This window comes from Mytilus trossulus, chromosome 1 (assembly GCF_036588685.1).
Source record: "Mytilus trossulus isolate FHL-02 chromosome 1, PNRI_Mtr1.1.1.hap1, whole genome shotgun sequence".
Lineage (NCBI taxonomy): Eukaryota > Metazoa > Mollusca > Bivalvia > Mytilida > Mytilidae > Mytilus > Mytilus trossulus.
In genome coordinates this window covers 21,219,666-21,350,394 of record NC_086373.1, presented here as the reverse complement: position 1 = coordinate 21,350,394, position 130,729 = coordinate 21,219,666, and the positions used below count along the sequence as shown (strand labels likewise).

At 32.2% G+C, this 130,729-nt stretch overlaps 10 protein-coding genes across 19 annotated transcripts; 6 read left to right on the top strand and 4 right to left on the bottom strand.

Annotated features, from left to right (window-relative positions):
- Positions 1 to 9,903: 9,903 nt before the first annotated feature.
- Positions 9,904 to 13,404, top strand: LOC134707036 (uncharacterized). Its single transcript, XM_063566518.1, has 5 exons — positions 9,904 to 10,092; positions 11,366 to 11,395; positions 11,791 to 11,969; positions 12,440 to 12,689; positions 13,116 to 13,404. Exons 1-5 carry the CDS (start codon positions 10,026 to 10,028, stop codon positions 13,298 to 13,300), a joined length of 711 nt encoding a protein of 236 aa, XP_063422588.1. The 5' UTR covers positions 9,904 to 10,025; the 3' UTR covers positions 13,301 to 13,404.
- A 4,213-nt stretch (positions 13,405 to 17,617) lies between these two features.
- On the bottom strand, positions 17,618 to 43,063 carry LOC134718580 (nuclear protein MDM1-like). 4 transcript variants are annotated; one of them, XM_063581213.1, is made up of 16 exons: positions 42,943 to 43,063; positions 41,515 to 41,602; positions 39,094 to 39,308; positions 38,307 to 38,636; positions 37,820 to 37,948; positions 36,495 to 36,698; positions 34,983 to 35,010; positions 33,103 to 33,223; positions 32,621 to 32,723; positions 32,098 to 32,336; positions 22,568 to 22,822; positions 22,128 to 22,360; positions 21,625 to 21,710; positions 20,900 to 21,086; positions 19,454 to 19,579; positions 17,618 to 18,584 (listed from the first exon to the last, which is right to left on the bottom strand). In XM_063581213.1, exons 1-16 carry the CDS (start codon positions 42,958 to 42,960, stop codon positions 18,430 to 18,432), a joined length of 2,517 nt encoding a protein of 838 aa, XP_063437283.1. In that variant the 5' UTR covers positions 42,961 to 43,063; the 3' UTR covers positions 17,618 to 18,429. The 4 variants fall into 4 exon arrangements, with proteins under 4 accessions (XP_063437283.1, XP_063437267.1, XP_063437292.1 ...); XM_063581197.1 differs by lacking the exon at positions 41,515 to 41,602 and adding an exon at positions 42,118 to 42,241 and having other exon boundaries at positions 42,943 to 43,057; XM_063581222.1 differs by lacking the exon at positions 42,943 to 43,063 and adding an exon at positions 42,559 to 42,801.
- On the top strand, positions 23,671 to 27,459 carry LOC134718602 (uncharacterized). 4 transcript variants are annotated; one of them, XM_063581259.1, is made up of 2 exons: positions 23,671 to 23,771; positions 26,287 to 27,459. In XM_063581259.1, exon 2 carries the CDS (start codon positions 26,467 to 26,469, stop codon positions 27,328 to 27,330), a length of 864 nt encoding a protein of 287 aa, XP_063437329.1. In that variant the 5' UTR covers positions 23,671 to 23,771; positions 26,287 to 26,466; the 3' UTR covers positions 27,331 to 27,459. The 4 variants fall into 4 exon arrangements, with proteins under 4 accessions (XP_063437329.1, XP_063437321.1, XP_063437312.1 ...); XM_063581251.1 differs by having other exon boundaries at positions 23,760 to 23,854; XM_063581242.1 differs by having other exon boundaries at positions 23,761 to 23,861.
- Positions 43,064 to 46,579: 3,516 nt separating the features above from the next.
- LOC134718553 (phosducin-like protein) lies at positions 46,580 to 73,398 on the bottom strand. Of its 3 annotated transcripts, none has more exons than XM_063581166.1 (8): positions 73,320 to 73,398; positions 56,036 to 56,218; positions 54,647 to 54,772; positions 53,627 to 53,766; positions 52,871 to 52,973; positions 51,229 to 51,342; positions 50,013 to 50,137; positions 46,580 to 48,713 (listed from the first exon to the last, which is right to left on the bottom strand). In XM_063581166.1, the coding sequence occupies exons 2-8, from the start codon at positions 56,207 to 56,209 to the stop codon at positions 48,593 to 48,595; spliced, it is 903 nt and encodes a 300-aa protein (XP_063437236.1). In that variant the 5' UTR covers positions 56,210 to 56,218; positions 73,320 to 73,398; the 3' UTR covers positions 46,580 to 48,592. The 3 variants fall into 3 exon arrangements, with proteins under 3 accessions (XP_063437236.1, XP_063437229.1, XP_063437245.1); XM_063581159.1 differs by lacking the exon at positions 73,320 to 73,398 and adding an exon at positions 56,997 to 57,187; XM_063581175.1 differs by lacking the exon at positions 73,320 to 73,398 and adding an exon at positions 57,126 to 57,170.
- Positions 57,167 to 63,989, top strand: LOC134718571 (peptidyl-prolyl cis-trans isomerase-like 1). Its single transcript, XM_063581184.1, has 4 exons — positions 57,167 to 57,457; positions 62,319 to 62,473; positions 62,929 to 62,997; positions 63,747 to 63,989. The coding sequence occupies exons 1-4, from the start codon at positions 57,387 to 57,389 to the stop codon at positions 63,968 to 63,970; spliced, it is 519 nt and encodes a 172-aa protein (XP_063437254.1). The 5' UTR covers positions 57,167 to 57,386; the 3' UTR covers positions 63,971 to 63,989.
- A 26-nt stretch (positions 73,399 to 73,424) lies between the features above and the next one.
- On the top strand, positions 73,425 to 80,500 carry LOC134718543 (kelch-like protein 3). The gene is made up of 7 exons (XM_063581148.1): positions 73,425 to 74,488; positions 75,010 to 75,154; positions 75,485 to 75,965; positions 76,307 to 76,493; positions 76,706 to 76,900; positions 79,293 to 79,510; positions 80,013 to 80,500. Exons 1-7 carry the CDS (start codon positions 73,425 to 73,427, stop codon positions 80,177 to 80,179), a joined length of 2,457 nt encoding a protein of 818 aa, XP_063437218.1. The 3' UTR covers positions 80,180 to 80,500.
- A 2,148-nt stretch (positions 80,501 to 82,648) lies between these two features.
- LOC134707023 (protein rolling stone-like) lies at positions 82,649 to 88,919 on the bottom strand. Of its 2 annotated transcripts, XM_063566505.1 has the most exons (3): positions 88,771 to 88,919; positions 85,406 to 85,616; positions 82,649 to 82,794 (listed from the first exon to the last, which is right to left on the bottom strand). In XM_063566505.1, exons 1-3 carry the CDS (start codon positions 88,852 to 88,854, stop codon positions 82,790 to 82,792), a joined length of 300 nt encoding a protein of 99 aa, XP_063422575.1. In that variant the 5' UTR covers positions 88,855 to 88,919; the 3' UTR covers positions 82,649 to 82,789. The 2 variants fall into 2 exon arrangements, with proteins under 2 accessions (XP_063422575.1, XP_063422567.1); XM_063566497.1 differs by lacking the exon at positions 82,649 to 82,794 and having other exon boundaries at positions 82,895 to 85,616.
- Positions 88,920 to 89,618: 699 nt separating this feature from the next.
- Positions 89,619 to 96,812, top strand: LOC134707016 (uncharacterized). The gene is made up of 3 exons (XM_063566484.1): positions 89,619 to 89,858; positions 95,018 to 95,216; positions 96,261 to 96,812. Exons 1-3 carry the CDS (start codon positions 89,722 to 89,724, stop codon positions 96,708 to 96,710), a joined length of 786 nt encoding a protein of 261 aa, XP_063422554.1. The 5' UTR covers positions 89,619 to 89,721; the 3' UTR covers positions 96,711 to 96,812.
- Positions 96,813 to 98,018: 1,206 nt separating this feature from the next.
- On the bottom strand, positions 98,019 to 126,100 carry LOC134704816 (coadhesin-like). Its single transcript, XM_063563631.1, has 15 exons — positions 126,081 to 126,100; positions 123,696 to 123,753; positions 110,161 to 110,253; positions 109,464 to 109,504; positions 103,978 to 104,172; positions 103,279 to 103,470; positions 102,684 to 102,875; positions 101,983 to 102,174; positions 101,043 to 101,234; positions 100,741 to 100,932; positions 100,366 to 100,557; positions 99,978 to 100,169; positions 99,235 to 99,468; positions 98,489 to 98,618; positions 98,019 to 98,085 (listed from the first exon to the last, which is right to left on the bottom strand). The coding sequence occupies exons 3-15, from the start codon at positions 110,190 to 110,192 to the stop codon at positions 98,019 to 98,021; spliced, it is 2,043 nt and encodes a 680-aa protein (XP_063419701.1). The 5' UTR covers positions 110,193 to 110,253; positions 123,696 to 123,753; positions 126,081 to 126,100.
- LOC134718534 (E3 ubiquitin-protein ligase RNF135-like) lies at positions 117,876 to 120,237 on the top strand. Its single transcript, XM_063581137.1, has 3 exons — positions 117,876 to 118,096; positions 118,314 to 118,497; positions 119,600 to 120,237. The coding sequence occupies exons 1-3, from the start codon at positions 117,975 to 117,977 to the stop codon at positions 120,149 to 120,151; spliced, it is 858 nt and encodes a 285-aa protein (XP_063437207.1). The 5' UTR covers positions 117,876 to 117,974; the 3' UTR covers positions 120,152 to 120,237.
- Positions 126,101 to 130,729: the final 4,629 nt, after the last annotated feature.

Sequence of the window (130,729 nt, the reverse complement as noted above, 5' to 3'; positions counted from 1 at the left end):
CTATATCAAATCATTCTTAATAACAAAATAAATAATGAAAAGAAGAAGTCGGTTTTTTTTTTATGAAACATATTAGACATCACATGGGATAACAGTATCCTGAAATTTTAAGGTTGTGCATCTATCAAAAAAAAATATAATTAAACCTATTTAAACCGGAATCAACTACGTTGATTTAAATCTCTTATATAAGGTTAGCGTTTGAGATAAATAATTCAAAGCGATTTTGTGTTCCCAGTGCCAAACATTTAGAAGTATCAGTGAAAAATGACCAACTCGCAGTAAACCATATAGTATTATTCGCCGTTTTGACGTTCCTGATGAAGGTAGATCCAGAAGAAGCGCCTAGGTGGGCTGGCATACAACTTAAAATGTTTTCCTTTCTTGTTTATCGATTGCATGATGATAATATATTGCCTTTTATGATGTATTTCAGTTCAAAGAAATGATACGGAAGGAATACTTAAATATAGCGTCGCAATAAAAGTTGTGTTAGGCGTATTTCAGCTGGCACCTAGACAAAAAAGTGTACTGGTTCAGCGATTATAGACGTAATACTAAACTCCGAAACATAACAATGAACTAAAATCAAAATCATACAAGACTTAGAAGGACAGAGGCTCCTGGATTGGGACAGGCGCACAAATGAGGCGGGGTTTAACATGTTTCGTGAGATCACAACCCTCCCCTATACCTCTAGCCAATAAAGAATGAAAAACACACAGTAATACGAACAGTAAAACGCACTTCAATAGGAAATCCAAGTCCTATGTCAGAATAGGAAACAAACTAAGAAACTAATTAACATGCATGACAATGATAATAAAATAACAAAGGAGTACTATACATAAGGCTAGCAGTTACTGTCATACGCCAGCTCCTGCGAGACCTCAATTAAACTTATTGAAAGGTTTTATATGTCCTCATTATGCACACTCTCTCCCTGTTGCATTTATTGCTAATTTGTTCCAGAAAATTCATGAAATATTTGTCACTGGCAACAACAAAAAATCGATAATTTAAAATAGGTTGTTTACACACAAATTACGAAGAAACGTAAGATTCAACTTCCGAGGACAAAGTTGCCCTTATAGATGGATTTAAATATGTTTTAACTTCACTTTGGTCAAACACCTCTTTAATTGTTTCGCTCTTATTTTGCTTGAATTTCAAATTTCAGTTTCAGCGTTCCGTATGCGAATTCTTTACTTCAAATTCTGCGTTTAACATTGTACTGGTTTTTCGAGAGTGACATTGGTGTACGGCCAAAAATGGAAAAAATCCATCATGCAGCTGGCAGTGTGGCTTCTCTTTGCACGCCCCATTCTGACTGGGTGTACATGTGAACTTTTAGTTTGCTAAAAGTCGATTGTCGTACGATAACCTCAAATATAAATACCCAAATAACAAAATGTAAATACGGGACATTAATATCCTTTAATACAAAAAAATCTATTCCTTTTGTTTACTATAATAAAACAGTGGTTGATTTAGAACCTATAATGGAGCTACGTGTATGATAACCAGTCCAAACGTTGTCTTTAAGGTAGTAACCATGTAACTTTAAAAGTGGGGTGAGGTTTTTTTGTCGAAGCGCGAACAATTTTATTAAGTTTTTCATCGCCATTAATCAACTTGTCTGGTTCAAAATTTAACACTGAAAGGCATGGATAATTTTTCTTTTGTCCTCTTCTGGCACAGAATATTATATCATCAAATTAGGGATCAGAATATTTTAATGTACCATTATCGAAGCCCCTAGTGGTAGTATCAAGTAAAAAACAGGGACTTTCTAAATATTGGTTCCCCAGACGATTACCATTTATCGCTGATAAAAACGTTTGAAAACAATTTTCAACTTTCAAAATGCCGACACCTACAACTGGATAGATGGGTGCTTAATTTAGTACAGCGGCACTATTACATAAAACATGAATGCAAGTTGGGTGCTTAATGTAGTACAGCGGTAATTATTACATAAATATGAATGCTCGTGAAAATAATGTTTAGTAGAAAATGTATATACATGCTCAACATAGCAATACTTTTTGACCTACTGCGAGTTGTTCAGTTTTTACTGTTACTCCTGTTTCTCCTAAAATATGGGTGCTAGAAAAACCAGCAGGCAAAATGGTCAATATCAGAGCCGTACGTCTGGTTTTTATATGAATTATCTTCTTTTAAGAAATATTAATTTTGTCATCCAATTTTTCACCGATTTCAACTGTCCGTTTTATTTCATACATAAACTTTTAATTATCAGTTTGTTTTTAATTCATATTGTTTCGTTTCGTTCCGCTTTTATTTCGTTTCGCTTTTTCAGGTATCCCTCTTATTGCCCCTTTTCTATTTTGATATTTTAAGCAAACATTTAAAAAATCAAACTTTCAAAAAGTGAAATAATCAAAATTGCGCGTTAGGTTTAGTATTTTAAAAGTTTGGTCAAATTTCTAAACTAACAAATTTAGAAACGATATTTAGAATTTTGATATTTTAATAATTTGGTTAAAATTTCAAAATTTCAAAACTTAAACACATTTTAATATTTTGATATTTTAAAACTTTGATCAAAATTCCAAAAATCTAAAATTTTAAAACTTTTTAAAACTTTGAATTGATAAGTGTTACACGGACCCTAAATCGCCAACAGTCAGAACAAACTCAATAAGTCCAAAACATCGCCATGACAAAAAACGAAAAGAACCAAAACAAACAATACTTTAAAAGACACAATATAGAAACCCAAAGACTGAGCAACACGAACCCAAACAAAAACAGGGAGTGTTCTCATGTGCTCCGGAAGGAAAAGCAGATACTGGTTAGCGTGTAGCATGTCGTTTTGACCATGTTAGTACAATCACGGTGAGACGTCTCATTCGTTAGGTAGCAATACACAGTTAGGAAAAAACTTAAAATTGACACTCATAATTTTTAAACACCCTCTTTCCCCTCCTGTCTAACAAAGAAGGCTTTATGTGTGTGTTATGCATGTATATACTTGTAGAAAGAAAATCTTCCATAGATTCGATTTCTAATGGTCATAAGGGTGAAATATAATCCCTTTTGGGTGTAACCATGGCAACAATCTGCATTTCTTATATACAAAATATAGCAAAAAAAGGGGGGGGGGGGGTAAACATGTCACAAAAGTCTCCAAAATTTGGTATAAAGGAAAATTTCAATGAATAACAGTGATACCTTTCCTGAATCCATAGGTTTATATCTATCAAGTGGTCCAAAAAAAAATCATATGCCTTCCTGCTCGTTTTTCCATAAAATTGAATTGAAAAGATCGAGCGCAAAATCTTTGTTGATAAACACTACAATAATTTATGGACCTATGAACGGTACGGATAGGAAAATACGGACTGTCAATCATAGAAATGGCCTATAAAACATGTTAAAATCAATCTAAATGTTCACGTAAACCCACTAAGAAGGCTATATTATTCTTCAATTATATAAAAATCAATTTTATTGTACAAAAACTTTCATATTTAAAAAATTCCATAATGCGAAACTAAACTTCTAACTGTGTATTTCTACCTTAGGTCAGATTCGAGGGAAAAAGAAACGAAATTTCGGTTATTACAATTGAAACAGATATTCCATACAAACAACTTATGATAATGCCATTAAAATTTGCGAAGTAATACTTTCAACTTTATACTTGAAACTATTGGTTTCAACGCTTCCTGGTTATAGCAGCAAACATCTGTCACATCTGTCAAGCTTAAGGAAATCATGATAAAAAAGGCAAGCTCCAACCGGGAGATGTATACTTCATATGCAGGTGCTGCTGAAATGTGGCTATATTAAATAGAAAGTTCACAGTTGGAAAGCTGAAATCATTTCTTTTTGTCGTAAAGTTTTGTTTTCAGTCGATCCTGATTTTAACTATCGTTATCAAGTAGTCCGTTTCTTTGTATTTTGTCGTTTGTTTGTGTTGTACTTTGGTGTCCCTGCTTTCCTCTGATAGTTGATGTGTTTCCCTCAGTTTTGGTTTGTAACCCGGATTTGCTTCTCTCAATTGACTTATGACTTTTAAACAGCGGTATATTACTGTTGCCTTTCATTATCTAGATGTTAGTCAAGATATGAGGCAGACTTAAGTGTATATGGTGTATCCTCTATCCGAAGTTCGATGTGATAGATGCGTTCAACATAGTCACCAAACTTTAGATTGTTTAGTTAAAGACATCATCTGCTTATCGGAAAGTGAAGTTGAAGGCTATCTTCTATACATTCTCATTAAGCAGCTGCTATATGAAGCCTCGTATCAATAAAGTTAAAGGTCGGCATGAAGAGCATAACAATTGGTTCCCATTGGAATGCCGATTGCAAATGAATAACACGTCATCCCAACGTAATAAATATGTTGTCAATCAAGAATTCAATCATCTTCATAATCTCAGTTTCATAGAATCTTTAGTAACCAGTCAAATTATTATTACGACTATATCAATGATAATTTATCTCTACACAGAAGTGCTAGTTCACTAATTACAATCGAATGAAAGGTGAGAATCATATTACTATGTTATTAACATTTCATATTAAATTTCACCAAGTCCTGCATGCGGGTAAATGAGAGAAAAGAGAAAACAACACAAAAACCAAAACTAGTAGTAATATAACACAGTGACACCTTATATCAGATTAAAACAGGTAATGTAATATTCAGTTAATTATTAATGATTAGAAAAAGAGCCAACAGCTGTAATTTGTTCACGCCATACTAACACTTCAGTATGTCATTAGCAGTTCCAGATTAAGGGGGCAGGGGCGCTCCCTGATAGAGCTACATCTATGGTTAATGCATAGACTTTTAACACATAAAAATCCTTATGTTGCATAGTCGTCCATATTTTGGAAATCCATGATGCGCATCGGATTTGGGTTATTTATTTATACCTATTGCCTAATCAGTTTCGTTATATGCTAAATAAGGAAATATAGTGAAATGATTTCTCTATGATAAAAAGAAACAAAACTGCAAGATTTACCATCAAGTCACAGAGAGAAAAGAAAAAAGAAAAAGAAAAAAAGAAAAAAAAACAGTTAGAGAAGAAATATGACTTTTAAATGACAGACAGGCTTAATCCCTCATTTTCTAGATAAGAAAATGTCTGTACCAAGTCGGGAATATGACAGTTGTTATCCATTCGTTTGATGTGTTTGAGCTTTTGGTTTTGCCAATTGCTTATGAACGTTCTGTTAAGAATTTTCCCCCGGAGTTCGATATTATTGTTTGTTTACTTTTTAAGATACATTAGAATATAACTGCAAACTTTAACTGTTGTGTCATGTGTACTATTGTGTATCTGCTTGTCTTTTTCATTTTTAGCCATGGCGTTGTCAGTTTATTTTCGATTTATGAGTTTGACTGTCCCTTTGGCATCTTTCATCCCTCTTTGTATGCCCCACCTACGTTTTTAGTGGGGCATTATGTTTTCTGGTCTGTGCGTCCGTTCGTTCGTTCATGTGTCCGTCTGTCAGTCTGTCCTTCCGTCCGTCCGTTCGTTCCGCTTCAGGTTAAAGTTTTTGGTTAAGGTAGTTTTTGATTAAGTTGAAGTCCAATCAAATTGAAACTCAGTACACATGTGTCCTATGATATGATCTTTCTAATTTTAATGCCAAATTTTGTGTTTTGACCCCAATGTCACGGTTTAATGAACATAGAAAATGATAGTTTTTGATGAAGTAGTAGCCTTATCAACTTGCAACTTTGTATACATGTTCCCTGTGATATGATCTTTCTAATTTAAATGCAAGATTAGAGTTTTTACACCAATTTCAAGGTCCACTAAACACAGAAAATGATAGTGCGTGTTGGGGTATCCTTGTACTATGGACACAAATTGAAACTCAGTACACATGTGTCCTATGACATGATCTTTCTAATTTTAATGCCAAATTTTGTGTTTTGACCCCAATGTCACGGTTTAATGAACATAGAAAATGATAGTTTTTGATGAAGTTGAAGCCTAATCAACTTGCAACTTTGTATACATGTTCCCTGTGATATGATCTTTCTAATTTAAATGCAAGATTATAGTTTTTACACCAATTTCACGGTCCACTAAACACAGAAAATGATAGTGCGTGTTGGGGCATCCTTGTACTATGGACACAAATTGAAACTCAGTACACATGTGTCCTATGATATGATCTTTCTAATTTTAATGCCAAATTTTGTGTTTTGACCCCAATGTCACGGTTTAATGAACATAGAAAATGATAGTTTTTGATGAAGTTGAAGCCTAATCAACTTGCAACTTTGTATACATGTTCCCTGTGATATGATCTTTCTAATTTAAATGCAAGATTAGAGTTTTTACACCAATTTCACGGTCCACTAAACACAGAAAATGATAGTGCGTGTTGGTGCATCCTTGTACTATGGACACATTCTTGTTTAAACTATCAAATGCGTGTATGCAGAATATTGTACGCCCCTTGATATTGAACCTGGTTAACAAATGATTTTTTTTTTAACTTTTTACTCTGAAAACAATGATATCTAATTCAATAAAATAGATAAACGTTAACATTCAGAATTTGAAAATAACACTAAAATAATTTCTTGCATACTAATGATGGAAGTTTTAACGCCCTTGCCTGGCTATGTAACAGCCCTCACATGGTCGGTAATTTTCCTTCATACGGAACCCTCAAACACAAGCATTTGAAACAATGTAGTGTATTCAAATATATAGAATCATAGGGAGCTATATGACAAAAAAACTGAGAAACATTAGCCAATTTCAGCAATGAAAGTGTGTTTTAAAGTTCGGACATCTAAGTTTTCGTATGTCATTTCTCCTGCTAATTTGCTTTGAAACTAATGCAAGCTGTGTATTAATCGTTGAAGATAATGTAATGACTTCTGGAACATTCAATATACCAGAAAACTAAATAACCAAGTATAACTCAATTTTATATCAAAATAAGAACCCCAAAAAAATGAGGAATAAACGTTTTTGTGAAAAAGAAATTTCAGTTTGAACTTTTTGAATTTTTAAAATTTGAAGATCGAAAAAGGAAAAAGGAAACAAATTGTGACTGATAAAATAAGACGATGTGGCATGATGAGCAATGAAACTATATACCAAAGACTGAAGACGAATTAGTACGTGTGGACTGTGAAGTTCATTGTACGGTCGATGATACATCTACACAACCACGCACCAAAGATCGTAGGTTATGTTGTGAACAAGTACTGGTCATCGTACGGCCATACATGTGATCGTGATGGTTATTGTTGTTTATCCATCGACCACGTGTATGTATTTGTTCAATTTGTGAACCACTTGTTTGCAAACATGTGAATTCGGTTAATGAAATTAGGCATAATGACGTAAAACATGAAATCGTGATTACTGCAAATTAATGCTTTTTTTTAAAAAGCTTGTACTACATGTTGTTTTATTTTATTGATTTTAATTAGTCTATGGGTACGTTGACCGATATAAATTATTTTGTGTTTTCGTTGTCAGATATTTGATTAATTTTGGTAAACTAATTCTCAAATTTTATGGAAATAGCATTTTTTAGATAAAGGCAACAATATTAAATCGATTGAGAGAAAACAAATCCTGGTTACAAATAAAAACCAATGGAAACACATCAACTATATGAGAATAACATCGGAACAACAAAAACACTTATGTGCAACAAATAAAGCCCCGCCAACATGCATAGAAACAGACAACTGCAATATATGGTGAGTTGAGCCTGAATTAATGCTGGACAAACCTTCCGCTCATATGACAATGCTAAAATATATCGTTAAATGACAACACTACGTGACAGGAATGCAGGACAAACAAACGCAAGAACACTCTGCAAAGAGAAATGCATACATTAATAATATGATATATAATAGTATATTTCAACATGTAAACCGCAGAATAACAACGGACATCTTCCTTTAATAGTACAGCACACCAAGAACAGTGACGTATATAAACTCTTGAAACTCAAACAATTTATTATGAGAAATTATTAGAGCTTGACATACAGTGTATACGCCTATCTAACACATTATGTAACTAATAATCTATTGTTGAAGACTGTTTGTTGCTCTCTATATGTCTTTTGAAAATGTTTGTATTTGGCTTACTGTCTCATTCAGTACGAATATCCAAAATTTACTTTCATACAAATTACGTAGAACTTAATGAGGGATGATTTTTGCATCAACCTGTTGTTCAGCCTTATTTTGACTGTATTTTAATACCATTTTTAGAACGACGAATGTGTGTATGGATTGGTTTTCGGATAAAAATGAGGGTATATAATTGTTCTCGTGACTTGAAGGTCCATTTTCAAGAAAACACCAGTTGAAATTAACATTTCAGATCAAATGAATAGTATACAGAAATAAGAAGATGTGCCGGGTATAAGTGCCAATAAGACAACTCCCCATCCAAGTCACAATTTGTACAAGTATATAACTTTATTTTTTTTTATTACTGATATGTGAAGCCCAAAAAGATGTGAATTAAGTTATATTATTTTAGCAAAACGGAAACGAGATATAAGTTAGTTTTTGGTGGGGTTCGTGTTGTTTGTTCTTTAGTTTTCTATGTTGTGTCATGTGTAATATTGTTTTTTCTGTTTGTCTTTTTAGTTTTTAGCCATGGCGTTGTCAGTTTGTTTTAGATTTATGAGTTTGACTGTCCCTTTGGTATCTTTCGTCCCTCTTGTAAAACAAACGCAGTATAAATGATCCAAGACAAATCAAATTCAATAGCATGTTTATTGCTAGCGTCTCGGAAGTTTTTCCCATGTCCTACCCCTTTTTCTTTTTTATGAAACGAATGTTACCTTTTGTAATTTGATTAGGTTTTCAATGACAGACGCACGTGCAATTATAGAAATCTTTTTTTGTTGTTGGAAATAAAACAGAATTAATGAAAGTCTTTGGATTTGTGTCCGTCAATGAAAATAACGAAATCTTGCGATACAACTATGTACTAATGTAATTATTGTCGAATGCACTAGAACAGCATAATTAAAAGAAACTTTGATAATTGACGCACCAAAAAGATCGGAAGTTGTACCTAGGAAGCTATTCATATGTTCAGCTTGTAGGCCTGTCAGCAGCTACTGTCCTTAACGTACCTGCCAACTGTCACTATTTGCGGGGGATTTCCCCTATGCAGGCTTTTAAATTGAAATTTTGAAAGAGCAATTTTGTCCACAATTGAAACAAAATAATTAATTGTATAATGACTTCGGGCTTATAAAATAAATGAAGAAGTAAAAAAAAAAAGGCATGAAAATGCATTTGCCCCCTTGAAGTTTTTTTAGGACTATGACAGCCATCTTGCACGCAAAACCCCCATGGGCATTTTGAAAAGTCTAGCTATATCTCTCACACATGGGGTATCCTTTTTCGTTAATGCATCCTAAACGGATTCTTATCACACAATAAAGATGTACTTAAAGTTTAAGATCTATGACCTAACTGAATGCCAGGGTAGGTTGTTATATCGCCCTACACTAACAAAGCTGTCCTTAGAGGTCAAACTCTCGTCCTACATTAGTCTGTTGCTATAAAAATATACTTTTCGTGATACAACGTAAAATTTTAATACTAAAACAAAAAACTTGGTGCGTCTCTTTAAGGCCAAATAGTATCATGCAAGCGAATCCGCTATATTCATGTTAGTATGTGCATTTAGTCTTTTGATGAAACTCTTTACGTGATGCTTGATCATGTTGTTGTTAGAAGGTTATAAGCCGACAGATCTTAAATAAACCCAAACAAATGGGATTTAGTCTTTCAAAATCGATGTTTATGATTTAAGGTAAATAGAAATGGGCAAACTGTCCTCTGAAGATACAGGGAAACGCTGATATGTACCTTAATGCGTTTGACAACAAACCGGGATAAACCTTGTGACGCAATATTGACTGATGTACACTATGTCTGTACACCCTGCTATGTATGTACTATATAAGTAAGGAATAGATCTACAATCAGCACATCTTGTAGGACTAATACAGGCATAAACATGAAGTACTTGGTTATAGTTCTCTTTGTCGGAGTAGCTCTTGCAGCACCATCTGAAAATAAAAGGGGTAAGTCTTTAACCTATTGTTTTGTGATCTTTTTCTGATGAATTTTAATTTCAGAGCAAATCACTTTATATGATATAAATCTTTCATTTTTGTGCAGACACAACTATTAAATACTTTTATGTTTAAAAGGCGAATTTTGGTTGATTTAACATGCTGTGACTTGCATCTGATGATCTCTGCTGATCGCTCATACGTTAGCTTAGCTAATCAAATCATTGAATTGATAACTTCATCTTAAAAACTATGCATGTGAATAAAAAGGGGGAGGTGTACGGCATTGATACAACAACCCAGGTAAAACATAAAAAGCAAATAACATCTATAGGTCAACATAGGGTTTTAAATAGACGATTTTAATCATGCTCTTTAACATGATTCCTTTATTCTACACAGCCATTTTATTGTAACAAGATACGGCAGTCATTTCATTTTGAGAATTGAAATTTTCTTTATAGTCATCTGAACTTTTTTATTTTTTTTGTCATACGACCTAATTGTATTCTTTTTTTTTTTTTTTTATCTATTGTGTGTTTCAAACGCAGTACCCTTGTAGATTTCGAAAAAGAGCAGGCTAATGCCGCTCACTACAAGGCAGAAATCGCATAGTGGAAAGGGATTGCTATAAGTTGTAATAATTTGTTTCCTAAATTACTATAAATAGATATGTTTAAACTAATCGCAGTGAATGGTTTTTCGTTAAAGGTTTTACCGTTATATAATTATGCGTCATTTCAAATCTCTATTATAAAAGGTGTCTGACTGATGCTTTTGAACAGCGTTCTTCCATTGACCAAATTCCTGTTATTTGGCTTGATTACTAGCAAGGCTTAATTAACAATTTACGGTACAAATTAAAGATTCCCAACTTACTTGTTTCAAAAGATGGAAAAAAAGAATAGTATGCTGTTCAATAACAAAAATGCGTAAATTTACATTACAAAAAATGCTAACATACGTTTTAACTTCTTCCTTTTCGAAGATCAAATATCATGAAAGAAATCACTCTTTATTTTTCGTTTCAATCTTTTATTAGATAAATAGATAATTTAACAAGAAAGATGACATTTTTTGCCAAAAACATAGGTTAAAACCAAAAAGTTCATACCAAACACAGGCAATTTTTCTTTGGATTGCCGAATTTTTTTTTTTTTACTAAGTTTGAATAAAGGTTAAGTTGTTATAACGCATATGACAAGTTATGAATAAAAAAAAATGTAACAGACTAACATAATATCTAAGCACTCCTGAAAAATGGTTTTCTTTTTCACTTTAGAAAAAAGACAAGTGCTACCAAACTGTGTCGGTGAGTAAATACAATATTTTATGATTCCTGTTTGTCCATGTTAAACGAACATACAGCACATTCCTCCAGTTAATCAAACGATGGATACGTTTGGTCATATTTTTATGACGGGTTGCATTCAATGTTACTTTTATAACCCAATAAGTAAACAGTTATTGTATGTTGCAACCTGCATGGAAAAATAAGTTTACACTTTGATATCTAAAACACACTTGTGAAGCTAGCAATTTTGAAATAATATCTTACCGTGAAGAAACAATGTCTATAAATGTCAATAAAATATACAATGTGCCATCAAGGTAGATAAATATCTACTATAGATCGTACGTTTTCAATATGACTTGCTTAAATGCTGCTTTTAAAAAAAAGTTCTGACCATTCATGTACTATTTCAGATTCATACCAGAATGTGGTCAACCCTTGCAGGAGTAATGCTAACAATAGAGTATACTATCCTCATCCACGTGACCAAACAAAATTCCTCCAATGTGATGTTTTCGGACGAATGTTTGTTATTCAGTGCCCAGCTGGTGAGATCTATAACCAAGCTACTACTACATGTATCAAACTACAGGTAATATATGATGAGAACCTCTCTAAAAACTTAAGACAATGAGTCATAGGACATTTAGAAAAACACTTTCGCAACTTACTTTACCATTCAATTTTAGACATCTCAATGTTTAACTGTAGTGTAACTTTGAACGATAGTTTCATATATGTTTTTTTGTTATAAATTTAAGTAAATTATTACATTTACTTAATTACGTACAAATTTTATTTCATGTAAAGTATATCTTGCTTCTAGTATACAAAGTAGACCAAGTATATGACTGACATGCCTGATTGGTTAAAATAGAGTACTTAAAACATTTTATTTTAGTACATGCATCCTTTATCTCAGAAACAGATTTTGACTAAATCGAAATTAATTGTTAAAAACTCTTCGTCAGTAACATATTAGTGGGTTTTCTGAGTACAAATAAAAAATGGGTATAAATAATAATAGTTTCGCATGAGCAAATACTTTTTTTTCTATTACAGACCACAACATCACAGACAACAAACACCGGAGTACAAAATCCTTGTACGACTGCTAACGTCAACAGCGGCAAAATTTACTTCTCTGTAGCTACAGATAGTCATCAATTTATTGAATGTGATCTCAATGGAAACGCAAACGTCCTAACATGTCCATCACAGTTACTCTGGGACGAAAACCGTCTGTCATGTGTTTATCAATTCCAGACTGGGGTTATGGTTACAACACCCAATCCAAATGGTGGCTTAGGAGGTAAATTTAATTATAAAATTATAAAATGGCAAAATGGCCTGCTTTTCTAAAGAGAGTGTCAACCCATCTTGTTACATTCCATAATCATGTAACCATTTGAAAATAAACAATTTCATATTTTATTGAAAAATGCTCTAAAATTACCTTTTGAAGTTGAATTATTTCTGTTCTAACATCTTCTCTTCAGTATTGGTTATTACGACCTACCTAAAAATCTTCAGAACGCTGGCACTTTGAACCATTATATTCTGCTCTACTTCAGATTATTGCTTGATGTTATGTCAACTGAGTTCAGACCTAAAGAAAAATCTCAAATCGTATATGAAAAAATCATGAAAAAGCTATCTCCTGTAAGGAAGAAAACCGTGCCAACTCCGTATGCAGTAAATATTCTGTCAATATATACAATTCAATCTTCTGTTTTAGGTATAGCCAATCCTTGTAGAGGATCTGCAACAAGCCATCAGTTTTTCTCCCATCCAGACGCTACCAAATTCATCCAATGTGACATTGCTGGTGATGCCTTTGTTTTATCCTGCCCTTCAGGATTAGTCTGGAACCAGTTCGCCACCACATGTGTCTCACCCTACAATATGGTCGCCGGTAGATAGACTTTTTGATGCAAATTACACAATGAGGATTAACTGAAAGTGAAGAGATCGCAACTTGTCATAATATATTTGATTCAATAAAAAAAACTCTGGTTCTTGTTAAACTTTGTTGAGATTAGTTTCTATTTCTATATATACTTTACTGACAGTGTTAGATAAGAAACAGTTCTTACCCATCCCATAATGCATCTACTAACTCTTTCAGTGAAGATGTCTTTGTGATGTTGTAAATGGAAATGTGTGCAAGGCTATCAGCCTAAATGCATTGATATTGTATACCAAGTGAATTGTTCATTGTTGAAGTCCGTACGGTGACCTATAGTTAATACCTTCTATGTCATATTATTCTTGTCAAGAGTTGTCCAAGAGCAATCATACCACATTATTTTATTTTTATATTGCATATCAGGTGTGCAAGCACTAAATACTCATTTGTTTATCGACGTGATCAGTTAGTCCTTATCTTACATTTTTTGGCAGAAAAAAAAATGTATTGCTTAATTTCTGTTAAACTCAAATTCTGCTCATAGTAAAATGTTTAAAATGAAGTTTTTTTATGCGTTCGTTTTAAGCACACAGTATGTTACTGACAGATACTCTTTGTATTCCTAACATAGCATAATCATTAAACAGCTACACCAAGAACATACGATACGTTAACCCACAAATCAGTGAGAACAAGAAAATAGAACATTGATTCCGTTCGTCCGAAGCCATTTTTTTTTTTTCAAGATTTACCTTCATCAGAAACGCTTAAACCAAACATTAAGTGTTGAGACGTGAAGAGCGATATGACAAAGGATACTAGAATAGGTCGATTAATTCACGATTTTTGGTGAGGGGTTGGAACTTTAGTTGTTTTCCAATTTAACAATAGGAACAGGATTTTGTCCAGAAAACAAATGTTGCCAGTTTTTTTGTTATCTGTACCAATAAGAAAAACTACAACTGTCAATTCAAGAAAGCATTTGTATCCGAGTTTACTCATCTGAAAAACATCAACAGATGTAAATGTCATGTTCTATTCAGCATTTCAGAGAGCATGCTCATCTGGGAATCACTGACATATGTTCATCGCATGTCCTGTTACGAAAGCATGCTCATCTGAGGAACTCCAACATATCAATATCATGTCCTATTATATATGAATGCATGCGCATCTACAAACTGACCGATGTACATGTCATGTACTATTTACAGAGCATGGTCATCTGAGAAACTCTGACATATGGTCATCTCATGTTCTATAAAGGAAGCATGCTCATCTGAAGAACTCCGACAAATGTTCATCTCATGTCCTACTAACTACGAAAGCATGCTCATCTGATGAAGTCCCACATATCAATCTCATGTCCTACTACGAAAAAATGCACATATAAGAAATTCTGACAGATGTACATGTCATGTCCTATTCAGAGAGCATGGTCATCTGAGAATCTGACACATGTTCATCTCATGTCCTATTAAGAAAGAATACTCATCAGAGGAACTCCGACATATCAATCGCATGTCCTATTATGAAAGCATGCTCATCTGAGAAACTCCGACATATCAATCTCATGTCCTATTATGAAAGCATGCTCATCTGAGGAACTCCGACATATCAATCTCATGTCATATTATGAAAGAATGCTCATCAGAGGAACTCCGACATATCAATATCATGTCCTATTATGAAAGCATGCTCATCTGAGGAGCTTCGTCATGTCAATCTCATGTCCTATTATGAAAGCATGCTCATCTGAGGAACTCCGACATATCAATTGCATGTCCTATTATGAAAGAATACTCATCAGAGGAACTCCGACATATCAATCTCATGTCCTATTATGAAAGCATGCTCATCTGAGAAACTCCGACATATCAATCGCATGTCCTATTATGAAAGCATGCTCATCTGAGAAACTCCGACATGTCAATCTCATGTCCTATTACGAAAGCATGCGTATCTATTAAATTCTGAGCGATCATTAATCTTTAAAAGTGCAATGAAATAATAATTAATTAGAATAAAATGACTTAACCAAGTGAACATGCATTGATGTTTTGGTATTTTCCATATACATAATAAGAAAATGTACCATTAATACTGAAATTCAGCTCGAAAAAGTTCGTACGCGTTATGACCTGAGATTTGATTCTTCAATGCAGGTCATGACCTGCATTTTCATCGTCACAGGTTGACAGGTATGCCGATGTACATGTCATGTACTATTAACAAAACATACTCGTCTAATGAACTCTGACAGATGATCATTTAAAGTCTTCTTATTGAAGCATTCTAAAAATTGTTCATCTAATGTCCTATTATGGAAGCATGCTCACTTGTCTTAAGTCAGGAATCTGATGTACAGTAGTTGTCGTTTGATTATGTAATATATACGTGTTTCTCGTTTTTTTATATAGATTGGACCGTTGGTTTTCCCATTTGAATGGTTTACACTAGTAATTTTGGGGCCCTTTATATAGCTTGTTGCTCGGTGTGAGCCAAGGCTCAGTGTTGAAGGCCGTACACTGACCTATAATGGTTTACTTTTTTTTGAATTGTTATTTGAATGGCGAGTTGTCTCATTGGCACTCACACCACATCTTCCTATATCTATCAACAGAAGAACCCTGAAAAATGTCTATCTCATGTCCTTTTATGGAAGCATGCTCGTCTGTGGAAATGTTGACAGATGTTCTTCTCCGGTCCTATTACTGAAGTATGCTTATCTTAGAAACTCTGAAAGATGTTAATCTCAGGTCCTATTATGCAAGCATGCTCATAAGAGGGACACTGGTAGTTGTTCATCTAGGGTCTTTTCTTTGGAAATATGCTCATCATAGAAGTACAAATCTAATGCTAATTCTAGCAGAGTGATGTAAATATTAGGTAAACGAGAATGGGATTGTGCTTACGAAAATTGGAACATATTTGTAATGAATTTGATAGATATTCTATATAAACAGTCAACCAACTTTTAATGGTTTTCTTTAAACTTTCGAATGAATTACTTCAACTTTATCACTTTGAACCCTTGGTTTAATAGCTTCCTTGTAAGCAGCAACCCTCTATCAAGGAAATCATAATAGGAAAAGCAAGCTCTGTATTATGGTATCAACTGGTACATGTACACTTCATTTGTGTGTTGCTACATGGAAATGGAAAGTTTACAACAAGGAAGCTGAAATCATCCCTGTATAGTCAAGTTTTGTTTTAATCCGACCCTCATTGTTAATTTGTAGATGTATTTCAAGATGCAAACCATGCACTTAACATAACTTAGGATTATTAACTATGGAGTAATGGGACTTTGATTGCTGACCAAATTAATGCTACTAGCATTAAATTGTTTATTACAGGTCACTTTGGATTCTCATAAAATATTAAGTGGCAGTTTTATTGATGTAAAACCATTGCAAACTGAAATTAGTAAAAATAGCTACTAAAATCAGTGGACAGAATTTACTTCTTATATGCTTTATCTCATTGTTTTTTTTTCCTGAAACAAATCCCAAACACTATTGCAGTCTTTCTGATTTCAGAATTGGTAATGTTTGACAGTTATGACTGTTTCTGGACCACTGATCTGTTGTATACTATACTGTTGTATAATGCAAGACCCATTGGTGGCTTCAGCTGTTGTCTGCTCTTTGGTCAAGTTGTTGTCTCTTTGATACATTCCCCATTTCCATTCTCAATTTTATAGTTCATAAAAAGTTTAGGCTTTTAACTCAACAGTACAGATTATCCCCAGACATGATTCACATGCAACAAGAAATTTACAAAGTCATAAATTTTGAAATTCAACAACAAAAATATATAAGAAATCTTTATTGTATCTAATATATAATACAGCCATTTTACTTAATTGTTTTGTGTAATTAGATTACAGTAAAAAAAAATCATGCAAGGCATAGACATTTTGATATTTCTTACCTTTAGAAACCAAAAAAGTATATTCAACAGTGTGAATTCAACTCAAAAGTTAAAACTTAATATACAATATATAATAAAAGAAACTAACCAAAAATTATAAATTGGAGATAAATTATTTGAAGATATATAAAGACTGCAATATCAATGTTACAGATAACTAAAAGGGCTATACCTTGTTATAAGTAATAAAAAGTATTCTGTAAAAGATAAATCAATAGCATAAAACAAGGTAAAAATGAAAATTATCACAGAAATGCTTCTTTGAATAACTTTATTAAGTGCATTAAATATGTTTGTAGTTTTATTGAAAGTAATATTCTCATGAATTTTAAAATCTGTTACCTTTTTTGTTCTTATTTGTAATCATTTTTTGTTCTTTTCCTTTATAGATAAAGTTTATATTTAAATAACTTTAACTCCATAAAACAAGAAAAACACATTTGATTAATTCTTAATATTTAAACCCTGACAGTAAAATGGAACTGATACTTCATTACTGGCAAAAACAGCCTATGTAGTCCAAAGCTCTTCCAAAATGTTTTTTACACATGATATGAATGTTAATTCTGAAATCATTTTGCTTAGTTGTAATAAATTTACTCAATAACATGCTGCCTTTGTTTTCACTAAATAATCATGCACAGCACACAATTAATCATCTGAATGACAACTCGCTTAAACTCATGAAAACACATAATTATAAAATTACAAAATTGTTGAGCAAACAAAAACTGCCAGAGTTCAGATGGGCATTTTCTTTACAATAATCATGAATCAATTCAACGAATAATTTGACATTGTACAATTCTAGTCATAGCAACTCAGTTGCGGAAAAAACTTGAATATTTAAAATAAATGAATCAACACAAGATCTTTAATTCTTAAATTAATGGAATTGTTTCAGGGCAAATTAAACCCTTTGTCAATGATTCAAAAAGATTCTACCAATGAAAATTGCCCATGATCCAAAAGTCCTTAAAATGTCATGATCAATCTTGGCCTAATACACATTTCATTGTTCACATATCTGACATTCTTTGTTCTCAGTATTTCAACACCCATCTAAACTCTGCACAAAATATTTCTATGTCATTGTAACGTTTACATACAACATTCTAAAATTCTCTAGAAACAGACTCTACATAACAGATCTATAATATCTTTAACCAATAAATACACAGTTATACTTTTAATCTTTCCATAATGTTCAACGCGAGGCTACACCAGTTTTCCCCCAGAATTCCTCTGTCCTTTTCTTTGCTCGTTCGTATGTTTCGGATGCTAGAGAACAACTAGAAGCCACTGATCTAGTTGAGAATGATAAAACATCATCATCTGGGTCTCTCCTGGGAATTGGCATACCTGCAAATAAGTAAAATACAAAATAATAAAATAGCTATAACTTTGCAGAAATGTGATAATGTCTTATTTGTCATACAAAGAATTTTAATTACTTCAATGTTGATTTTTTTTTTGCATTTCTATATTATTTTTGATTTGTTCAGGTTTTTTTTTCTTTCTCTCATTTTTGTAATACTAATACAATATGTTTTGATATCTTGGATGATTTACTTCCTTTGATAATACATGGCTATGTATCAAGGAGAAGATTTTCACAGATGCCATCACAACTGTGCATGTATTTTAATGCCTGTTGACTGAGATACTGCTGTGCTATAAGAGTTTATTAAGTGATGTTTAGTAATATAACAAATATCTCTAATTAAAAACGGATTGAGGGGAAGGAATTTTGACATTTTCACAACTACCAGTTAAAATTATAATAGGAAGAGCATGCTTCTGTCATAGGTCCTGTGATGTAGACTTGGCAGATTATGATAAAATCTTAATATTTGGAATCTATATGGATACAGAATCTAGCCAGGAGATCATAAATATACTGTGACTACCTTCTAAGAGGAAATCTATGTATCTATATACAGTAAAAATGTCTTGTTTTAGGTTGGAAGTGTCATTAATACTGCTAGGGAACCATTGATTTTTTTAAGTGTGGAATGTTCAACTAAATTGTTCATCAACTGTTAAATGGATTGATAATTTATTGATATTGTTGCTTAATTATCAATCAGAGAAAACTGTTTCACGCATACTCATGACAGTACTGAATAAATGTTATTATCTCAAAGTACACTGGTGCTTAATAATAAAACATTATTCATATCAAAATATAATGTTATGATAGGTTTGATTGAAATATTTATAAAACTTGCCCCCATCAATGGTCCACATCAGTTTACTTTGTCCTTGATCACCTTTACCATATGTGTAACCAAACCCTTCTTTAATGGTAGGGGGAATACCTTCTTGTTTTGGTTTTCTTGGTCTTTTTACTTGAACTGAAAGCATACCAATACATTTATATTCATACTATTTCCTTAATAATTGTTCCTGTAGTATTTTATTAGAAATCAATTAGGTACAAGTGTAAATGGAGTTATCTCCCCTTGAATATGTACAAACTTGTATTTTTATTACAGCAATCAACATGTAGCAAACTCAACAAAGATAATATATGTAATATAGTCTGAGAGTACCTACTTTTCCCCTAACAAATGAGTAATTGTACTGGTATGTTTTTCTAATTACGAAATAAAATACTAACAGAAACGCTTTAACATGTATTATAACATTTTCCCTTGGGTTACACTATATATTTAACATTTTACAGACTTTACAGAAAACAGTTTGGCCTTTTTTTCTTCTTCTTAAAATGTAAATAGAATTTTTAAACCAATAAAATGGCAGGTATTTTTTAAGAAATGTAACTAGAGGCTCTAAAGAGCCTGTGTCGCTCACCTTGGTCTATGTGAATATTAAACAAAGGAAGCAGATAGATTCATGACAAAATTGTGTTTTGGTGATGGTGATATGTTTATTCATCTTACTTGACTGAACATTCTTGCTGCTTACAATTATCACTATCAAAAATGAACTTGGCCTAGTTGTTTCTGTGGAAAATGTTAACGGTAGTAAAAATCTACAAATTTTATGAAAATTGTTTAAAATTGACTATAAAGGACAAAAACTCCTTAGGGGGTCAATTGACCATTTTGGTCATGTTGACTTATTTGTAAATCTTAGTTTTCTTAACATTATTGCTGTTTACAGTTTATCTCTATCTATAATAATATTCAAGATAATAACCAAAAACAACAAAATTTCCTTAAAATTACCAATTCAGGGACAGCAACCCAACAAAGGGTTCTCTGATTCATCTGAAAATTTCAGGGTAGATAGATCTTAACCTGATTAACAATTTTACACATGTCAGATTTGCTCTAAATGCTTTGGTTTTTGAGTTATAAGCCAAAAACTGCATTTAACCCCTATGTTCTATTTTTAGCCATTGCAGCCATCTTGGTTGGTTTGGCGGGTCACGCCACACATTTTTAAAACTTGATACCCCAAAGATGATTGTGGCCAAGTTTGGTTTAATTTGGCCCCCTAGTTTCAGAGGAGAAGATTTTTGTAAAAGTTAACAACAACGACGACGACGGAGGCCGGACGCCAAGTGATGAGAAAAGCTCACTTGGCCCTTCGGGCCAGGTGAGCTAAAAACTAAATTTTGTCTTTCCTGTTCTTGGACATGAAGAGAACCTCATGACAATTAGTAATACTAAACAAATACATCCGACTTATATTCCAGACTAACTCACCTTCCCCTGTCTTTTGAGCCTTGACCTCACCATTTTCTACTGGTAAATGTTTGGCCGGAGTATCAACAAATGTTGTCAACATAGGTCTATCTGTAGAGGCTTCATCATCTCTCAGTGGATGTGTGTCCGGGGAGGGTTTACCAAAGGTGGGATCACATACATATTTGGTTTTATTGACATCGTAGGTCTGAAACAAACAAAAAACACTTATATGGTATCTACGTATATCAAGAGTTTGTTTAATAATTGTTTTAGGAACGAAATGAATCCAGACTTCACATTGAACAATTTCTAAGATTATACAAGATTTCTTTAGTCAATAGTCTAAAATAAAGGAATGTAGTCTTTATAATTCATTTTATGTAAATTTACATTACAAAAGTAATGAAAAATAGAGATAAAACCTAAAAAAAGGAACTACCTTGCACAAATTTACTGCATAAAAAAATGCAACACTTAAATTATTTATTTTCACATATAATAATGCTACTTCTATGGAAGGTTAGCATTGTCTGTATTTTCAAGACATGAGAAACCAGACTGAATGATTGAAGAAAGAACCGCAAATGTGTAAAGAATGAAAGAACTGCCATGTGTATCACTATATACACCCTCTTTGTGGCAGGGATGTAATAAAGTTATAATTTTTATTGCATGTGAACATCTAAATTAAAATTGAAAGGACTTTTTCTACATATTTGAACAAAGCAATTATTATAAAGTACCTTAAATAATTTCTGTTTTGCTGTAGATTTTGTATAAACAGGTTCTTCTGTCAAAGTATCATCACTTTCATAATCTTCATCCACACCTAGAAGTTAAGGCACATTAATATGTTAAGGCAAACATTGAAATACTGAAAATAGTCTTCATTCTACATCATGGTCATGAAATCTGTTTAAATCACTCATTATAATTATAGCATTTCTAGGAAGATACTTTGGAAAAAATTCTGATTTTCAAGTCTTAACAGTTTGATTACCATAAACACTGTTCTGAATACTGATTATCTCCCTATATAAGTTTTTGAATTCAACAAATATTCTGAAAACTGTTCTTTAAAGAAAGGCATCTATTTCAACAAGCCTAAATTTTAAAAGTTCAATAAATCTGATGTTATCCATGTTTATAACAAACAAATATCCTTTAAATACAAGTAGCTAGAAAATAAACCATATGCTATTAAATGAAGTCATTGATTCAATCAGAAAATACTAAATATGTTTACCTCTTAAAGGCTGAGCCCATGACTTGCTGACTGGTGCTGTTTGTGGACGGGGCTTTCTCATTGGTCGTCTTACTTGAGGAGGTGATGTCAACAAAGCTCCCCCTACTGCAGGAGTTGTAAGGTCAAAATGATGTCGTTGAGGTTTAGAAGTTCTGGATGCTAAGACAGGAGTAGGGATTCTTCCATCATCATCATCAAAAGTTTCTGTACTTCTTGATGATCTACTACCTTCACTGTAAATGAAAGAAGAAATTTTAAAATCATCTTATTTAATTATTAACTTTTATTAAAAAATTTCTTCCAATATAGGTAGTACAAAAATGTATCAACAACTTATATATTTCAAAAATAGCTTATGTTAAATTAATAAAAATTTAATCAGTTGCAAGAAAAATTGGTTATACATATAGAATTTGTTCACACTTTTGCAAACACCATACCTCATTCTCTCTTGACCTCTCTGTTCTGTCCAGGCAGATTTCTTTGTTCGTCGACTCGGCTTCCTAACATATTCATCTGAAAATCTTCTATTCCTGGCCTCTCGTTGTTCTTGGAATCTTCCTCTAATCTGTTCTTGTTCCCTGTCCTCCTCTTCTACATCCTCCATGTGTTTGTAATCCTCATCTTCAGAGGCAATAGTTGCTGCTGCTGAATTATTAGTATCTGGCAATACTCTTGATTGTAATGCTTTCTTTCTGAAATATCAAAAAAACAAGATAAATTATCACCCAGGTCTATAGCACTTTCAAGCATTCAGTCAAAAAAGTCAAAGTGGCAAACTTAATTGAGGGGATTGTTTCAAAAGGAGTCATTATAATGGTGTGATTATTGGGTTTACATATATAGTGATTGTTTGCACATTATTTGCACATCAAGTGTTCATTATGGCTGGAAATTATCTTTTACTGACTTCAAATGGTGGTATAGAGCTTGGGGCGAGATGATTTTTTTTCCTGCCAAACTTTTGTCTCCAATTTTTTCAAATTGGTCCTTTTATTAAATCTATTTGTTCTATACTTTTCTTGCTGCAATATGTCCCTTTTGTGCAAATGAGGTTTAAGGCAAACAACAATCAATCAATCTACACTTTTTGTTAAAGTGCATTGGACAAAAATGCATTTGAGAAAAGCTCTAGCTAAATTGAAGATCTTGATAATTAATTTAACAAATATCTTTTGGCCCTTTTCTTTGTATCAATTATACAAAACTTATAAAATAAAATTATAAAAAGCTAGATGAAGCAATAAATTTTGCACCCAAAATATTTTTTGTATTAAAAAGAATAGATAATAATAAAAAATAAAATTGAGAAAGGAAATCGGGACTGTGTCAAAGCGACAAGTATCTTCTAATTTTCTTAAACTTTATTCATATCCACAAATTCGATGGGACATTCATATATTAAATGGAATTATAACTATATTTATTCAGATCTAATGACTCAAAATATTGACCAATAAATTATGATTAGATAAATATTAAATCTAAATAACAACATGATCTTTTCCCTATAAAACTGATTAAAGACTGAACACAGGTATACAACAGGTAAAACTTTGATCAATATGTCGTCTTACCATGGTAACTGACAGCATCAACCATTGATTTCTGTTAGCAATTAAACAGATAGTAACTGGAATGTAGGTAATGTATATTTCATTGTAAGTGTCAGCAGGTGAGAATGACATCCATTGAGAAAAGACTACTAGAAGCCATTCTTTTATCAGGTAGACAGTAAGTTCATTTTGGAATGCATGCATCAGTTATATTTACTTTAAATGTGCATTTTATTCTTTGTGCATAGAGATGATTAACTTTTATAATCAGCAACACCTGAGTCAATATAAATATTTTTCATTGTTGCTGACAAAATATATCAATATTATTAAACACTTTTTATTCAATCATTGTGAAAAACATAAAATATAACAAGCTTCCTCAGTCACATGTTCATGTTAAAACAGGTATGGATCCGTCTTTTTGCACTATCTTAACATTAATTGTTTACCTTTTTTACAGATCAAAGCATCATTTGTATGGTTGCACAATATGGTTAGAAAATTGAAGATAAATTATGAATTTATCCAATGTATACTTTGGTGAAGCAATGCAAAATAATTTCTAGCATATACCATTATCTTTTTTGAATAAAATTTAATTTCCCCTCTCTTTTACTCCCTCATTTTTGGGGCTATTCCTACTACCTACAAAAAAATAAGTCCTTCCCTGAAAAAATATAAATTTTGCAAAATAGCCCAGTGATATATACTTTAAATTATGGTTTTTTAAATAGAATGATATAAACTACAATTTTGCATTTTTTTTTATAAATTTCTTTCAATTTAAAATTACCTCCCCCCCCCTTCTTCTCTTATTTTCCCATGTACCTTAAAATATAACTATATCTACATCAGTACAAGGTCAATGTATTAAGCATAAAGCTTAAAGTTTAAAGTATGTTGAATGAATGGTTGAGCAAATAATAAACACACAAATGATGATGCATATGCATTTATAATTTATAACAAAAATTGATGACTTGTGTATCCATCTAAAATTAGGAGCAATTTCTATGTGGCCTGTCAAGTAATTCACAATCCACAACCCTTTCAACATGAATCACTAACAAGGAAAACAGTTTGTAAAAATAAATCTTTGTGAGTTCAAAAGATCATTGTTCTTTAGACACAGAAACTGTCTTAGTAATTAGCCAAAATGATTTTCTTATCTAACCCTGATCTGCTCTGATTAGCTTTATCTCATACAACATAACCAGTCCAATACAAAACTTGTCATCCAGAAAAAACAGTAAAAATATCAGCTGTTTTTTTTAAATGATATCATATCATGAAAATACATCTTGATTTGATTATGATATTAAGGATATAGGTGATATAATGTCTGGAGTAACGATTACATCAGATGTATACTACCGTCATGTTAACTGGTTAATTATTAATATGTCAGTTATTTAGTGCAGTCTAAAAACAATATTTCTGGTAAGATTATTTGTTTTCTTTCTAAATATAATATTTAAATCAAACTACAGTCAAAAGATTGCAGTATCTACTATTAGAATGAATTTTAACTTGTGTTCTATATTTATCCTGTAAGGATCTTCTGAAATGCATACAGAACAGAATCTTTTTAATATGAAATGTCATCACATTCATTTAGATCTTAATGCATATTTTTTTTACAAGAAATCTAAGTTAAATGTTTAGGATGAATTGTGTCATATATACATTCCAAATACTATATTCAAGAGGTAATGTTTTTCCTCCTTTATGTTTATGATCGGGGTTCTTTCAGATATTTTTTTTCATCTAAAACGCAAGCGACTTTCAACCACAAACCAAACTTGTTACAAGTATCAAGTAATTGATCAGTTAGTTAATATATTGTTATTTAAAATGTCAATGAAACCACAATTACTTTTAATAATTTAACTGTCAAAATGTCATATCTAAAACAACTGAAATGATGCATAACCATACAAAACGTGTATTATATACCAATAACAAAATTGAATTAAAATTATTCTCCACCAAGAAATATAAGTTATATGATGGATAATCTGAGAGGGTCAGGTGGTCGATGTGTTGTGATTCATATAGGTAAGTCTTCAGAGGATTTCACCCCAAACTTGTTGTGAGAAACACAAAATCCATTTTTCTCCATGTAAATAAAAATGTTACGACATATTGTGATACTTAAATGGCTTGTATTGTGATGGTAATATGATAAATCAAACATATAACTTGTATGCCCAAATATTTTTTTTCTTTATCATGTTTATATATGTATATATACAATATCAATATAATCGTTTGATCTACCAATAAACTTACTAATCAGGAATAAATTTTATTACAAATAAATTTTTATATTTGAAAATTTATGTCATATAAAAACATGATGCAAATACATTTATGAGGATTTTAATTGTTTATTTATAAGCTGAAGTTAAGTTTAAATTAAAGATGTTTGAGAAGCCTCAGGTGTACGGTATTGCTAACACCTTTTATTATATAATTGGCAATACAGTCTTTCCGTTTACATTTGATAGTTATGTAACATAACGTGCACTAAAACATGCATTTTACAGGTACTTCAAATAAGATTTTAATGTAAAGTGCAAATATTTTATGTTTTACAGTGGTAAAGAAAAGCTGTACCTGCGTCAAGTCTAGTGGTTAACCTTCATCAGGAAATCATCATATACAGGAAATGTGTCAATAACTACTATTAAATTGATCGTTTTCAACATTGAAAAAGCCAAAGGGGACAGGCTACTCATTTTCTAGAACGAACTAGAGTGATCTGCTGCACATATTGTATGATGATGGCCAACAGTACTTCACGAATTGATGAAGATGCTTTTCTATCAAGTTTTGAACTTTTGGGACCCGTTGGAGAGAAACTGTTTGCCCCTACTTGTGTATCTGTGTCATCAACAGGAGAATATGTGGTATCTGATAGTGAAAGTTGTTTTATAGTCATTTACAGTAGTTTTGGAGAATACCTATGTCATTTTAGCACTATACCAAAATCTATCTTTTATCTTCTATTGAACCTGGAAAAACACAGACCCCATGATGTAGCATGGCTGTCATCTAAAAGAGTTGTCTATACACAGCCCTGGGGTTCTAAAGTAACAATTTCTAATTGGAATGGAAGTAAGACTATTTGTTTGGAAGGGAAGCCACTGTATCAACCATTTGGTGTTTGTGTTGATAACTTGGACCAAATTTATGTAACTGATAAAGACAAAGGGAGGATACTCTGTTATAGCAGTGAAGGAAAATTAATTAAAACTTTTGGTGGATTGGCATCGAATGGATTTAGTTTACACAATCCACATTACATTGTACTCAATAAGACAGGAGACATTGTGTTAAATGATATTATCAAAGATTATGTATGCATAAAAATGTACGACAGATTAAGTGGGAATTTTAAAACTATTACTACAGACATTATCAGTGAATTTGGAGTTGGAAGTTTAGCAATGGATTCTGAAAACAATATATTCATGACTGATTATCATAAAAATAGGGTGAAAGTTTTCAGAAATGATTTAAATGAAAACCTTGAAATTAATAATGTTAAAGATCTATGTGGGATAGCTTTAAACCATGATGGAAATCTGGTGTGTATAGACAATCATGACAAAACGATCAAAATAATTTCCCTGGGGTAAAGATCATCTCCATTGTAATGGGCACATAAAATCATCATTAGATATTACAGAAGATAGCAATTAAATATATCTTTAATACATCAAGCATAGTTTATTTTCCTCATTAAAATGAACCCTTCTTTCACAGATGAATGAGTTTTCGACATGGCTTTTCACTATCTCAGTATGGTGTTGTGAAAACACATTTTATATTTGTTTCAAAAGGAAATCTTGCAAACCTACCTTAAAAAAGGTCAATAATGTCTTTACCATGTTAAAGTGTTTTAAAGGTAGATTAATATAAATAATACAAACTTGCAAAATACAACTTTGATTAGATATATCGGAATCACTAAAAATATGACAGTTATTGTTATCTATTTACACAATAATCTAAAAATCTTGTCCTCTTTCAAAAAAAAACTATAAAAATGCAGAATTATAAGAATTTTGCAACATTCAGTTAAAATGTGTCACCATTGTTCCACTTTATAAAGTAATTTATTCTTACCTAAAATAATTATTTAATTTGTTTGACTGCTTTTTTTGTAATTGTAAAATTAGTATTATATATTTAGCAAAAAAAAGGTAGATACTATTGCTATCATTTACCACTTCAAATTTCACTCCTACACAAACAACTCAGCATAGAGACTACTGTGTCATAGAAGCATTCAACACAAACACTTTAATTGGTATCATGTAGAACTGTTAAGGGAAAACAGTACTTTTTATTCTGCCATAGGCGACAATATAAACATTTTCTGAACTTACAACTTTTTACAAGAAAAACCTGGATAAAACAGTTATATGTGGTGTTGGTACATTATTATTCTGTTTTAAAAATTAAAGCCAAATAGTATCATGACCAACTTCCAACGGAGCTTGCTTATGTTATTCATGCCAATCATCATTTTGCACCAAAGTTATCAAATTTTGGAAGTCTTTTCAAATAATTCTCTAGAAAATATTTCAACAGGTTTCAAAATTTATATTGTAAATAAACACACTGCAGTTATACATAGATAAATGAAAAATATATTGTACACTTACATCCAATCATAGTTCCTTCACCAGCCTTGGGTACACAAAATGCCAACTAATGCTGGGCAGTGTAATAGTACTGTTTTCCCTTAAATGTTTACTTTGACATTAAGATAAATATGTCAAGATAAATCCTGAGTTGTAAAATGTTTAAATTTATAGTTAGCCAATTCACACAAGATTATTGCATGCCAAGAGTTGTAAGCAAATGAAAAGTGAAAGGATTTTCAAACATCATTTTATATCTGTTCTGTTTACATGGTACAATTGAACCTGTATATAAAGGCCACCCTTGACAGCAGAGAAAGCTGATCATACAAGAGAGGTGAACCTTGATTTAGGGTTCAAAATGCATAAGTATTACCAGTACTACAGTGGGAAAAGCATAAGTCGACCTGCCAAGACAGGTTTTACCTTAATACATTTGTTTGAGTGCCTAAGTGGAATAAACCCTCATTGTAGAAATACCACTATCCAAGTTATGAAATTACATGTTAACAAACTATGAATGAATTAACACAAAATACAAAGTGAACTACTTTTCACAGGGGTCTGTGATACTATATGATTGTAGGTTACTTTGTTAATTTGATTTGAATCTGATCTAAAATACAGATATGTTTACCTTCCTGTATGTTGTGGGTTGATATTATCCTTAAAAATGCACACTTTTGAAGTTGCATCAAGTTATGTGATTGCTTGTCAATTAGTATTTCACATCTGAGCTCAGGATGGAGAACTTTAAATGAGTCAGTGAGGTTTAAATTGAGGTCACTGTGTCCTCCTTTTAATGGGAGTGTTTTATATCTTATCAAGTGTCTGTGATCTGGGCTCTAGGTCAATAAACAAGAATGTGTCCTCAGTACACGAATGCCCCACTCGCACTGTCATTTTCTATGTTCAGTGGACCATGACATAGGTCTAATTTGGCATTAAAATTAGAAAGATCATATCATAGGAAACATGTGTACTAAGTTTGAAGTTGATTGGACTTCAACTTCATCAAAAACTACCTTGACCAAAAACTTTAACCTGAAGCAGGACAGACGGACGGACGGATGGATGAACGGACGCACAGACCAGAAAACATAATGCCCCTCTACTTTCGTAGGTGGGGCATAAAAGTAAATCCTAGTACTAGGGAGCTCCTGATTTGCTGGAAACATTGACTCCAGTATAATGTATTGTGACCAGTTGATTAACAAGTTTTATGATATAAGTCCTGAGGTGGAACACAAAACTCAATTCAGATCAATAGTTTTAAAGTTTATCAAAGCTTCTAAACTGAGAAATGTGTATTAAGTGTGACCATGATCTTGCAGTACAGATTTGTTTTTAAAAATGATGCATCTGCACACTCAAGCATGGTATACTTTTTTAAAATTAAGTCTCTTAAAACTACAATGTAGCTATGAACCATGAAGAAGAAGATATATTGCAAAAGTACCCAAATCAATTATTCAGAAGCACAATGGACTGTTTGACACCAGCATAAACATACTTGTTTTTGTCAATTATTTCTACCAAGGACTTCACTGATGTCCTTTACTTGTCTGATTTTTTGTAGTTATAAGTTGAAACTCATTTCCAGATTTCTGTATTTTTATACATTCTTGTACATGTTTTCACTTTATTGATAACTGTTTTCAGTCTCAACATAGTTAGTGCAACAATTAAGAGCATGATAATGATTGGACAAGTTAACCCTAAAGTTTTGTTTTTAGATAAGCATCTTAAGCTGCTTCAAATGATAATTATGCAATTAACAAAAATAAAAACGTTATAACAAGAACCTAATTCTAAAACATCATACGGCAAATCACACACACAGGCTTTGAAGAATTGAATACTGTAAAGTCAGAAATTATTGCGTGCATTTATTATTGCGATTTTGTCATTTTAGACTTGAATGCGATTTTAATTTTTACGATTTTGAGAAAAATCCTGTTAAAATCATATCAAATATTTCAAAATGCGAGTTTGAATTATTGCGTTTACAACTCAGTCGCATTTTTCGCAATAATAAAAACCTCGCATTAATTTCTGAATTTACAGTATACAAATGTATAAACAAAAATGTATTCAAAACAATTTAGATTAGAAATGGTAGGTAAAACACATGCAAACTTAAGGTAAGTAGTTCTGGCAACACCCAGGAACCATAACTCAATTCAGATTGAAGATGTCAATACTTACGATGATCTAGATGAAGCTATACTTCCACTAGTACAGAACAAAACGTTTTTATTTTACTGTTAATGACATTTATTAACATTAACCTTTAAAAATTTGTATGGGTTCCTACTAAATGAATCTAATAAATGTTTTAAAAGCTTTAACTGCAGAATGTAAATTATGTTAACTGGAAGAAAAACTAAGTCCATTTACAAGTAATATACAGAAAAACAGAAAATAAAACTTTACTTCTGGATTATAAACAAGCTTCTGTCCAAGTTTGGTAGAAGGCCAGAACAGTTTAAGAAAATTATTAAATTTTTTTCTATTAAAAACACAGAGTGAATATTTGTGGATGACGCCACAATGCTGAAGCTGCAATAGAATGAAGGATCGCTCTGTCTCACCTTTGCAAAAAAAATCGCAAGCTCACCAAAAAAGAGGACTTTATATTATTTCTTGCTGCTGGCAGTCATCAATTTGGTAACAGTTTTGAAAACCATTTACTAAGATCTTTGGTCTTACTAGAATATGGCAAAGGATTCGACTGACAAAAATACACAATGTATACTTTGAGCTCTTTTTTGTGTGGACAGTTAGCCTTGTACTCTAGCATGTTATAAAATCAGATTCAACATGTCAGTTTACTTCATTGCAAAATATGTTATTGAACCTTACACACCCATCAATCAATCAATCTTTCCCCAGTCATTTTAGTTTAAAAGGCTATTTGAAAATTAAACAGCACAGACATTTGATGACCACGACATAACACATTGACAATAGATATAAGATGTTGTATGAGACAACTCTAAATCCTAATTCAAAGTGAATTTACCTGCCGCACTGTTATTCAGACATTTGTGTGCATGCATTGATTATTGAAAATTTTGATTAACTGACAAAATGTGATACCGTATAGCGGGTTATTTTCGCGGGGTGTAAATTTTCGCTTATTTTCGCGGATAGAACAAAATCGCCAAAATAAATTCCGCCAATTTAAAAGTATACAAGCAAAGGTAATGTTAAAAATGTTGAAACCGCCAAAATAATAACCGCCAACATTTTTCGTATACCTTATTCAATGAAAATCGCGAAATTTTACACCCGCGAAATTAACCCGCTATACGGTATTACCTTTTTCAATTAACTATTATGCACTCAAAATTTAGATTTTTGTGAAACCTTCCCCTATTAATTTTCACAATAATAAAAGCATTGAAAAATTTAGAATTTTCATTATATATTCAACATTGGCATGATCTTGAATTACTAATGATCCTAACTCATTAAAGATACACAGATGAGCACAGTTATTTTAATGTGCACAACTATGCATAACTGCAAATTGGACATTGAAACAAGTTAATATCTGAATGAGAGTTTCATATCTGTATTTCATTTATGATAAAACACAGACCCTCCACTTCTCTTTAAACAGTGAATATCAACCATGGACTTCTTAGGGAAAAGATGTGTGATTGTCTTTGGATCACATATAGTACCATTTAATTTTTCTAACCCAGTGCAAAAAATATCAAATTCACTAAATCCTTTAGTTAAACTTACTTGTTGATCCTCCTCTGTTCTCTAGCACTACCAAGTTCTAATGACAAGGCTGACAATGTACTAGACCTCTCAGTTTCTATGTCCCACATATCAGCTTGTTTGGCCATCAGTTGTACCAGATGTTCTCGGGAGAAATGTGTACCCTGAGCCCGTTTCTTGTACTCTTGAGCCTTCTTCCTAAGCTCTACAACCTCAGCAAACCAGCTGGAAACTACAGGGGTCTTTTCTTCGTCTATATTCTAAAATACAATATAACATTTAATATCATCTGATGCAATATTTTGACTTTTAATGCAATATTTTATTCATTATATGATCGAACTTTTTGAAATCCTGATCAAACATAAAGGTTATCTATAATTAGTTAGAAAGTCTGCCTCCTTCCCTAATTGGTTAGGTAAAATCCATAAAACATTTAAATCAGTTATGGAAGTGAGATTAAACATCGATGTGAAAAAGACTAAATGCAGATCACATAGTAAGAGAGAAATGGTTTTGGATGTTAAACTTATCTATAACTTGCCTGAGGCTGGAGATGAGGAGGATCAGCTCCTTTCCATGCACCATGAACAACTTTAAATTTCTTGGGAGATCGGTAGTTTGTTGCATATTCACTTCTCACTTGTCTGAAAATATATTAAAAGCATAAACTTTTGTTAATCAATTCACACAAGACCTATATTTGAATTGATGTATCTGGTGTCTGTATATATTAAAATATTTTTTTTTTATGCATTTGCATTGGTTTCATATTTTTGTTTGAGCTACTTTGACCCTCTAACTATGGAAGACAAATTTCCGTTGACCAGCCAATATTATAATAAAATAGTATTGTCTTCTACATTCATAAGACAACAATCCACTTCCAAAAGAGTCTCCACTGCTTCAAAATTATAAACTTAACATTATAAATAATTTATTATCTTAGTTTTAAATAAAATAGTAAATAACAAGTTTTAAATAGCTAGATTTTGATGATAATACCTTAAAACTATTGTTGTTTACCTTACTGGTCCTTTAGGAACCTTTGGCACCTCTTTCTTTATTTCTCCAGATCCTCGTAACATTCTCTTATCATCACTAGTTACCAGTTTCTCAGTACCAGCTGGTGGTAGTCTATCGGGAGCTACAAAAATAAAAAAGTCATACTTAAAAAAAAGGTGAATGCGTTATAATCATTATTTTAAGCTCACCTGGCCCAAAGGGCCAAGTGAGCTTTTCTCATCACTTTGCGTCCGTCGTCCGTCGTCGTCCGTCGTTGTCGTCCTGCGTTAACTTTTACAAAAATCTTCTCCTCTGAAACTACTGGGCCAAATTAAACCAAACTTGGCCACAATCATCATTAATGTATCTAGTTTAAAATTTGTGTTTTTTTACCCGGCCAACCAACCAAGATGGCCGCCATGGCTATAAATAGAACATAGGGGTAAAATGCAGATTTTGGCTTATAACTCAAAAACCAAAGCATTTAGAGCAAATCTGACATGGGGTAAAATTGGTTATCAGGTGAAGATCTATCTGCCATGAAATTTTCAGATGAATCAGACAACCCGTTGTTGGGTTGCTGCCCCTGAATTGGTAATTTTAAGGAAATTTTACTGTTTTTGGTCATTATCTTGAATATTATTATAGATGGAAATAAACTGTAAACAGCAATAATGTTCAGCAAAGTAAGATTTACAAATATGTCAACATGACCAAATTGGTCAGTTGACCCCTTTAGGAGTTATTGCCCTTTTTAGTCAATTTTTAACCTTTTTTCGTAAATTTCCATATCTTTTACAAAAATCTTCTCCTCTGAAACTACTGGGCCAAATTAAACCAAAATTAGCAACAATCAACATTGATGTATCTAGTTTAAAATTTGTGTTTTTTTACCCGGCCAACCAACCAAGATGGCCGCCATGGCTAAAAATAGAACATAGGGGTAAAATGCAGTTTTTGGCTTATATCTCAAAAACCAAAGCATTTAGAGCAAATCTGACAAGGGGCAAAATTGTTTATCTGGTCAAAATCTATCTGCCCTGAATCTTTAAGATGAATGGGTCAACTGGTTGTAAGGTTGCTGCCCCTAAATTGGCAATTTTAAGGAAATTTTGCTGTTTTGGGTTATTATCTTGAATATTATTATAGATAGAGATAAACTGTAAACAGCAATAATATACAGCAATTTAAGACTAAAAAATAGGTCAAAATGACCAAAATGGTCAATTGACCCCCTATGAAGTTATCGTTTTTATAATCAATTTTTAACAATTTTCATAAAATTTGTGAATTTTTACTAACATTTTCCACTGAAACTACACGGACAAGTTCATTATAGATAGAGATGATTGTAAGCAGCAAGAATGTTTAGTAAAGTAAGATGTACAAACACATCAAAATCACCTAAACACAATTTTGTCATGAACTGTCTGCTTCCTTTGTTTAATTCACATATACCAAGGTGAGCGACACAGGCTCTTTAGAGCCTCTAGTTATTAACTTTCCTGAGTTATTCATTTGAATATATTTAGTTCTGTAACAGAGTTTTAATTAAATTTTATGAACTGTTCTTTTACAGTGATTATATTTTTAAAACAATATATTGATCATTTTTTACAAAAATATGATTAACAAGAAAAGTGTTGTCTCCCCTGATTTGAAACACTTATTCTAATAATTGGTAAATTCATAAATATACATTCAAACTGAAAATATGAAAAGGTGATGTGTAGTATACAACACTACAAAACAACTTAATAATACAAAAAAAAAGTGGTCAATATTAGGGATTTAATAATAGACAACTGTATATACAATGTGTCAATCAAATATCCCTCGAGTTCAGAAAAATGTATTTGCTAAAAATTTACAAAAGTACAATTATAAAATTGTGTACTTACAAGCACTTTTACTTCTTGGTACTAGTATCTGAAAATAAAAACATATAGTTATAAAGTTTGTTAAAATAGCTAAATACCTTTTTAAAAAAAAAATTGTAAGGGTTCCACGGAACCCAGTGTCTCGCCTACTTTTGCTGTAAATCGCAGGCTCAACAACAATGAGGAAAAAAATCAATCAAAATATTCCTCTTGATACTATCTTATGATTGTAAGAACCTTCTGTCCAAGTTTGGTAAATATCTAGGATAGTTAATGAATCTAATAAATGTTCTGAAAACTTTAACTGCAGACTGTATGTAATGTTAACTGGAAGAAAATATAAGTCCATTTAAAAGTAAAATACAGAAAAAATGGAGTTATCATTTTACAAAATTTACTTCTGGATACTATCTAATGAACATAAATAAGCTTCTGTCCAAGTTTGGTACAAACCCAGGATAGTTAAAGAAAGTTATTAAAATTTTAAAAACTTTAACCACAGAGTGACTGTCATGTTTTCCCGCAGAAAAACTAAGTCCATTTAAAAGTAAAATACGGAAAAAATGAATTTATTTTTTTACAAAATTTACTTCTGGATACTATCTTATGATCATAAACAAGCTTTTGCCTAAGTTTGGTACAAACCCAGGATAGTTTAAGAAAGTTATTGAAATTCTAAAAACTTTAACCACAGAGTGAATGTTATGTTTCCCCGCAGAAAAAACTAAGTCCATTTATAAGTAAAATACGGAAAAAATGGAATTTTATTTTTACAAATTTACTTCTGGATACTATCTTGTGATCATAAACAAGCTTCTGTCCAAGTTTGGTTGAAATCCAGTATAGGTTAAGAAAGTTATTAAAATTTCAAAAACTTTAACCACAGAGTGAATATTTGTTGACGCCGCCGACAACGACGGAATGTAGGATCGCTTAGTATCACTTTTTCGACTAAAGTAGAAGGCTCAACAAAAATGTTATTTGTATCAGGGCCAACAATCAATTCATATGACTTGCACCCTTTTTTGAATTTCCATTTTCTATGTTCAGTGGATCAACAAAATGGGGTAAAATCTCTAATTTGGCATTAAAATTAGAAAGATGATGTCATAAGGAACATTGGTAGTAAGTTTTCATGATTACTGGATTTCAACTTCATCAAAAACTACCTCAACCAAAAACTTTAACCTGAAGCGGGACAGACTAATGGACGAAATTGATGCACGGAGCCGAAAACATTGTGCCCATAAATGGGACATAAAAATCTGTAATTAAAAGACTAAATAATCAAGTTATTAGGAGCTTTCCAACAATAGTTTCAAAACATTATATAACAGAATGAAGTCTCATACATTACAGTAGTAATGTAAAATCAAATTTCAAGTTAATTTCAAAGATTAGATGAAGCCGATGCTAAACAATTAGTTGACGAAGGCTGTTTATGTGACAAAAAAATATTTCAAAATTAAAATTGTACACAAAAATGCAAAAAGCCAGACAAAACATATTTTTACTGTATAAAAAAGTATCAACCTTTTTCTTTGGTCTCCTTTTACTCCTACTCTGTCTCTGATTCTGATTGGTGTCAGCTTCCTTAAGCTCCTCCTCCCTTTTCAGTTCATTAAATGAAAATGATGGCACTGTTTTCCATCCTTTATATTGTGCATTATACTCAGATGACTTGGCGACCACATCTCTCTTAGAAGGTGACATAGCTGGGTTATTATTGTAAACCACCTGAAATGTAAAGTTTTACAATAGCCTGTCTTTTGAGAAACTGTATCAAACAAGTGAAACTGCAAGCTACTGCTCAATGATGATACCCCCGCCGCAAGTGGATAATATTAATAGTGTAACAAGAATGTGTCCATAGTACACGGATGCCCCACTCGCACTATCAATTTTTATGTTCAGTGGACCGTGAAATTGGGTCAAAATTACAATTTGGAATTAGAATTAGAAAGATCATATCATAAGGAACAGGTGTACTAAGTTTCAAGTTGATGTAACTTTAACTTCATCAAAAACTACCTTGACCAAAAACTTTAACCTGAAGCGAACGGACCCACAGACAGATGGACGGACGGACGAACGGAGGCACAGACCAGAAAACATAATGCCCTTCTCTATTGTAGGTGGGGCATAAAAATATGCAAGTGTTCGGTAAATAGGAAGTTGTCGAGTGATGAATCTGAAAACGCATCACACGGTATAGCTGACTTATATAAATCCTGAAACCAAATTTCAGAAATCCTTGTATTGTCGGTAAAGCTGACTTAGATAAACCCTGAAACCAAATTTCAGAAATCCTTGTATTGTAGTTCCTGAGAAAAATGCGACGAAAAATATTTATGGGACGGACAAACTGACTGACGGAAGGACAGAGGTATAATAATCATTTGGTTTAAACACTCAGCAATACATTCTTAGCTCATAACAAAGTTAAATGTTAACATTATGAAATTGTAATACATAATGACACTACATAAATGAACCCACAAAAAAAGCTTGAAACAATCTTAAGCAGTGGAAATTTAAAATTGTTTCATGTAAAATTTAATGAGTGGAATATTAACGAAACATAAACTCAATCTGTAACTCATCATAGTAGACTCTCATCCTAAAAATTGGCCCTATATGTAAAGGTGTTTAGAACTTAAGTTTGTATAACTGCCATTTTCACGAAATTTTCAAAGTTAATAACTCAATCTGTAACTTATTATAGTAGACTCATATAGTTTAGGAAAAAAATCTGTATAATTGTTTTTTGCAGAATGATGGAAGACACAGTAGAAACTCTATCGCCCCAACCACCAAGTATCAGAGCCATTAAAATGATGACAATATTTGACATGTACCTGTTCAGCAGCTAACATTGGTGATGAAGGTACTCTCTCTTTCCAGTCAAAAGCTTTTGCATATTCAGAAGTCTTTTTCCTTGGTCTGTATGGTGCAATACCAGCTTTATACTTCAATGCATACTCAGCCTACAATGTAATCATATTCTACACATATGTTTATCAGAACCAATATTTAAATATCAACATTTGTGTAAGGCTGTTGTTAATATTTAATTCCACAATAAAAAAAAACTATAAATTAATTGACTAATTTTGGTCCACCATTTCTTTTCTGATGAGGTGATTACAGCAAAATCTCAAATGACATAACTTAATTAAAGTAATCTGACTTTATCATGTATATAATCATATTTAAACAACTTTCTACTAGTATGAAAAAACTGAAAAATATTCCTAACTATTTTTCTAATTATTTTTGTCAGTATTAGAGCCAAATAAAGGCTCTGATCAACCATGCTGTTTTGAACTTATGTCTCAAACTCACTGGAGCCTCTGGTGCTGAGTCCATAATTCCTCTCTGTAAATCTGTTTGAGCAAACTCATTCATATTGTTTACATTTTTGTCTTTCAACTGTTTAGAGAATGCCACTTCTCTGTTGACATCAACAGTTTTAGATTTAAAATCTTCTTTCCTAATCCCATGATAATCTTTTGGCTTTCTTGGTGTTAGTGGTTCATCATACTCTCTCTCCTGTCTTTTCACAGGTTCTGTATATTTTTCTCGTCGAGGAGCATTTGGAGGTTCTCTAAATCTGTCTATATTCACATAAGGAGCTGGTGCTGTCTTTCTTAAATTTTCTTTGTTTTCTTCCTTCTATATGAAAATTTGGAATTAAGACATGTTTAAAAACCAAATATATGACTACTTTAAACTTTGTTAGTTAAATACAGTGAAACAGTTATCTGCATATAAAAGGTTTATATACCATTAATTAGCTAATGTTAATGTTCATTCAAATGGTTTGATAAAATGTGCTTTGCAATTTTTAGAGAATATATCAGCTATATTGGTTAAATGTGTCAATCGAATAGAGGAACATTATACTGGCAGCTAAAAAATCTAATTTTAGGAACAAAGTTTATTTTGAATTAACTCAAATGTGCAAGAAAATAGCAGGACAATTGGCAAATGTTTGTGATTTCAATAAAAATCTATGTGGTTGGTTTTTTTTCAAACTGTAGCTTAAGTTTCTGTTAACACATAGTAATTATACATCAATTCTGTAAAAAAAATATTCATACAAAATCATGAAGATATGACTACGGCCTACCGTTTTCTTGCTAAGTTTTTGTTGTTTGGGTGGTGACGGTTCTCTACCATGGCTTTTACTTCTATACTTCACATTAGTAACAAATTTATCATTAGCTCCTAGCAGCTGATAGTCATCACTAAATCTACCAGGACTCTCATAAAAGTTGTTACTCAGTGATGTACTTGGTCCAGTTGTCCTTTTCTTCCTTTGTATTGGTGGTTCAAATGGTACACCTACAAAAGTACATAAAAATATAATATAAATAAGCTTACAACGAATGTATGTTGTTAATATATGTTCCAATGCATGGTTTTGTTTATGCACATGTTTATACCTCAACAATTTTATATATCAATAAATAAATATTATTTTAAAATGGTATACTCACTTAAGAAGTTAAGTGTATATTGTCATTTATAAACAGGTGTTTGTTGTATTAGCCTATATATGTGTGTGTGGTGAGATTCAACACATAAATTACATGTCAATTAATGTAAAATAGTCAAAAGGTCACATTATATATATTTGCATAGTATCAACCATTTTTCTACTATATCTTAAATGTCTGTGTTGCAGATGTAAAAATTAGCATTTTAAGGTTGATGTTTTGTGTCATTTTGGCACCCTTTATTCCACTTTGAATAATGAAAACACAAAAAAAACCAAAGTAAATGGATGTCCCATTTATAATTTAAAGTAATCAAAACAGAAGTCCATCTCAGATTCTTTCAGCAACATATATCAATCTTGAAAGGAAAATTTATGGACTAGTTAAGGATTCAAGATTAAAAAGATATTTTTAAACATTTTCACAGATTTGTCATGCATGCTATAAAAATGTGCAAATAAATGTATTTAGAAAATCAGTTATAAATATTTATGCAGTTAAAATAGGTGATTCAATTATTATGATTCATAGTTAAAATTCAAAAATGTTTAGTTGTTCTTACAATCCAACAAGAACAGAATATTCTGTCAATGCACATTTACTCATCCTTGTCAACCATAACCATATTCTTTTTTTATTTTTCCTTAAATTATCTTTGAGTCATGTTCATTATTCCCTTCAGATCTCAAATGTAAATGCAATTATACAGTATGAACCATTCTAATTTCTCATCAACATTTATAATAATTTCTATAGTAAACATTCACAAAAGATCATGCCATGCACTAGCTTGTAATCAAACATAGGATATACATATGTACTATCAAACTGGTGAATTCTTAGAAATATATAGGACACCCAAACATATTTTTGGTTATACAGAATTCACACTCTTAATATCTTAGCATCATTTCAGAGTCCAGTCCTTCACCTTTAATTTTTCATTATGAAAATGATAAACAATGATTTCCCTAGTTCAATGTAGTTGGATCATGCCCAGTTTAAAAGTGTTAAGATAAAAAAAGATGTGGTATGATTGCAAATTGGACAAGTCTTCACATTGAAGAGATCAAAAGACACAGAGATTAACAGCTATGGCATAATGGGTCCTGGTATGGCCTTTAACAATGAGCAAAGACCATACCACATGGTCAGCTATAAAACGCCGCAAAATCACAAATGTAAAACAATCTAAATAAGAAATCTATTGGCCTAATTAATGTACAAAAATAAAGGAAAATAAATATGTATCACAGCAACAAAAGACAATTACTGAATTACAGGCTCCTAACTTGGGACAGGCACATACATACAGAATGTGGTGGGGTTAAACATGTTAGCTGGATCTCTACCATTAACAATGCTAAGATATTAACGTTTTATAATGCATGTTTACTCTTAACTTTATCTAGCCATGCTAGCTGTGAATACACTTGGTTTTTCACATGCCATATTATTATCATTTTATAGAGGACTCCTTCAAAAGTGTTTAAAAACACTGAGTTGTAATTATTAAAGTTAGACAATTGTAGCTGTCTCAGTGGTAGATAACAATTTATTAAAAGATAAATTGTCAAATTTTAGTAATTTTTTGTTTCCATAAAAACAAGCCAATATTATTATCCTTATAACTTAAAGGATTTTAAAAACACCAGTTATTTTCCCTCTTTTGGTCTGTTAAATTGGAACTTTAAAAAAAAATGTGCTGAATTTATCTTTGTTTCAAATAAAGAAATTCCTGGTATTAGTAAAGTTATATCCTGTCTAGTACTGCAGTAAAAGTTTCATATAACATTTCATTGCATATAAGATAGTAACCCTCACTAGAAGTTAACCATACAATATTACAAATTTAATGAATGTTTATCCTTTTCGTCCGTGTTTAACAGCTTTAGTAACAATGTCACCTTAAGTTTCCAAAATATCTAATAGAAACACCAATCAAAAAAAGAATAATGATTTGAGACAATTTGTTAAATTTGACATATATTACCAGTCATGTAAAAATCAAAATAAACAATAAATACAAACTCTTTTCTTAAACAAAATACCTAAGTTTGTAGATTTCTGGCCAGCAGGAAAATTATCTTGCTCTGGAGGTGATAATTCTTTAAATGAAGAAAGATACTCGCTCTCTTTCTGTAAATGAATTTATATAATGAAGCATGCTTAAAATATATACAAACGTATATGTCTAGCTGTAACAAACAACCACTTGCAATTCACAAACAAACAATGCATCAATAGATTAAACAATTCTATAGATATAAATAAAATATGCACAAGGATATTCAGGAATATATTTTTTAATTTCAAAATATAACGAGTTCAATATACAGATGCATTATAGTGACAAAAAAACACACCAAAAAATCCATGACCCATGTACATGTATATAAGCATTCGTTTTGTTAAACTAGTGTTCTCTGTGTCATGACAATATGATGCTATAACTTGAATGTGATGTAAAAGTTCTAGTAACAAGATGTTTTTCTTCTAAGTAACTTTTCTTACAGGTGGTGATATGAAATTTGTGGAGAGAACACTTGTTCAACTGTTGTACGTGTACACATACACATCTGCAAAATAGCATGCTGAGTACATTTGTACATATTGAAATGACATGCTTTCAAATGATTTATGATTTTACACACTTTCAAAACCTAGCTCTGCTGATGATAGACCAGCCACTGGAGCATCCTGTTCTGGTGTTGGTACAAATCTATTACTTTTGAAAGAGTCAAGCCACTTATACTCCTTAACATATTCTGATGTTCCCTGGAAAAAGATCTAGATCATTTTGCATTTTTAATCAAATTCCCATTTTATAACTTTCATGTTGAGTGTTGTGCATGTTTTGTTTTTTTTGTATACCAACAATAAAATGTACATTAACAGCTTTAATGTTAATGACATGTCATTTCTCGTTCTGTGTATTCTGGATATTAATATTTTGTGAATGTTTATTTCACATCATTTATCATTAAAAATGCCATGGGGAAGCTGGAGTAATCTTTAATATATCATCACACAAAAGTTGCATAAAGAAAAACAATGTTTGATAATTTAGAAATTGTTTTAAAAAAAATACTCACAAACTTTTTCATCCGCATCCTTGAAATTTAATCTTATTACTGAACTAAAAATCAAGTCATGTTACCGCTAGAAATGGATTTGTCTGGACATGTTTTTTATTTATTTTTCATACTTTTCAGATTTAACCGGTAACCTATGAGCTTTGTAGAGGCATTTATAAATTGAGAAACTGTGATATCTTAAGATTTATCGATAAAACTTATGTTCATTTACTTAGTTTACGTTTAAATAGTTTCCAAACAGTGATTGTTATTGTTTTTCTTAATTTTCAACTACCGTGACATTTCAGCATATTCGAGGGAAAATCTTTCAATTTCAGCTTAATTATTGTAAAATACAAGTTGCATCCATTTCAAAATAGTGTAAACAATTCTTCCTTGTACCTTAAATTGCACTGGCATTTTGCATATGCTAATTTCAGGCTCGTTTTAACTCAAACAATAAGCGATTCAAAACTTATTCGCCATGATAGCATCGTCTGCCAACGCGCATGCGCAATGAAATATTTTTTTTTAAAGAAAAAAAACCTTGTCGGAATGAATACGATTAAAATCCGGAAATAACACCTTTCTTTTTTTCCTCATTTGTTTCATTATTGTCAGAGACCTTGTGACATAATACATTATCCTATTAATATTACAGTCCCAGTAGAGATAAATATGTAAATCATTCTAATAGTGTTTACTTATGCATCTAGTATTTATTCACCTCCAAATAGTGACTGTTCTGAGCTTGAAATGATTATCTTTGATATTGTATAGACAATTCTCTATTATTGATATCTGTCTGTACCTTAACCCAAATTATTCAGTGGTTATATTCTATTTATCTACAATTACTACATTAAGTTGCAAGTATGGGAGATTGATTACTGGGATGGACTGAATTATTTGGGTTATCTGTACCTATGGTCATATAAGTGAAGGTTTTTACTTTTTCTTTTAAATATCCAATTTGATAGATGACAGATTTTTTGTTTTTAACCACTTTTTGATAAAGTGTCAAAATAATCATCATGTTGAATGTGGGCAGAATTTGGAAGAAAATTTATTAGAAAAAAGAAAAGTAATATTTAAGAAATAAGTTATTATTTCAAGGGAGATAAATAAGCACAAAATAAAACTAACAACTCAAGGAAATCTGTTTTTCTATGATATATCAGCCTTAATGAGGTTGATACATTTTTTTAATGGGAGCAAGCAACTTTGGATGTGTCTATATTTTTGGAAATTTGATCAGATCTATACATAACCAGTGGTTAACAAGCACATCTAAAGGTTAAGCAGTTACCATATGTTGTCATGACAAGGATACACTTGTTGTCATCCTAATTTAACATAAAGGAAAACAGAAAGTAGGTGTCTACCTAATCCAAAAACTCTCAAAGTGTACAACTCGTCATGGCCATGCTCATGACCAATTATGAAGTCATTCTTTTTCTTACATATAGTACATGGTGTGTACTGAAGGAATGTAAAAGGAAGTCCATTCAACATACTATAATATTCAAATAGGATGTAGGAGTTATACATATCCCAAAAAGTGCTTACACATTGCAGCTCTTCACTATCATCTACTGACACAATATATGATCATAATTAAATGAAGTTGTTCTTTTCAGCAGTTCCTGAAAAAAGTGTGAAAAGAGTATATGTCAGACAAATGGATGGACAGATGAACTGACAAATGGATAAACTAAAATGAATCGACGAACAAACTGATTGCAATTTATCACCTCTTTAGGAGTTGGATTGTAATTTCAATTTTTACCAACTCTATGGAAACATAAGTAGTCAAAGCATCTGTCCTCTCTCTTTATGTATCTTGGTTTCTGATTGGTCTGAATGACATTGAAGGAATGGGAAAGTTTTAATCTTTTAAATCGTATACCTCAAATAACACTTGTTTTTTTGGAAATACTTTTTATTAAATATAATTTATTGTGAGTCTTATATTTATTTCCAATTGGGTGTTTGTAGACGAAATAATTTGTTATACCTCGAGAGGCCTGCTATGAATGATTCAGACAATAAAGGTAGGCGTGTTGTACACAATTGTGTAGATAAATCTAAATAGATTTACCGAAAAAGTTTTAGAGGGTCTGATAACAGAGAAATGGAAATATAACAGAATAACCCGACCTTGTGACATTTTTCAAAAATTTGAGGTAAGTCCTGTGTTTCATATTAAAAGGAATTATTTTTCATAGATAAGTGTTTGTGTGCTGAAATATCAAAACCAGATTTGTCATCAGTATGAACTGTGTGGGTAAATTATGTCCTTTATTAGTGATGATCTAGTGAGAGCATGTTAAAACTCAAGGTGTTGGATCAACATGAATGGCCATGCTTGCAAAAAAAGAAGCTTGAAAAGTCATTTGAAGTACTGGAAATTTGAGAATGAAAGTCAGTACAACTATTATTTTCTTGAATTTTTAAAGTTCAAAGCCCATAATTTCAGAGTACCAGAACCAAACATAAACTCAATCTTTAACTCATCATACTGTGGATTCATTTATTTTTGTGGGTACCAGATTTCATTGATTAAGGAAAACCTACATGTTCGTGGGTATTTAATTTCATGGTTTTGCAGACGTCTGCATACAAGTCTATAGAAAAATTGTTATTCTTTGAAAATTTCATTTCGTTGTTCACCCGTTCCCACGAAATCCACAAAAATTGGTATCCAATGAATAATAATGAATCCACAGTAGTAGACTTGTATACTTAATTTTGGATCATTATGTGAAGGCTTTTAAACAAAAGGAATGTATTAAGTTATAATGTACAAAGGCTGTAATTTCTGCAAGAATCAGAAGTAAACTACATCTGTGTCAGAGGTTTAATAATAAAGTATTATCTATTTTAACTCATCATTGAAGACTCACATACTAAAAAATAGCTCAATATGTAAAGTGTTTGAACTGTTCAATTCAGAATTACAGAATGACAAAATGACCCATAAGGGTAAAACTAAATTGCACCAACCACTTTGAGACAGAGCCATAATCATATTACCAGTAGTTTTTTTTATGTGAAATGAATATATCTCTTACCATATGTCAAAATATGTGTGTCAGATCATTTACATGTTTAATATTTGAAAGATATTTAAATATATGCAGATTTGTTTCTTCATCTAGTAAAATGATATTTAACATGACTTATGTAAAAGATATAGTGGATTATGTCCATATTGTGAAGCAAACAACAATCAATAAGATGTCATCAAAGAGGTCAAGACTGAAAAATGTGTAAGGGTTCCGCAGAACCCAGTGTCTCGTCTACTTTTGCTGTAAATCGCAGGCTAAACAAAAATGAGGAAAAAAATCAATAAAAATATTCTTATTGATACTATCTTATGATTGTAAGAAGCTTCTGTCCAAGTTGTTTAAAATCTAGGATATTTAATGAATCTAATAAAAGTTTTGAAAATTTAAACTGCAGACTGTATGTAATGTTAACTGGAAGAAAATCTAAGTCCATTTAAAAGTAAAATACAGAAAAAATGGAGTTATCTTTTTACAAAATTTACTTCTGGATACTATCTTATGATCATAAATGAGCTTATGTCCAAGTTTGGTACAAACCAAGGGTAGTTTAAGAAAGTTATTAAAATTTAAAAAACCTTAACCACAGAGTGAATGTTATGTTTCCCCCCAGAAAAACTAAGTCCATTTAAAAGTAAAATACGGAAAAAATGGAATTTTATTTTTACAAAATATACTTCTTGATACTATCTTATGATCATAAACAAGCTTCTGTCCAAGTTTGGTAGAAATCCAGTATAGTTTAAGAAAGTTATTAAAATTTCAAAAACTTTAACCACAGGGTGAATATTTGTGGCCGCCGCCGCTGCCGACGACGGAATGTAGGATCGCTTAGTCTCGCTTTTTCAACTAAAGTCGAAGGCTGGACAAAAATGGAAAGTTAATGGCAATTATACTTTTGATTAAATTTGATGTAAGTTGTTTAAAAAGGATGTTGAATTGTTGTATAAACATTTATGACATGAATCAAATAACATTTGTTTTTACATGTTTATTTAAAAAATTGTTCACTAACAACATGAGTTTGATTTCATACATTATCACATAATATATTTACCTCAGTTTTACAGATTTAGCCTTTAAAAAAACATATATACTACAAAAACCAGTGTCAGTGAAAATTTCCCTTCTGCTCTGACCTGTTTAATAATTCAAAGCCTAGATGTATATAAAAGTCTGATATTCATAAGAACTCTTTGAAAAAAATAGTCAATCTCCAAATAAATCTAGGAAAAGTAAAAAGACGACATTGATAATATATGTTAATTCTAAATATAAATTTTCATAAATAATTTTAGTTCTGTCACATAAACTGTTTTCCTTTAATGATTTTGAAATAAATATGAAAATATGAAACATGAATGTTGAGGATGACTCCTTTTTGTAAATAATCTCCCATTCAAATTTTGTAAATTAACTGCCTTTTTCATGTTTTTGTAAATCATCTCCCTTTTAAATTTAGTAAATTGTCTCCCTTAATGGGTTCTCTTACATACCAATTTGGATAATTCTTGCACTAATAAAAGCATATAAACATTGACTTTAAATACTTAACCAGCTGTTCTATATGGATAAATCTGTAAACAGCATAGGTACAAGCAATACATGTAATTTTGAGGTAAAAAATCATATCAATTAGCAAAACATCAATATTTATACTGGTTTCATTTTTGAATAATTTTAATTATAACAAGGTATCCCTGGTTACTCTTTTCCCTAAATATGTCATCTAAAACCATTATACAATAGATATAAAGATAATACATGAAAAAAGCTAAAAATATTAAATAATTTTACAAAATATTGCACATTATGTGTATAAATACCTATAGAGAAATAACTTGGAAACCTTATTATTCTGTAAACTAATTTAAAAACCTATGTGAAGGTTCTATTCTTATAAGTATTCTCTATAAATATTTATACATCCCAAATTAAATAGTTTCACTTGTGAAATGAAAACAATGACTAAAGCTCGTACAATGAACATCTATAACAGTTAATTTTATCTACAATTACAGAAAGATACTAAGTTCATTCACACTTTAATAAGACAAATTTCTTTTAGTTTTATAGTTTAAACAGTATTTTATTCAATCAAAATGATTTATTTGAAACTTAATAAATTTGGAAAATGTGTGTATTTCAAACAGCCCACAAAATTAAAGGGATGGACCTAACATTGTTTATATATATTGACTATATATTGATACATTTTTCATTGCAAATAATTGAAAACTGGCCGTGTTGTTGATAGATGCAGTTCTTTTATTTATACTTTGCAATAGAATTTAACTAGCCAAATGTGATACAAATCTTAATAATCCATCAATAATGAAAATTGATAAAAAATATTCCATTATTCTCTTAATTTGTAGCATTTCATAAAGAAGACTAAATTAGAACCTAGTTCACATAATAAAAGGAGCGACTTCAAAGTGACTCAAATTAATTGCACATAAATAATTTGGAACAGACCTGTTTTTCCTTTAACAGATTGTATTTTGCCTTACTGAATTCATTATTCTACTGTGCATATCAATGTAACTGAAAGTAAACATAACACTATAACATGTTATATAATTAACTAATAAAATCATACATCAAATTCAATCTTTAACTGTCTAGCAGTATACAAAATTTTAACAATGGGTTTTTTTGTAAGAGGATCAACACATAATTATTGTAAACCAACTTATTTTCGTAGGTGACTTATTTTCGTGAGCGATTTATTTTTGCGACTTTCGTGAATATAAATTGCCGCAAATATTTTAAACTAGAATCATTCCTTATTAAACTACAAGTAAATTTGAAAATCCCAAAACTTAATAGCAGCTAAGTGGACTTAAAATGGTAAAATGTGAAATGAAATATTCATGAAAATAAGTTGGTTTATAGAATGCTGCAGACACTGATATTTCAATCTGAGACATCCTATCCTCAGAGTTGTTAGCTTCACGTCTTGAGTTATCTTTCCTTTGATATCAATCGATATCAAAATCACTATCAGTATCATCATCTTCAGCTAGTACAGATCTTTTCTCTCCTGTTGTTTTGTCTTTAATACATTTATTTATAACATCGTTATTTGGTAGGAAACTGTGTCTGAAATGATAAAATATCAAATAAAGAAATGTGAGAGAATATTTTTTTGAAATATGATATTACCACAAAGAAGTCTATTAAATTTTGTAAGTCAAACTTTTGCACTTTGTGTCCAAATTATACATGTTATATGTATAAGATACCTAATAGGGATTATTAAATGTATATATCATTGAAAATGTTCCAAATTATCTCCCTTTGGTGGAAAAATGCTATTAGGTCCCAGTACATAGTTATTTCGTAGTGCATTTCTTTTAGACAATAAATGAAAATTTAAAAAATCACACATGCGCTTTCTCAATAATATTTTTACAGTGTGTTGAACTACTTTTGGGACAAATTATGTCAAAATTATAGAAAACTTCACCAGCTCTAACTCAAAATATGAACAATTTTATGTTAAGGGGGTCTTGAAATCTTTTGAAAGCTTCTGAATTGCTAATTTTTTACCTTTTTTAGCTGGACCTAATCAATACTTTACATTTATATTTATGACCCGAGTATTTTTACTGTGTCATTTCATCCCCCTACTTGCTGGAATAAAATATATGAAATTAAAACATGGAGAAATAAATTTGGAAGGGGTATAACAAAAATTGGCAAGTAACACACTGTCCACACTAAGGACTTTATTCGTGGACTACGAAAAATCAAAGGACGATAACTGTGTACTAGGACCATTATTTGGCATTATAATTGAAATATCTTTTTTAACTCATCAGTGACCTGTATGTTTTATTATAATTTCCAAATAAGCTTTTCTAAAACTAAATTATTATAAACTTTGAGCGATTTCTGTAATAAACTTCTTTTTTTTATTTCGATATTACCTTTTTTTCATTATTAGTTCAACAGAAAAAAGCATCTTTATAAAAATGTATGCTTCTTATAAAGACAGCAAATGAACGGTTACCCCATTTTCTTATTTTATTTTTCTATTTATTATAAGACAATGTCCATTTATAGAAAAATATAGAGAAATCTTATATTAAATAAAAATATGGATTTAGACCCGCAAGCCCCCTTTACTTTGGTTTTTGTTTGTGCTTAGTTCTACTCAGTCTGTTTTCTATGTTGTGTTTTGCAGACTGTTGTTGGTCTTTCAGTAGTTTTTTATAGTTTGTCTTGGCATTGTCAGTTGCTTCAACATTTTGAGTTTGAGTAATGTAACACCTCTTTTTTAAATGATTTTACTAGTTTTTTTAGTCAACATTTCTATTTTCCTTAACATGCTTGTGATTGGAGCTTATAAATATTTTTTTCCTACCAATAGTCCTTATTATATACATGTATACTTACTCTTCTAATATACTCTCAACGTCAGAGGAAAAGAAATCGTCACCTAATTCATCAGAGATTCTTATAAAGTTTCCTATCATATCACCTCCCTTATATATCAACAATGCTGGAACACCATCCTTGGCCTTAAAAATAGTATAAAATAATGTAACCAAACACAAACTGTTGACACAATGTCTTGCTTGTATGTAATTTTGATAGTAAAATACAAATATTGAAATTAAAATAACAATACTTGAACATGTAACTTATGCAAAATATATTAAGGTTGATTCATGGTATCCCTGACTATACCGCCATCTTGGATTGTACAATCACAGTACAAAATCGGTCTAGTTATTTGCCCAAATTAGACTGTTAATTTATATAATGAAACTTGTTGATTTGTTGTATTATTCAAATTTTTGAAATAATTTTTTTTTAAATGAGACATTTAAGGGGAAACAACTCTTTTAGTACAAATTTTATACTGGGCTAATAGGGAAATTTTTTATTTTTACTTCTGGCAAGAAAACAAGTTTGGTGACACCATATTTTCTTTTTATTTTCTTAAAACATAATATGAAACCTATCTTGTCACAATTTATTTCAAAATTCTATCTCATAGAATTTTTTTTATGCACTTTTTATGTGGTTTTCATGAACAAACTAACCAAATTTAGTCAACTTTCTTTGACTCATAGCTTGAAAAATAGCACAGTGACCCATTCTTTTTATCATATTTTTGAAAGAAGCATAGTAAAATCTTCATTTTGACAAATTATAAGAAAATTCTGTCTCAAAAAACATTTACTTATGATCTACCTTAAGTCAATGAACCATGATTGAAGGAACGAGGCCAAACAATCTCCATGGAAATGAGAAGTGCCAATGCTAATACAACTGCATACCAAATATCATTTTTCTGACACTAGTAGTTACTAACAAACTGACCTAATCGCAAACAAATAAATGAAACTGAGCAAAAGTTTAAAAGTATATAGACCATGAAGGAGGGGGCCTGTTCAAATAGTAACAAACTAATATATTGTTGATGCTACCCATACCCACCTGAAAAAAAACACCCCTGTGTCTCACTTTTAGTCAAGGAGAGACAAAAACTGAATATGTATTGAATAATAGTTGAGTTATGAGGAAACAGTCTTAAGTATGGTTGAAGACAACGATATATTATACAAAAGAAACCAGTATTTACTGATCATAATTTTATACTTACAAATTTCATACTCAGTTTAGTTTCTGTGGCTCTAATTTTACAAAATTTCACAGTTGGATATTCCTGGGCTAAACTTTCTAAACATCCATTCATGGTTTTGCATGCTTTGCTTCTCTGTAATAAAGTGTTACATTTCAGTGTTTAGTATAACATAACTTCTTGAACATACTACAATAGGAAACCACCATAAGACAATTAGTAGATGACCTTGATGGGTTAATTATATTAACAAAAGAACATACTACAATAGGAAACCACCATGAGACAATTAGTAGATGACCTTGATGGGGTAATTATATTAACAAAAGAACATACTACAATAGGAAACCACCATGAGACAATTAGTAGATGACCTTGATGGGTTAATTATATTCACAAAAGACCAGTATTTCTAATATGTCTTTTACATCAAAAGCAACCATGCCTGAATGAAGACTGGAAGGTTGTAGATAATGGACAAAGAAAAGGCTGTCAAAAAATAATACATCCTGTAAGTGGGTGTATAAACAAGAGGCTCTAAAGAGCCTGAATCGTTCACCTTGATTTTTTGGAATTTATTTTTCATTTAAGAGTTTAAGTGTCCAATTTCATCGTAGTTTGTCATTTTGGTTAGATTCAGCATATCAAAGAACCTTACGAATTAAATTTTTGATGAAATCAAACAAAGTTTAATTTAAATTTTTTAGATCTTACTTTGCTGAAAACTTTTGTTGTTAACAGTTTATCTTTATCATTAATAATATTCAAGATGATAACCAAAAACTGCAAAGTTTCCTTAAAATAACCAATTTAGTGGCAGCAACTCAACAATGGGTTGTTAGATTCATTTGAAAATTTCAGGGCTGATAGAACTTGACCCAATGAACACTTTTATCCCATGTCAGATTTGCTCTAAATGCTTTGGTTTTTGAGATATAGAGATTTTACCCCTATGTTATATTTTTTAGCCATGGTGGCCATGATTTTTAAAGAAGCAGAAAATAAAACACAATCTTTATTCTAGATACCCTAAAGATCATTCAGCTTAAGTTTGGTTGGAATTGGTTCATTAGTTTCAGAGAAGGATGGCTTATAACTATATATAAATATTATATAAATTGTTTTCATTGCAATATGTCTCTCTTGCTGTGTATAGTTAGCTATTACATATGTACTTTTAATGGGTTTTTTTAACCATGTAGAATTTAAAAACATAATTATTATTGAATCAATTATCCCATTGACTTAAATCATTTATGACAACAAAACAGATGGAACTGAAAACAAATTAAAGCAAGCCATTATCTTTTGCAGAGAAAATTAATTCAATGGTTGTTGTTTGTTTATGTGTTACATATTTGTTTTTCGTTCATTTTTTTACATAAATAAGGCAGTTAGTTTTCTCGTTTGAATTGTCTTATCGGGGCCTTTTATAGCTGACTATGCGGTATGGGCTTTGCTCATTGTTGAAGGCCGTACGGTAACCTATAGTTGTTAATGTTTGTGTCATTTTGGTCTTTTGTGGATAGTTGTCTCATTGGCAATCATACCACATCTTCTTTTTTATATAATCGCATGTATTCTGGAGTTACTACCAATTTACATTACTGCAAATAAATAATAACCTTGTCAGCTAGGTATCACAATGACATTCAGTACTTACATCTTCATATACATGAACAATAATATAAACTTGTGGGTTTTCTTTGTCTATTTGATCAACAAAATCATTGGAACTTAATGGCACAACTCCACCAAACTTTGGTCTAAAAGAAAAACAATACAACCTCATAGTCAGGAACAAACAAAAGAAGTAACTTAAAATGACACATAAATTTTTTAAATCTCTATGTAACTTCAACAAAAAACATATTTGTGATTTCCCAGTAAGGGTACTAATGAGATTTAACAATTCCTAGAAGTTAGCATATGTTATGTGTAGGACACAGTATTGTGTATTAAATATATAGCTGTCCATTCCCTAAATGTCCTGAAAAACATGCAATGGGTAGTACAACATCAATATGTTTACAGGAAAAAATAAAGTTTAAAATAATTCATAAATTCTGAAAAAATATTAATTGGTAAAATATTGAAAATCACTAAAATAGATATTGGAAAATACTTTGTGTAGGGTAAGACTTCGCTTAGAATTAAAACATTTTTTTATGAACAATTTGTGCATTAGACTAAGGTCCCTTCATATTTAACATGTTTAAGAGCCATCCTGAACCTTATAATAAAGAGAGAGTTAAAAATCATATAATACATTCAATATATCTTAGTTGATTTCCTTTGCATGTCTGTTTCAACATTTACTGTATGGGTTTTCATTCATAAGAAAAAGATGATTATTATAAAATAAAATAGATCTCTTAGGATTTAGATAGAGTTTAACACATTTTTGCATTAAACTTACACGTTTTGCAACGCTTTTCTCATTTCTTCTATTCTTTTTTCTCTATACTGTTTCATGAATTCTTCTTCAATCTCATCCATTTCTCTTTCCATTTGTTCCATAAATTGTTCATCCTTCTGTTTTTCTCTCTCATCATCAAGCTAATTTGAAACGAAATCAGTTTATCAGTGATCTAGTTCACATCATTTCACAAATAATGTTAAAATATATAAAGTGAAATAATAATTCGTTTTTAGTAGCCAATATGGTTAAATTTTGTCAAAATAAGCTAAAAAAAACATTGATTATGAATTATTCACTTGCAAGTGAATAATTCGACCTCATTAAATCCAAATTCATGTGAACTTCAATTTAACCCCTTAGCTTGAGATGGATAACACGTGAGTTGTATGTGTAAAGTTATTTAAAGGAAAAGAATGTCAATATTAAAAGTGAAACAAAGATAAATTATTTGATTGACTGATTCAATCCACAAAAAATCTTTTTTATAAGGAAAAAAATGATGAAAAACATTTCTTTTTCATTTATAATATAAAATTAAATAGACCTTGAAAAAATAAATCACAAGTTTGTTTAGCCTATTTATATCTATATCTATGTTTACATTGCTTATATGGTCACCGGATGACTTTAGTGGTCAACTCAATGGTTAATTAAATGGCTTATAGACTTAAATACACTGTTTATTGTTTATTTTATACTTTTAATAGTTTGGATAAATTTTTTACATTGTAATAAATAAAATTAGAGATTTTTTTATTAAAACTGGTGAACATGATGTTGACAGCTAGTGCCCCTTTAAATATGTAAAATGTTATCTGTACCAGAAATGAAAGTAAAAGAGCTCCTCAAAAAAAATCCCTAGATTACTACAAGATTAAGATTCAAGATTTTATTTTTTATTTTTAAAGAGAGAAAGGTTCTTCAATAAGATCTAACAAGCTATTTACTAAGCTGTGTCCTTCTCTTTCTTCCTTAGTTTCAAATTATTTAACTGTTTAAAAAGAGAAATGTTATTACATGTGATCTACAAGACATAGAGAGTTTCTTCAATAATGCTTGTCTTTCTCTTTCTTGTTCCCCCTTCTTCTCTGTTTCCAACCTTTTGAATTCCCTCCAGTCATTGATTACTCCTTTAGGACCAGTCTGAATAAAAACCAAAACAAATAATGTGTTTAACATATATATACATATCAGGATCAATAAAATAGAGAATGGACATGGGGAATGTGTCATAGAGACAACAACCTAACCAAAGAGCTGAAGACCACCAATGAGTCAACACAGAGAGAAAATCCATAACACTGAGGCAGGCTTCAGCTGACCAATAAACAAAGTTTGTTTGAAAAGATAAAATACTTTATAGCAAAGCATTATAAACTGTGTTTATTGTGTTGAAGTAATATAGTTTAGAGGATTTAAATAGATTGGATAAACACTACATCTTAAGAAAATATCAAATTCACTTATAGATTCAAATAAACTTGTTTGCCTTTCAAAATATATACATATATGAAACAAGAAAATATGTCCATAAAACATCATTCCCTGCTCCATTTCAGTAAACCACAAAATATATGTTAAATCACTCTCATTGACAATCAAACTACATCTTCTTATTTTTGTATGAAAAGCATCATATTTTTCTAAATGGAATAAGCTACATACCCTCACGGGAAGGATTGTGCCTGATATTCATATGATGAAGACATAATTTTTCAATCAGTTTAATTGAAGTCTGGAGCTGGCATGTCAGTTAACTGCTAGTAGTCTGATGTTATTAATGTATTATTGTCATTTTGTTTATTTTCTTTGGTTACATCTTCGACACCAGACTCAGACTTCTCTTGAACTGAATTTTAATGTGCACATTGTTATGCGTTTACTTTTCTGCATTGACTAGAGGTATAGGAGGAGGGTTGAGATCTCACAAACATGTTTAACCCCGCCGCATTTTAGCGCCTGTCCCAAGTCAGGAGCCTCTGGCCTTTGTTAGTCTTGTATTATTTTAACTTTAAGTTTCTTGTGTACAATTTGGGGTTTAGTATGGTGTTCATCATGTTCATTGTCACTGAACTAGTATTTGTTTAGGGTAGATGCTGAAGGACGCCTCCAGGTGCAAGAATTTCTCGTTGCATTGAAGACCTGTTGGTGGCCTTCTGCTGTTGTCTGCTCTATGGTTGGGTTGTTGTCTCTTTAGCACATTTCCCATTTCCATTCTCAATTTTATGTATATTTTCAAAAACTTTACAAATTTGTTATTGTCCCCATTAATAAACTTGGCTGCATTAGAATTCAAAATCAAATGTCAGCGGTTGAAAGTTTGATGTATGCATGAGAATAATTGAATTTATGAATCGCTTATAAATTTCAACATTAATGGTGTTTTTTAAATTATTCATAATTTACATTTGTAGAGTATCCATTGTATTCTTTGATCTCTGGTTCTGGTACAAAAGTTGGTTGTACTGCTTCTGTTGATCTTGGTTCATCATCACTGTCGTCATCTCTCTCCCCTTCATCACTACTGCAGTAGTTGTCTACCTTTTCACCAAGTAACTTATCGTCTAAGCCTAAGGACATTTTTATAATCTGTATAAAATACAATTGAATAAAAAACTAACATTTACCGAAATTTCACAAAACTTATCAGTAACTTGACAGTGTTCTCCAAGGATTTTTTAATAGCACCAGGGTAATGCATGTATGCAGTCTGGAGAAATCAGTTATGTAGTGTCGCGTTGCGTTGGTAAAAATGAAGTAAATCAATAAACAGTTTGTATACATGTACTTTAATAATTTAATTTTAGATGTAAAGCGTCTTCTGATTGGCTGACGTCGTTATGTTTATCAGCTTATAGACATAGTTTTGTCATCTGACCGTGACGTCATCAACGTTTTTAAGTGATTTTCTCCGGTTTAAAATGGAATTAAGAATTGAATTATAAGAAATGACTCGTGGTTTATTCAGTGTGCACCACATTTTTCATGTTAATTCTTCAGTAGTTCCGGTAAGTAGGCTGGGCTAATAGGTTAGTTGAGGTCATTGACGTATAAAGCCAACATTTATACGTATAGCTTTATCTGTATAGCAAAATAGCTGATTGCAGTATAAAACTATAAATATCAGGAAGTACAGGAGGGAGCGCATATTATTCTTCTTCTTCTTCTTCTTCTTATTCTGGTTTTATTGTATAGAGTGGAGCAATAGTTCAGTGATTCATTGGTAGTAATCATGTATATGTACAGACAAAATATGGTAAATTGCAATTGGAATACATTTGGTACAAATAAATCATATAAATTAGAAATTGAGTATGTTGTGGAAAAAAAAGCCTTTAAAAAAGGCCTTTATGTCTCTGAAAATTACCTATAAATTTGTACTGCTACAATTCTCTATTGACACAAATATGGTCATAAATCTGTTGAAATTAAGATTTGTTAACTGAATGGATTAGAAAATTCAGAGTTAAAGTTAAATAAACGATTAATAGTCTACATAGGGGAAATCTGCATCAGAAGCCTGTCATCTTTGTTTTGAAATTTCTGACAGTTTCGGAGAATTTAAATGAGAACAAATTGTATCAAAATGTTTCTTAATATTAATTTTATATGATTATATTTAGTATTTAAATATCCAAGATACCAATTATTTACAAAACAATAAAAATCGCGGTCAACTTTTTACGAAAATAATTGCGCCGGTAAAGGGAAGTTACTCATATCCAAAACGAGCCAAACAAAAACGAAAATTTAAAATATGACGCTTTCATCAAGTTCTGGAATTCCACCAAAAACTTGGCAACCCCCAAACGTAACATTCGACACAACGTATGCAATCAATGTTTTTACAACAAACTTAACAGATCATAAATACTTTTGAATAGTGTAAATGACCAACAAAACAAATTAAAAAAATCTGAAGAATGAAGTAGCTTCCAATAAAGGCTAAAGAGAAACCTCTCTAAAAGTAAAAGTATCCACACACCAATATCAAATCTCATGCATACTAATCGATACTGAGACCAAAACTTGAATACACCTGTAGTTTATGGGATCTAAACAAACAAAAATAAACTATAAATGGTACCGAGGCAAGCAGCTTAATTGTTAAGAGGGTGGTAAAGGGTTGCTTTCGTGCAACATTTGACAGTCTTTATTTCACTTGTTCTCATGTTTCAATGTTTTACTTCTTGATGTGCGTGCTTTGTCTTCCCCTTATTTATTTTCCATGTCGGTACTTTTAATTGCTTGTGCTTGTCCTGAATTAGATTAATAATTATTAAACCTGTGACTAACTCAACCCGTGACTTATTCGAGTCAGCCTAGATATTAATAGCTCTCTTCATTAATAGCCTATTCCTCATGAATAATGTTTTTTTTCAAATCGGATGCACTGAAAAGCTAAAAGGTGACCACAGGGTCTCCGTGAAAATGACTGCATGATCTCCTTGAACAACTGTGTAATAACTTATGTTACTTTTTTTCTTAGTATTTACGATTTTATTTCTCGTGCTTCGTTTTTCACAATTTTTATTTTCGTGCTAAGTTTTTGCAATTTTATTTCACGTGTTTCCATGATCTTTACCACCCTCTGTTAATATTGTTAGATATAAGAAGATGTGGTATGAGCACCAATGAGACAACTCTCCTCAAAAGACCAAAATAACAAAAACATTAACAACTATAGGTCACTGTGCGGTCTTCAACAATGAGCAAAGCCCATACTGCATAGTCAGCTATAAAAGGCCCAGATAAGACGATGTAAAACAATTTAAACTAGAAAACTAACGGCCTTATTTATATAAAAAAAAACATTCAGACGGGAATGTAACATGTATTTACAATTACCACTACACCAGTAGTGTTACATCCATATTTATAATTTCTTCACTGGCCCTCTCTTGCTGAGTGGTGCCTCAAAGCCAGACTGATAATTATGTTCTACAAAGTCTATAGACTCATTGCAATTCCATCACTAGCTAGTCCTACATTTATACCTACAGTCACTAGAACAAGAAACTCATTTTGTGTATATCCACCTCAAAAGACAGTTCAAAATTGTATTTTTTTTTACAAAAACAATAATCCAATAGAACATGTTTCCACAAGCATGATAACTTGTGGTAGCATTTCCAAAAATTAAAACCTTTAGAGAACAGTTGACACCAACGTTTTCAAAACATAAATTAACTCTTATAGATATCAATATGCATATTTTTAAACACTTGTTCTCTTTGTTTCTTTCATATAAATATCACCATTCAAGTAATCTACAAATTCTAAAAAAATAGATTGTTTTACTATATTTTAATATTTTTAATCACATAATCCTCTCATGCGACAGTTGGTAATCTTTAATATCGAATAAAACTATAAACTGTAAAATGAAAAGAAGAAAAAGACTCAGCTTGTTTCAATTCCAAACAACCTTACATAAAAAACCTGATATATTTTTAATATATTGTTTCCAAAAATTGATATACCTGTGAAACTGGTTGAAGTTCTTATAAATAGCCCATTGGCAGATTTTGGGGAGGAGTATATATGGTCATGGAGCTACAAACAAAGGTTTAATTTATAGTTCATATACCAATAAGTTTTTTCTCCACTAAACACCACAAACACCATGGATCACATTAAAATACTATTTTTTGTTGTTTTTTACCTTGATTTATATATATTCCAATTGTGTCTCAAATCTTCATATTATTAAAGGCAAGTCAAATATCTAAATAAATTATTCATTCTCATATATTAAAGGGAAACTTCGCAAAAAAATCAAAAATTCATATTATGTCCATTCTGTATAAAAATGCTCAAATTTATAAATATTAAAGTTTTATTCCGCTAGATAAGAGATCACCATCGATTTTAAATTTTGAGTATCAGTTCTTTGCGTTCCGCCATTTTGTTATCGTGTCCAAATAAAAATCACGATATGTCTATAAACCATAAAGAAACAAAACTACAGTAACCGATGTTGTCGTAATTACGTGTCGATATCTTGTCAATCGTACGGTTGTTTTATCTGACTAACTAACTTGAATTCGGAAAATGTTCTTATATTTTTAATAACCATAAAGTCTGTTATTTTTAAACTGTTAATATTGGAATTAGTTAAAAAGTCAAAGTTCAAATCATAAATAAGAGTTCCGTGAAAATTGTTTTCGAAAGTCTAATTCGTTCATAATTTTTTAAAGTAATATACTTTATTCAAATAAATTAGGATCTTCGCTCCACTGATCACCCGCATGGCTTAAGGTAATACTCCCAAAGGTATTGTGAGGGGTGTAAGGTGACACGACCAGGTATTCAAGCGATTTCCTGTCGGGCCTGCAAGTTCATGCATCATTTCACTTCTGCAGGTATTGATCAGTGTACACGGCCGATAACTTATAACTTTCCATTTTGAACTATCAGGTGCATGTATAATATACATCTCTGTCTTGCGTGTCCGAAAGTGATATAATATACTAGTCATTACTTAACTCATACGCTTGTTTATAAATAAAATTTCTGGTGTAAAGAATATTATTTATAAAAAAAAAAAAAAATGATACCAAAAAAAAAAATAAAAAAATTGAAGATATACAAATATACGTATTTTTTCCAAGGGTTAATTTGGGGAAAATCAGAGACATATAATTGTATTATATGTCTCTGGGACAATGTAATATTTACTCGTTGTCAATAGTAAAGGACATAGTTGGATCATTCCAGAAATGTTGATTAAAAAAATGTGCGCACTTGTCGACGATTCGTTTATACGCCCGGATAGAAAGTTACGGAACTACAGCGCAATTTAAAATATATACATGTATACATTGAACATAAGAAAGAAACATACATTTTGTGCAAATTGGGGTAAAAGTTTTGTAAATAGACTAGTCCACGTATACCAACAGTATGTAATCATCCAATTCGATAGACTATTGTATGTATACCAAAAGAAGAAGAAGAAGAAGAGGACCAATTTGATTTAAATACAGGTCGATCTATAACTTGCTTTGGTTCATCGAAGTTATGAACATAGTAAAATCACAGATTTATATATCAATTAGATTGTTCCCGAATAAAAAGAAATTCGTCATCACCACAACTGTTCCGACATATGCAACTGGACGTACACTAATAATCCCCGAGGGATGTGAATATTTTCTAGGAAAGCTATTGAGTATTAAAGTTTCAAATCATTTTCGGGATTTATTTTCTTTCTTGATATTCAATGACAGCAAATTTAAAGAATAAACTGCTTGTCAGATATTTGTCCGCTTTAGGGGTATTCTTGCCAGTTGAACAGTCTTATAATTACATTCAAAAATAGGGAAAGATGACATTAAATTCGTTGTCTTTTGTTTTTAAACATCTTTGGTCAAATAGTTATTAAGTATTATACGTTGTGAGACGAAGACTACTTTAATAAGGACGTCCCCGATTATGATTAAATTTGGTTGACGTTTTTCACACTTGATAAAGAATATCTATTCGTAATTTTTCGATTCCATTCCAAGAAGACCTTAAATTTGCTGTCAATGTTTTAAGACTTCTCAAGTACAAAAGTATTTTTTCTTTATTCGTTCATATTATATTCCTCTTCGGTAGAGTTATCTTCAGTGAATTCCAGTTATTAATTTGTACGTGGCTTTTAAAAAGTCTAAATCTAAGTCATTCATTTATTTGCCTAATAAAGACAAATAAAAATACTTTGGTAAAGCTATTTATAATATCTAAGTTCTCCTTTTTATTAGACATCAATCAAGGACAAAAGGTGTAAATCATTTCAATCGGACATATGAATTAAGTTTCCCGTCTTTAACCAAAAATTGTGTATTTCTTTGTAAATTAACTTATTTGAATTCAAATAAATAATAGCACCAAACAGAATTAAATAATTCCACGGCGATCAATTTTTATTTGTCACCAACTTGAATATATAGTTTAAATATGTGTATTGGATGCTCCCCTTGTCTTATAATTCACTGATCCGAATAGACAGTCACACCTGGCAAGGTGTGCCCGAGAGGCGTGGTTAAATACCGAAGTGCAAATAACAATTTACCGTTCAACAAGCCATCTACGAGTATTGCTACAGAACCGTGAATACACACATCATATCAACCAAGTCATAGCAGAGATAGTAAAAGGTCAATAAGAGTACACCAACATATTGTCTTTACAGATTATTGTACTTTACTTTGTTCACCTTATCAGTCCGAAAATACATTAATTAAAAATCAATTTATAACTTTTTGTGTTGTCTACAAAAATAATTCGAATATATACGTTTAACATAGAAAATTTATCTCATGAATATGAACAATTGAACGTATGTGCGTTTTATCTTCTTATTATCGGATGGTTATTAGATAAAGCATAAGTCATCGGCGCGCTTACGATTACGTTAAAATATGATTAAAAAACAAAACTTTTAATGATTGTTTTTTAAATCCCGGCATGCAAAAACCAGGAGAAAACGTCACGACCTACAGGAAGTAGTTAATATTTTTTCATTAAATATTGAATTTCTCCTTTATTACTGCACATATAGCGATAAAACTTTGTGAATATATATCTTATATCATAATGAACATATTTAAACCATAAGTAAAAAATCGTGAATTTTCCCTTTAATTATGCACATAGAAACATACATTTAAAATTATAGAATTTTTTTTGATTTTTTTTTCAGTGCAGGGTCAGTTACATTTGAACTTTATTGGAAACATGCACCAAACACATGTAGAAACTTCGCAGAGTTAGCCAGAAGAGGATATTACAATGGTGTAAAGTTTCATCGAATCATCAGAGATTTTATGATTCAAGGAGGAGATCCTACAGGAACAGGTTTGTTTTATAATCTGGAATATGTTTCACACTTATTTTTTATGAGTAGAAAATAAAAAGTGATGTTGAGATATGAGAATATGAAATATTAGATAACCAGAATTTCAAATCAACTGATTTAAACTCATGTTAGAAATGCATTGAATAAACAGGAATTTTATCAGTTCTGAATAATTCTTCATAGTTTTCGTCACAACCAGGACCTACTGTATGTTGCAAAAAAAAATGTTTAGCTTTAGGAAGAGTTAACAATGTCTCATCCTATTAATTACACTAGTCTATGTAAGACTATTTAAATTAATTGTCAGGCATAATTGAACCCAGCTTCATCCCAAATATAAAGGGAAATGAGAGCAGGGAACTAACTATGTTTTTTCATGTTAAAGCCAGCAAAATAATGAAAATATTTTTCTCTATTTCTTTGAACACAGAATTTAATATTATTTTACTTACAGGTAGAGGAGGAGCTTCTATTTATGGAAAGGAATTTGGTGATGAAATCACAAATGAGTTAAAACATACAGGTAATACGCTGAAACAAATGTATTATACATGTATTTAGATCAAACTTTCAGAGACTCAGGTAAAAATGGAAAGATGGATAAATGTTGCTGTTCCGTTTAAAAAATTAAAAAAATAAAAATTTATAACTCCTCTGGATTTTAACATATATGTGCAAATTATCTTTCCTAGTAGACCGGTTCTTTGATTCAGGAATAAGTCTATTATTCCAATATCTATCTTAAAAGATTAAATTTGGTTTTTTTCCAAATTACTTAGTAATGTTTTGTCTTTTGTTTTGTTTAAGGAGGTAGACCTAGGTTAAGGGAAATAACTCTTTAAATCATCTGTACGTTTATGTCAACCATTTTCATCAAATTTTTCTAAGCTTCTAGGTTACATAGATTTTTTCAAATCTGTTTCAGATAAATGCTTAAAATACATTGATAATGAAACTTGACTTTTACTAACAAATGACTGAATTAAAGATTTATCTCCCTGAACCAAGGTCTACCCCCTTAAATAGCAATATTTCCACAAATGAATTGAAGTCTGAATGTGAATATAAAATTCTAGAAGATGATTTTGTCTTTCTGGTAAAAAAAATCAGAAGTTCTATATAAGAATACTAATGGGTTTTGCAAGATAATATAAAGGTTAATCAACGTTATTGTGTCAAGAATATTAAGATTGTAATACATGTATATGTAAAATAATATTTTAATGTCTTCGAAATGCTACTTTGAATTATTTCATCTACTGTATGTTTTAGGTGCAGGAATTTTATCAATGGCAAACAGTGGACCAAACACAAATGGTAGTCAGTTTTTCATTACAATAGCTCCGACTCAGTGGTTAGATGGTAAACATACAATATTTGGACGTGTTTCTAGTGGTATGCAGGTTGTACAGAGAATAGGACTTGTAGAAACAAGAGAAAATGATATGCCTGCAGAAGATATAAAAATAGTGAAAGCAAGCGTTATACCAACGTGAATAAAATTTTCCAGTAAAATTGTTGATTTGATTTACTAGCATTATGTTTAAAATATCAAGACTTCAACTAACCTTCAAATTGAAGAAAACAGATAACACCATTGTCAGAGGGGGGAATGAAAAGAAGTCCACAAAACTCTACACTGAAAACTTAGAATAGAGCAACACAAACCTCCAAAAAATTCAAAAAGGATATTCAGCTGATCTGGCCTTGTGGGCATAAAAATTTCAAGCATATTTATTGTGCTCATACTCAGAAATCAACCAATCAAAATACTGGATTTGGTGTTTGAAGCACATATTTTGTAACTTTGACTAATGAGTCAAGTTTTATGACAAAGAACCCTAAAAGGTAAGGAGTTTGTCATCTGTGTAGTTGCTTATATAGCAACTTAACTCTGGTGATATTTTTTTTATGTCATAAACAAGGAAGGGGGACAGGATTTATGAAACATGTCTGTGGTCATACGGAACACAGATCTTTTATAACTCAACCAAAGTAAGATTGAGTCTTTTCAACTTCTTTAAAAAAAAAAATACTCAGCTTTGCCATTAAGAACTCTTAGTTCAATTTCTTGCAAGCAGCAACCTCTTAAAAAAGAGCCTTAAGATACATATCAAATGGATGTAAGATTCTTTTTATACAAATGTAATTAGACTTGAAGATTAGATAGAATCTTTTTTTAATGGTAAGTCTTATTTGGCATACTGTCTATATACTTTATATATATATGAAAATGATTAAGAGACATTTTACTCAAGAATTGACCCTATAGTTGAACTCAGATAAATAGATTATAATTACAAGTTTTACTCTAATAAGCCACCTACTATAGTAATAATTTGGTCCCACACATGCATGAAATATTAGCCACTGGACATTAAACAACCAACAATCAATCATACAGTAGTAGCTTAGTCTGAATGTTAGTTCTTCCATCAACATGTCTATGTCATATGGGACAACATCCCTAATGCGCCTTGAAATGAGGAACTCAAAAGTCACGTGTAAAGAAAAAATCTCTGTGTAGTGATATTGGACATGTTTCTATTTTTAACAAATGACTGAACTTAATTATTTGTGGTGATTAAGAAAGTAGAGGAACATAGAATAAATGTGTAAAAACTATGGAGCTATTGAATGTGTTCAAAGTATTAAATTTTCAAAGAACTTATTGTGTTAAAAAGGGGATATTTTACCACAAGGAGCCGCATCACAAAAGGATGTTCGGGGTTTGCTAATTTACGGAAAAAGTAATCTCACTTCGTACCCCGAAAATTTAACCACATATGTGAAAATGTCACAGCTTCGAAACGAGCTATCATACATATCCAAGTTTACGATATGGACTGAGCTACAGGAAAAAACGTTACCATTATCGCCTATGGAAAAACAATTAAAGATATTGAGCCATATGAAGTTAAGATTGCCTTGCCTGATTTCTTTTTTCTATATGCAACTTTTTCATATCTACAAAAAGGACGGTCTCTTTCATTTTATATGCAAATTGGAAAAAGTCACATTTTTAAAAAATCTGCTGTTTACGCTTGAATTTCAATGAAAATTAATGAACAGGGAATCTGTATACTTCCTATTCCAAATAAATTCCAGATGCCAAGACGTGTCCTTTTACAACAGGAAAAGGGTTTATCTGTTTCTTGTTATTTGTTTTAAATCTACCAGTAAGAAAATCACAAATTTCTTTATACTATACTTTACTACACCCCCACCCCACACACACACACCTAAAAAATACTTGGAACAGAAATTTTACTGTTTTAAAACATGGTCTTTTTATACTTTTTTTTTGGTACAAACATTAGGCTGTTAGTTTTCTTGTTAAAATTGTCATAGCTGACTATTCTCATTGTTGAAGGCTGTACATTGTCCTAAAGTTGTTAACTTCTGTGTCATGGTCTAATGTGGAGAGTTGTCTCATTGGCAATCATACAATATATAGGGATTGACGAAGGTTAACTGTTTTGTTTGTTTGACAAACTGATTTTACCCCTCCACTTGTTTTCCTTAATGACTGCTGTATCAGAAATATATTGTTCCTTCTTGCTTATCTCTGTATGTAAATCTTCGTTCAAGGTTGAGTTGGCTATTGGTCGTTTGTGATGCATGTATGCTAGGCTCAGAAAATAAAGCAGCAGACCTACTTGAATTTAAACACAAGAACAACTTGGGCTAACCGGCTGTAGGAAGCTTATAATAACTTTTTTCAGACAATTGACATTAACCATTGATGTAATGAATGTTTCAAAAATGTATCAACACATCCAGTTACTGGTTGTCATTCATCAGATCATATATACAGTAAGATACGTGTTTCCGATTGCTTTTCAAAACAATTAGTTTTTTTTTAACATATACAGTCGTGGGACAAAAGTGAGTTCTCACTCAAAAAATGTCCTATCATTTCAACTAAAGTTGATATTTTTCAAAAAAATATTACCAAGTAAATGTGAGCGATTTTTATAAAATAGATACCAAAAGATGTAAAAATGTCTGAAGTTTTATTGTTTATTTAGTCTTAATTTTCTGGAGTTTTGTTTTCATCATCTGATGAGTTAAACACAATTGAAAATATTTACGATTTTAATTTGGTAAAAAAAAAAAAGGTAATTCATAATGACAAGGATTTGTATAGACTGAAGTTAATTTGTAAAGTTGCACAAAGGCACAAACATGGCGTTTCGTTTGTCAGAAGCAAGTCCGAAGTACTAAAAACCATCATTTCATGCTCACTACAATGAGTAATCTTAAAAAAATCGACTTGAAAAATCAATGAGAACTTAAACTATTTAGACTTGCTATGTTTTATATTTGTATCTATGTACTAGTATATTTCCAGAACTTTTAAATGCCTGAGCCTAATAAAACGGACTAATCCTGCTCGAAAATAATAGTTAAAAATAAATAGAATCCAAAACCACCAAAAAACTAACTAAACAAGGGACTTTCTATATTAAGTTAATATAGACTAGAAAGTGACTTTCTATATTAAGTTAATATGGAAAGTCCCTGACTAAACTGAAGTTTAACGTACAATTAAGAGGAAACAAAAAAACATACTGAACTTTAATTAAAACAGTCGGAAACCCGGTTGAAATAGAACAAAAGAATCGAAGCTCTTTGTTAGAGAATGCGATAAATGTGTACTGTAATGTTTACTAAAATGACAAAAAATTTAAAAGTTAATAGAAACAAACATAGTTACAATTTTCTTCTCAATAACGAAGTGTTTTATTTCAAAAACACCATTTGCATAAGTTTTCAATTTATCTAATGCATAGTTAAGCAGAACAATTAGATATCAAGTCGACGACATGGGTATCTTTCAAGTTGGATATAGAAAATGCATATCCTCCGATTTCTTTTAAAAAATTACCACGGACGGAAAACATATCAATCTATTAGTTCAGTAATTTTCGTGTCTGCCCTTCTATTATGTGACTCAAGAAAAAATTACAAATAATGGGTAACAATAGTATCGAAAAGAGAAAATCGAGTGCACCTTTTTGTCGAGCCTACAACTTTTGTTGCAGAAAGCTCGACATAGGGATAGTGATCCGGCGGCGGCGGCGTTAGCTAACTTCTTAAAAGCTTTATATTTTAGAAGCTGGAAGACCTGTATGCTTCATACTTTGTATATAGATGCCTCATGTTACGAAGTTTCCGTCCTTGACCTCATTTTCATGGTTCAGTGACCACTTGAAAAAAAAGTTCAGATTTTTTGTAATGTTGGATTCTCTCTTATAAGTAATAGGATTACTATATTTGGTATGTGGGTACCTTGCAAGGTCCTCATGCCCGTCAGACAGTTTTCACTTGAACTCGATCTCATTTCATGGATCAGTAAACAAGGTTAAGTTTTGGTGGTCAAGTCCATATCTCAAATACTATAAGCAATAGGACTAGTATATTCGGTGTATGGAAGGACTGTAAGGTGTACATGTCCAACTGGCAGGTGTCATCTGACCTTGACCTCATTGTCATGGTTCAGTGGTTATAGTTAAGTTTTTGTGTTTTGGTCTGTTTTTCCTACACTTTATGCAATAGGTCTACAATAATTGTTGTATGGAATGATTGTAAGGTGTACATGTCTAGCGTGCAGATGTCATTTGACCTTGACCTCATTTTCATGGTTCAGTGGTTATAGTTAAGTTTTGTGTTTTGGTCTGTTTTTCTTATACTTTATGCAATAGGTCTACTATATTTGTTGTATGGAATGAATGTAAGGTGTATATGTCTATCGGGCAGATGTCATTTGACCTTGACCTCATTTTCATGGTGTGTGGTTATAGTTAAGTTTTTGAGTTTTTGTCTTTTTATCTAATATTATATGCCAAAGGTCAACTATATTTGGTGTATGGAAATCTTTAATGATCTATATGTCAGTTTGCGCGTTTTATTTGACCATGACCTTAATTTTACGGTTCATTGCACAGTGTTAAGTTTTTGTGTTTTGGTCTATTTTTTTAAAACTATAAGTAATAGGTCAACTACATTTAATGTATGGAAGCATTGTTTGCTGTACATGTCTGCCTGGCATGGTTCATCTGACCTTGACCTCATTTTCATGGTTCATTAGTCTTTGTTAAGCTGACTTGGTTAATGTTAAGTTGACGTGACAGTTGTAATAAAGCTTTATACTTAGGACTATCAACATAATATCAATGATTATAAGAAGGCGAATCATTTCAGTGTGTGCACTCTTGTTATGTTGGGGCATGTTTTAGTTGAATATTTTGTCTTGATATCGCACAAAACAAGAATATTTTGTACATAGTCTCGCTTCAGATTCTATCAATTTTATATATCAAAGCTTCAGGTTGACTTTATAACTTAAAAAAATCACAGTACGAAAAGATGAAATATATGGGTCAAGTGAATTACCTTACCTATCTTATGAATCACAAAATCAGAGTAGGTGTGTTCGAATAGCTATTTTTTTTTTATTAAAAGTACTTGACGACAGTCTTTCAAGTTGGATGATGAAAATGCATATCTTCGAAAAATTATAAAATGTTGTGTGTGATAACTAGGGTTTATAGTCTTCAACCACTAAAAAAATCTAGTCTGCCCTTCCACGAAATATTTAATTAGATTTTTTTTAAATGTATGAATTTTCGAAAATTTCACCTGACAACCGATCAGACAATAGTTTTAAGTTGAATCAATGCAGACAAGATCATTAACTGATGCTCATTAGCGAGTTGATACAATTGTCTTTTAAAATGCAACTGATATATAAGGATCGTACTGGTGCAATGTGGATAAATTTATCGGTTTCCAAGAAAAAAAATTGGTAGCGCGACATCCCTACAATCTATTTCTACGATTGTGAAAATGAACTGGCGTAATGGGGAGATACTTTTGACGAAGTAGGATCCTGACTGAAAAATACTACAAGGTATAGACATAAATTAAAGTTGACGTACAGATGACATTTACTATTAGTATTTAAAAATAAAAGCATCAAAATAAATGATTAAAAACTGCCTACACACAGAACGGCTACATGCCAAACCATTCATGGTCTGTATAATGCAGATGGAACACTTCAAATTTGAAAGTTTTAAAACCTTATTTGCACTCCTAAATTGATTCGGAAACGGTCCAACATTGAACCGACGCATGCGACGGTAAATTTAACAGATTACTTACTGCAACTAGTGGCACATCGGGCGCAGGACATTTGAGCGAAAAAATAAAACTACTAGTGGACATTTGAGCGCCAACATGAGAGCCCATTTAAGCGCCGGATTAATCCGATCACCTGTATTTTCGATAGCCCCTAACAAACAACAACATATATAAAGATACGAAGTATAGAGGAATGTGCACCACGATCTAGAAAAGATATAGAGAAAGAGCAGTTTCTAATGCATATTGTACAGGGGGTATATCTAGACTCATTACGTACGTTCTCTAGGTTACAATTCCAGGCTACAACAGACTTTTAACATTAGTGCTAAATTTTAATGGACATGTTTTATATGGTGCTGTCTTGAGTCTATAAAAAAAAATTTACTAAAAAGGGCTAAAATTATTTCGGTAAAATGGGCTTTGACAATTTTAATTTTCGCTAATATGGGTTAAAATTCTGGCGCTCATATGGGTTTTACTTTGGCGCTCAAACGTCCTAATTTTTTCGCTCAAATGTCCTCCGCCGAGCACATCAATCTAGTCAAATTAGTTTGTTCTGAACACCCAAATTAAAATCGACCAATGTAACCGGTGTTACAGTTATATACTCTATTGGTTTTTATGGGTTGCTAAATGTATCGCTTTAACAGAAATTATTCTATCATGTTTGTCTTTTTCATTATACGGACACTATTATTTCGTCTTGATCAAATTTATTTGAGTTGAATCTGTCTCAAACTACAGTTTTTGGATAAGCATCGATTTAACTTGATTAAAATAGATTTTTAAGTAGTCCCAATATTGGTTATTGGGTATATTTTGGAAATTTGTACTAAATATGCTTTTAACAAAATTATATGAACGGATTTTGAGTCATGAATCACAATCGAAGTCAGGGGCGGATCCAGCTATTTTGAAAAGGGGAGCTAAGTTTCTAAAGATCGCCGAACGGAGCGAGAAGAAACAAATTTGGGACTTTTTTGGGGCTAAAAGACATAGAATAAGTGTAAAATGCACTTTGTAAACGGTTCCTGGCGTGGGGCATGTAACTTCTATAGTGGCTGTAAAGTGTAAGGGTGGGACATTTTTTATGCTGTATTCTTCCTATTTATTGTATATCATTAAATTATAGTATGGATCCAAAGCTATGTACTGATATATTTGATGTGGGACTTGTCAGTAAAAAATAGACATGGACTATTCTCGTTTGTTGTATGTGGTAAGTTAGCATAACCTCACAGATTTCTTGTTGTAAACAAGAAATACGCTGAGCTATTCGATGAAATTTACAATACGACCGACACGAGTTGAAAAAGTCAAACCAGAAATTTTCATCCAAAGGTTTACATGTAGTTGATATGTTTCACCCAACCAAATTAAGGGAGGTGAGGGGTTCCAAATCAGCCAAAGGCTACGAATGAGTCTGAAATGACAACGAATTTATGAATGACGGTCGACAAATGGAGACATAAAGGCTATACACTCAGCAGTCAGGTTGCAGTCTGGACTTGAAAAAAAGTATTCAATATATCAGTTCGGTGAAACAGACATTCCTGTCAGGCATGCAAACCCCGGCCTAAAAAAAAATACGTTTTTTTATTCACCATGTTCATTTAATGCTAAATAATTCTGTTGGAAATTTTCGTTTCTAATAGCAAAAAGTGTCAAGATTATTGTTTTCAATCCAGATAAACATCAGAGTCAGATTTTTTTCTCTCTCAAATACCTTAGACTGCCTCCTCAAATCAAATGGTTCATACTTTAGACTTTAAATATATCTAGATCTCTTACTGACTATAAAGTCCACAACACCAATAAAGTGCACAACAAATTGCCACTAAAGTCCACAACGCCGCTAAAGTCCACAAAAGGCACCGTTTAAGTCCAAACAATTTTTTTTATAAATAAAAAATCAATTCGCTTCTTTCTTTTTTTTTACTCCCGATAGTAAAGATCTTATAAAAAGCATGGACTTTTGTTCCTGAAAAGCATTCTTATCAGCTTGAATTATATTTTTGTTAAATGAAAAGATTGCAGTTTCTGATTTAGATCCCCTCAAATCTGATCTTTGTATTGCGATTTCCTATCAATCGAACTGACAACATTTCGTAAAAGTTATCTTCATGTAACTATGGTGCGTTTTTTCGTATTCTTTAGAACATTTGTACATTCACAAGAAACTCCAATATATCGTTCTTTTTATTTATATGCTGGAGACTCTGACATATCTTGGAGCCTATATTTGGGATCCTACTAAAAAGCGCCCCTGAGCGCCCTGGGGAAGAAAAAGCTCCCGGGGAAGTAGAAAAAACGCCCGGGGAAAATATATAGATGTTCCAGACCATATGAGTATTTGGACCGTACGAGTATACGCGTACGGTCCAGTACTAGCTGACCATACATGTTATTTGATCATATGGGTTAAATTGAAACAATCTTTATTTATTAGTTTTAAAAATTGTTATTGATAATTTATTACAATAAGATAGATAAAAAGTTTAATTGTATATCTGAACCCTATTTCGCCCAAGGTGACACAATTCAATCACGCAATATTTTCAGCATTTTCATGTATGCAGTTCATGCATGTTCTTTCGCATTTTCATTTTTTGGTAAAGTTGCTAAATGTTCTAAAACAATTGAACTCCCACATTATATTTACCTCCGATATCTTAAATTTCGGTGTTCATAATACAATTAATGTAGTACTGACCGACATGCTTATTACAAGAGATTAACATATTTAATTTGCGTAAATTAAAAAAAGTTAAAATATAAAGTTTTTGTTTCAATTACAATTGAACTTTTTTATATCAATTTGATAGTTAAGTAATGTTAATCTGCTATATGCATTTGTATCTAATAAACTTGACCAACATTTTAATATTAGTCAGACCGTACGCGTACGGTCCGACCGTATGAGTATTTGAAAAAGTACGGTCCAAATACTCATACGGTCTTGAACATAGATATTATATTGGCATGATACAACTTTGTGTCTTTCGAAATAGTATTCATATATTGTTGTTAAAATTGAACCATTCACACTTGTTTTTGAGCTTTACTACAAACAAATGTCTATTATCTGAATTAGTAAAATACTTTTCTAAAATAAAAATAAAATAAATGTACATAACTTATTTCATCGACACAAAGTTTTCTCATGCCAATATAATACATTGTATCTATATATTTTCCCCTGGCACCTTGTCTTTTCCCCTGGCGTTTTTTTCTTCTTCCCCGGGCGCTTTTTCTTCCCCAGGGCGCTCAATACAAAGATATCAGATTTGTGGGGATCAAAATCAGAAACTGTAATCTTTTCATTTATCAAAAATATAATTTAAGCTGATAAGAAATACTTTATAAGAACAAAAGTCCATGATTTTTATTAGATCTATACTATCGGGAGTAAAAAAAAATGTCCAGGCAAAAAAAGGGGGGGGGGGCATACGCCCTCTACGCCCCCTCTGGATCCGCCACTGAAAGTGAACAAAGGCATTTTCCCGCCGCTTTTTACACGTACATTCTATAAATGTGTTTATATATTTCACCACTTCGTATACTGACTGTATCTTTGGAAGTATAAAAGCTAATTCTATATTTTTTTTTATAGTCTGATAAAATTCAACGATTGGCAATTCCATGCAAAACTTTATATGATTCCTTAATATCGCCCAATTACGTATACATTACCTAAATTCGAATACAATTCCACTTGTTTGGTGTGCATTGATTTCGTAACGTCTATAGGTATTATGACGTCAAGAACTGAACCATGGAAATGGAGAAGCATACAAAATGATGGACGGTGGCGGAGAAGCCAACTCCAGTAAAGTAATGCGCCGAACCCCAAATAAAGCAAGGGTGAAACGAGAAAGACAGAGTTTAGGAGACTTTTTGACTCCCAAAGAAGATGAACCAACCAAAGATCGTAATGTCTTGGATTTTTCTATTGGAAGTTTGAAAACAAAGGAACAAACGGGCAAGAATGCAGCCGAAATGGAAAACTTGAAATCAATTTACAAGGAATATGAAACAAGGGCAAAAAGTTTGAGTAGATTCGAAAACATATCTGGAAACGCTATTGAGCGAGGCAAAAATACCTGCAATTCTGCAAACGGCAATGAAGGTGGAAAAGAACTTTCCGAATTTTTGTATGATCTGTGGACACAACAACAACTATGTGATATCGTAATTCGTGTAAACGGGAAGGAATTTCTAGCTCATAAGCTGGCATTAGCTGCCCATAGTGAAAAGTTCACATCTAGATATTGTGAAAGACAAAGACTACCTTCAACTTTGTCAGAAGTCAACCTCTTGAACGCTTCAATTGAAGCTACTGAAGACATACTTAATTATATTTACACAAATCAATTAAAAATTACAGATGCAAATGTAGAAACACTTCTAAGTTGTGCCAAGCAACTTGGAGTGTCAGCAGCAATATTCCTTTGTAGGCAACATTTATTGAACTTCGATTCCACAAATGTATTGTTTTTGATGCAGATTGCAGAAAAACATGGCTTTAGTGATATTTTGGAGAAAATGGAAGCTTCGGTGTACGATAACTTTTCTGACATTAGCAGAAAAGAGAGTTTTTTGCACAGCCGATACGATATGGTTATCAAAATATTACAAAGAGACGCTTTAAGGGTTAAGGTTGGAAACGAGCTCGAAATATTCTTCGCCATTGTTTCTTGGATTGATTTCAATAGACAAGAGCGTCTTAGTTACGCTCCTCAACTTCTTCAATGTGTTCGTTTTTCTATCATTTCTGCTGAGGACCTTGTTAAACACGTCGAACCACAGACAGAAATATTCAAATTACCACAGTGCAAAGAAATGTTATACATTGCATTCAAGTAAGTATATGTATTGCAATGTTTTGTTGTTTCCTTTGTTCTATGTTTCTAGCGTAAATGCTTTGTAATAAAATTGCATCAATAAAATTGTTTTATGCAATAGTTTAATCAGCATAACAGAAATACCGAATCAATGGACCATGTATTTCATACGATAATTACTAACAGTAAATTTTATTACATCATGTTTTTTTCTAGGGACTAATATTATGGATGAAGTTATGTGTCGGTCAATTATCAAAATTATCGAAACGCATTGTCAATCATTGTTTATGTCTTGGAATAGAAATTCATTTATAAGATAAGTCACAAAAGTAAGAAATATAAAGGAATAAGTATGACAGTATTTATTCCTGGCGGAATGAGTGGTATAACATGTATGTTCCAACAAGAACAGATATAACTGTTATCAACCGTTATAATGTGTTTATAAACAAATTTTGAATTTAAAAAAAAATCATTTTGCGCATCTACTTTGTATACAATTCAAGTGGTCACTTAGCATTTTATTTTCATTTCAGGACACAGGCACTCGAGAAAAGGTCACCAATGCACTCAAACCAAGAGAGCAAAAGACAAGCTCATCAAGTTCCATTCAGCATAACTGGTTACAGTAACGCAGAACAAAACCAGAGTTACTCTTGTAGATCCGTTCCAGCACCTCGTGTAAGTAAATGAACTATCCCTGACCATCTTTTATGCCAGTCCTACACTCGTTTACGTATATCAGAAATTACCCCATAAATGTATCCTTAACAAAACAAAACCATAAAGTACAGTGAACCTAAAGTAAAAGAGGGTCGGAACTTTTATGTCGAGACCAATACTAATATTACCAGGTAACTGAAAGGAAGTACTGCACCAATACAAAAAAACCACGCGATTCAAAGTGGAAAAGTTTGGTAATTTCGATAATATATTTTGACAAATTTAATATTCTCAAAGACATTTTTGTATTGTGACTGTAATGATATATTTTTTGCACATTTTGCACAGAGACATTCAACTGGTAGCGGCCCAGGGTTTTCCCAACCAGGTAGAGAATCTGCACAGAACGGAACTAGAGTGACACCATCAAAGGACAAAGTAACTTCTCCATATGTGTCTCGTCGAGGTTCGATAACGGACAACAGAGATCCAATGAATAAGATACCACAGATGCCAATGCACATGAACCAAGCGCCAATGCATGTGAACCAAACCCAGCAGACTAAGCACAAGATGTATCTTGGAGGATCTCTGCACCAACAGCCTGTACATGCAACGGCGTTCTATGGCCCAAACCCTGCTCCTATAAAACCTCCAACCATTTTGGTAGTAGGCGGTATCAATCCTTACAGTCCAGAGAGCACCTATTCCAGTAAGCTAGTTGAGCAGTACAATCCCCAAACCAATACTTGGAAAGTAGTATCTACACTCCCTGAACCAAGGCACCATCTAGGCACTGCTATTCTAGATGGCTACATCTATGTTGTTGGTAAGAAATATTTATACAGCAAATTCAATGTATTTTGCAATTAAGATCTTTTAGATGGAAAGATGTCCATGTACTATAAGGGAGAAGTCCAATTACTTAGGCAATATTGAATTCGCAAACACAACTAGTTTCGCCGCTCCATAATGTTTTTTTCTTCTGCAAATAAATACAAATTTACTTTACACAAACTACAATTGCAGCCTTTTGGTGAGGTCAATACTATATTTGAATAACTTTTTTAAACTGTGAAGTAGATAATTGCTGATTTTCATCCAAAGAAAAATGTCATTTGATAAGAATTTAAAAGTATAAATGTTATCTTTTTTTTCTGTGGTTTTCAGCTGGCTCTATCATCCTTCCTGATGAACAAGAAAACCTTGCCAATCCGACAGACACATGCTTCCGGTTTTGCCCAGAGGGAAATTACTGGACACGTACAGCTTCTTTGAGAACACCGAGAATGTACCATGGACTGGCAGTGCTTGAGGGTGTTCTTTATGCAGTGGGAGGACATAATGCGGACGGAAGGTTAGAAGCGACCATAGAACTTTCAGTACAATGGTTCTGTACTGAAAATTCTTTCTTGTAAAAAGTTAAGAATTTTTATTTTATATAATTGATAACCTATTCTGGGTGAAACTTTACTTTTTAGAAATGTTTATTAACATTTTGCTTGTAAATATTTGTTGATCCAAACCATATGAAACTAAAAGAAAACTATGTCTATCTATTCTTAACAGGCCTATGAACACAGTTGAATATTACAATCCTGATACCGATACTTGGGGCTTTACAGAAAGTATGACAGAAGCGAAGATTGGCATGGCTACAGCAGGTTACCACGGATTACTGTATGTAGTTGGCGGCTTCTACGAGACAATGAACGATAAAATCGTTCTTGATACTGTCGAGTGTTATAATCCAAGGACAAATAAGTAAGTATATCATAGTTTGTCCGAATATAGAATAACAGATAGAAAACTTGTTCTCCAAGCAAATATAGATATTTAATCTTCTGTTTTCTTTTTCAATAGAATAGACTGCTGCTTGGACGCAGGCGAAAACGAGTACATCAAAATATACCCTTGCGTACCCAGTATTTAAATCTTTCGTTCATGATTTAGCGTGAACCTAGGGGACAATGACCATATTTTTATTTTTAATACAATAATTGCAGGATCATTATAAGTTGATGCATAATATTTTCCATAAATATAGTGATATAATCAATCGGAATATCATTTTGTAGACGAAGTCACTTGTTATGTGACTATCAGATCGTAAACGTCTTGAATTTAAAATGTTCCATAAAATTATCATTTTGCACACCGTTAATGAGAAAATTAGATATGAGCCAGACCCAAAACGAATCATGTTAAATGTAAGGCGTCCAAAGCATTATCATACCATACGTAGACGAAATTATGGCGTTATCAACATTTAGGCTTCAAAAAATAAACCATGTTAAAGTCTTTTATAAGGTCAAACGTTTTAAATCAGTCAATATTAAATCATAAATGTTTTATAATGTTGTTTATGCGTTATCTTCAGACGTAAAGATCATCATAGTTACAATCGAGTATAATTAGACCACTAAAAAGTCCTGAAAACAGACTGAATTAAAACCAAGCAGATTGTATTCAAGTTGTCAAGATTATATTTGTCATATTCGATATAATAGTTAACACTTTATAATATTTTTTTACAAAATACATCAGTTAATGTTTGAATTCGACTCGAATTGACTTCTATATCAAGTAAATTAGTTTAAAAAAGACCTGGCATTAATGGGATCTTTTTAACCGCGATAATCTGTATTCGTGAATGGAAGGAATCCAAACAACCGAGTTTTCTTCAATTGATTAATGAATTGGGCCATGTACTGTTATGTGTGATGTTATGTACAGGTATAAAAGAGTCATGGCCATTTTTCCTCTATACATGTTTCATGCGTATACTCAAGCATGAATGGTCGCCGGGGGGAAATCAAAGTTAGTCGCTTAGGTGTATGATACAGATTTTATTTTGTTTTTTTATAAAAATATTCCATTTTCGATTTATAACATATGTCTATCACTTAGGCACTGGCTACGGTTACATGGAAATGTAACAATAATAAAAATATTATTGTTACATGGGAGACTAATTGCCGGAATGCAAAGTTGGGCGAGGAACCGAAAAATTACGAATGTAACAATAATTACTGAGGCTACGGTTACATAACGTTATCGTTACATGAAAAACAGTACCGCATACGCTAGATTTATTAAACTTAAATCTTCTACAGTTGTGTTGCTTTGTTCTTTCATATGTACTAAACAATACTTGTAATACTGATAAATAGTAAATATTATTATTCAACAAATAGTGTTTATGGTGAAAAAAAGTTTGCTAACTGTAACTTTTAATACTAAGAACTTTTGTATGTACACGTATCCGTGGAGGACGTAATTTTGTTCATAAAAAATGTCGGACTTTCTAAACCACTTACTTGATTTGTAGAAATTGTCATTGTAAATAAAAAGTTACAGTAAATAAATTGTATGTAATAAATTTATGTATTGTAAATATAAAATAAATGTCTACAACTTTTATTATTTAGTACATATTACTAGTCCCATCGTACATTGCTGTTTTTCATGTAACAATAAGCAATGTAACCGTAGCCTCAATAATTATTGTTACGTTCGTAATTAAACAGGTTCTTGCCCAACCATGCATTCCGGCATTTAGTCTCCAATGTAACAATAATATTTTTATTATTGTTACATTTCCGTGTAACCGTAGCAAGTGCCTATCACTTATGTGCATGTCTCACTTAGTTTCGAGTGATTTAAACGACTCGGATAAAAACACCCAATTTTAATCCATACTACTAAATAAAGAAATAACGACGCCTGTTATGTTTTGTTGTTGTTGGGTTAGTTGCGCATTGACCATTTGCCCCAAATAAATTGAAACGATATATTCAAATTAATATAGACAAAACACAATTGCAAATCCGCCAATGTTCATGATTTTTTTGGTTATTTCTAAATGAAACATTGAAACAAGTATGGGATCCATAGAATGCAACATCCGGCAAGTAAACAGAATCTTCTACAGCTTGTTTCGAGATTCCATTAGCGCCTCTAGATTTCTATGTGTATTTATACTTAAAATATATTAGTCCGAGATTACTCTGACGTCCAATTGCTGTTTTGCCAGGCTGAGCCCAGCTTGTCAGTAGTCTCGGATTACGGTCACAGCTTGTCTGGCAAACAGCCGCTGGACGTCACAGTAATCTCGGACTACTTTAAATAACGAATAAACTTTCGTGTTTTGTAGTTGGACAGTAAAAGAACCATTGCCTACTCCATGCTGTCATGCAAATTTAGTCGTTGTGGAAGACAAGCTTTATTTGATTGGAGGATCAAACATGTCAGATACGTCGTCAGCTGTAACGAGTCTGTCTAGTGTCTATTGTTACAACGAGGAAGACGATATTTGGGATAAAGTCACAGATATAATGATTCCAAGACATGATTGCAGCACAGCTGCAATAGGTAAGTTATACATTGGCATTCCAATTTTAAGAAGTCAGTATTGAAGAATGTAATAACTGCTAGTGGTTCCCGGCACTGGTTTATTTCATTGTTAGGTTTTTGAGTGTTACTGAAGAGAAATTATTTACCGAAAGCGCAGCTAGTGCAGTTTAATTATGATATTAAAGCGTTAAAACTTTCTTTTGTTTAATCGTGCACCTGCTTGTACTGTACATTTTTATTCTATTTAAATCTCCACTGGAAGGCCTATTACAGACTGAGTGCGCGGAAATTCAAACAAGTATGTAGTATTAATACCAACATACGTATTGTGGTTGTCTACGCTATTGTGAAAATGGTTCTCTAAAGGTATTCTGGCGTTATTTTGCATACTAGTATATTTAATTGATAAACAATAATCGTTGATATAACTATTTCAACAAGTATGATGAATTTAAAAATATCATTTTGAGGACAAAAATTTTGCGCATGGAATAATAATTTGCAATTTTATATTTTACAGGCTCGAAAATCTACATTCTTGGCGGCGTCAGCTCACAGGAAGGAAGCGTGTTAGCGGATGTGGAGTGTTTGGATGTAGAAAGTCTAACCTTGACAGAATGCGAACCGATGGCATATCCGGCTTTAGGAATTTCATGTTGCATTCTCCCTGGAGAAAACAAGACTTAATTATTCATGATTTATTTATTCTACTTTGAAGTTTTAGTTGTTATGTTCTTTTTGTTGTTCATATTTGTCAGATTACAGAATAATGTATTTTAACTTTTAAAACTGGTAGCTGCTCTGTCAATTTCAAATTCAACTATGGAACTCTCTTGGTAAAAATGGACAGTTTCAGCTATTTAGCATCAGTATCACTGAAGACAACAAATTTACTTAATCCTCTTAATGCATACATGTACATGAAGCCAGCAAAGAAATAATTATGTATTACTCATTTAAAAAAAACTTAGTTGTTACAAATCTGTTGTTGGTATCTTGATTATTAAAAAAAAGTTACGTTTCTAAAAATCGTATTGTTTTGTTGACAACTGTGCTGTTGCCTATCAATTTTTCTAACTGGTCATATTGGACATCATCAAATATTGCAATCATAAAATTGAGAATGGAAATTGGGAATGTGTCAAAGAGACAACAACCCGACCATAGAAAAAACAACAGCAGAAGGTCACCAACAGGTCTTCAATGTAGCGAGAAATTCCCGCACCCGGAGGCGTCCTTCAGCTGGCCCCTAAACAAATATATACTAGTTCAGTGATAATGAACGCCATACTAATTTCCAAATGTGTTTAGTTCCGATGGAAAGACCCTATAAGTGAATCAATATTAATGCCAAAATATGCAATTTTTAATGACCTGACAACAGTATCGTAACTATATCCCTTCTTAATAAGTCTATTCAAAGGTTTTGTTAGTTTCTGAGGTGAATACTGACACCTTTGTGCTTTATAAAGAATATTTCCATAAAAAAATGGGATGTGAAATACCTGAACGTATAAGAAGTCTGCATGTTGAGCTATATTTACGAATGATGTCCTTATACCGATGATAAAATTTAGTAAATGGTTTGACCAGTTTGTGATATCGAAAACCCTGGTGTAAGTTTTTCAGTAATACACAAATTTCTCTCGTTAAAATCTAAAACATTGTTACATACACGCGCGAATCGTACAAGTTGAGATATATAAACACCGTAAGATGGTGACAAGGGAACGCCACCATCTAAAAATGGATAATTAACGATAGGAAATGAAAAATCATCTCTTTTATCATAAAATTTAGTATTACGTATATATAGCGTCCGATTTTGGCTTTCGTTGGAGAACAAACAGCGCTACAACACGAAGAGTGAATAATGTCAGATTGCTATCCTTCATAATCTAGAATGTCCTATCATATTGTTACATTAAGAAAACGCCGATTTTGTCCAGTCAAATTACAATAGTGACTATGAATTGGCAGATTTTGATATATCATGGCAGACCAAAGCCGTAACAACACCCTAGTCAGATCACTATCTGATCTCTATTGGATCGTTTGTGGTGAAGTGTGCCGTCCCCGGCCCTAATTGCGACATATTAAAATCGTATTGAGAACGGTATAATCTGAATGCTGTTTTTCGATGTGTCGTTGATTTCTTTTTTGATATTTGATTGATTGGTTGTCGGTTGTTTAACGTCCAATGGCAAATAGTTCATGCGTGTTTAGGACGAGAAAACATTTGAATTATTGGATTAGCTATTCTATATAGTTATTTGTCGTTTGACTGTTTTTCCTTTTCTTTTTCAATTGATGGCTTTCATTCTTCATGTCCTCAGTCTCGGTGCATTGTAATTAACTTTTTCGAATTCGACACCTGCAACCCGTTTGCAACATACTACAAGTTGTATCTTGATTTAAAAAGATAAACTACACTAATGAATGCAGTCAAATAAATAAACAACACAATGCAGATACTCTGTTACTTATTTTCTCTGGCTTTATGTCTAATCATTTAATCCACATCACTCAAACTATTGCTTAAGCTTTGGCAGTCCGACAACTTAGACAACTTTTAAACTAATGGTTCAGTACATGTAGTATAAACTAAAACAATTCGAATTATTTTTAAGTTATCAGAAATATTTCGCTTTGTTTGCGCCATCCAAAAAATAATGATATAAATAAATAAAAAACCGACTTTGATTTTCGCCTTGTTAGTGAAAGAAATTGGCCGTAATGCTTTTCTGCACTATCTACGTAAACAAACGGAATGAAATAAAAATATGATGTTCAGCAGCAAACCATGATACCATGTCCCGGCCCCGTGGATTAAAATCCATACGTAATTCGAAAAAAATACCAAAATATGAAGCACATATATTGTTTAATTTCTGAGAAAGTTAATTTATTTTCTTTAGGGTGTTATGAGACGAAGGGGTCACAAAACTGTTATACAGTGTGTAGATACGACTACGTAAATTTCATGTAACAGTCAACTCAAATAGTCATTTAAACGAGGAATTGGAAGGATGGACAAGTCCAAAACTTTAGACCTCTTTTAACACTCATTGGCCTAACAAAATGATCATATAGATATAATAACAATGATAATGAATTCTTTTATTAAAGTGTCAAATATTTGTCTAAAAAGTTTTGCACAATTATGTAAAAAACATTATATATTGTACAGTAACATAAATAAGACAAATACCCAGCCAAGTTGACTTACGGGACACTATATATACATTTTATAGACTGTTCTTAGTAGCTTCAATACAAATCTGGAGCATATTTCAATCAATCTAAAAGAAAAGAAAATATAAATACCGGTGAAATTAATGCTGAAGTCTTAGGAACCAGGTATAATCTTAATTATATTTATAGCACAGTTATGTTATTTAAAAAAAAATTCAAGAATTTGATTATTATTATTCAAAGCAACAAAACTGAGTATGGAGTAAATAGAAATACGATAAATGAATAACAAACGAATTTACAACCACTATAATGATCTGGTTTACTTAAATAGTATCGACTACAATAATGCAAAACATGAAATTGCTGAATTTGATCTACGCACATACATTTTTTCAGTAAATAATACAGAGCGCAATTTTGCCATCATATTGATATACGCAAATTAGATACCTCGAACTGTATGCAATCATTTACATTTTCCCAAATCTACACGTGTATAACTGAATTTGTAGACAAAGGGTTTTATCGATTACAATAGGTCTGTTATGTCACAATAAACCAAAAAGTGTATCTCATCTCCAAATGCTACAATATGAGAAAATGAAAAAAATGGTCCATTTAGCGGGTAGTAAAGGTGATTTCATATATCGACATTTTTATCTAAATTTATACAATTTACTACGGATGTTGCATGGTAAACAGAGTTACCAATATATTCATTGTTGAGGATGAAAGTCCTTATTCCATCGTCTATAAAGTCTTGTTACTATTCACTTTCGACTGTTCAACAAATATTCGTATCTTACTTTTAACTTCTTCTTTATTCCCGGCTGAATAAAGACTTTTAGGTACATATTGTGTAATAATTTTCCAAATAAATGTTTCATGATGTACGCTATTGACCATTGGTGAATTTCCTGCTTATCAAAACGAGACAACGTATATTTTGTGCAGTAATTCTTAAAGCCCTGTTTAGATCGTTAACAATAAGTCCATGTTCCCTCAGTCTCCATCTCCGAATAGCTTTACATTCTATATATGGTACTTGTACAGTAAACAAAAAACAATGAGAAATACATCATGTCGTCTAGTCAGCTCTGCAAAACCCCGACATGAAAACGAGAAAACTAACAACAAAATGTGTTACACTTTACGAAATAAAAGATGACCGACATGAACCAAAGACAACTACTGGACCAATTGCTCACGACTTGGAGAAGACATGCGCCACGGAGTTAAACATGTCTGTCAGCACTTGACCCTCTCTGATTCTTTGACAACGACACAACAACACAGCACACGAACAAACTGTTAAAACAGTTGCAAATGGCGAAACTCAATCAACCGTTACGGAGCACAAACACAACTACATGCCATATGTCTATACCTTAAAGTAGTTCGATATATCAGATGATACTTTAATAGCTTACGCTTTATTTTGCTTTTGCATATAATCAATTTATAGATATAGGAAGATATGGTGTGAGTGCCAATGAGACAACTCTCCATCCAAATAACAATTTATAAAGGTAAACCATTATATGTCAAAGTACGGCCTTATATACGGAGCCTTGGTTCACACCGAACAACAATATCTAAAACGAGAACTGTAATTGTTGTAATCCTTGTCCTGATGTTCTAAAAAGATAGTTACCAGGCTTATTGGCAGTCAGCATTCCTCGCAGGACAACAAAACAAGTATGTGAACAACTCCATGTCATCGTATTAGCTGAAACAATGAGCAAAACTGAAACTACTAAAGCTATGCATGGCACCGGGATGACAAAAGTGTATAATAGTATTGAACTATAGGAACAAGCTTCATATCATCGATGACAATGTTATAAACTAACAAATGGTAGTGGTGGCAAATGACTTTTTCAAACAAGTTTCCTAGTTGCCACAGAAATGGGAGACTATGAACATGTTGGAAAATAAACGACTGGGACTGGGCGTCTCTTCAAAACGAACCTTCAGGGACTACCTACGCAAATGTTCTTTAAACAAGGAAACGACAGGGACAGGGCAGATCTTCGAAGAAAAGAAGTAATAGGGACTGAGCGGATTTTCGTACTAATGAAAACCGACATTATGTCTTCGAAAAGATTCGACAGGGTTGGGCTAATCTCCGAAAAGAATTCACAGACCAAATGTTTTAAACCTATGTCGTCTTATATAAATGATAATAGATTTTCAACTTCAAACGATGCAATCCAAAAAATATAAGTTGAAACAAAGGTAGAATGACAACAGCTAAAATCACTACCAGACCAACAGCATTACCTGGACTATTCCAGTCTAGAACAGAATATAGTACATTGTTCACGTGGTCTTGTGTCCAGTAAATGGCACTAAATATAGCATAGATAGTTCCATATATAATTGGGTAAATTACATGCAGCAAATAAACAGGTCTTGCACTTATAAAAAAATCAATCAACACAAACACTGTATTCATGGCATGCATATTCATGTCGTTGATTAACACACCCCTGTTTTCCTTATCCGGAAATAAAAATACAAAGTAAATTATTGAAACCACAATTTCAAACGATAACACGACATCTCCAAGCAACCATGACAATTTTAGGAACCAAGGAATATATCTTTTATCTTCTTCTATGTTGTTTCTGTTCGAGTCTGCTGTTTGTGACAGAGTACTTTCAACACTTGAAGGTAGAAAATCAGGATTTGTAACACCATGCATTTTCTCACCAGATTTATTCATAGTTGGTCTGTAGAATATTGTTATGACTGTTGCTATCCATAGATGTATTGTAAGCAATGTGAATGTCCAAATGGTTAAATACACAAGAACTACATGTTTTTCTCCGACGGACATCACATAGACTGTCATTACAGCTCCGAGAGCATATGCTGCCATTATAACACGAATCGTCCAGTAAATAGCTCGATGCCATTTCCACTACAAAATAAAACATTAAAAATTAGTATGAAACGTTTATTATTCTTTCCAAGCAATACATATGATAATGTTTCAAGATGATGGAATTGTGATGAAATTTGCTTTGAGTCACATGCTGTTTTGGGTCTTGATACTTTCAATGGCATTGAAGAACGAGTGATTAATATAAACAGAATAGCCAAAATACAACATTTTAATTTCAGTTTAGAATACTGTAGTGCGTTTGAAAAATCACACAAAGGTATGATAATTGCTCTATTTTCTCCAAAAACGTCAATTCCAAAAGAAATTTTGGGAGTAGGTGAAATAACGGTAGGTGAAATAAACAGATTTCATTTAAGTTTTGTGCATGATAGTATGAGACAAGAAAGCTAATAATTTGAGGAACGAATCCATTTTTATGCAGAAAAGATGCTTATAACGGGAAATCTGTTCTTAGAAATGGTAAATTTTAAAAGTAGTGAACATATTTAAATCAAAAGGACACAAACTTCATTTTCTCAAAATAAAAAGTACTTTCTCATGTCGTTACACAAGAAAGCCATTCTGTTTATGGGTGTTCCCCTGTAGAAAAATGAGACTAACCAACTTCAAATACTGTTATTCTCAACCGATGTAATGTTTTACGGATGTGCAAATATAAAACCGATATAACAGATTCTTATACAAACACTCATACTTCACAGTTTAACATAAAAAAGCAAATTCATCATACTGTGTCAAACACTTTAAGAAGAGAATCTATATTACGTAGTTTAAAATAATGGTGTTTGGCTAAGGAGATACGATATGCATGTACATGTATGTTTTTAAACAAAAAGAGAGTTTTTTATTTGCATATTGCATTCCTTTTAAATGTTAAAGGGAATTAAACCTCTTCAAACAATTTGTAAGTTGATTACAACATGCAAAGAACATTAGCACACCAGTGCATATCTCTTAAAAGAATCAGTTCAGTTCATTCGAGGTGAGACAATGCTAAAGTAGAGGCAGGTTACATCTATAAAATAATGATATATTACCCTAATGAGAAGTACAACACAAAAAAAAACATGCAATAAATTTCGTGCTTTTGTATTGTTTAACAAACTACCAAAATTAATAATATCTTAAAATATAAATATAGCTTTTGATTTATTATCATATAACATTTTTTAATGACAATTGCAAATAGTACTTTAAAAACCCGTTTACCTCTTTGTTATTCAAAGTGTAATATGTATGACTGACATATTTCAAGCATTGTCTGTCTCGTATTCTAACCAGAACATTCGACATTATTATGTAACAAGTCGAATTCATTTTTTCAAAGAATGCATTGTACTGCATGTTGAGTATATACACAACGCAATATTAGCGCTGTTTTCAATGCCAGACAAATTATTTCATTATGAGATACTAAAACAAAAATCTATGTCGTTTATTGACACAATTACCTATACCTCATCTACCAAATTTTCCATAAGCCCTTAAATATACATTTAACAATCGAAATGGTCATAAATAATGTGATCTATTACACCCAAATAGTAACACGATTAATCCTGGTCGTACCCAAATATAGATTGTAATTCTGACACATAAAGGCGCGTTCAAAATCTGTAAAATAACTACAGAAGACCATCGCTATGTGAAAAAATAGTCATTAAAAAGTGCAACCAACCACAACACAGCACTGACCACCAAGGTTGAACTCGGTTGCTCCTGAAGAGGTAAAATAGCCAATGTTCATTAAAAAGGTAATTTTTATTAAACGACTCGTAAAAGGATTTGACAAACTATTTGAATTAAGTTCCCCGTTTAGGAAGCACCAGAAACAACAACAACAAAAACAAAAAAACTTTCAGTCCCCATACCCCATCTTTTCCCGCCACTTTTTCCGTGTTTTTCTTTCGTACTTTCACTTACGAAGATTTGCCATATTTTGCTAAGTTAAAAAAAATGATAAAACCCTTTTCACGACTAACCATTAGTTAAGCAAAAGAGTTTACAGAGGAACCAGGTTTGCGCTTTAACTCTCTTCTTAATGAGAAAGAAGGGGTTTGGTCTATACGATTAATGAATGACATTCTTGAACGGACAATCCTTCCACATAGTCTATTTAAAGCTCTAAAAGCTGCGGTTCCGTTTAAGGAATGCCATGACATGTGGAAAATTTCGGTTGTTAAAACAAATACACAACTACAAGAGAAAGCCAGTTAGAGAAAATGTTTTCGATTTGCTTTCTGATTTGATTGATTGGTGTTTTACACCACTTTCAGCACTGTTTTCGTTTTGATAATTCACACTATATTATTTGCACACTCACACATCAGTATCTTTTCCGGAAAAGAAAATGTTTCACAAGTATGTGGTTTCCGCACAATGTTAAAAGAATGAGATTCAGTAGTAGAACAAAATAATATGGTAGCAAACAGATATATAATACAACAGCCCGTGAAGGAATTTGATAATAAGGATATGTAGTATTATTGCCAGTCAGACAAATATTACCCAATACCAAAAGAAAAGACATAAACAATTTAAAAATATATAGGTCAGCATATAAGCAAAACCTTTATCGTGTAGTATTAATCAATATATTTTCGGAAGATATTTGTTATTACTATCAGAATCGATTGAATTCAGTTTGCATTTTTTTAACCTAATACATGAAAATACAAATTTAAAATTAAACACACAAATCAGTTATATGATTTAAAAATGGAAAACCATGATTTGATCCCGATTACGTCAATAAAACAGCAAAACAAAACAAAACAAAACAAAATAGCAGAAACCACAAACAAACAAAAATACTAAATCAATATTCACTGTAATATTAACTGTGTGAGTTTCTTTAAGCAATTTAAAACAAGTGTTTACAAAACTACCATTTTATAAAAAAAAATATATTAAAGGCGAAAAGGTTAAGCAAAAAGCAAAAGACCAAAACATCTCAACGAAAATAAACTGGCAACATATAATCCTACAACGAACTAATACTTTTTTTTCTTAAAAACATATTTTGTCCCCATTCCATCTTTCAAACCGCACAAATATATTAAGCAATGACAAAATGACGAAATTCGTACAACAATTATATCTACTACGTGGGTGAATAATACCTCACAAAATAGGAAGAAAAAGTTAAAAGTGAAAAATCAGCACATACCTGGCATGTATATAAAGCCTCGGGCTTTGAACATGGAAACCTGAAATTTTTAAGCTTAAATTCCGCTTTAAAAATATCACACATCGTGTTAGCCTAAGTTAAATTTCTGTAGTAACGAGAGAAAGAAAGTCAGGTATACTATATCTGCACCTTATCGTAACACTGACGCATGACACACATTATGATAAATTAACCTGATTGCGAAACCATACATGTCTTCACAACTTTTGATCCGAATTTTAACCTTTCTGGCATACGTAGTTACTGTTTTAATAAAACAAAATTATTAATCTAAAGTTGTCTTAGATCCATTTCAAACACAAGTACAAATCGACAATGAAATTCAATTTATGCTCTGTCAGATATGGCATTACACTGATATTTCCGATAGTTTTGAGGTAAATTTATTCCTTAAAAAGGGTTCTATACGGAATCGATTGATTGATTGATTGATGAATGCTTTAAATCACAACTATTTATATCGCGATGAGGAGCAAGACTTGAATTTAATAGAATATCTCCTTTCTTTTTATTTCTTCTTTGTATAGTATCCTCAAATTATGAATTGCAGGCTCGTAAATTTTTTTTCTACTTATCTGCACATAGTTTAAAAGAGGCTTGAAAGATAGCAGAGTGACATTCAAACTCATAGCTCGAAAATAACTGACAACGAAAATGGTGGTTTGTCTACTCTTTTGTCGGGTTTTTGTCTCTTTGACACATTACTAATCTCCATTCTCAAATTTGATTTTATGTATAGTTAAAGTTTTTGAATGGTTTTCGCCATCATTTTTTTTAGAAACGTAAGCTTGCTTGTTGGGTATCTTGCATAACATCCGGGTTTGTTGCGTCGCTTAGAGCTCCTATGACGCTGATAGTTGCCAACTCATAACAAAGGACGTTTTGTTCGGACGGCATTTTTTTTTCAGTCGCGTTGTTTCGATTGCGGTAATGGATCCCTCACTCCGTCCGAACGTAGCTCCGGTAACTCTGAATCAAGATATAGTAAATTTGCTGAAATGTGGAATATGTTGGGAATATTACAACCTACCGACAGTTTTGCCTTGCGGTCATACATTCTGTCTCAAGTAAGTAACTATAACAAAAATACATATTATTCCCCTTTTACTAAGAATCAAAAGTGTTGGTTTGGATGTATTGATAGTGTGGCAAAATATTTAGATTTTAACATCACACTTTAACAATAAAGAATAAATCTAAACCTTTTCTTTTAAATCCCCTTAAGTTGAAGTACAATAAAACATGCAAAAACCAATATGCTTGATGATATCTCATAAATCATAGCAAGCAAACAAATTGAGAACATATAGGTTACATTATTTAAAAGTACATATGTAGAGGAACATTTTTGATTTAGAATGTGATCAGAAACTATACTCACTCCAGACCTCTCTGGTTGTAGTTAGTTGTCAAATACCTCAAAATCATCAGAACAGATATAAGAAGAGGTGTTATTGTGAGCCAAAATATGTTCCTGGGGAGAATTTTTTTCACAGACAATTTCTATATAATTTGTTCCATCTCTATGAAAGAAGTTCACCACTTTACCTAGTGAAATAAGTAATGGGTTGGTGTAATTTGTTCCTTTCCTAGTGAAAAAAAGTTCTGGGTTTGTGAGATTCGTTCCTTACCTGGTGAAATAAGTTCTGGATTTGAGAGATGTGTTCCTCACCTGGTAAAATAAGTTCCTCGTCTGTGAAATATATTCCACTGGTTAAACAAGTTATCTTATATACTGAGTACTTGTCATCAGTGATTTTAAAGTCATTATATAAAAAAAACATATATTATATTGATGATGTAATAAATAAAATGTGTAAACATCCAATTTGGATGCTGTGGAGTAAAGCAAAAGTTTAATAAAATACTCAATTAATAATACTAAAAAATAACACTTATGAACCAGGAAAGCCGGATTAGTTTGTAGAATAAGAAATATTAATAAAAGTCATTCCAAAAAAAAGTATTATAGTTAAAGATGAACATTTGTACTATTTTGAAAAGGACTAAGTGACTAATTAATTATATTAAAAGACATAAAGAAACCAAAGACATGCACACTCTTTTAAAACAGTGCCATGGCTTTAGCTAAGTACATGTATGAAACATGACAGATCAACAGGAAACAAGGAGGTTGAATACCACATAAATGATACAAATTATTATACATTATCATCGCTTTTATTTCTTATCTTCATCCTAGAGTCATGCCTTCTATTGAAAACGTACCCCATGCAAGCACAGTACAGCATCCATCTTGCAATATAATTTTTAAGTGTAACAAGAAAATATTTCCATGGGCAATATGTTAAAGGTGCTTATTTACTGTAAAATAGGTTCGAGCAGAACATATTCATTGATTTCTATAAAATACCTCCGTTAAAAACTAATATTAGAGGAACTTATTTCACTTTTTTTTAAATTTAAAACTGGAACAAAACTCACGGAGCTGTGATTTTTATTCCGGAACTTATATCACATTTGGTTAATAAAATAGCTCCGGAACAAATTTTAAAGTGCTGGAACATATTTACTGTGATATAAGTTCCGGTAGAACATATTTCCTATGAGATTTGTTCCGGCGGAACAAATGTCGCGTCGGAACATTTTTGTTGTTACATTATGAGTGCCAACGAGACGAGACACCTCTAAAACATCTACCGTATGCATGCCAAATAAGGATAACATTATAATTATCCGTGACAAAACAACATTTTGTTGAAGGAATCGTATGTACAATCAAAGACATATGTCTTGATATGTCTTTGATTGTACATACGATTCCTTCAACCAAATGTTGTTTTGTCACGGATAATTAAAATGTTATCTATATTTTTTTCTGTATATCAACCTTTCAATTATAAAGACAAATACAATGTAGTAGTATTTAAAATCGGAATCAAATTGTCACTTTCAAACCTCAATTGCCAAATATGTATACGTTTTACTCTCCAATTCTTTACCCACCCATTGATGATTCCCCAAATCTCCCATCTGCCATGGTTAAAGACAGTGTTTATAGTCTCACGTTTTACAAATGTTGTTGTAAGTTAGTGTTACAAATATTGTTATGAGTTAATTTTCTTATCCCAGGCATAGATTACTTTAGCCGTATTTGGCACAACTTTTTGGAATTTTGAATCCTCAATGCTCTTGTTTGACTTTATAAATATTTTGATGAGTCTAATGTAGACGAAACGCGCGTCTGTCGTACTTAATTATAATCCTGGTACCTTTGATAGCTATTTGAATCTTTTCCGTTCTAAGCTTAATAAATTTACATCTGCAAAAAAATGAAACACAAACCAAATTGTAAATCAATATTTCTATATAATTACATTATAATATGACGTCCTTATTATGCTTTGTAAACAAAGCCGTGTTCTAATGAGCATAAAAAATATGTTTGACACATGCGCACAAACTTACTGTGTATATTAACGTTATTTCAATCGTTATCCTTTTAAATCTATACATATAAGCAGCAAGCATAAACTTTTATTATATATTTTTATAAAACAACATATATTTACCCTGCTCGTAGTTTGTAAACTTATCAAATATGAAATGTAATGCACAGACTTCTCGGGGAGGATACGGGAAAAGCCAAACATTTTTACGGTATTTTCGTACGCTTCGACCTATAAAAATACTGTATTTGTCCTATTAGGGAGCTACCATTTGATTTTTATGGGGGGCTAGGATGAAAAATGTTGTCCTGCACTTTTTTTAGTTGTAATCTCTGTCCTGCCTTTTTATTTTTCACTCTATCCGGTCCTGCTTTTTTTTTAGTTTATCCTGACTTTTTTACATAAATTGTCATCCTGACTTTTTTTTTGCAAGTGCCTCATCCTGACTTTTTTTTCACTCAAAACTCCTGTCCTGCCTATTTTTTTCAAATTTCATCCTAGCCCTCCATAAAAAATCAAATGGTAGCTCCCTTAGAATCGAAATAATTCCTTCGTGTCATAGCGCTCAGTGTAAAAATGTGGTCAAATATAATGCCTACCCATGTTAAAATGAGCATAGAGCATGACACGAAGGAATTATTTCTTAATTAGATGTAAGTTTCATTATAATACGTTATTCTGATTGGCTAACTGCACATCACATGTTATTTACGGTAAACAATTGCATTAGACAATAAAATTTATCATGCATGATCACACGAGGTCCCACAATGAAGTGCACAGGTAAATTAAATAAAACTGGATAAAAATCGTGTTTTCATGATCCTAGCTAAAAAACGTAATTATAAGTATTGAATGCTTCTTTTTGTAACTGTATAGGATTGTGAAAGCGTTGACCGTGCGTTCATTTTTAGAATGAAGTGCAGAAATGTACTTACACCCCAATAAATTTACAAAAAGAGGCATTCAATTCTTAAATAAAACTGATATATTATCATTGGTTGTTGAAATAAAATTGTCAAGATCATAATACGACATAGCTGAATGATTTATGGACATCTTCAGGTATAAACCAAATAACGTTGAACTGACAGGTAATTTTGTAATTTATTACTTGAGTTTTAATCGAAAATCAAAAATGGAGGGCACGTTACAAAAATCAAAGTACTGAAGTACTGAACATCAGAGGACCTCAAATTATGTTGAATTATTGATTAATGACAGGTGTTTGTTTATATTATACCTGCCAGACAGATATGTTCACCTTACAAATAGCACAAATAATATAATTTGCTATCATATCTGAGATACTGACTTGATCTAGGAAACTGAACTTTGTGAATTATCAATGATAACGTGGTCAAATGAGAACTGTTAGATTGATATTATGTCCATATCGTTGCACACATACAAAAATCGTTAGCATATAACTTATAATAGAAGATCAACATAGCAAACATTTCATCGAGTAGCTATATAGTTACTCACTACACTATAAAAAAAAAGAGGTTCAAGATAATCATATTAAAACAGATAAATTGTAATATTGGGGCTTAAGATACCAGATGAACAGGAAACTCATAAATCGAAAATAAACTTACAATTCCATGACTAAAACTGAAAAAGACAGGCAGACAAATAAAAGTACACTAGAAACAACATAGACAACTAAAGACTGAGTGATCTCATGTGCTCTGGATGGGTAAGCAGATCCTGCTCTACAAATGACATGTATTAACAATGTTTGTACATGTAGTATCCAGGTCTTCTATTTTCTGAAACATTTAGCTTTTGGATCAATTTCTAATTAAATGGATGTTGACACATGCAGCAAGATTACTATTCCTTATTCTAGATGTTTGTTGCAGTCAACACAAACTCTTTAAATGTTCATAACTAGCTTCACTGAGTTATCTTGGTTTTATTGTAAAACAGTCAATCATTCATCCATTATATTTTTAAAAAAAAAATAAAAAAATCAGCAGCTATACATGTACATTGTAGGTTCTGTTTTCTAATTATTAACTGGTTCATTGTAAATATTACAATGTATTATATGTAGATAGCCATTCGCTAATGATGGTATTTTTGTTAATTGAATTTCACAACATCTGGATAGTTTTTCAACTGTTAGTCTTTTTTACTTTGTTCTGGATTTAATACTTTGGATACCACTGGTTTTAGCAATGAGAAAAATTTGCACCATACATATAGGTCTTTTTATCTTATACTATATTTAATAAGTCAACTATATTTGGTGCATGCAAATATTTTATGATCTATATGTCAGTCGCTCAGATTGAATTTGACCTTGACCTCATTTTCATGGTTCATTGCTCAGTGTTAAGTTTTTGTGTTTTGGTCCTTTATTTCAAAACTTTAAACAATAGATCAACTATATTTGTTGTATGGAAGAATTGTTAGTTGTACATAAGTGACTGACATGGGTCATCTCACCTTAACCTAATTTTCATGGTTCAGTGGTCAATTTTTAGATTTCTCGGTTAAAGACATTTCATCGTGTGCACTCTTGTTTTTTGTATGTGTCCCCTTTTATTCATATAGCTCACGTATTCATGTAGAGGTACTTTAATATCATTGGCCATACAATTTTATGTTTGTTAAATTGAGATTTCCTTGTGAGGGAAACCACCCACTCCCCCCTCCCAAACAACAATAATGATTTTTTTTTTATCATTTTTCATTTTGGGAAGTATACTTGATCTGATGTCGCTTTTAAGAGCTAGTATGATGCTGCTATTTTTTTGTACAATCACAATATGTCTGCATGTATAACATTTCTCTAAATTTGACAGATGTATCCAGGAAATAGGAAAACACAAGGTGAACAATGTAAACACAACAAAGGGAGGAGTAGACCTATCTATAGATTGTCCGAATTGTCGTCTAAAAGTGCCGATTTCAGACATCCAGCGCATGAAGAATGGAGTACACGTGAATTATGTTTTGTCGTCCATTGTTGAGACCATATTGCAGTTAAAGACATCGTTTAAGGTAATTGATCATCAGTCTTTTCCTTTACCTAAAACAATCGAATATCATCAATCCGGCTTCAAGTTGAGATACCGTCATGAAATAACGCGTTTATTTCGTTGTGCACCTTTACCATCTAAGCACAAGAAATTACACGCAGTACTCCACGACTGAGGGTCGCAATGGGGGTACAGAAATGGCAAAATGACGTTAAATTTTGGTGCATGACTATAAAATGTATCCTTTTTTGTAGGGGATAAAATCTTGACAAATCACAGTTATTTTTTCCCCCAAAATAACGCTTACGATAATTATTTGAGACTTATGCCGAATTACGGTAGGGATATTTTGACGAATCACGGTATTAAAAGCATTTGAAACATTTGAAATGCAAAACAACGACCTGATTTACAACAAAACAATAAACGAAAAACATACAACAAAAAACGACAACTATTGCATTGCAAGCTCCAAACTGGGGTCAGGCACATACAGATGTGGTAGGGTTAAAGATGTGTGTGAGCACTTGATACTTCCACCAAAAAAATGCTTAAACCATAAGATTGGCACGAAACAACTTATATAAATTCAAAACACACAAAGTATCGACATAAGAGTACGTGCAGTTACTGAAAACTAGTCCAAAATCAATACCAATAAACACATAGATCATATTCTCCTAGACTAAGCATTAATTGGTACACATCCAAAGGATTTATTGCTAGGACGTCAGAAACAGCCTGACTATGTCAAACTATAAGTACATCATATCCACTGGATGTAGGACCATAAATATTTATTTATGTTTTAATTTATCAAAACAATATTAATGCTGATACCGATTAAATCATATTTAAAGATCTCACTACAGTGTTAAAATCCTAAACACACGCTGAAATGAGGCAAATTGACGGTATTCAATATAACTTATTTTTAGAAAATCGCACTCAAAAATACACAAAATTCAATATATATTATGATTGTCTTGCTATATCCTTTTGTGTTAACGCGACGTTATTAACATGGATTTAACAGTTAATTATTTTTTAAACATTATCATGCCAGGTTGATGCAGCAACTAATACAGATTCCGAAGCATGTTTTGAAAACAGAATAAACGAAATACAGAAAAATTTGGATGGAATTTTCACAGCAGTAGATAAACGGAAGTCGGTCGTGAATGATGCACGAACACAAATCGATGAACTACGATGTAAAGCGATAAGCAGAGCAGCAACGGCAGCAGCAACGGCAGCAGCAACAAAGAGACAAAATGCTGGTAACCAGAACAATGTAGATCCCAACAGGAATACAGTTTCCGATAATAGTATGCAGACAACGTGGGCTTCGCGTCTTTTCCTTCCTGTGGGGTATCCGACGCAAGACAACGTGAACAATTACCCACCAAATTACGCGAGCGATTTAACCGATATAGACCCAGCGATTTTATCCGTGAGAACGACAAGGACCGATCATTCGATGAATGGCCATTTTTACCCGTTATCGATGCTGTAGAGAGATTTACGTTTTTATAAACATTTACCGACGATATTTAGAAAAGACTTTTTTGTTTATCTACATTTATTATACCGACGAAGATTTATTAAATATTTTATTGCTATAAAGTTGACCTTTTTTTTTTGCAGTCTCAAAGTACTGCAACACAATTTGATCGATGATCATCGAAGAATGATCAGTTTTACTTTAATTTTACAATCTAATATGACACACAATACATAAAATGATTCGTGTTGAGATCGAAAATATCTTCAAAAACAAGATACAAATGAAAAGTTTCTTGATAGCGGACAAAGTTCAAGCAAACAACATATAGAATCATATTCAAAACAGTGTGGTCCTGGCCATTGATTGACGACCTGAATTATTCCATTGACTGGGACATATTAGGTGAACCTTTGTCTGTAACGACCATTGCTCACTTCTTACTTATTATAGGATTTAAACTGTGGGGTCACCAAAGGTTCTTAACGCCTTTAATAATATAATAATTCGAAAACTATTCAGGAATAACTGATTTATATCATTGATATAAATCAACACATCGTATTATTCCGGATTCGTTTTTCGAATTGCTATTTTTAGGTGTTGAGAACCTTTGGTGACCCCACAGATTCAGTGTCTTTAACAAGTACAGTGAGCCGTGATTGTTACCGACAAACGTTCACATAATCTGTCCCAGTCAATGGGATAATTTAGGTCGTCAATCAATGGCCAGGACCACACTGTTTTGAATATGATTCTATTTGGTATCATTGTCAATGAAACAAATAACAACGATGTCTGTATAAAGTATGATTGCCAATGAAACTATTCATCAAAGGTTGGACGAAAAGAACATGGAACAATAACAGTTTTTTTTTTTTTTTTTTTTTTTTGTTGTTGCATTTTTGGCCAAAACTTTCAGTCTAGTAGTTGATTTGATGTAGGATGACATTTTCTTTATGTCTGTTCTACAAAGAGGAACCTGGTAACATCCAGTACGAGTTGTTCTTGATGCTCTGTTAATTGGAATTAGCCTAGATGTTGCATCTTATTATCTATGTTGACTAGACCATTGGTGATTTTGTACATCATACACATCCTTGCTTTGGATCTTCTCTCTTCTAATTGTTGTTACTTCAGTTGTTTTATTATGGCTTCTACTGATAGTGTGTTACGATATTTGTTAAAAAAATACAGTTTTAAATGACAAGACTATTTGATCAACAAATTGCAAGTACTTATTTAATGATTATAATATTGAAGAAGATAATTATAATACAAAAATATAAAATAAAAAATAAATAATTAACAATAGAATAGTCATAAAACAGATGCATCGTCCTGTTCGTATCCTCCTACACAATATCTTGTCGTTGTTTTATCTGACCTGAAAAGTAAAAGTCATCATATTTTATTGTCCTCAAACATGCTACCGAATCTAATCAAAGCCTTCGTTTAGTATTCAAAAATCATTGTAAATATTGTTTGTTAATATGCGCTTACATTACCAGCTAGCTATCTCTTTTCATCAGAAATTATTTTACCAAGTAATGAATATAACAGTTGTTTTACAAGGTTTCCGTTTGCTGATGTATTCGAGCGTTTCTCTTTGTCAGGTTTTATTGACTTCCCTGTTTGGAATTTATTTTTGTGGTATCCATGTATAAAAAAAGACTTCCTTAAAAAAATTCTAATGTCTTCATACAGAATATTTGAATTATGGTGTTTAAACTACACAAAAATAATAAATGTAACTATACTAAACTCATTAGCATGTTCCTGCGACACACCCTCCATTTTCAAAATGAGTTCCTGCAGCACACGGCATGTGGTATTTCTGTCCAGCTACACACCAGTAGTATTTGGTGCACTCTTTAGGATCAGCAAAGTAACCGGTATGTCCTCCACAGACAAACTCCTCTGTGGATGGGAAAATATGTATCAAAATTCAGTTATATAATGCTGATTGCTCATGCTGTCTACCTGACTGAAATTCAGGATTTTTTGGATTTGTTAAAAGTTTCTGTTTGTGAAATGATTCATAACTGATAATTGATTTAGTCTAAAATAATACAGAACTATAAACTTTAGATTGACTGAGATAAACTTTATATGTGGAAGATTTAAAAAAAAAATTGAAAAAAAATTGAAATTTGTTTCTTTTTTATGAACATTTTTCATTTTGGCTGTAAAGGACATGTTTGAAATGTAAAAGAGCCCTAAGTTTTTGAATTGTTTGTCAGTTAAATTGAATTCTCTGGTAGATTCTTGCCAGAATGTAGTTTGGTCCTTTCCTATTGTCGTTCCATGAAAATCAAACAAAACATAAATCGACAGTATGCAAATGAATATCAATAAATCTGTTCTCATATTTCTGGTTTTAAAAATGCGGAGTCGGCAGGCAACTGTTTGAAATTTAAGCAAAGAAGGTAGCTGTTTGAAAATTAAGTTGTTATCTGACCAAAATTAATTTTCTTTATTGCATTTGAATGTTCCAAAATCTAATACAGAAAATATATCCATACATATGTATTACCTATCACTGACTCATTTGTATCATCTTCCGCATCAGCAGCGCCATCATCTGGATTATTTACATTACAAAGTTCTACATTTACTGCATGGTCACAGTTTCCAATTACTTCATTCCAAGCTAAACCATTACTGCACGACATCTCGTTTGGTGTAGTGCCAACACACTGATAAAACTTGTGACAATCAGTTGGATGTGAAAGATGTTGTCCGTGAAATTGACACGATACTCCTTCATCTTAAATGAAACATAATTACTTAAAAGAGGGGCAAATGGTACCAGAGGGACATAAATCGAAAATAAACTGACAACGCCGTGGCTAAAATAGAAAAAGACAGACAAACAACAGTACACAAAACACAACATTGAAAATTAATGACTAAGCAACACGAACCCTTGATATCAAAACTTTAGGGGATTTCAAGTGCTTTGGAATGACAAGCAGATCCTGTAAGTAATGCAAGTACCCGTGAATAATGATAAATCATCAAACTTCATGATGACATTTTCTCATTTCAACGGAAATAAACGGATTCTGTAAAGAAATATGACATGTTCCGAGGACATCACCAGCAATGAAGTCAGTATTTCGTTACTAGCATAAAAAAATGATTATCGTTTGATTGACATAGGCTTTTTAAAAGTTTTGTAAATTATTTTAAATCAAGGAAAGATTTTACTTAGTCTGGATTTGGCTATGCTTCGGGTTTTCAAACATATGTTTTATAAAGTATTTTATATAGTACCATTTGGTTCTGTTGCCAGACATGTGCTACCTGCTGTAGGAAATGCGCATGTCTTCTGGTCATTGTTCCATTCTGTACCATCACTACAACTCGCCACAGTTACTACTCCATTTAAGCAGTTCAAATACTTTGTGCACTGCTGTAAATGGGCAGTGAAAGTGTGTCCTTGTCCCAGTTCAGAACAAATAGTTTCTGAAAAATAAACAAAAGATTGAAATATGTGCTAATGTTATCAACGAAGCATTTGTTACCGTATTTTCTTTTTCTATCAAATTTCCATCAATTTCTTTCGAAATAATGTTTCAGATCATGCCTTGGAAAATATATGTTAAAAGTGATTTTCAAACTCTCATACAGCAAAATATTAATAATTCCATTAAGTTTTTACCTGGACATTTGTCCATGTCACAGTCTTTGCTCACAGTCTCGGTTTTTTCTCCTTCACATACTTTCCCACCATACTGAGGTTCCGGATTGGTACATGTTCGGTCATGTGACTTCGTCTGTATTCCCATGCCACATGTTACAGAACATGAACTCCATTCTGTGAAAGGTCCATAGTCGGACCATCCACCGTCAACTAAAGAAGAAAGAAAAAGAGTTGGAATGTGCAATAGTAATATATGATTGACGCTTACTACAACATTTTTTTGTATTTATTTGACAAAATTCTGGTTCATCTTATTCAAATTTTCTTTGGGGAAAAGGTGTGGTGCTGTTTTGCTAAAACAAATTTTGAAATATATTAAGACATAAACCTTACTTGGACATTCCCTCAGTTTACACTGTCGACTTTCTGTTGCGGCTAACTCTCCGTCACAATCTTTACCATCATATGCTGGTGATGGGTTGGTGCATGTTCTTGTTTTTACTCCTGATTCTGTTCCAAAGTCACAAGTAGTTGAACATTCACCGCCCCATGTGATAGGAGAGTATTCACTCCAGCTGCCATCAACTTAAATAGAAAATAAAAATGCAAAAAAAACTCCAAAAGTAGCAAAGTTTAAGGCAGGGGATATATATTTTAAAATGCATGTTTTTGGTTAACTCTAAAAACCAGCTTACCTGGACATTCTCTCAGTTTACACTGTCGACTTTCTGTAGCAGATAACTCTCCGTCACAATCTTTACCATCATATGCTGGTGATGGGTTGGTGCATGTTCTTGTTTTTACACCTGATTCTGTTCCAAAGTCACAAGTAGTTGAACATTCACCTTTCCATGTGACAGGAGAGTATTCAGTCCATCCGCCATCAACTTCAACATATAAAAATACGCTGCTTAATTAAATATGAATTGTCATAAAAACAGCGAATGAATAAGATATAACATATAACAATATGTATATGTTAAAATGTTTGCGATTTCCTTTTCTGTTCTATCATTGATGAAAGTAAAATAGTGAAATAATAATTCGCTTTTAGCAGCCAGTGTTGTTCAATTTTGTCAAAATAAGCTCAGAAACATCGATGATGTCAAATAATTCACTTGCAAGTGAATAATAGGACTACATTGAATCGTAATTATGTGAACTTCAATCTAACCCCTGGGCTAGAGATGTAGTATGCATGAATTATGCGTGTTCAGTTATTAAAAGGAAAACAATGTCGACAATGAAAGTGAAACAAATGTAAATCATTTGGTTAACTGATTCAATACACCCAGACCCCAAGAAGTCCAATTGCACTAGTTTTCTATCTATTTATATATAGTAATCTATACAAATTAATTAGTGTAGCCAGCACGCGTCTCGTTCTATGTGTACATCAAGCTTCTTTGTGTGTCATCTTACTATTTGAAGGAGAAACACCTCCTAGATATGAATGAGATTGTTTTTTTTTCTGTCTTGGAAATTGCTTAATTTCTATCTACATGAATTTAAAACAATCAAATATTTTATATACACTCTTCGTGAATGCACGCCTTAAATGAGACGCGTGCTGGGGTCTCGTTCTATTTTTCCGAAGTTTCAATCTAAATTTTAAGTGTTGAAGGAATAGCTCACTTGGACATTCCTTAGCTTTGCACTGTCGATTCTCTGTAGCCGTAGACTCTCCGACACATGGTTTACCACCAAAAGCTGGCTCTGGCTTTGTGCATGTTCTGGTTTTTACTCCTGATTCTGTTCCGAAGTCACAAGTCGTAGAACATTTACCACTCCACGTGACTACTGAGTAATCAGTCCAACCTCCAGCAACTAAAATTAATATACATGTACTTTGATATTCAAAATATTCTAAAGGATTTTAACAAAAAAAGTACCTATTGATCTCTGTAATAATTCAGACAATTCTCAAGGAAGACAAATATTGGGTTTCACTTATTGTCTGAATAGAAATTGTATTTACAGATTAAAATACAAACTATATATGTGAAGGCATAACAATGTTATTCAATTCTCAATTATATTTTCTATATAATTTCATCAAAGCAAGTATATACATGTATATATTTCATTTTGATAAGTTTGCTTCATGCGTCAAAATCAGAAATTTTACATTCCTTGAAAAGAGTTTGGAAAAATTACTACGAAAAATATAAATAAAACGATAATTCTAAAACATAAAATAACAGTAATTTTCTGAGTGTAAGGAAAACAAAGAAGTTTCGACATGCTTTAACTGGTAAAAATAGAAATTAAAGAACTTGTGTTAAGATAACGGTTGTTATTCGAAGTTAAATAAGAAAATCATGTTTAATTCTTACTGGGACATTCTTTAAGTTGACACTGCCGTTTTTCCGTAGATGAGGAATCTCCTTTACATGGGTTGCCACCATAAGCTGGTGTCGGATTAGAACAGGTTCTTGTTTTTATTCCTGTTTCTACTCCAACGCCACAAGTTGTTGAACAGTCATTTTTCCATGATACTGTAGAATAATCGCTCCATTGTCCATCAACTGTTATAAATATTGTGTGGATTATAAATTAAAAGCACAGGATTGAAAGAAAAAAAACAAAGAAAATCTACGGAAGGCGAAATTATACTAAACGTGTGAAACAAATGAAAAAACAAAACCACCTTAACAGAAATTAAAAACTGCTGAAAACATTTCTTGAAAGACTTTCTGGTTTGAATCAGTTTATAATTTGTTAAAAGTTATAGTGATAGAGAGATCAAAGCAAATAACGATAAAATAATAAAACCAATTGAATTATGGATCGAAACACATTTTACAATTTTTCTAAGAAAAGCTTTTTATAAATGACCTTATATTTTAAATTACAAAATACTACGTAAACAAAAGTGGAGGAAATTCTTAACAGAGGAAAAAATGGCAAGAAAAACGAAGGAAGACTTACTTGGGCATTCCTTTATCTTACAACTACGAGTTGCTTTTTCTGTTGCTGCACCAGAACAGGTTTTTCCTCCATATGCTGGGGTAGGATTGGAACATGATCTCGTTCTATATCCCGATTCTACACCTACACCACATGCTGCTGAACAATCGTTGTTCCATATATATTTAGAGAAAGATGTCCATCCACCATTAACTAAAATATATATTTTCTTAATTGCTATCGTATGTGATGTTTTTAAAAAATAAAAGTAATGATAAAACAGTTCATATACAATGTTTTTGAAGTAAATGTGGTGGATTGAGTGAAAAACAAGCATGCTCATCGGCAATGTTTTTGAATGAAACAAATAATGTACTTCATAAACCAGGTTTAAGTATAAAAACAGAGTGTATGTTATGTTGACAAGATTTAAGAACTGTATGTACCACCCAGTTTTAGAATAAACTTCTAAAACTAGTACACTGGATTAAACATACAACGTGAGCTCCTGAAGTCAGGTTCAGTTAATACGCAATTTGAAGGGGAAAACAACACGTTTGAAATGAGTAATATATATATGAGAATCAGAATAAAATAATCAAATAAATTAGAAACAACGAGTAAATGATAAAGAAACACAAATCGAACCATCACAAATGCAAAAATAAAAGGGACTTTATTCCCTCCAGAATTTGTACAAATGTAAACTTTATAGCTTACTTGGACATTCTATGATTTTACATGATCGATGCTGTGTTTGTGTACTAGAACCAGAGCAACTGCTGCCGCCGTATTGAGGAGCTGGATTTGTACAAGTTCTGGTTTTGTATCCTGTTTCTATTCCTGATCCACATGTTGTTGAACAATCATTACGCCATGTGATTTTCGTTGACCAGCCACTCCATCCTCCATTTACTGCAATTGAATTGGTCAGTTAAATATTCTACTGAATAACGGTCTACACATTATTCATTAAAGACATACATAACTGTCGTTAAGTAATGATATATGCATTATATAAAAAAAAAAGAAGATGTGGTATGATTGCCAATGAGACAACTATCCACAAAAGACTAAAATGACACAGACATTAACAACTATCGGTCACCGTACGGCCTTCAACAATGAGCAAAGCCCATACCGTATAGTCAGCTATAAGATAAGACAATGTAAAACAATTCAAACGAGAAAACTAACGGCCTTATTTATGTAAAAAAAATAAACGAAAAACAAATACAAACGGCAACCAAACTTACTCAATAAGGATATTCCATACACTTCTCAATAACAGATTACTCAATAATGGTATGTATAACCCCGTGAACTTGCGGCATGAGTCCGTGAAGTTCGGCACGGGTTACATTAAAGTCTGTAGGTCTATAATCGACACTATGGCTGCTTTAAACGCAAGACCGTATAAAAATATATACAAATTTATTCACACAAGTTTACAGTTCGAAAGCTAGGGGAAGACTGCCCCAGCAACAGTTTACAAAACATAAATTAAGTCAAAGATAAGGGTATTAAAACATTATAAAAGGTTCTCATAAAATATAAATATAATTGTCCAATCTTATGTAATAATAAGCTGATCATTGTCCTCCGGCTTAACTTTATAAAATAGCGATAATTGCTTCTTTTGAAGTTGAGTGTAAGTTTAGCACTTTTGACAGCCATCGGATTAAGTTGTAAAATAGTAAATCTATAATCTCTTTGGATATTTGAAATAAGAAACATTATATTTCAGAATAAAGAAACATTTAAAACGAAAACTTATATAAATATTCAAAACGAGAGTTCATATAACTATTCAAGACGAGAGTTCATATACATATTCAATTCAAAACGAGAGTTCCTGAAAAGCACTTTGCAAATTATAGTAAAAGATCCCATTGTCACTTTTCTTCCGGTTATATTCTCCACTACTTCCCCGAAGTGCTCGTCCCGAGCACAAATTGCTACATTTCGTATTTGGGTTTGTAATGTTATTTCATCTATGGGTAATTCGTCTTGGGATAAATCGTCTTTTGGGTAATTCGTCTTTGGGTAATTCGTCTATGGGTGATTCGTCTATGGGTAATTCGTCTATGGGTAATTCATCTATGGGTAATTCGTCTTTGGGTAATTCGTCTATGGGTGATTCGTCTATGGGTAATTCCTCTTTCTGGTTGCTGAAAGTGTGTACATACTGAAAACATCACGAACATAGAAAATGCACATATATTGGACCTTTTCATAATATACAAAGGGGGTTATGAGGAGGGGGACATCACATTACTTAAATACTCTGAGGAGAGTGACTACTGACATAAATATACTAATATTCTGGGGAGGGGGAACTACTGACATAACGCTCTGATGTGCGGGACTTCTGATATAAATATACTAAAACACTCTGAGTATCATGGGGACTCCTGACATAAATATAATAACGCTCTGAGGAGCGGGACTCCTGATATAAGTATACTAACTCTGAGGAGGGGGACTACTGACATAAGTTTACTGTACTCTGAATAGGGGGACTTCTGACATAAGTATATTCTACTCTGAGGAGGGGGACTTCTGACATAAGTATACTATACTCTGAGGAGGGGAAGTACTGACATAAGTAAACTAACGCTTTGAGGAGCGGGACTCCTGATCTAAATATACTAAAACACTCTGAGTATAGGGGGACTCCTGACATACATATACTAAAATGTCTATTTCAACTTAACAACTCAAAAGAGCATGACTCCATTATATGTATAGATCTATAAAACAAATTGCGGCTGCTTTTACTATAATCATAAAAGTAGGACTAAATATTCAAAGAATTGGAGGAAAATAAAAAGGAGTTGGCAATAATTAGCATTGGCCCGTTTATGATTCCAACAAAACTACACTATACTGGAAGGTTTTCGAAAACACTATCAAGAATTCAAACGGATTATTAGATTATCAGTGGCTATATTTGTACCTTGTAAGCAGGTTTGGATCAAACAAAATATTTAGTAATGCATTTTCTGACATGTAGTATACAGGTCGTCACTCCTGTACACCCAACGGAAACAAGACCACAAGACAAATGACGAGTCCATCTTGCATTCTTGTTTCGCACCAAAATTGTATTATAAAATGATTTTGTTACACCACCGATATTCCATTGATGAACAAGCTCAAACGTGTAAATTTACCTACTTATAGCATGTTGTATTAAATGATACAATAACGACAACTAAAACAATAATTGTGGTTATTTCAGTATACTAAAGTCAGTGATCCTTGTTCAAAGTTACAACCTTCACTTGTGTAAAACACTAGGTTCTATGATACAACAAAGATACACAGACTTTAGCTTGATTTATGGAGGTGTTCTTACTACCAGTGGCAAATATCTCCAAAAAAAAAGTGGTGATTCATCTTAGAATAATGAAATTGGTTCTTAATAAATTCTAAATGTAAAAATGAAAATCGAAAACAGAACCTATTTTTACATTTATTGAACAATCGGCCCTTGAACAGTTTGTAATTGCAAACAGATTAAAAATATTTGGATTGGGAAACTTTTTCTAGACTTCATAACCTGTCTTTGGTTTATGTATATGCATGACTTGTGGAACTCAGCACTACTATGATAAAACATGGATTTTCTATTCAAATGTTATATATTTAGGGGCGGTTCTAGATTAAAGATATTAAAATAATAGGGGTAATGTAAAAATGTGCATTCTCAAAATGTTCGTAAATATGACAGCATTTACCACACTTACCATCACTTCTGGGTTGTGTTTGTGGTTTAGGGTTTTCTTGATAGCACTGTTGATTTTGACTGGTTTTGGCTCCGATCTTATCTGAATGGTAATGTCTGCTAGCAAAGCACATGGAGCAACATACTCTGGTCTAAGTCCACGATATGTAAACCGCTCCATCATTGCCGTTGTTACAACTAGAAAACACAGTCTGCATTTTCGGTTTTGAATGCTTTAAAATGTTCCATTTTCAGTAATTCCATTCCATTTTTAAATTTCGTATACTGGAACTAGTTCAGTAGTAAAACACTCGCTTGGCTGCTTAAGGTTACGGTAATCGATGAGTCCTTCCCAATTATAGCCCCGTGAACTTGCGGCATGAGTCCGTGAAGTTCGGCACGGGTTACATTAAAGTCTGTAGGTCTATAATCGACACTATGGCTGCTTTAAACGCAAGACCGTATAAAAATATATACAAATTTATTCACACAAGTTTACAGTTCGAAAGCTAGGGGAAGACTGCCCCAGCAACAGTTTACAAAACATAAATTAAGTCAAAGATAAGGGTATTAAAACATTATAAAAGGTTCTCATAAAATATAAATATAATTGTCCAATCTTATGTAATAATAAGCTGATCATTGTCCTCCGGCTTAACTTTATAAAATAGCGATAATTGCTTCTTTTAAAGTTGAGTGTAAGTTTAGCACTTTTGACAGCCATCGGATTAAGTTGTAAAATAGTAAATCTATAATCTCTTTGGATATTTGAAATAAGAAACATTATATTTCAGAATAAAGAAACATTTAAAACGAAAACTTATATAAATATTCAAAACGAGAGTTCATATAACTATTCAAGACGAGAGTTCATATACATATTCAATTCAAAACGAGAGTTCCTGAAAAGCACTTTGCAAATTATAGTAAAAGATCCCATTGTCACTTTTCTTCCGGTTATATATGCACTACTCGGTATATGCACAATTCAATAATGATATACGCGTATACAATATTAATAATATTAAGTTACACAGTGTGCTAGTCATCTAATACGGTTTTTATGGGGGTCCGAAAAGACCATACCAGGTGAGAGATTGCATGGCATTTAGACTAGTGGCATATCAAAGTAATCAAGTCTTCAATATTTCATTGGTCTATTCAAAAACAAATGTCAACCGTGAATAACAGCTTGTTAGCTTCGAATGTGTTTTTTTGGAGTCGTTTCAGTCGTTCATTTTCAATTTCTTCATCTGGTTTTTTTCTTCTATATATGTATATAGTGATTATACTATAGTACAATGTATGTTATATATATGTGACCCGCCATGACATTTGCAGGCTTATGGAGGTAGAACGTCATTGTTAGAAAAATTATAAACATGATAAATATCGAGATTCAATGAAATACGTATGTGTGAAGAAAAGATAAACACTTTCGTTGGCTTCTTTTTTGCGGACGCCGAACTATACATCATATATAAGTTTTGAAGAAGTTTTACTTTATCGTGTGAAGTGAAAAATATTTGAATCTACATTTTAAATTGATACAAAAAAAATCTAATTTCTGCTTTATAGATTTCCTTTCATAAATGAAGTCTGAAATATATCCATAATAAATGCACCGTATCAAATGCATATAAGAGAACACATACTTATAAACTGTTACGCGTCGCTTACTATGTATAGAGACATGCATAATAAATCTAAATTAAAAAAAGGAATTCTTAAAGCTTACTTTGATAAATTTTAAACTAACTTCATTTCAACAAGTTTAAATTAAATGTTCTAAAATAGAGCTACAAACAAACAAATACTGCTCTGCTCTAAAGTGTTTCTTTCATAAATGAAGCATAATAAATGCACCGTATCAAATTAATATATGATAACACCTACTTATAAACTGTTACGCGTCGCTCACTATGTATAGAGACATGCATAATAAATCTAAATTAAAAAAAAAGGAATTCTTAAAGCTTACTTTGACAAATTTCAAACTAACTTCATTTCAACAAGTTTAAATTACATGTTCTAAAATAGAGCTAAGAATTGTTTGCATTGCAGTAAATTTAAGTCTTTGAAATTTTATTCAAATACGCTATTCAACATCACTAAAAGCCGATAAATACAATAATTTTGTGTTTTATAAATTAGTGGCTTCAATAAATAAAAGTCGTCATAGAACAGTCTCATTTTCATACCGGTATTCGAAATGACTCGTTTCATTGCTATTACAACAAATATGTCATAATAACATGACAGAGAGTTTTGTTTCGGAATATTTTAGATAAATATAAAAAAAATCAAATTTTAGACAATGTACCCAACTAAGCCAGGAAATGGCTAGTCACATATAGTTAACGGCGATATTCTCACAATGACGTTTTACCTCCATAAGCCTGGATATGTCGTGGCTGGTCACATATATGGATTGAACTTTATTTAGGAAACATTTTCAACACTTCATAGTACTTACCTGAACACTTGCATGAATATGATTTTTGTCTGGTTGAAGTTCTGAAAATAAAAAATTAAAAAAAAATGTGTTTTTATTGATTCCTAATTGCCTTTTTAATAGAATCCTTTTCATAACAGACGGGACATGACCATTTTTTGGCGCGCTCAGGTTATCAATTGACTGGGTCAGATTAGGTGAACGTTCGTCTGTAACGCACAGTTGTCATATCGTACGTGTTGTTTCTTCTCGGGCACCTGCATGTACTTTACTCTTTTATTCTATTCAAATCCCCGATTGAAGGTCTCATATAACCTCCTTGGACAGACTGAGTTTACTACTTACATAAGTATTGCGGTTGCCCACGCTTTTATGAAAATGATTCTATTTGTTAATTTTGCATGATAGAAGGCAAGGATTTTACCTTGTATTTTCATCTTCTCAATTCAAACACGAAGGAATTTACCTAGTACGAGCACATCTTCTCCATCCAAACATCATGGAAAAAGTGAAATCACAAAAATACTGAACTCCCAGGGAAATTCAAAACGGAAAGTCCCTAATCAAATGACAAAATCACAAGCTCAAACACATCAAACGAATGGATAACAAATTATTTTGACAACGATGCATAAACAACAAAAAAACCAGACATAATAGATAAAAATGTAAAAATACAGCGGTCAACATTGTGTTATGATCTTAATCAGGGACTAACCTTGTTTTGGTACATCTACTCCACCCAAACATACCACAGCTTGAGTAATATTTTGACAAGTATTCTTCTGTCGTGTAACACGTCTGACATCCTCTGGAAAATCATCAATAATACAATTATGTATGGCATATAGGCAAAATGTTCTGTATTACTACATTTTGACAATTATAATTACTGCATTACTACATTGTAATTGTTATATTACTACATTACTTCAATGTAATAGTTATATTACTACATTACTACATTGTAATAGTTATATTACTGCATTACAACATTGTGAAAGAGGGACGAAAGATACCAAAGGGACAGTCAAACTCGTAAATCTAAAACAAACTGACAACGCCATGGCTAAAAATGAAAAAGACAAACAGAAAAACAATAGTACACATGACACAACATAGAAAACTAAAGAATAAACAACACGAACCCCACCAAAAACTAGGGGTGATCTCAGGTGCTCCGGAAGAGTAAGCAGATCCTGCTCCACATGCGGCACCCGACGTGTTGCTTATGTGATTACAAATCCGGTAAATTGTCTAATTCGGTAGGTCAAATTCATGAAAGGGAAGGGGATTGTAGTTACGACGAAAGGAACATATCCGATATTATTTGTGAAACGGTTATTCCATAACGGTCAACCAACTCGTGATGGCGTCCGTAAAATTTACGAAGGGATGATTTCAACTTCACCATTTGGAACTCTTGGTTTAATAGCTTCCTTGTGAAAGTTACATTACAACATTGCTATCGTTGTATTACCGTATTACTACATTGTCATCGTTAAACTACAATATTATTCCATTGTAATAGTTCAATTACCTAGATATTAAAGGATTTCAGACAATCATACGGAATCCGGTTAATATCAAGGTGAAGTTTTATTTTCGACTTAGCTAACTTAATTGTTATTAACTTAGTCGTGATAAAAAGTTACTAAGTTTTGATAATGACTTAAAAGTTACTAGTAAACTAAACTTTTCCATTGTACAATCACGTAGTGTTATAAATTTAAAAACAGACACGTTATAATGCCAACCTGTCCCCAAAATTGCCAAAATGTAGGACTCTTATTGGTAACTACACAATTCAAACTACAACAGAAATTGAAATTATCAGAGTCGGATTTAGAGGGACCAGAGCCCCCTTTTCTTGGGAAAAAAAATCTTGATTATATAGGGAATCACTGAAGTATGACCGGAGCGGGCCCTCTGTAAGGAAATTAGAGTCCCCCACTTACGAAAAATTCTAGATCCGTCATTGTATATTGTCCATATTAAATAGTATTTATGGTAATTGCGTTGTTGTAGTCAATTTAAATACGAAATATAGAATCATTCAGCAATTTAAAAACTTGCATAAGATATGCTTTGACTATAAATAACAACAAGAATTGTGAAAGAAATTCGTCAGAACTTTCTTTGAAAAATAACTACTTCGCTACCAAGATTGACTATAATCAAGAATCTATTACGATTATTTCCAGGTTCTTCACTCCATATTGTCATAGATAAAACAGTTGTCATGTTTGGTATATGCCTGCGTTACAAAACAAAGATTTGTATATTCAAAATAGCAATTTTAAACCCGCCAAAACACACAAACACTTGTCACTTGCCGCAGATTCTGCCACTGTTAAATTATGTGGCCTCCAATACACTAGAAATATATGTTGTGACTTACCCGTGAACATATTGTATAAGAACCACTAACAGACACAAACTAAGTAAAACTTTCATAGTTGTCTTCTGTAGGACCGCACACTTTGTAGAAAATAGTATAATTATTTTATTTATACTAAACTTCAACTAAGAGCTACTGTTGATTGGACAAACTTTCATATAGTAAATGTTTACATATCTTGTCACAAGTTTTAAATACACAGTATAGTAACTATGGCATGTTATGCCGAAGACGGTGCTGCTTGAATCGGGGACTTCCGACTCGAGAATGTTTTTCTTATAGAGATTACTGAAAACACTACAGGAAGAGACAGTATCTGATCGTGGATTTTTAAACCCCTTAATCGAGGGAAAGGAATTAAGGGGTAATAGAAAAATATTCACATATCCATTTATAAAAATTAATGGTAAAAGGTGCAATAGTGCGAAACAGTTTTTTTTTCAATGTCAACAGACCAGAAAATCAAAATATATTTTGAAGTACGGCTAATATTGGTTTCCTACATTGATAACATTTACAAATGTTCAAATTTTCTTTTTTCATATTTGTTTTTCGTTTTTTTTTACATAAATAAGGCCGTTAGTTTTCTCGTTTGAATTGTTTTACATTGTCTTTAACGGGGCCTTTTAAAGCCGACTATGCGGTATGGGTTTTGTTCATTGTTGAAGGCCGTACGGTGACCTATAGTTGTTAATGTCTGTGTCATTTTGGTCTTTTGCGGATAGTTGTCTCATTGGTAATCATACCACAATTTCTTTTGTATATTTACAAGGCAAAATACAACAGAATATGATGGAACCGCTATTTTTTTTAGAATTACTGCAATGATATACGCTTCACTTAAACTTTCCTTTTTCAACATATAGATACATCCAATTTCTGAAGTTTCATTTGTGCAACGTGAGATTCTTTGAAGCATATTTTCAACAATATCACCATTTGATAAATGTTCACAGCCAGATACAGAACGTAGCAGCAATTGTGGTAGATTTTGTCAAATTTTGAGGATTTATAAAACAATATACAAAGGAGACATTTTTAACAAAAACCAAACATTCCATAATTGAAAGTAAAACTGTACTTAGTCTTTTTTTCTATATTGTATTCAAATTGTCTTTAGTAGCTATATGCAACGTTGAATAACATTTTTATTTAATCGATGTACACAAATTCAATAAACTATACGTCAGACGCGCGTTTCGTCTACTAAAGACTCACCAGTGACGCTCGAATCCAAAAAAAGTTAAAAAGGCCAAATAAATTACGAAGTTGAAGAGCACTGAGGACCAAAATTCCTAAAAGTTTTGCCAAATACAGCTAAGGTTATCCATGCCTGAGGTAGAAAAGCCTTAGTATTTAAAAAAATTCAAAGATTTGTAAACAGTAAATTTATAAATATAACCATATCAATGACAATTCAAAACAGTTTTCAGTCTTTTAAGTGCACTTTTATGATATCCAAATTGCAGTTTTCTAAATAAACCAAGGATTTGAATAGTAATCCAAATACAAATCCTTGAATAAACTGATGGGACATTAGCCATTCCTTCTGTAGAAGTATGTCAAAATATAAATTGACATTTTACACCTAAGAATAAACGTTTGTGTTTCAATGATTTTGAAATTAAAACTGAGAAAATCTTTTCGTAAAATATTTGTTTAAAATCCTAAACCAACAAATTGTGGACCGTTCGAGTACATGATGTGACGTTCCTGTGATTTCGTCTTGTTTGCATACAAGTGCAATTCTATTTATTCTTTCCTAATTAGTGTTTCGCTGAACCATTGTGCTACTAGTCCTATTAGCCAAATTATATGATGGAAGAATATTTAAATTTTATATTTGAGTAATGAATAAATAACAAGTAAATCAAATTACCATCACATCGACACTATGTTTTCCAAATAACAAAATGTTGAAATACTAGTTTGACTTAGACCACAACTGATGGACTTCCTTACTTGGGATGAACATATAAATCAATGCGGACAAGACTAGTGTTTTAGGTCACAAAAGTTTCCTCCATTGTAAAAATGGATATGTTATAGAGGCAAATCAGTACAGGAAAATCCTTTCACTCTATTCATAGAAGTAATGCCCATAGATATGGGCCAGGTGAGCTAACAAAAGGACAAAAACTGCAAATTACCAATCTATAGAAGTATCCGCCTGTAATTAATGCTAATTAAAAGCCCAATTTGCACAAATAACTAAACCATGTTTTCCTTGACGAAAACCTATAAGGCTCTGTTGTCAAACCTCTTTTTTAGTTTGGTTAACAGCAAATTTCAAATTTGTAAAAAATACACCTTCTTTCATAAAATGATATTGCAATCTTATTTCTGTTTTGAAATATATCGCAGATATTGAACTTCATTATATCGGTTCTCTAATAGATAACACTTGTAATTATTTTAGTATTATGCTATCATGTCCTTACTCGAAAAGGATACTTCGACCCATAACTCAAGTATAGTTTAACTTTTGACGTCTTCCAACATGACAATAAACTTTCTATATTTACAACCAATAGTTCCAAAATTGTGCTAATAATTTATATACAGGTGCAGGTTAAAAACATTTTCTACTAGTATCTATTGTTTGTGTTGCTTAGCCACTAGAGGAGCTTAGTGAGTTTGGTCTTGAATTCCTCACTGCTCTCAATCTCTAATAGTTCATCTGGTAGTTCATTCCAGTCTCTGATGGTCCTGTATTTGTAGATATCTTTGTTTGGCCTGATTTGTACATATCTTTTAGTGTTCGGTTGATGGAGTGTCGAAGTTCTTCTTGGTTTTATAATGTGCGTTGGAATAGGTATAGCAACTCTTTCATGGAAAGTTTTATAAAAGAGCGTTAAAATGCTTTTATTCAACTAGTTTCTATAGTGGTGTTAGTTTTAATTCTTCTAGAAGAGTTGTTACTGTTCCAGACTCTCTTGAGTAGTTGCTTTTGTTAAAGCGTGCTGCACGGCGTTGGACCATATCAATTTGGTATATATGTTTTTGTAGGTGTACAAGATGTGTACAAACTTTTCCAATTGAAGAGGTTGGCAATCGAATGTCCTCTCGTCTTTTTTTGACGAGAAAAATTTCCCTTTTAGTGTTTGACTAACTGTAATTTAAAAAAAACTATAAGCGAGACAATAGTTTAGAAATTTGGCAATTGAACCATAATTCGTAGACTCCTGCAAGGGCAAGGGCTTTATAGCCAGTCAAGGTCGGTAAAAACTTCCATTTGTTGGCTCCTGCTTTTGAAATGATGAAGCGAAAATTGGCCATTGAATCTTTGCGTTCAATTTGTCATAATTATAGAAGCGTATTTTACGGAAGCGTATTAGGGACATAGAAAAAATAAAAGTGGCAGTGACCTTTTTTTTTAAGTAGAAATTTTGACATTTCAAATCCCAAAATTTCAACTTTAACTCGAAATTTTGACTTTTCCTATCTTGAAATTTTGACTTTCTAAAATCTTGAAATTTCGACTTGTTTTAAACTCAAAACTTCGACTTTTTGTAAACTCGAAATATCGACTTGTTTTAAACTCAAAATTTCGACTTCATTTAAACTCGAAATTTTGACTTCATTTAAACTCAAAATTTCAACTTTTTTTAAACTTAATATTTCGAATTTCCTCAGTATTTATACGTTTGCGATTACCACATTCACAGTCATTTATGTAAGCCAGTCGGAGAGCCATACACATCATAAACTTCATAAGCATATTTTAATGAACTAAAATATAGTATAGTAACCATTTTAAAGAGGTTATTTTAGATAGAAAATCTTGTTTTTGCCGAAGAATAAATAAAATATGTTTCACGCTTAAATATATATTTCAAGTCTGGACTTCAGATATGTGTATCAAGACAACCCCGCTATTCCGACACACCTATATTACGACATGCTTTTATTCAACAGTCTAATATATAAAGACAAGGGTTAATAGTTGTGTTATAATAAGAATACAAACTTCAAAAACAAGAAAACTGTCTGAGCAACTCATTGGTCGTTCTGAATACGCATGACATTTTTGGCTACTTGATTTACCATTGTTTAAACAAGGCAAAGCCAGTGACTTGCTATTGGGATACCAAACAGGCCTTTGAAACTGTGATGCTAAATGTCCTCAAATCTGACGATCCTAATACAGTGTCGCGGAAACTAAAACATAAAATATGGGGGGATTATGTCACCATGCATTTTCTTTACTTATGATTTCTTCAATATTTAGTGCTAATCCATATCTTTATTTAAGAACTCTAAATACAAATTGCCAAAATGTGTGGATGACGCTTTAATAAAAATTGCGTCCATGTCTTCTCCTTCTAAAATTGTAATAACTGTGTTTCAATACTAACATCAAAGTTTTAAAAGAACTTAGAAAAAGTCGAAGTTTCGAGATTTCAACAGTTAAATTTCGATTTAAAAAAAAATCAAAATTTTGCGTTTACAAAAAGTCGAAATTTTGTGTTTAAAATAAGTTGAAATTTCGAGGTTTAAATAAGTCGAAATTTCGAGTTTTAAAAAAGTCGAAATTTTTAGTTTGAAATAAGTTGAAATTTCGATTTAAAAATAAGTCGGAATTTCGAGTTTAAAAAAAGTCGAAATTTTGAGTTTAAAATAAGTTGAAATTTCGAGTTTTAAAAAAGTCGAAATTTCGCGTTTGAAGTGGAAATTTCGACTTTTTATAAGTTCAAGATTCAAGAAGGTCAAAATTTCAAGTTTAAGTCAAAATTTCGGGAATTGAAAAGTCAAAATTTCAAGTTAAAGTCAAAATTTCGAGATTTGAAAAGTCAAAATTTCCGACTTTGAAAAAAAAGTTCACTGCCAATTTTATTTTTTCTATGTCCCTAATACGCTTCCGTAGTATTTAGATGAGTATTGAAAATGAGTTATAAATCCAGGAAATTATATCAAATACGCATACGAATCGGTAAAAATGAAATACGACGTGTGCTGATCGCATGGACAGTTTTTAATTTCTTGTGATGTAGGGTTCGGAGTTAGCATGGTTACGGTTATGCTTAATATAGTTTAGCTCTACATGGGTTACGAACTTACGACCCTTAACTTGCTTAAATAAAATTTCATATGATATAAAAACAAAAAAAATTAAGATGTTGTATGATTGCTAATGACATAACTCCTCAAGAAACCAAATGACACAGAAATGACCGTACAGCCTTCAACAATAAACAAAACCCCTTACGCATAGTCAGCTATGTAGAATCAATTGATTAAAAACCAAGAGACTAACACTTTACATCGATTTAATACATTGAATATGCATTGAATATGCATTGAAAATACAAAATATAATATAAACTATAGATTTTGAAATAAGATAATTAAAAGAAAAGGCAAAATGATAATTATTAGTTAGTGATTAGATAACAATAAATCACTTTCATATTTCTCACCAGTCGCAAACTCCTCATCTAAATTGCACTGATTGTTTTGCCAACACTTTTAACCCGCATGGTTACTTTATATGAAATAATGTCCCATAGAGGTACTCTTTGTTGATTGCATATGGCTTTATGTTAAGCTCTATCGAGATGTATCATTCTTATACACTACACAAGGCACATATTGCATGTTATTGTCAGCATCTTTTAAATGGCGAATGACTTTGTTGAGGTAAATCACTTCGTCAAGGTTCTGATTGTGCTGTTCTACCTCTTTCATAGTTTCTTTAGTCACAACTCTAAGATCCCTAAATTTTTTCTCCAAATCTAAATAGTCACCCACCAACGACGAAGTTTCATCACGGAGCTGTCTAGCTTCCTCCATCATTTCGACCAATCTCTTATGAAGGAACGACATGTTGTCGCGTATTACAGGAATAGCAGAATGACTGTGTCTATGATGTTCATCAGCGAATGTCACTTTCTTTGGACTTGGGCTCCTGCTTCCCATCGTTTACTCTTTTCTTTTCTACATCCACCAGCAACTGGAAATTATTCTGTTGTTGCGGGAAAAGGAGAAAACAGCAACTATGTACAGCGTCACAATTCCAAAAAGCACAAAGACGTCACTAATAGTTGTGCTTTTGCCATGGCGCCGGTCAAGACTTCACTAAACTTGTCAAGTAAAGGCATAATATATAGCTTGATTTTCACTCATGCATTATGGAAATCGTAGAAGCAAATAGTTCCTTTACGTCTTGGAGTAAGCTTCTTCGATGCAGTATCTGTCTTGGTGTTTATCGACGACCCCATACACTACAATGTGGACACAGTTTTTGCACAAGGTAAGAACAGCACAATATATTACAAGACTTTTCAAACCGATAAATGCTCATTATAACAAATACTAGTATATGAAACGAAAATATAGAATTTGTAACCCCACAAGCACTAACAGTCACCAATATGTTTGCTTGTCAAGTTCGGATTGTCTCTATGAAAAAAAGAAATATTTTATTCCCTTCAATATGTTTAAAAACAAATTGTCTTTCTCAATTTTAGCTGCCTAAAAAATCTTGCCAGACTGACAAAAGAACAACTTCCTCAATGTCCATTCCCAAGATTGAAGTTCTCTTGTCCGACATGTCGAAAAAGGACACTAGTTTCATCAGTTTTGAACAGGCGATTGTACGTCAATTATTCTATTCAAGATTTTGTTGACAACTGGCGTGAACAAGATAAAAAGGTAAGACACATCTACAGCAAATAAAGTAAAAGGCGTCACAAGGAATAAAAACAAATCTATTGGAGATCAGAAATGGTCATATCCATGGAAGGGTCAGAAATAAATGAATGTATAAATGTTTAAAAAAAAAAGATTTTTTTCTCTCTATAATTTAATATTCAAATTATTAAATCATTATCAGATTTTTATGAAATGTCATATGCATTTAGATCTCGATAAATTACCTCTGAATATCAAAGAATGATGTACGTAACATGTATACTCCTGAAGACACAATAACTTATAACCTTGTGAACTAGATATCTACTAGTATATATAAATCATTTAATATATAGAATGCACTTTTAAGATATCGTCAAAATGCATTGTCTACAAGGGGGACTATTTAACGTTTTGAGTGGGACATAAATAAGGTATATTCATTAACCAGTTATGTATCTCCATAAGAGCGTGTGTCCCCCTGCCTTCCCCATCCGACTTAAATCCGCTTCTCAGGGGCAGATCAACCTTTTTTAAAAGGGAGTTACCGACCCATCATAAATATAAAAAAGAAGATTTGGTATGATTGCCAATGAGACAACTCACTACAAGAGACCAAATGACACATAATTCAACAACTATAGATCACCGTACGGTCTTCAACAATGGACAAAGCCCATACCGCTTAGTAAGCTAAATAAGGGCCCCGAAATGACCGTCCCGAAATAACAAATGTAAAACAATTCAAACGAGATGACTAACGGCCTAATTTATGTACAAAAAAATGAACGAATTAAAAATGACGGTGATATGTGTTCCTACCATGTGTCCCTATTCAACAGCATTGATTGTAAAATAGGTTTTAACTCCCCGGAACCTCCTTCCTTTCTGGTTTTTCCACTGCTTCTGCTTCTTGGTAAATAAATTAGAGAAAATTAGATTTGAGAAAAGTTTGTTGATCCCAAAATAATAATAGTTTTTTTTATGAAATCGTGTATGAATTTCTTACCAAAGATGAATTCATAGAAATAGCTACAATTCCATAAATCAATATTTACCGAATTATTGGGTCAGGAAAGGATGTTAGTTTAATGACAATTAATAAAAGTTTTATTTTGTTTAGTTTCAGGATGAAGCTTACGTAGCTGTTCGGTCTATTGCTACACAAAGCGATGACTCAATATCGGAACAAGTAAGCGACAGGGAAGTTTCTGAAGTAGATCTGGATGTTTCTGTCGAGGAAGATAGTCGACTGCCTTGTCGGATCGACGCCATTTCATTTCCTAAGTTCGATGGAAGTGAAGAATCTCTCAATGGAAGAATTAATGGTGATGATTTTTCAGAGCAATCAGACTCTTTTTCGGATACTTCTTCAAACAGCGATCTGATGGACAACTTAGATCGCCTAGTTGTCTGGAATCGACAGCAGCGCAGACCGATGTTTGTTGGATTTGTAGAAATTTTCCGAAATTGGATCTATGAAATCCAGGAAACTCTGTTGGGAATATTTGAATGCCGGAGTCGGTCTGTAATGGCATTAATCTGGTGCGGATATACTTTTTCCATAATGATAATAGCAAACGGATTTTTTCCTTATATGGTTTTATATAGCTTCTTGTTCTTTATTATACTGTATGCAGAAAGTGCACAACAGCGAAGAAACAGGATGAGATAAATGTAGTTGAAACGAGTATAAAAAAAGCAAAACTATCGGTCAATATTTATTAAACATGTTCAGAAATAATAAAAAATAAAAAGATGCTTTATTTTGTGTAACATTTAGTGTCACCAGTGTATCACAGTGTGCGTTTGTACCAAGTCAGTCGATCTTGGTCATGTGATATTTGCTCTTTTGTTTTTGTTTATGTCAGAGATGTGAGAAAATATGGTATGAGAGCAATGAGACAACTCTCCACCCAAGTCACAATTTGTTAAAACTTGAGTAAATCATTACAGGTCAAATCAAGCCTTCAACACGGAGCCTTGATTCACACCTATAGAGTTCCCCAAGATCACTAGTGTTAAACCATACAAACAAGAAAGCCATTGGTCTAATATATACGAAAAACGATAAATACGTATGAACCACACCAACAAACGAAAACCACTGAACAACAGGTTCCCGACTTAAGACAGGTGCAAACAAATGCAGCGGGTTTAAACGTTTTAATGTGTCTATTTTTGTATGGAGGAGCCGGATACTTAAGGATGTTTTACAGTCCGATATATTTGGTTCTTCCTGTTTTGTGGTATTGTGAATTCGTTTTGAGAAAATAACACGAAATATTATTAATGATCAATATATTTTACGTGATAGTGTTGCAAACAAATATGTATTTATACCAGTTTAACACTGAATTTCGTATTTCTTATCGTTTACAAATGCATTCGCATAAGGAGCTCAGATGGTTTAAGGTCAAAGGTGATTGTTACCCAATTAATTGGTTCTCAGCAAGTGATTTCTTATTTCGCCGGCTAACTGCTATTAGATTACATGTTATAAACTACAAAAATTTATTCTGAAATGACTAACAGCTCCTCAAAGGTAATCTCAAATTTTGAGCTGACGAAGCTCTCTTTAGCAGAAAATATCTCACATGATAATCGTACAATTAAAAATTCAATAAATCAGTTTCATTTTAAAAAATAAAATTTGATCAGGTTGTTATGTTTGTAACCATAGACCTGTGGTTTACAGCATCAAACATAAGACATACTTTAAAGCTAAAGCTTCCTATCATAGCTTGTAGCTTTACAACTTCTGTGTTATGATACCACATTAAAAGAACCTCGGCTTATTTGATGCAACCGTGGAACATATGAGACTGAATTGTCGTCAATGTTGCTCGAAGCTAATTATTTGTAATATTGCTCAAGCAATCAACACAAAAATGACGTCAAAACTAGCTTTGTCACACCTGTATTAGTTATCTGGTTAACTACCTAAAACATTGCGTTAGTTGAATATTTCAGAAATATCTATTTCAAAGTACGATGTGAAATACCTAAAGGCTACTATAGAAACACTGACCAACTTTGCTGAAACCAAAATATTGAACTATAAAATTTCAAAAGCAGAGGACCAACATATTAGAAAACCCAAATCCTACAAGGTTTTATTTTGCTTCGATAGTCAGCATCCCCATGATAACTAACTTTATTTCGTACACATGAAACATGTACCATTTGGAGATTTACAACTAGAATAGAACGAAACTATCTCTTTCGCTGAAATTTTTGCTTTGTTTATCTCATCCATCTCATTGTACTTCAAATAAATGTTACCACAGATATAAGGTTTCCTTTATGTATTTGACTTGCATCTAAAAACTAGAGGCTCTAAGAGCCTGTGTCGCTCACCTTGGTCTATTTGAATATTAAACAAAGGACGCAGATGGATTCATGACAAAATTGTGTTTTAATGATGGTGATGTGTTTGTAAATCTTACTTTACTGAACATTCTTGCTGCTTACAATTATCTTTATCTATAATGAACTTGGCCCAGTAGTTTCAGAGGAGAAGATTTTTGTAAAAGATTACTAAGATATACGAAAAAAAAATATGGTTAAAAATGGACTACAAAGGGCAATAACCCCCAAAGGGGGCAACTAATAATTTCGGTCATGTTGACGTATTTGTAGATCTTAGTTTGCCGACAATTATTGCTTTTTACAGTTTATCTCTATCTATAATAATATTCAAGATCATAACAAAAAAACCAGCAAATTTCTTTAAAATTACCAATTCAGCAGCAGCAACTCAACAACAGGTTGTCCGATTCATCTGAAAATTTCAGGGCAGATAAATCTTGACCTGATAAACAATTTTACCCTGACAGATTTGCCTTAAATGCTTTGGTTTTTGAGTTATAAGCCAAAAACTGAATTTTACCTCTATGTTCTATTTTTAGCCGTGTCATCCATCTTGGTTAGTTAGCCGGGTCACACCACACATTTTTAAACAAGATACCCCAATGATGATTGTGGCCAAGTTTGGTGTAATTTGGCCCAGTAGTTTCAGAGGAGAAGATTTTTGTAAAAGATTACCAAGATTTACGAAAAATGGTTTAAAATTGACTATAAAGGGCAATAACTCCTAAAGGGGTCAACTGACAATTTCGGTCATGTTGACTTATTTGTAGATCTTACTTTGCTGAACATTATTGCTGTTTACAGTTTATCTCTATCTATAATAATATTCAAGATAATAACCCAAAACAGCAAAATTTCCTTAAAATTACCAATTAGGGGCAGCAACCCAACAACAGATTGTCCGATTCATCTGACAATTTCAGGGCAGATAGATCTTGACCTGATAATCAATTTTACTTCACATGTCAGATTTGCTCTAAATGCCCCCCCCCCCCCCAACCATCTTCTATTTTAGCTGTGGCGGCCATCTTGGTTGGTTGGCCGGGTCACGCCACACATTTTTAAAACTAGATACCCCAATGATGATTGTGGCCTAGTTTGGTTTAATTTGGCCCTGTAGTTTCAGAGGAGAAGATTTTGTAAAAGATTACTAAGATTTACGAAAAATGGTTAAAAATTGACTATAAAGGGCAATAACTTCTAAAGGGGTCAACTGACCATTTCGGTCATGTTGACTTATTTGTAGATCTTACTTTGCTGAACATTATTGCTTTACAATTTATCTCTATCTATAATAATATTCAAGATAGTAACCAAAAACAGCAAAATTTCCTTAAAATTACCAATTCAGGGGCATCAATCCAACAACGGGTTGTCTGATTCATCTGAAAATTTCAGGGCACATAGAACTTGATCTGATTAACAATTTAAACACTATCAGATTTGCCTTAAATGCTTTATTTTTTTGAGTTATAAGCCAAAAACTGCATTTTACCCATATGTTCTATTTTTAGCCATGGCAGCCATCTTGGTTGGTTGGCCGGGTCATCGGACACATTTTTTAAACTAGATACCCCAATGATGATTGTGGCCAAGTTTGGTTTAATTTTGCCCAGTAATTTCAGAGGAGAAGATTTTTGTAAAAGTTAACGACGACGGACGCCGGACGACGACAGACGCCGGACGCAAAGTGATGGGAAAGGCTCACTTGGGCCTTCGGGCCAGGTGAGCTAAAAAATACACTAAGGGTCTGTTGTGAACTCATTATCACGGCAAATACTAGTATAGATGCATACAATTGTCTGAATATATAACTTTTAATTCACTGTTTAACTATTCATCAATACCTGTCTATATAGTTTATATCTCCCTTGCAGTTGATACGATATTGTAGTGCTCTACATCCACTGGTATTAAAGAGATAATAGTAACTGCAATTACGATTATCCCAATATGGCGACGGTAGATATAGGTAAAATCTTTACACTCGTTTTTCTTAAATGTAGCATGTATTTGTCAATAGTTACTCAGCTGCAAGGTTTATCTACACCATTTCATCATATTTGAATCGTAACGGTGCACTGGAATTGTCTAAGCGCTGTGAAAATAGCCGTTGAAAAATTCGGGATGATAATCGTAACTCGGAAAAAAAAGATAATCGTAATTATGTATCTAAAATAAAAAAGATAATCGTAACTGGAAACTGTTTTATTAATATTGACACTAAAAACGTAAATCTGATAGCATATTATGAAATTATGGCGATGAATTATTTACGAAACGTTCCAACATCTTATGACATTTCTTTTTATGCATATATAATTAATAGTTCTAATGAAAACAGCTACATACTAGTATATCATACAATTGGAAGGGTGAACAAGCTTCAAGAAATTTGGAAATGGGAAAACACGAACTTTGTTAATTTACAGAAATTTCCAAACACTAGGTAAGCCACAAAATATGTGAATGAGCGATGGAAATTATGACACATGATAATAATTGTCAGGCGACACGCATATGTCACCTTATATCAGATTTCTGATTAAGACAGTAAAAAAAAAATATTTTCTGAAGTAAATAGTAAATATAGTTAATATTGTTTAAATTCATTTATTGCAGGTGGTTATATGTTCTATTTCTGCCCCCCCCCCCCCCCCCCCCCCGGTGATTTAATTCTAGAACATACCCTATTATGCCATAACGAAGTAGGAAAGACATTTAGTATTCGTCAAAAACCGTTTGACGAGAAATTAGTGGCTACAGTTTTCATGTCACTTCGATCATTTTTCATGGATGATATCATAACTTAAAAGCTATGATGAACAAGGGAAAACTTTGAAAAGTGTTTTACAGGGTCATTTCGGAGTCTTTTATAGCTGACTATGCGGTATGGGCTTTGTTCATTGTTGAAGACCGTACGGTGACCTATATTTGTTAATGATGAGTCCTGTCAGTCTCTTGTGGAAAGTTGTCTCATTGGCAAACATACCACATCTTCTTATTTATATTGGCTACTTCATGACTGTCACTGAAATTTCAGTATCTCAGATATAAACTATGAAAAAATCAAATTTAATTTTGAATTATGATAATATGACATCCTTAAAACATTTAATGCTATATAATTACATTAGATGTATGTTTCATTATAATACGTTATTCTGATTGGCTAATTGCACATCACATGTTATTCCGTAAGCAGTTGCATGAGACAATAACATTTCATTCATGATGACACGAGATCCCACAATAAAGTGCACAGGTGAATTTAAAAATTTAACTTCATGAAAATCGTGTTTTTATAATCCTAGCTAAAAAATGTAATTATAAGTATTGAATGCTTCTTTTTGTAACTTTATAGGGTTGTAAAAGCGTTGACCGTGCGTACATTTTTAGAATGAAGCGCTTCCGCGCTTCATACAAAATGTACTTCGGTCAACGCTTTTACACCCCAATAAATTTACAAAAAGAAGCATTCAATTCTTAAAAAAGATTAGAGAAAGATTGGCCCTACATTGGATTCTTTGTGTATTATGAAATTAAGTAACGTGGAGTTCATTGACAAACATGGATTGTGTTCTTTTATAGTTTGGCCAAAAGCCCGAAAATCAAGAAATAAAATTGATGTGGCTTTGAATTTTCTTACAAGAAAAACTTATTCAAAGATTGACTGCAAAATTGAGAATAATTGAATAACCCATATTCCGCAAAATAAGAAACAAACTTATTAAAAATTCATAAATACTCGGTATATGAAAAATATGCTGCATACATATGCATGGAAGATATTGTAGAGAAAAATATTGAAGGTACTAAACAAGGAACATTTTTGTATTTGCATGCTTGCCATATAATCCGTACTTTTCTATTAAATTACATTTTAACGCACAAAATACCATTGAAATGCTGAAAGACACATTTATTATGTTTCAGTTACTATTATCCGATTAAGAAAATTACGATTATCAAAGAAGAAAAATACCATAGAGTTACGATTATCATCCCGAATTTTTCAACGGCTATTTTCACAGCGCTTAGACAATTCCAGTGCACCGTAACGATTCAAATATGATGTAATGGTATAGATAAACCTTGCAGCTGAGTAACTATTGACAAAAGCATGCTACATGTAAGAAAAATGAGTGTAAAGATTTTACCTATATCTACCGTCGCCATATTGGGATAATCGTAATTGCAGTTACCATTATCTCTTTAATACCAGTGACATCTACATCTACGACTAGGATCGACATCATAGGCCGTGTTCACATTGACCTAAATTCGGTGTTGTGTTAGTGTAACTCACACGTAAACTAAACACAATTGCGTTCCCATTGATAAAACTCAATGTTTACATGTAGTTTAAATCATGTTTTACCTACACACAGTCGATAGTCAGTGTAGGCCTTGTGTAGGTTAAGTGTACACAAAATAGGCATTTAGGACATTAGTTTTATCGTGTCTATATTTAAGGAGGAAACTATTTTTGAGTAAAATTGATATTTTTGATAATTATTAGTTCTCTAAATTTTACAGGTTTTTTTTTGTTAAAAAAAATTAACGTACTTTATTAAACCCCAATCAAGACTCAAAGCAGCATCATTGCCGAACCCATAAGGCAGCAACCAATTGATTTTCGGGGGGGGGGGGCTATTATAGTGTAGTATAAAACATAAAGGCAAGGGGGTGGTGGTGGTGAGCTATGGATTTAGTTTTGGAAACAAAAAATGTTTCCAGTTTTTGGCCCTGAATTTTTTTTTTGTTTGTTTCACCCTCAGCTGCCACTAAATATAATGCTAAAATAGATTTCGACTTGTCACCAAAATTTGTCCTGAAAAAAAATCAATAGCTCAAGCTCCCCTCCCTCTCCACAAAAAAATGAAGTAAATAATTGCTGCCTAATTCATTTGAAAAGGTCTTCCCGAATCGACTTGACGTACACAGAAATATTCGCCACTGGTCTTTACTCGAAAAACGATTCACGCATAAATGCAGGACTAAAAAAAGTGTGAGGTAAATGATATATGTTTGTCTAGTATCTCAGATCCGTTAAATAACACGTAAAATAGATAAAAGAAAACGTTACCCTATTCCTTTACCAAATACTCCTTGGAGAAGAAATACCATTTGAAACGAGCAGAAAAGATAAAAATGTAGTGATCCCTAATATCTCAATCCTTTTTTTTTCGGCTGTTAGCACGCTGTTGCAGCTAACGTTTTCTAATGCGTTATCGAGACATCTCTAGTATATGCAAACTACTGCAAATTATAAAAATGGCTTTCATAAAGTAGCAACCACTTAACTTAAAAAAAGGGGGAGTGTTATTTTTTTTATCTGAGTCCGATTTTTGTCCTTTTATTCCTTTTTTTCGATGCTGGTGATCAAATACTTTTTTTCAATATTTAACACTATAATGTATGGGGAAACTCTTGGTTCAGAATAATTTTTTTTATCATCTGTATGACCTTTTTTTTTTTTTTTTTTTTTATCAAATTGGGGATCGGAATATTTCCATTCCCATCCCCCACCCCCCTTTTGAAGTCAAATGATTGTTCCCTTACCGCTAGAAAAATTTTCCAAAAAAGTTCTACGTAATTAACATTTAAATGACATATAGTTTACAAGTGGGAACAAATCTTATGTAAAGGTAGCTAAACAAGGTGTATAGATGTGAACAAATGTAATGTTCAAAGAATGACTGCAAAATTGAGAATAATTGAATAACCCATATTCCGCAAAATAAGAAACAAACTTATTAAAAATTCATAAATACTCGGTATATGAAAAATATGCTTTATACATATGCATGGAAGATATTGTAGAGAAAAATATTGAAGGTACTAAACAAGGAACATTTTTGTATTTGCATGCTTGCCATATAATCCGTACTTTTCTATTAAATTACATTTTAACGCACAAAATACCATTGAAATGCTGAAAGACACATTTATTATGTTTCAGTTACTATTATCCGATTAAGAAAATTACGATTATCAAAGAAGAAAAATACCATAGAGTTACGATTATCATCCCGAATTTTTCAACGGCTATTTTCACAGCGCTTAGACAATTCCAGTGCACCGTAACGATTCAAATATGATGTAATGGTATAGATAAACCTTGCAGCTGAGTAACTATTGACAAAAGCATGCTACATGTAAGAAAAATGAGTGTAAAGATTTTACCTATATCTACCGTCGCCATATTGGGATAATCGTAATTGCAGTTACCATTATCTCTTTAATACCAGTGACATCTACATCTACGACTAGGATCGACATCATAGGCCGTGTTCACATTGACCTAAATTCGGTGTTGTGTTAGTGTAACTCACACGTAAACTAAACAGAATTGCGTTCCCATTGATAAAACTCAATGTTTACATGTAGTTTAAATCATGTTTTACCTACACACAGTCGATAGTCAGTGTAGGCCTTGTGTAGGTTAAGTGTACACAAAACTAGGCATTTAGGACATTAGTTTTATCGTGTCTATATTTAAGGAGGAAACTATTTTTGAGTAAAATTGATATTTTTGATAATTATTAGTTCTCTAAATTTTACAGGGTTTTTTTTGTTAAAAAAAATTAACGTACTTTATTAAACCCCAATCAAGACTCAAAGCAGCATCATTGCCGAACCCATAAGGCAGCAACCAATTGATTTTCGGGGGGGGGGGGCTATTATAGTGTAGTATAAAACATAAAGGCAAGGGGGTGGTGGTGGTGAGCTATGGATTTAGTTTTGGAAACAAAAAATGTTTCCAGTTTTTGGCCCTGAATTTTTTTTTTGTTTGTTTCACCCTCAGCTGCCACTAAATATAATGCTAAAATAGATTTCGACTTGTCACCAAAATTTGTCCTGAAAAAAAATCAATAGCTCAAGCTCCCCTCCCTCTCCACAAAAAAATGAAGTAAATAATTGCTGCCTAATTCATTTGAAAAGGTCTTCCCGAATCGACTTGACGTACACAGAAATATTCGCCACTGGTCTTTACTCGAAAAACGATTCACGCATAAATGCAGGACTAAAAAAAGTGTGAGGTAAATGATATATGTTTGTCTAGTATCTCAGATCCGTTAAATAACACGTAAAATAGATAAAAGAAAACGTTACCCTATTCCTTTACCAAATACTCCTTGGAGAAGAAATACCATTTGAAACGAGCAGAAAAGATAAAAATGTAGTGATCCCTAATATCTCAATCCTTTTTTTTTCGGCTGTTAGCACGCTGTTGCAGCTAACGTTTTCTAATGCGTTATCGAGACATCTCTAGTATATGCAAACTACTGCAAATTATAAAAATGGCTTTCATAAAGTAGCAACCACTTAACTTAAAAAAAGGGGGAGTGTTATTTTTTTTATCTGAGTCCGATTTTTGTCCTTTTATTCCTTTTTTTCGATGCTGGTGATCAAATACTTTTTTTCAATATTTAACACTATAATGTATGGGGAAACTCTTGGTTCAGAATAATTTTTTTTATCATCTGTATGACCTTTTTTTTTTTTTTTTTTTTTATCAAATTGGGGATCGGAATATTTCCATTCCCATCCCCCACCCCCCTTTTGAAGTCAAATGATTGTTCCCTTACCGCTAGAAAAATTTTCCAAAAAAGTTCTACGTAATTAACATTTAAATGACATATAGTTTACAAGTGGGAACAAATCTTATGTAAAGGTAGCTAAACAAGGTGTATAGATGTGAACAAATGTAATGTTCAAAGAATGACTGCAAAATTGAGAATAATTGAATAACCCATATTCCGCAAAATAAGAAACAAACTTATTAAAAATTCATAAATACTCGGTATATGAAAAATATGCTTTATACATATGCATGGAAGATATTGTAGAGAAAAATATTGAAGGTACTAAACAAGGAACATTTTTGTATTTGCATGCTTGCCATATAATCCGTACTTTTCTATTAAATTACATTTTAACGCACAAAATACCATTGAAATGCTGAAAGACACATTTATTATGTTTCAGTTACTATTATCCGATTAAGAAAATTACGATTATCAAAGAAGAAAAATACCATAGAGTTACGATTATCATCCCGAATTTTTCAACGGCTATTTTCACAGCGCTTAGACAATTCCAGTGCACCGTAACGATTCAAATATGATGTAATGGTATAGATAAACCTTGCAGCTGAGTAACTATTGACAAAAGCATGCTACATGTAAGAAAAATGAGTGTAAAGATTTTACCTATATCTACCGTCGCCATATTGGGATAATCGTAATTGCAGTTACCATTATCTCTTTAATACCAGTGACATCTACATCTACGACTAGGATCGACATCATAGGCCGTGTTCACATTGACCTAAATTCGGTGTTGTGTTAGTGTAACTCACACGTAAACTAAACAGAATTGCGTTCCCATTGATAAAACTCAATGTTTACATGTAGTTTAAATCATGTTTTACCTACACACAGTCGATAGTCAGTGTAGGCCTTGTGTAGGTTAAGTGTACACAAAACTAGGCATTTAGGACATTAGTTTTATCGTGTCTATATTTAAGGAGGAAACTATTTTTGAGTAAAATTGATATTTTTGATAATTATTAGTTCTCTAAATTTTACAGGGTTTTTTTTGTTAAAAAAAATTAACGTACTTTATTAAACCCCAATCAAGACTCAAAGCAGCATCATTGCCGAACCCATAAGGCAGCAACCAATTGATTTTCGGGGGGGGGGGGGGGGGGGGGGCTATTATAGTGTAGTATAAAACATAAAGGCAAGGGGGTGGTGGTGGTGAGCTATGGATTTAGTTTTGGAAACAAAAAATGTTTCCAGTTTTTGGCCCTGAATTTTTTTTTTGTTTGTTTCACCCTCAGCTGCCACTAAATATAATGCTAAAATAGATT

Coding starts and splice junctions, on each gene's coding strand:
- LOC134718571 (XM_063581184.1), top strand. CDS start 57,387: ATGACGCTTTCATCAAGTTCTGGAATTCCACCAAAAACTTGGCAACCC. Junction 62,474..62,928: donor AGGAGATCCTACAGGAACAG/GTTTGTTTTATA, acceptor TTTTACTTACAG/GTAGAGGAGGAGCTTCTATT. Junction 62,998..63,746: donor AAATGAGTTAAAACATACAG/GTAATACGCTGA, acceptor TGTATGTTTTAG/GTGCAGGAATTTTATCAATG.
- LOC134707016 (XM_063566484.1), top strand. CDS start 89,722: ATGGATCCCTCACTCCGTCCGAACGTAGCTCCGGTAACTCTGAATCAA. Junction 89,859..95,017: donor GGTCATACATTCTGTCTCAA/GTAAGTAACTAT, acceptor TAAATTTGACAG/ATGTATCCAGGAAATAGGAA. Junction 95,217..96,260: donor AGTTAAAGACATCGTTTAAG/GTAATTGATCAT, acceptor TTATCATGCCAG/GTTGATGCAGCAACTAATAC.
- LOC134718543 (XM_063581148.1), top strand. CDS start 73,425: ATGATGGACGGTGGCGGAGAAGCCAACTCCAGTAAAGTAATGCGCCGA. Junction 76,494..76,705: donor GGACATAATGCGGACGGAAG/GTTAGAAGCGAC, acceptor TATTCTTAACAG/GCCTATGAACACAGTTGAAT. Junction 76,901..79,292: donor TATAATCCAAGGACAAATAA/GTAAGTATATCA, acceptor CGTGTTTTGTAG/TTGGACAGTAAAAGAACCAT.
- LOC134718534 (XM_063581137.1), top strand. CDS start 117,975: ATGGAAATCGTAGAAGCAAATAGTTCCTTTACGTCTTGGAGTAAGCTT. Junction 118,097..118,313: donor GGACACAGTTTTTGCACAAG/GTAAGAACAGCA, acceptor TCTCAATTTTAG/CTGCCTAAAAAATCTTGCCA. Junction 118,498..119,599: donor GGCGTGAACAAGATAAAAAG/GTAAGACACATC, acceptor TATTTTGTTTAG/TTTCAGGATGAAGCTTACGT.
- LOC134718553 (XM_063581166.1), bottom strand. CDS start 56,209: ATGTCCTTAGGCTTAGACGATAAGTTACTTGGTGAAAAGGTAGACAAC. Junction 52,974..53,626: donor AGAAAAGCGTTGCAAAACGT/GTAAGTTTAATG, acceptor TTTTTCTTTTAG/ACCAAAGTTTGGTGGAGTTG. Junction 51,343..52,870: donor TTGTTCATGTATATGAAGAT/GTAAGTACTGAA, acceptor ACTTTATTACAG/AGAAGCAAAGCATGCAAAAC.
- LOC134707036 (XM_063566518.1), top strand. CDS start 10,026: ATGAAGTACTTGGTTATAGTTCTCTTTGTCGGAGTAGCTCTTGCAGCA. Junction 10,093..11,365: donor ACCATCTGAAAATAAAAGGG/GTAAGTCTTTAA, acceptor TTTTCACTTTAG/AAAAAAGACAAGTGCTACCA. Junction 11,970..12,439: donor CTACATGTATCAAACTACAG/GTAATATATGAT, acceptor TTTCTATTACAG/ACCACAACATCACAGACAAC.
- LOC134707023 (XM_063566497.1), bottom strand. CDS start 88,854: ATGTGTGATATTTTTAAAGCGGAATTTAAGCTTAAAAATTTCAGGTTT. Junction 85,617..88,770: donor AGGCTTTATATACATGCCAG/GTATGTGCTGAT, acceptor TTTATTTTGTAG/TGGAAATGGCATCGAGCTAT.
- LOC134704816 (XM_063563631.1), bottom strand. CDS start 110,192: ATGTTTGGGTGGAGTAGATGTACCAAAACAAG. Junction 103,471..103,977: donor TAAAATCATAGAATGTCCAA/GTAAGCTATAAA, acceptor TATATATTTTAG/TTAATGGTGGATGGACATCT. Junction 98,086..98,488: donor ACTCATTTTGAAAATGGAGG/GTGTGTCGCAGG, acceptor TTTACTTTTCAG/GTCAGATAAAACAACGACAA.
- LOC134718580 (XM_063581197.1), bottom strand. Junction 37,949..38,306: donor ACTCAGCACCAGAGGCTCCA/GTGAGTTTGAGA, acceptor ATTACATTGTAG/GCTGAGTATGCATTGAAGTA. Junction 21,711..22,127: donor ATGGGCTCAGCCTTTAAGAG/GTAAACATATTT, acceptor CTTAACTTCTAG/GTGTGGATGAAGATTATGAA.
- LOC134718602 (XM_063581259.1), top strand. CDS start 26,467: ATGATGATGGCCAACAGTACTTCACGAATTGATGAAGATGCTTTTCTA.